The sequence below is a fragment of the Megalobrama amblycephala genome, linkage group LG1 (assembly GCF_018812025.1).
Source record: "Megalobrama amblycephala isolate DHTTF-2021 linkage group LG1, ASM1881202v1, whole genome shotgun sequence".
Lineage (NCBI taxonomy): Eukaryota > Metazoa > Chordata > Actinopteri > Cypriniformes > Xenocyprididae > Megalobrama > Megalobrama amblycephala.
This window is the reverse complement of record NC_063044.1, coordinates 51,791,921-51,895,057: the sequence shown is the minus strand read 5'-3', so window position 1 is coordinate 51,895,057 and position 103,137 is coordinate 51,791,921. Positions and strand designations below refer to the sequence as shown.

Below are 103,137 nucleotides of genomic sequence, written 5' to 3'. Positions count from 1 at the left end.
TTTAATTCTTCTGCACATCAGATATATATTATGTTCATGAAACCTCCATACAAGGTTAAACAAACAAAAAACTAACTACCATCTAGGCAGTAAAACACATGTTCACACCTTTAGACATTTTAACATATGTAATTCACACATCTTTGTGTTTGCTGTGTTGACAGTGTTTCCTACTGAACCACTTGTGCTGCCCTTAGACAACATACACAGTAAAAACCTCAGTGAACCCTTCTCAGTGTTTACATGAGTCCAATCTTTGTGTCGTTAATGTCATGAATGTGATGTACTTTGAAGTGAAAACCAAGTAAGCAGAATGCAGTGTCAAACAAGTTATTGTTCCTACTAAACACATATTTAAGATATTTATAAAATATTTTAATATGGGATTTCTTCGAAGAGTGCATGTTTTTTTTTTTTCAGAATTGTTCTACTTTTTTGATGATAGTAATTTGTGAGACAGGCCTCTGCATAAATAATTTTATGCTGTTTTAGATTATTTAGAAGAGAAAACGCTTAACAATTTACAGCTAAAGGAATGGCCAAACGTTATTAGCAGCAAACCTCCTCCTGTGCTGCAGAAAGGCTTTTAAGTCGAGTGGGAGTTTTCTCCAGTAAGGACACCTGTGGGATTTCCATTTTCCCTGTCAACCTCCAAACTTTTTTTCCTTCCCTCATTGAATGTCCTCGTGAAATATTTTGCTTCAGTGCAAACAAGTCTGCCTTAAGTTGACAATTACCAACAAACTGACCAATAAGAGATGCTTCACACCTATATACCTCAAAAAGCTGGGTGAGCGATTTTGACAGATCTGCCTGGATAGCACTGAAATAACCAACCATAGCCTAAACACAATAATCATTTACATTCCAGGAGTCAAACAAGAGACTTTGATATATTTAGAAAATGCTAAGATAATAATAAATAAGTCATAATGTTCTACAAAAAGGTATAACCTATAATATGTGAACTGCTTTTACATGGTTTTCCCTCCACTACATCCCTGCTTATATTCAGTTTGGTCTTCTTGAGATTTAAGACAATCAGAGACATGTTTAATGCTATAGAGAATTTTATTGAGGGTCTCAGCACAGAAAGCACAACATTCACTTTATTCTTCACTCATCTTCATCTTTCTGTCTGTTTTTGTACATTCACTACTCTCTAAAACAAAGAAACTTTTCTTTACTCATCAGCTGTTAACAACTTCCACACTTTTCGCCAAAATGGCAGTCAAATGTTTGCTTATAAATCATACTGTAATCAATCATGTGAAAAGTAAAAAAAGAGAAGTTTGCACTAAAACAACCTGGAAAAGAAAGACAGAAAAGAAGCACGTGAATAGGGAAACAAACTGAAGCTATGTGATGCTACATTCAGCCGGCTATTTTGCTTCACCATAATGTACTGGGAGACCATTTTCACATGTCAAAGTAATTGTGTTTGTTTTTGGTTTAACATCATCCTTATATTTACAACCGTTGTTATCTTCTGTTTTAAGAGTACAATCAATCACATCAAAAACAGTATTGCTTATGAAGGTCTTTCCATCCGCTTGCCTTTTTCCTGTCTTACAAACATCTTTAATTTGCTGTTCAGTTGCCATTATGAAGGTGTTTATTTTTTTGCATTTACAGTTTTTTTTATTGATGCGTCTATTTTCGATCACAGCGGTACAATCCCGTCCAGCCATGTTGAGTGGACCCACATGTTTGTTTTTGAAAGCCCCATAACTCTGGCTGTAAGTGGACAATGGTGCACATATAACCAGCAGCAGAATCACAGTAGACTGATGGATCTTCATGACCTGCTGAACAAAACATATCAAAGCACCGACTAATATTTGGCCTAATAAAGCAGTTTGTGCGCATTCAGTTACACAAATATTAAGTGAAAATAAATGAGAGTTGACATACCTCAGCGTTCTTCTTTTGTCTGTAGGCTGTGAAACATTAAAAGCAAAGTCAATCACAAACCCCAGAAAATACAGCAGATTTTCTCCAGGAAAAGACATATTATCAAAGTGTTGCTTCAATGCTTTGAAGATTATTGATAGACCACCTTTTTACAAACTTTTTAACTTAACAAAGAAAAAAAAAACAGCACTGTACATGTTACACAAATATAAAATGAGCTTGTGTAAACTGATACTCACAGGTTGCGGTTGTTGGACCAGTTCGAATGAAGAGACAAAAGCCTGAGGTGGAGAATATCAATGTTCTTTAATGTTGATCAGTAGAGATGAACCGAGTGGAAGCAGAAAAGAAGAAGAAAAAGAAGAAAGAAGAAATCTCTCGATCTTTATATAGTATGTGGGTGTCCCGTTCTTTGCCTCTGACAGCAAAACAGGAAACTGGTTTTACTGTCAGTGGTTTGGTCTTCTTGAGATACAAGACAATCAGACACATGTTTAATGCTTGTAGAGAATTTTATTGAGGGTCTCAGCACAGAAAGCACAACATTCACTTTATTCTTCACTCATCTTCTATCTTCATCGTTCTGTCTGTTTTTGTACATTCACTACTCTCTAAAACAAAGAAACTTTTCTTTACTCATCAGGTGTTAACAGCTTCATATACAGTGGGTACGGAAAGTATTTAGACCCCCTTAAATTTTTCACTCTTTGTTATATTGCAGCCATTTGCTAAAATCATTTAAGTTAATTTTTTTTTCCTCATTAATGTACACACAGCACCCCATATTGACAGAAAAACACTGAATTGTTGACATTTTTGTAGATTTATTAAAAAGAAAAACTGAAATATCACATGGTCCTAAGTATTCAGACCCTTTACTCAGTATTTAGTTGAAGCACCCTTTTGATCTAATACAGCCATGAGTCTTTTTGGGAAAGATGCAACAAGTTTTTCACACCTGGATTTGGGGATCCTCTGCCATTCCTCCTTGCAGATCCTCTCCAGTTCTGTCAGGTTGGATGGTAAACGTTGGTGGACAGCCATTTTTAGGTCTCTCCAGAGATGCTCAATTGGGTTTAAGTCAGGGCTCTGGCTGGGGCATTCAAGAACAGTCACGGAGTTGTTGTGAAGCCACTCCTTCATTATTTTAGCTGTGTGCTTAGGGTCATTGTCTTGTTGGAAGGTAAACCTTCGGCCCAGTCTGAGGTCCTGAGCACTCCGGAGAAGGTTTTCATCCAGGATATCCCTGTACTTGGCCGCATTCATCTTTCCCTCGATTGCAACCAGTCGTCCTGTCCCTGCAGCTGAAAAACACCCCCACAGCATGATGCTGCCACCACCATGCTTCACTGTTGGGACTGTATTGGACAGGTGATGAGCAGTGCCTGGTTTCCACACATACCGCTTAGAATTAAGGCTAAAAAGTTCTATCTTGGTATCATCAGACCAGAGAATCTTATTTCTCACCATCTTGGAGTCCTTCAGGTGTTTTTTCATGTGTCTCGCACTGAGGAGAGGCTTCCGTCGGGCCACTCTGCCATAAAGCCCCGACTGGTGGAGGGCTGCAGTGATGGTTGACTTTCTACAACTTTCTCTCATCTCCCGACTGCATCTCTGGAGCTCAGCCACAGTGATCTTTGGGTTCTTCTTTACCTCTCTCACCAAGGCTCTTCTCCCCGATAGCTCAGTTTGGCCGGACGGCCAGCTCTAGGAAGGGTTCTGGTTGTCCCAAACGTCTTCCATTTAAGGATTATGGAGGCCACTGTGCTCTTAGGAACCTTAAGTGCAGCAGAAATCTTTTTGTAACCTTGGCCAGATCTGTGCCTTGCCACAATTCTGTCTCTGAGCTCTTCAGGCAGTTCCTTTGACCTCATGATTCTCATTTGCTCTGACATGCACTGTGAGCTGTAAGGTCTTATACAGACAGGTGTGTGGCTTTCCTAATCAAGTCCAATCAGTATAATCAAACACAGCTGGACTCAAATGAAGGTGTAGAACCATCTCAAGGATGATCAGAAGAAATGGACAGCACCTGAGTTAAATATATGAGTGTCACAGCAAAGGGTCTGAATACTTAGGACCATGTGATATTTCAGTTTTTCTTTTTTAATAAATCTGCAAAAATGTCAACAATTCTGTTTTTTTCTGTCAATATGGGGTGCTGTGTGTACATTAATGAGGAAAAAAAATTAACTTTAATGATTTTAGCAAATGGCTGCAATATAACAAAGAGTGAAAAATTTAAGGGGGTCTGAATACTTTCCATACCCATTGTAGGTATAGGACAGGCACATTTCATTATATAACTCTTCCTGAACTGTTGTGTGTTTAAACTGTGGAACATAAGCAAGCAAGCTAATGATGGCAATGAGGGATGACAGTCTTCACCACGATGGTGGCCCCTCCCTCTTTAAAAGAGAGAGTTCTTCCTCGAGGCACTCAAAACCATCTAGTCTACACTCACATTCATCACAGCACGGCAATCCGAGCCATGTATCCAATTATTCCCTGTACACTGTAAAAAATTACTGTGATTTTAATGGTAAAAGACTGTAAAAATACACGGGTGAAAAACAGTTAATTGGTTTACAGAAAGTTTCTGTACTATATATGGTGAATAAATGTAATAGATCTAGCCATACATTTAATGTAATTTTATGGTAAAATGCCATTAAAGCTACAGTTTTTGGAAGTGAAAAATAACTAGTCATTGTATAATTTACAGTGAAAAACCATAAATTGACATTCCAACAATTCCCTGAGGAGCCTCACAATTGATGTATTGTTGTTTAAATGTTTTTCTTAGTTTTTCTTAGCTTTTTCTAATCAGTTATATACATTAGAGTTTTTTGTTACATCTTATGTTGTTAAATGAATGTTTATTGCATTTTTAAAATTTCATGTGTGTTACCATGATGGTGTTTGTGTGAATAACACTGTGCACCTTCTATATGTTAGTGTTGTCCTTCTCAGCTTGTAGAAAAGCTGCTTGTGATGATCTTTGATTCATCATGTGACTCTCATCACCACTGTGTTTGGTGGTTTTCAGTGTATTACAAAGGTACAAAACAGATATTAGGAATGATATTAGTAATATTAGTAATATTAATAATTGGTTGGTTACATTATATCAGTTAATTATTTATTTATTTTTTTACCGTGAATGTAACATATTTTTTACAGTGTATGTAAAATAAACAGTTATGAACCATAATTATTACAATATAAACCTTTAAATTATACAGTTTTGAACTAAAATAGACAGTAAACTAAGTGCTGTCCCGTAAAACCTAAATGTTTCTACTGTGTTTTTTACTGTAAAGTTCTGGCAACCACAGCTGTTGTTTTTTTACCACAAATTTTACGGGGATTTTTTTTTTTTTTTTTTAAAGTGTACATTCACAGCTGTTGGAGTCACTGATAGCACAGTACAAGGTCCTTCCCATCTAGGGCCTAATTTCTTTTTCCTAAATATCTTGACATACACTTCCTGACCAGGTAAGAAATCGTGGGCTTGAGCTTCTTCTGACTGTGGTTGGCAGGCCTTAGTGTGTCGTCTTGCTGTCAGGGTTCTGTCACTTCGGTCTAGTTTATTTCTTGGTTTTGTGACAGAGCTCTGACATTCCCGTTCTTGTCGTGTTTTTGTGTGAGCGTACGGTCTTGAGTGTTCTCGGGGCCGTGCGCTCTCTTGTCTGCGTGCCATTGTTTCGGTTTCGTGTCGGGATTCGGACACTCGCGCTCCCAGTCCTGTCTTTATTGTGAGTGCACGGTTTGTGTGTACTTTCACTTGCCGTGCGCTCTTGTCTCATGTTTTGTGTAGCACGCGGTTTTTCCACCTGCCGCGTGCTTTCATGTTGTGTTTTTTTCTTTTGTTGTGTAGCACGCAGTCTGTGTTCACGGGCTGCGTGCTCTCATGTTGTCTTGTTTTGTGTGAACACGTGGCTTATGAGTTTTCATAGTCACGTGTTCATGTCTCGTCTTGTGTAAGCACATGGCTTGTGATTTGTCTTCATTGGCCATGTGCTTGTGTCTTTGTTTTGTTTGGTGTGAGCACATGGCTTGTCATGTGTTTCTTTGTGCCATGTGCTCTCATGTCTATTGTCTTGACCCCGCCCATCTTGTTACCTGATTATTGGTTGATTTGCCCCACCTGTCCTCCCTCGTTACCTGCCTTGTTTGCTCTCCTATTTATTCTCCTTGTGTTTGCAGTCCTGTGCTGGTTCGTTGTCATATTATTCCTTGTGTGTCAAGTCAAGTTCGAGTTCAAGGTCAAGTCGAGTCGAGTCAAGTCAAGTCGAGTCGAGTGTTTTTATTTTTATTATTAATAAAGCCCTTCCTTTCCCTGCATCATTGAGTCCTCGCTCCTTCCCTTCCACCCACCTGACACTTGCTGTCTCTACAGCTTCGCTAAGGGAGATATTGGAGTAAATTGTCAGACATTAAATGTATATCCACATGCTTCAAATCATGGGTCATCCAGTGATTACTTCAAAAGGACTCAACCCATGAGACTTGAGGCTCTCATGTTCATTAATACAGTAGGAGGAGCATCTACCTAATTGTTGTGATCAGCCAGTGCTTTGGCTAATTTCTCTTTTATTGTTCTGTTAGTTCTCTCTACCATACCTGAACTTTGCGGATGGCCTGGACAATGAAAAGACCATTCAATTCCCCAAAAAGGTGCACATTTATGTACACACTGTGCCTGTAAAATGGGTTCCTTGGTCTGAGTCTGTGTGTCAAGGCAGACCCCACCTGGGGATAAATTCCTTCACCAATACCTTAGCTGTCTGTGTTGCTGTGGCTTTTGAGCTTGGTATGTCTTCCATCCACCTAGAGAACTTATCCACAATCACCAATACATCTGTATACCCTTTTCATTTATTTAAGCTAATATAATCAACTTGTAAGTGTGAAAATGGACCGTCGGGTCCTGGTGCATGCTGGTAAACTGTGTGAGGAGAGGAGGGGGCATGTATTTGACATGTAACACATCTGTTATATATATTTTGAGCATGTCTCTGATACCCTTTTTCCCACCATGACCTTTTAAAGGCTTGAACCATTTGCCTGACCCCCCTATGTTCTAATAAGTGTTTTTGGGTCATTAGCCATGGTACAGCTGACTGGGGACACACCACCTTGTGGTCCATTGTCCATACTCCATCAATAAGTTTTGCACCCTCACTCATTTAATCCCAAATTTCCTTTTTTTAGAGCTGAACTTTACAACTCTTGAAAAGATGACACATTTATTGTTTTTATTTGGTTCAGAGCTTGTGGTTTTTTAATTGCTGTCTGTTTTTCAGCTAGTGCTGCTCGTGCTACCAAATCAGCTCTTTAATTTCCTCTTTCTGTGTTCCCCTTAGTATGCACCTTAACTTTCAGCACTGCTACTTGTGTAGGCTCTCTCAGAGCTTCTATTAAATCAGAGACCTCATTTTGATTTAAAATTGGTGTTCCTGCACTAGTGCTATAGCCTCTTTCTTTCCAAATCTTCCAAAAAAACATGAAGCACAGCAAAAGAATATCTGCTGTCCAATTTGGGATTTTCCTTAGTTGTCATTATACATTTTCCTTAGTTGAAACTATACAAGTTTCACTTTTTGAATGGAATTAGTGAAATAAACAATTTTTTTATGATATTCTAATTATATGATCAGCACCTGTAGTACTGTAATAACCAACTGATTTTAATTCTGTGCCCCATGGTTGACACAATACTGCGGACATGTAACCTTCTGCCTCTGCTATAAATAGATGAAATTCAGCCTGTGTAGGATATGCAAGGGCAGGGTCTTTTTTCATTTCCTGTTTCATTCACTGAAATTGCCTGTTCTGTTAGTTGCATATAGTCAGATGTGATCTTTCAGTGCTTGTTAAACACGCCTAAAGCCGCAGTCACACTAGGCTTTGAACGTGCGAAATTTATTTGGATGCTGTAACGGTCGTGATATGACGTCACAGTCTACAGCATCTTTTTTACAAACATGAATTCAACATATAACTTAAAGTAATACATTCAAAATGTAAAAATATAGAACCTACTCGACTTTACGGCAAAAACATCATTCTTTTAATTCAGCCAAGAGGTCATGCCATGACAAATCGATCTTCTGGTCGCACATCTTCACGTGATGTGAATTCGCATGTCAGAGTTCACCAAACTTGAACTTTGTAACGCAGCGAAATGAGAAATTTTTTCACACAAGCTTGCGTTTCCGGTCTGACGCATTCATATGTGTTTGAATGGAAGTCAATGGAATGAAAAGTGCAGTGTGACCACACCTTAACACCAATATCAGTTCAGATAGTGTTTTTGGCAACTTCAGTTTTTCTAGGGCCTCAGTTCTGCTCTGCAAAGAAAGTCTGCCTTCAGAAGATATAGTCTACCCTAAAAATCACAGATGTTTTAAAAAGTTGAGCCTTTTTTCTGTTGGCTACTTTTTTCATCCTCATGTAGCAAATCTAGTAATTTTTGAAAATCTTGCTTGAGAGTTTGTTCATCCTCACTACATATCAAAATATCATCCACATATTGAATTATAGTGGATACACCTGTCCATTTACTTAAAGTTTGTCTCAAAGCTTGATGATAAACTGTAGGACTGTAATGAAAACCTTGTGGCAATCTAGTCCACTTGAATTGATGCCCATTACATGTGAAAGCAAAGAAATTTTGCCAATTTTCGTGCAGTGGTATGGACTAAAATCCATTAGAAATATAAATTACCGAAAAAAATTTTGCACTGTCTGCCACATAATAGAAAATAGTGGAGGGATCTGCTACTAGTGTTGTCATTCTATCTAAAGATTTATTAGCTTCTCGATAGTCAATGGTTAACCTCAATTTCCCATTTAGTTTTTAAACAGGCCACATTGGTGAGTTGCTGCAGGAAGAAGTGCATTTTACTATACCCTGGGCTTCTAGAGATGTATTATTAAATATAATATATAGACAAAAAAAATAAATGAAAACGAGAGAATGTAAAAAAAATACAATTCAACAAAAACCACAATAGTATATCAACAAAAAAAATAAAAATAAATAATAAATACTATATACATATACAAAGTAGAGATCCCTTTGATTTTAATGTATTATAAAAACAATTTGTCACAACTCAAAACTTTTGATCCAGTCTAAAAAAAAGAGCATTTACTGAAAGTAAACTTCTGCAGTGAGCAAAATATTTCTACACAATGGTCTGTGTGATGAAAGACTCCCTTTATCATTTTTTATTTTTATTTTTTGAGTTTGCTCAAACTAAACTCAAACCTGGGTAAACACTTAAACCTGACATCTCAGACTTTGATCCTCAGGCTATAAATTGCAAATAAAATAAAATAAAATAAAATAAAAATGTGACGTTTGCAGTGAGCAGCCGATCATGTGAAGAGTTTCAGAGTGATAAACACTTCTCTGCTGAAGATTAACAGATAATAACCAAATGATAGAAATAATGTAAACACATTTTCTCAGCAAAAGGCAACACAGACGACGGGTTCACTTCCCCAGACTATAGACTACAACCTGTGAGTATCAGTTTACACAAGCTCATTTTATATTTGTGTAACATGTACAGTTCTGTTTTTTTTTTTTGTTTTTTTTTTGTAAGTTAAAAAAGTTTGTAAAAAGGTGGTCTATCAATAATCTTCAAAGCATTGAAGCAACACTTTGATAATATGCCTTTTCCTGGAGAAAATCTGCTGTATTTTCTGGGGTTTGTGATTGACTTTGCTTTTAATGTTTCACAGCCTACAGACAAAAGAAGAACGCTGAGGTATGTCAACTCTATTTTATTTTCACAAACTGCTTTATTAGGCCAAATATCAGACGGTGCTTTGATATGTTTTGTTCAGCAGGTCATGAAGATCCATCAGTCTACCGTGATTCTGCTGCTGGTTATATGTGCACCATTGTCCACTTACAGCCAGAGTTATGAGGCTTTCATAAACAAACATGTGGGTCCAAACAAGATGACTGGACGGGATTGTACCGCTGTGATCGAAAATAGACTCATCAATGAAAACCGCGAATGCAAACAAATAAACACCTTCATAATGGCAACTGAAGATGAAATTAAAGCCGTTTGTAAGGATGGAAAAAAGCAAGCGGATGGAAAGACCTTCATAAGCAATACTGAATTTGATGTGATTGATTGTACTCTTAAAAGAAAAGATAACAACGGTTGTAAATATAAGGATGATGTTAAACCAAAAAAAACCACAATTACTTTGACATGTGAAAATGGTCTCCCAGTACATTATGGTGAAGCAAAATAGCCGGCTGAATGTAGCACCACATAGCTTCAGTTTATTTCCATATTCATGTGCTGCTTCTTTTTTTCCCAGGTTGTTTTAGTGCAAACTTCTTTTCTTTCACTGATTACAGTATAATTTATAAGCAAAAAATTGACTACAAATGTTAAGTGCTTCAGTGCCTTGTACTTTTACTTTGGGTCTTGGTGTCAGCCAGTGTGGCAAAAAGTGTGGAAGTTGTTAACAGCTGATGAGCAAAGAAAAGTTTCTTTGTTTTAGAGAGTAGTGAATGTACAAAAACAGACAGAAAGATGAAGATAAGTGAAGAATAAAGTGAATGTTGTGCTTTCTGTGCTGAGACCCTCAATAAAATTCTCTGTAGCATTAAACATGTGTCTGATTGTCTTAAATCTCAAGAAGACCAAACTGAATATAAGCAGGGATGTAATGGAGGGTAAACCATGTAAAAGCAGTTCACATATTATAGGCTATACCTTTTTGTAGAACATTATGACTTATTTATTATTATCTTAGCATTTTCTAAATATATCAAACTCTCTTGTTTGACTCCTGGAATGTAAATGATTGTTGTGTAGGCTATGGTTGGTTATTTCAGTGCTATACAGGTAATATATAGGTGTAGAGCATCTCTTATTGGTCAGTTTGTTGGTAATTGTCAACTTAAGGCAGACTTGTTTGCACTGAAGTGAAATATTTCACGAGGACATTCAATGAGGGAAGGAAAAAAAGGTTGGAGGTTGACAGGGAAAATGGAAATCCCTTAGGTGTCCTTACTGGAGAAAACTCCCACTCGACTCAAAAGCCTTTCTGCAGCACAGGAGGAGGTTTGCTGCTAATAACGGTCACCATTCCTTTAGCTGTAAATTGTTAAGCGTTTTCTCTTCTAAATAATCTAAAACAGCTCAACATTATTTATGCAGAGGCCTGTCTCACAAAGCAGGTGTAAGTGGTTACCCAGGTTTGAGTTCAGTTGAGCAAACTCAAAAAATAAAAAATAAAAATAAAAAAATGATAAAGGGAGTCTCACAATTGTTACAACTGTAAAATATGTGGCATCAGAAATGTCTATCATCAAAAAAGTAGAACATGCACTCTTCGAAGAAGATCCCATATTAAAATATTTTTTATTCTTAAAGGATTAGTCCACTTTTAAATAAATGTTCCTGATAATTTACTCACCCCCATGTCATCCAAGATGTTCAAAAGAAATTAAGGTTTTTGATGAAAACATTCCAGGATTTTTCTCCTTATAGTGGACTTCAATGGCCTCCAAACGGTTGAAGGTCAAAATTAGTTTCAGTGCAGCTTCAAAGAGCTTTAAACGATACCAGGCGTGGAATAAGGGTCTTATCTAGAGAAACCATCGGTCATTTTCGAAAAAAATGCAACTGTATATGTTTTATATTAACAGATGATCGCTTTGCACGTGCTTTCGCTTTCTGTAAGTTTACTTTTTACTTTATGCCAAAAAGGTTATATATATATATATATATATATATATATATATATATATATATATATATATATATAAATGTCTTAAATGATTTCATAATACTTTCATGTTTAATGGGTTATATATATATATATATATATATATATATATATATATATATTTATTTATTTATTTTTTTGATAAAATATATGACCTGTTTAATTCATAAAATTTAATTAAAATTAAAAATTGAATCCATGAAATGATCCCATGACGGAACCCATAAAAGCTTTTATATATATGACGCACCTGACAGAACTCTATAAGATTCTATATAGAACCTTCTCTATATATTGTTTAGATATAACCATTTTCATGAACAGTTTAAATTTATGCATTTTTAGCTTAACTGCTTTGACTAGTAAATCAGTTATGTACTGTATTAGCATGACATTTGTCATTTTATAGTTTTCATAAACAGCGAGAGTTTAAAAAAAAAAAAAAAAAAAAAAAAAATTTTGGTGAACTTTTCCTTTAAAATGTGCCCATATTCTCCAATCTACTGTTTCTGTCATAAAACATGGAGGCAAAAGACTAAAGATTAGCTACTGACATTGTGTAAAAACATTTTAATTACTTAATAAATTAGAGACAATATTTATTATGAACCATAATGACTTTGCATAGACTATCTTTATAACAGAAATGAACTCACTCGTCTTTAGCATCAGTTCTGTCATCACTGTAAAAGTCCAACAGATCCAAACAAACACACAATGAAACCATGAGTGAGGATGAACTAATGCAGGTAAAAACAATCAAACTGTTGCTGTCATTTATTTGAATTTATTGAACAAAACGCTGTCAACAAGGTTTGCACCATTAACATTTGCAACAAATTTAAAAAATACAATTTATTAAAAAAATAAATAAATAAATACTGGCTCATCTCTATATACATATACAAAGTAGAGATCCCTTTGATTTCACTGTATTATAAAAACAATCTGTCACAACTCAAAACATTTGATCCAGTCTAAAAAAGAGCATTTACTGAAAGTAAACTTCTACAATGGCTCATTCTTGGATTTCTGACATCAGAAACTTGACGTAATAACACACAAGTGCCCATATTTCCATATTATAACCAAGCCTTTCTAAAGCATGCTCAGAAACACGATCTGCAAGAGTAACAATGAGTAACATATTCAAATAAAGAGAATTGTTGAGAAGAGTGACATGAGGAAATACTGAACCATGAGACATATTCACAGTCCATGGCAGCAACTTATCAAGAAAACACACCATATGTGCCCAATATTGTATATAAATGAAATATAAAAGGTAAAATATTTATACAGGTTTTGCTTTAAAGCACCAAAGAGAGTCATAAGGCTGTATTTGTGGATCCTCTGAACATGAGGCTGTGTTTCAGCACTGACTGATGTAGTGTATCTGATAGTGTTCATATAAGCAAGAGAAACATCTGACACCACCAGCTGCTTATCTGAAGATGTTGTAGGGTGTCCAATGAGGAGATGCAGATCTACAAGTTACTGAAGCACAAAGCTCGAGTCTATACAGGCAGTCTATGGACCACATTAGTAAACCTTCATGTATGCACCTTATTTTGCAAGGCTATTGTCTGTGAATGTGTGAGACTTCTGATTCATTTGCAGCTATTTGCATTCACTATCAACATGACCAACAAACAAACACAATACCTAAGTATAACACAAATTTTTTAAGCAGAACACTGAACGGACTTGTGAATGTTTGAGTAAACAGTGGATGAATCTGGTAGATTGACTCAATGCAATGATTGTTGGACTGAATCAGGCTGCGTCTCCTCCGTCTCTATCTCCCCCAACCTCCTGTTCTTCAGTTTCTAACATCGGTCTCAACTCAAATGATTGTGCTGCATTCTGGTTCTGGTTTGATGGGTTATGTGGAGTATCATCAGACATGGCCTCATTCTGTATTCAAGAGGAGACACATGAGTTAAACATTGCTTGAAAGATGAAATTACAAACACTTGACTGTGACACTTTTCAGTTCTTCTGGCACCCCAGAAAAAAAGTGGTTTTATATTACCAGTTCATTAAAATGAATTGATAAAAGGTAACTAAAAGTAATGTATGAGGCTGAAACACCCCGTTTCCAACAGCATGCAGGGCTTTTCCATCGAGATAAAGTCAGTCTGACACAAATGATAATAATTCACAGACCAATTAATAATAACATATATTTAAATAATGAGACAGAGCATGAGTAAAAACATACGTCTGCTGGGTATCTTTATATTTAACTGTGTTTATGCACAATGATGTGTTTGAGATTGTATATTCAAGAACCTGCTACATGTCTGACCAGTTCACACTGCAAAAATTAATTTCTTCCTCTGTATTTTTGTCTTATTTTCCAGTACAAATATCTAAACATCTATAAATCAAGATTTACTTGAGAAGCAAAAATCACATAAAAAAAAAAAAAAGTGCTGATTTCTGAAAATCTGATCGAAATTAAGTGACTTTACACCTCGGCAGTTTGATACACGCTCTGAACCACTGATTCAAAACAAAAGATTTGTAAAGCTTCGAAGCTTCATGAAGCAGTGTTTTGAAATCGACCATCACTAGATATTGTTGAATATTGTTGATTTTGGCGCACAAAAATATTCTCGTCACTTTATAACATTAAGGTTGACCCACTGTAGTCACATGAACTGTTTTAAATATGTCTTTCTGGGCATTGAAAGTGTTAATTGTTTTGCTTGCAATGCAGGCCTCACTGAGCCATTGGATTTCATCAAAAATATCTTAATTTGTGTTCTGAAGATGAATGAAGGTCTTACAGGTGTGGAACGACATGAGGGTGAGTAATTAATGACAGAAATTTCATTTTTGGGTGAACTAACCCTTTGATTTTACTCACTTAAACAGTCGTTTTGCATCTCAAGAAAATGTATCTTGATTTAAGAAAGTTTAGATATTTGTAAAGGAAAACAAGACAAAAATACTAAGTGAGAAAATCATTTTTGCAGTATAAACACTGAAACTGATTTTGTTCGTTGTTTATAAACTTAAAGCTACTTGTCTGAAGAACCTAAAAGTGCATCATAATTTCATCTATAATGCAGGTTGGTGACAAATCGCAAATAAATACAACGTTATATGAGATGTTCACCTGAGAAGAGGGATTCTGCTGCGATCTGCTCACTGGATTCTGTGTTTGGGAAAAGATGTTAAATACATGAAGTAAATCTCATATCAATCAATATCAAATAAATATTAAATCTTTAAATATATACTGTATATTACTAACCTGAAAATGCTGCTGAACTTTTTTAATGACTGAAAAAAGGGGGAAATATATTTAGTGAATCACTGTGAAGTTGATCATTCTCAACTAAGCACCACTGCTATACACACACCAGACTGTATAATGACTGATTCACGGATTTAGAAAAGAAAGAGCTATTAATTCACCTACACCTTCAAAAATGACCTGCAGCACCAGTGTCACCAAAAATAATGACAGGTTTCTCAAACCGCTATTGGTTGTACAGAAAAAATAAAATAAACAGACCCAGTGCCTTTTAAACACCTGATTTATAACAAATAAAGAAACACACAGAGAAACTAAAGATCAGCCGATTAGATTTCAATGTTATTTAAACTAGTGGTTTATACATATATATAGTTTATACTCACAAGGTTCGAAAATGATTAACAGCAGCACAAATGATGCAAAGATGCATTCAGAGGAAAAGACAACTTTTCTCAGATCCTTCATCGCACGCTCACCATTAACTGTGAAATTAAAACGTTACAGTAAATACAAAGTTTGATCACTCTAAAGGCCCCGATATACTTCAAGCATCGAAGAACTAACTGGTGTGACGTCATTTTGAACCAATTCACGCCAAAACGATGTTCATTTTGTGTTCGTTTCAGGAGTTTGAAGCCAACTTTCTGGAAAAAAACACCTTCGAACTACCATGGTGATGATGCGATAAGTGGGCGTGGCCCCAAAGCTCCGCCTTCTTTGACATGGAAATCTTCTCTGGTTCATTTCTTCTATTCAGTCTGTTGCGTGCCTCATACGTCCTAAAAAAGTGAAGCTGCGGACTCTTTGATCGCCCCCTGGTGGCTGGATGCAGCATAGGTCATAAATCCCACCCTCTCCATTAAAACGAACGGGAATGAGTCAAATAAAATTTTCCGAAAGATGATTTTGGTCATTTAAGGTAGTTGTTATCACGCTGATATATATTCAATGGTTCGTTTTTGTGATAAGTTTGATTTTAGCTAGCAATGTGATGCTATAGAAACAGGGCGTGTCGTCATGATTGACAGTTGTGATTGACAGCTTCTCTGAGGACTGTCGGAGCTTCAAGGAGAGATTGAAGATATATAACTAACTATTAATTTTCGATTTCTGTGTTTTTTCTCACCTACAAAAGGAGTTGTTCAGCAGTAAACTGTCCTAACCGACCTACAGAATCTGATGGATCACTGAGCTTTTTTTGGTAACTCTTACAAGTAGATTCATACTGTCTTCTTTATGTTTAAGTACTGTATTGTTTCTTTTAGATAGACAGGAACGTTTTTTGTATACTTTTGTTTTTTGGTAACGTTAAATGTGGGCTTTATAAGCTAATTAATAAATGTTATTAGTTAAGATAACCAGACATCCCAACCTGCAAAAAGTCATTTCAGGGAGGTACCCCCCCCAAAAAAAAAGAAAAAAAAAAGGAAGGAGCTATAGGCTAGGCATATGCAATTATTCGTTAATTATGTTTAAATATGTAGATTACTTTTACTATTTATATAAGCTGCTTATACTATTTATTTTCCATTGCAACTTTAAACAGGTCTAAGGAGTTTGTTGTTTTCATGTAGCCTTGGCAACTTGCCTGAATAATATGCACATGAAATGAAACTTGTCAACTCACCTCACTGATAATTGATTGGTTGATTTGCCGAAAAAGGCCATTCGGGATGCTCTCTGTCATACATGCGCTTCGCACACACGCGCACACACACACACACACACGCAAGGTCTCTCTCTCGCTCCCTCTCCCTCTCTGGCGTGCGCGCGCTGGTTTGAAACACAGTCTCTATGCGCGCTCTTGCTCGCTCGCTCTAGATTCCGGGAGATTTTAACTAATTTGCGGGCATCAGGGAGCCGCTATCAATATGCGGGAGACTCCCGGAACTTCCGGGAGACTTGGGATCTCTGGATAACACGTCTAACGTTAGCCATGACGGGACAAAAAACAGGTGATCGTTATCTGGCAGTTACTAATTATTTTTATGTGTAATAATTAGCAGGACAAGTGCTAATTATTGTTTCTAGTGGCATATTATATTGAGTTTATCTACTGAATTTGCTGTTTCAAAAATATTATTGCTCTAGAAACAGAATAGCCTATTATTTTATAGGTGTATATTTTATATAGTCTATTTATTTAAACTGACATTTTTACGTAACATGTCAACGTCCATCGTCGTACGTTTTACATTCAGTTCATTACAATGGAAGGAAGCGGCGTTGCGTCGTCCATCTTTTTTTACAGTCTATGGTCTGTTGATCGGTCGGACGTCCATGAGTAAAAGCATGAACAGACTGGAGAGCCACATTATAGTAAAAAAAATGAAGTTGTAATTATAATTTAAAGAGACACTGACACTGTTTTTCATGTTTAATACAGTAAAGCATGATCAGATGCTTTCTTAACTGCTGTTTTCTCACCACTGTAATTTTAGTTTGTTAATTTTGTTATTGAGAGAAAAGTTACATTTAAATTTTTTTTTTTCAATTTAAATATTTAAATATTCATCTAAACGTTGCTGGATGGTGTTAGGACATTTGCTAACAGTATATCACTGATCACGTATTTCTAACTTCTTTTTAACCCAAAGCGAAGAATTAAATAAAACCTTGCCGTGAGTATGTCAGGGCCTTAAACCTTAAAGTCTTCCTTTCAGTTTTCAGTGTGATGTTAAAACTCACCCATTTTCAAGAACAGTTCGGTCATCAATGCAAAAGAGTTGACTAGAACAACAACAACTGATCCAATAATGTGCACAATGTGTCTAAAAGGAAGATCTGTAAGGCAGATAAAAAAAATAAAATTAACACAAAACTGGTATGAAATAAAAAGGTTGCAGCCATGTTTAATAAATGTAAATACAGAATACGCAGAAGTTATTAAAGACTAATTGATACTGTACCCAGGTCACCAAATGAGTGTTTCAGGACCACAATTCCCCAGAGAACTTGAAGAAATGCAGCTACGCAGACCCATCCTTCACAATCTACAATTGGAAAAAAAAACATTAAGACTTTACAGTGTCAACTTTAATTTGACATTTTTAATGTAATTGTAGCCATTATTGTACCTTTTTCTTTTTTCAGTGCTATCAGGTATGAATAGACCATTATTGTGTTCACCACTATCATGAAACTTATCCACGCAACTCTCCTGACCGAGCGCAAACCTGCAAAATGCAAAAAAAAATGCAGATCATTTTGGATCATCTTAGACCTGACAAAAAATGCTCATTAAACAGCTCATGAATTCAACACTAAGTCATTTGAAACCATCGAAGGTAGTGCTAAGATAAATGGATTGTCATTAAATGATCTAAGATCAGTTATTGATGCAGTTGAAACACAATTCATTAAATACTTACATTCCAGTCTTTCCACACATGCATCTTTCCAATTATATCTGGTCAAAGTTAGGAACAGTGGAAAAACTCCAACAACAAAAAGCGCTGCATATAGAGAAAAACAATAGGCTTTAGAAACAAACAGTCAACATGAAATTATTTACTAGTGAGTTGCTTATCCTTCAGAAAATTAAACGAAATTCAGCTGTTTTGCCTTTTATTCATTTTCCCTGATTTTGTGATTTTATGCAGATTTACAGATCAATAAATTAAGCTTTCGTTTAGTAGGCCAGTTTGATCTAAGGTGTTCATTATCACTGATAAACCTATTTTCCTTAAATTAAGGAAAAATGTTGAATGGTTTTAAAAATGTTAGAAAATGGAATTAGATTATGCATTTACTTTTAAATTTTAAAATATGAAGACAAAAGTTAAATGTTTATATGGCAGAGGCTTTTATCTGAACTAAATCAAGTTACCCAGATAGCAAGAAATTTTATCAAAAAAATCAATGTTAATGGCATTGAATCAATGTTATGGTGTTATGTTGGTCCAACATCATGCTTGCATTCTCAGAAAATGAAACAATTTCAAGTGACAAAGCCACACAGCCTGAAATCAATTGAAGATAAAAGAAGACAATACATCTCTGAAGATCTCAGCAGAGGATGATTAAACAACATTACCAGCTTCACTTATTATTAACCAGATTGACTTTATTTCTGTCGTTCATCTACAGAAGTTCTTATATGTTTGATTAGATGTTGATGTTTTATTGAAAATGATTGAACACTGTTATTGTGATCAGTGTTTCCTTTAGTTGGCTTTTTATGTTGAGTTTATGGTCTTTGTAACCATGTTTACCAAAAATGCATAATTTGCTGCAAAGTTAGTTAGTTTTCAACATTATAAAGTAGAAGAATTTGCTAATCTATTGCCTGAACAAAAGTGGTTATTTGTTATTAACCAACAATTCTTTCTCACCACAGGTCAGACATTCTGAATTTAGATTTTTAATACATTATGGGAAAAAGATCATGCTGAGAGTTTTATACTATGGTGGCTCCCAGCATGCATTGCAGCATGATTCATATGCTGATTCTTGATGTCTGTGTGTGGGAAAAAAAAGAAAAAAAATCCACAATGTATGTAAAAATCTAGATTCAGTCTGATCTGTTGCAAGAAAGTTTTGTTGGTAAATATAATCTATTAATAACAAATAACCACTTTTGGTCAGGAATAAGATTAGTAAATTATTCTACTTTATGATGATGAAAACTAAATCACCTGTTCATCTTTGTTTCTGGCTTTCTTTGCAACTAATTATGTGTTTTGGTAAACACTGTTACAAAGACCATAAACTCAACATAAAAATCCAAGAGTCAAACTGCCCAACTAAAACAAACACTGATCACCATAATGATGACCAAACATAAAAGAAAAAAAAAAAAATCAACATCTAAACCTCTGTTAATTTCCAACAAGAACTGAAGACGAATGACAGAAATAAAGTAAATCTGGTTAGTAATAAGTGAAGCTGGTAATGCTCTTTTTCTTGTGTAATCATTCTCTGCTGATTTATGGTCTTCTTTGTCTTCAAGGGTGTATTATAGTTTCTTCAAGTAGTTGATGCAAAACTACTGAATCTTCTCTGAAATACGCTACAGTATTTTTTAAAATTAATTAATTAATTTATTTTACAGAATACAGTTTGTCTAAAAAAAATTTAATTGACATAAATGAATCCAAATGTTTATAAAAACGTCTCACCTCCACTGGCAGCTCCAAAAGCGTAGAAGAGGAAGATGAGTTGTAACGGAGGCAGAACATCATGGCCGATATCAGACACGAGGTCTAATACAGCACGCATACGGCCATCTTTATTTCTAATCAGTTCAGCCAATACTGCATCAAACAAACAGGAATTTAATTAACATCGATTCACGAAAGTGCAATAAACAGTACAACAAGAGGGAGTGAGAAATTCACTGGGCTGAACAATTTGAGTATAGAATAGCCCAGCAATGAATAAAATCCTGAAATAAATTATTAACAAAAATGTGCTTATTCTGTTGTTGAAGTTTATTGATGATTTACATGTTTTTCTCCAGCTAACAGTCTCCAGCACTCAATAAAAATCAAGTGGACAATGTAGGACATATAATGTTTAGATTTCTCTAATAAAGGTTTGAATGAAGTGATACTTACAGAAAACGATGTTCGTGATGCATATCAGAATCATAATTGCAAAGAGGATTGTTATCAGGACTCTGTCAGATTGTTCATAACTCAGACTTTTTTCCCAGAAAGACTGAAAAAGAACTAGGACAAAGAAAGAGACGCTGTTGATTGAGCTTAACTTGAACTGAAACCTTTTCAAGTTTCTTTAATGAGAGTATTAATATCACTTATGATAATATGTGTGGTCGATATTCAAATTTGCTTACCTGAATAAACAACGTTTGTAAAGAGGGAATATTGTAGATGAACAATGCAGTGAATCGCTGTTTTACGATTGCCTGTAAACAAAAAAGGTCTTAACTACAAAACATATCATGATTCATGTATGTAACTAAACAAACAAGCAAACACTTGAAACAGAAATAGAAACATTTATTTTCTGTTCTTTTGCCCATTTACTGACAAAGATCTGCTCTGGAAATTCTGAAAATCATCAAATCAACTCATTTGAGCAACTCACTGATAAACTAAAATGCAGATTTACACTAAATGAAAATAGCAGTATTTTCTTTGAACGGGGAATAAATAGTTGTTAGATGCTATTTATACTTTAGTGGCAGATACAATTTGCACCTTGGTGTATTGTAGTATATTATAAAACAATATGCAATACCATATTATATACAACGTCGAAATTATGACAAAAAGTCATAGCTATGACTATTATCTCATAATTATAACTTTAAGTCAGTTTCGACTTATTTCATCATTTCGACTTTGTCATAACTTCAAATTAGTATGTCTTAACTTTTTAAGTCTTAATTTCAATTTAGAATGTAATAATTTTGACTTTTTAAGTTATAACTTTGTCTTAGTATGTCAATTTTGTGATATGATAACTTGTGATTGACCATGTCAATTTCAACGTTTTATCTCATAATTATGACTTTCTAATCTCATAATTTTGATATAGTATGACATTTTGGACTTTATCTCATAATTGACTTTTAATATACTTTCGACATTTTCTCTCATGATTATGACTTTTTAATCTCATAAGTATGTCAACTTAGTATGACTTAGTATGTCAACTTCAACTTTTTAAAGTCAATTTCGAATTAGTATTTCACAATTAAGATTTTAAAGACATTATTTTGATTTTTATCTCATAATTATGACTTTTTAAGTCAATTTCGACTTTATTTCATTATTTTGACTGTCATAACTTCAAATAAGTGTCATAATTTTGATTTATGTTATAGTTTCCTCTATCTCCTAAGTATGACTTTTTAAATCTTAATTTCAGTTAGTCAATTTTGATCTCGTAATTGTTTTTTCATGTCAATTCAGTGTTCAATCTCATAATTACGATTTTTAATCTCATAATTTTGATTTACTGTCAATTTTGACTGTCAATCTCATAATCTCGTGACTTTACATTTCATAATTTCAGTGTTTTATTATCTCATAATTATGACTTTTTAATCTCATAATTTTGATTATGTCTACTTCGGATTTTTAATTGGTATGTCAGTTTTGACTTTTAAAGACATCATTTTGACTTTTCATCTCATAATTATGACTACTTATATCAAAAAATTTATTTTTTTATGTCATTATGATTTACCAGAGCATGTTGAGCATTTAACATATGGAAAAATAGCATATGGAAAAATAGGCTTCCATAAATAGGCAATGGGAAAAAGGAAAAAAGTTTGGTAAAAGGCGGATTCTAACTTATTCTCCACGCCACTGATCCTGTTATCAGACGGGTTTCTTTTGTAATTTTGTCTGGATCAATCAGACATTGGTGGGCGCAGTTACTCTAAATAGCTTCTGCCAACAAGCCAGGCTATTTGCACTTGGTATAAACAGACACTCCGAACTACAAATGATTTAAAATGGACAAACCTGGGAAATGTTCTGAATGTGGAGACACCCATAACAGCAGAAGGGGCCTCAGAATATAATGAGCACAGCAAGCAACAGTCTCACTCAGAAACCCTAGGGAAAGAAGAAAAAAACAAACAGAGGATACACTAATTATTTATTCTGTTCTACAAAGCTATGAATGGACCCATTTTACAATTAAAAACAAAAATAAACTGACATGACTAGGCAATGCCAGTTTCCTCATCAGTTATAATCATCTCCAGTAGAATACTGACCTTCAATAACACCCCAGAACCAGAAGGCAAAAAACATAATGAGGTTCGGTACAAAGACTGAAGAGATCTGAAGGAGAAGGGCTGCATCTAGAGAGAAGTACTTCAGTCAGAAGTGCTTAATTATTTAAATAATTATTTAGCATATACTGTATTAGTGCAATAGGGGTTATGCGCAATCTAACTTCTGTTTTCTGTAAAACAGATTAGATCGCATCCGGTTTACGTCTTTTGTATGTGCTTCATGAAAAATTAGCTGTTTTATTCAAGATAACTTAAAAGGAGTGAGGAGCCAAGATGGGCATAATTGATGTCCCCTGCATATACAGATTGATATTTAAAAGACTTTTAAATTTTTCTTCACACTACCGTTCAGATATTTAATGGAACGCCTATAAAAATGTGCACTAGGTAGATTCAATGATTACCTTAACCATGTGACGTTCAACATATACCCTATTTAACAAGTTTTATACTTTCACATAAAGCCATAAACCTACTAACAAATAAACAATTAAGAATAATTTTTGTGCAAACATACTTGTCTTTTGCAGTCTGTGCATTTTATACCATAGAGTTGTCAGCAGAAGTGCAGATGCAGATGCAATGACACAGAGAATGAACACAATACTGTGTAAAGCAGAGTAACCTGTGAAACAGAATTAAAACAAAATTACTGCCGGGTCATACAGTTTTCACCTGAGATTTGGAGCCAAATTACAAGTGACGAAAGATGGCACTATTTTACTTCTGCACATAGATATATAGGTCTATTAGTAAACTCTGTTGACTTTGAGTAAAATGACAGTTTCTCAGACTGTACAAAGCCTATTATTTTTTGAATATTAAAATGTAACTAAATCTGATAAAACTCTTGTATCAGTGAAGGCTTTTTTGCTCACCCAGTTGCTCCACTTCTGCAGTTGCATTGGCTGAAAAATTTCCAGCATTCGCGTGACACATGTAAACCCCCTGGTCCTCAGTTCTGACACTCTTCAGTCTGAGAGAGAAGTTTCCTTTAGGGATTTCATCGGTGAAGAACTCAACTCTGTCTCTGTATCGCTCATCAGCTGGTAGAGTTTTATTCTTCTCAAAAACCAGAATCATGATGTTTCCATCCATTTTCCTCCAGGAAACCTGTTGAATGTGTTCAGGTGGGATGTGAGAGTCCACAGAGCAGTTCAGAGTGACATCTTCACCCACAGACGCTGATACGAGATGATCTGCTCCTGAAACACTCAAATGCTCTGGAAGAACAAACTAAATATCAAAACACACAATATAGTGGAATTTACAGCAAAAAACTCAGAGATTTTCACTCACCAACTTCTTTAATTTGAACCAGGGTTTCATCAGTCTCCTGCTCAGTGTAAACTTTACATCTGTAAAAACCCTTATCTCCAGTTCTCACGTTTTCCAGACGGAGGGAGAAGTTTCCAAGTTTAATTTTGTCAGTGAAGAAATGAGCTCTATGATGATAATCCTGATACTGGGCATCTGGTCGACTCTCATAATCTTGGTACACATGCACTAGAGTATTCAAGTCTGTTCTTATCCAAATCACCTTCAGTCCTTTCAGAGGTAAGGCTTCATCAACATAACAGGGCAAAACCACTGAAGATCCCATAGGAACAACCAGAGGACTAGACGGACCTTTTACTAAGAACCCTAAAAACAAAATAGAAAACAATCAGATGAGACAGAGAAGAATATTACCTTTGAAGATGCGTCCCTGTTTGCTCTACGTATAGCTACTATAGCCTACCTGTTTTGTTAAAGTTTTACAACTACAAGACAAGTGTAGCTATCTTGTGAATGGATACGGTACTTACCGTCACAGATCATAAATAGTGCTGCCACGAACAAGCATTTATTTAAGTGCATGTTCAAGTACAAAATCACGCAAAGCATTACTTAGGCTATCTGCTGTAAATGAAAAACAAAGTTACAGACATGGTGTGAAGAAACAGCCGCACGTCGACCGTTCTGCTTTCACTTTCGTTAAAAAAAAGTTTTAAAGGGGCTCAGTCGCTTAGATACGTGAGAGGAAGGAACATCGAAAGAATAGCTAGTGTGATGAAATGTGATAATAAAACATTAAAACAAACAAGACATAGGCATGCATTTGCTCTCAGAAACTTAGAAACCTCGTACTGTGGAAACAAGAATGCTTCAATCAACTTCCTACTCAATCATGCTTGGCTGAAGAACTATTTTACATTTGGTCAGTTCTGTTGCTTTAAACCCAAACCGACCGATATAGAAAGAAGTAGGCGCGCACTGCTGACTGATAACAACCAGCAAACAAAAATAATCATTCTGCTAATGTTCCCTTTAAGTTAGGAAACGTTATTTTTAAATGTTCTCTGAACGCTAAAAACATCCAGTTTATTAAATGTTTTTTAAATCGATTTTTTTCTTGGTTAGGCATAGCTTTAAGGGAATATTTCGTTATCATTTGCAAATATGGGGACGTTACTGTTGTATGTAAAAAAATAAATAAAATAAAAAATATTAAAAAAAAAAAAATTCAGTAAAAAAAGTTTTATGAACAATGTATAAATAACGTTTCTGTGCTAATGCTGTACAAATCGAGTGATTGACTGTCTCTTTCATGTTCCCCACTTAGAAAATCTGATGCATGTAACTGCACTCTGATGTACTTTGATATGCTTCGTGATTTTTTTCTTTTTTTTTACGTTGTCTCTGAGCAGCTTTGTCCCGAAATGTGCGTATTGTTTTCGAAGCCTCGCATTTTTTCTAGTCAAGTGAAACTTCACTTTGCGTGTCAGAATGTTTGAACCCAGACCATATGGAAGTTCAAGTCCATTTACTAAACATTTTGAATAGCCTACAGTATATATAAGCCTGTAGCCTATACAGGGATGGTTAGCATTTATGATAGGCTACATGTATTTCAAATACAAAATAGTATTAATTTGTATTTGATAGGGTTGATGAAAATTGCTTTGTATTTTGTATCAAAATACTTTAGTGTTTTGTATTTTTGTAGTTTTAAAATACTGTAAAATACTTTGTAAGAAATCTACATGATGACATCATAAAATTGCAGCCTCTGATTGGTGCTTATTCAGTAGTTTGCCCAGACTTGTTGAGATCAGAACAGAAAATCGATCCATATGGAAGAAGGTGGTCAAGGTAAGAAACGTGCAGGCTGACAGCTTTCCATCAATTTTTTGCATAAATTGCTATAATTTTAACAGTTCATGTTAAGTTTTGGTGTTTGTTTTGATAGCCTAGGCTAAATAGTTTACCAATTTACATAATGTTCTTGAAAACAATTATACCAAACAGCAGCCCCCTATATTTATGATTAACAATCAAATGATTAATTAGTTAGAAACTAGTTCCTATGAAAACAGGAGCCATCATTTCTATTCTTATAAATTACTTGTTTGTCATTGAGTCAGTGTTGCTGATGCAAAGTAGGCCCTTTGTTACCAAACACAAAGTAACTAAATCAGGATACAATTATGAGTCATTCATAAACATTAAACTGTTTGTTACTTTAAAACTAAACTTCATATAGGAGATCACAGATATATGTGAATATTTGATCTGTTAAAGCCACAATATGTAAATTTTCACCGCTAGAGATCGCTCATTCAAAACAAAGGCGAAGCTCGATGACACCTTGATTTCATGGAATCATGGGAGGTGTTGTCTTCATGTCTACAGCTGATGGAAAAATATCAAAATGGGACTCAGGCAGAAATCATGTTTATGGATGAGATTATTAATGTTACTGTAGTATGAAGCAGAGCAGGGCTGAGTGCTGTGAGATCTAAACAAGGCCGTTGGAGCGATTGCTAATGAGAAACGAGCGCGACACACGTCTTGACAGCAGCGGAACTTTTATTATGCCGCAGTCGCTGCTTCCGCTTCTTCTGGTCAGCCGTATGTGGGGTAAAGCAGTGCTGTTTTATCATATTAGAAACATTTGTGTGTTGAAAGTTGTTATAGTACTACTCTGTGCGTTTGCTTGGTGGCTGCTATGAGACACTTGTTGCACACTGCAGTAAGCTAGATCGATATTAGTCATGGTAAAACATGGTACTCACAGTAAATCAAGAAAACAAAATTCAAACAAAAAGACTTAATGTGTTGATAATATACTAAAGCGTCTTTGATGTTTCCATGGTTTCTAAAAAAATAAAACCAGATATCGAGGGTAGTAAGTCCAGGTATGATGTCATTGATAGGTGACGCACAGACACAGTCTGTGTCATGGTTAAAATTGTTTATTTCTCTGGAAACATTTGGGATAATGTAAGTACACAAGTCAACAAAATATATAACATTGTTCTAGTGGTTTTTGGATATTTTAATCAAAAAATCCTACATATTGTGCCTTTAACTGGTTGCATATGTCAGATTTATAGCATGACTGGGGCAGAGAAAAGCTGTTGCTATCAAACATTGTTTACTTATTCAACTAAGTCAGTGTAATGGTGAAGGGATATATCAAATAGGCCAATTGATGGATAGTTTGCGATGAAATTTCATGCTCCCTTGTAAAAGTACTTTTTAGTATTTTTAAAATACAAAAATACAGTAGTTTATTTTGATACATGGCGTGACTGCTGTATTTTGTAGTTTATTTTGATACACTTAAAATTAAGATATTTGGTATTTTATTTTAAAATACATTTTGATGTATTTTTGCCCAACCCTGAACCTATACTACATCATCATATGTTCTGTCATATAAACAGTATTTACAATTAAATAACAGCACAATTTACTTGCCTCAACCAACTCAGTATGCATTAGTAGGCTATTATTATTATAATTATTGTTTTTGTTGATCCATTTCATCTATTGACAAACTTTAATAGGCCTATGTGAACTATATTATCAGAAAACTGAACACATTTAGCGTCGTCAGGCTTTTTTTTGTGCTTCTTGCGCACACAAGTTTATGGGTGCTGTAAATTTTACCTGCCACAAGATGGCGCTGTTTTCGACATTCTTGGTGCTTTGAAACCTTTGGAGATTTAAGAGGCTTCATTTCTCCATCCCTACTCAATAGTTTTAGGCCTTTTTGCAAATGTTTCAGTCATACACACGTTTGACTTTACAACACACAAACGCACACCTTTATGTATTCTCATTCTCGCTTGCTCTCTTAATATGTCATGACTGCAAGCAGATAGATTTTAATAATCAATTTAAAAATTATGTAAAAAATAAAAACGGCATTAATTAACGCCCTCTCATGGTACGCACAGCTGCAGGCGCCACTGGTCAAAAGCATCATAAGATCGTGATTCTGTAACCTACGTATAATATTTTGTAATTTTTGGAGTTTAATAAAACATAAGGAATTTAAATAGGTAAATTGTCAAAACTCATGCCAGATATTTCAATAGCCTACCAAAATCACATTTTTATATTCTCGTACCGTACGTTCCTATACACAGTATTTGATTGATGCAAAACAAGAACTTTTTTTTTAACTCAAAGTAACTTGAAACTCTCACAAGGCCAAGGCTATCCCTGCTGAAAAAAACAGTATATGCTGGTTAAGGTAGGTGTTGTAGCTGCTGGTCCTATGCTGGTCGATCCTGGACCAGCATAAACCAGCTCAAACCAGCATACCAAAACCTACCTTAACCATACTATTTTTTCAGCAGTTTTATTTTTTACTCTGAGGAAGAAATTGGTCTTCTATAGTGTACTATGCATTGCTGCTCGATTTTAATTGTAACGATACAAATCACTGTTGTTAGGATTACCTTTTTTTCGATCGCACAACACAGACGCCGTGAACTGAGAACTGACCACCGCGTGCATATGGACTACATTACCCACAATGACCTATTGTAAACAGGAAGTGCGTCACGGAATTTCAAACCTGTAGAGCTCATACTGAATGATCAGTTATTGGTCATTCTATCTCTAGAATTAAAGTGACTTTATGTGTCGGTTCTGGTAGCAGATATTCAGGATCTTTGACTCCGAAATACTGATTCAACAACATAAAGCTCTTCGCGTCCGGAACACAGATAGGATTTCATTTTACACCTAAATCCTCAGATCTGGGTCCTAATAATCATCCACACAGAACCAGAACCAGAACCAGAACCAGCAGCAAACGCGGTTCTCCAGCGGGTCCAGAGCAGGATTTGAACGATGATCAGCTGATCTGGGTCTCAGCGCTCGTGCTTTTTTTGAGGCTGTCCCGGTTTCTATTGGTAACGGGCACGCGCACAGATTTCACCATAAACACTCCGGTTCTCCTGCTGGGAAGCAGATATGGTAAACATCAGCTTTCTTACTTATATAAAACACAGTATACACAAAAGTAATAATACATGCAATAATACATGCAATATAATACTACCAGGGGCGTAGGAGCGATTTTGAACCTGGGGTAAATGCCAGGGGTGTTCCCCAGATTTATATATATATATCCTCTAGGGGGGTCCGGGGGCATGCTCCCCCGGAGGAAAATTTTGTACATTTTAAATTTAAATGCATAAATCTGGTGTATTCTGAGAGCAAAATTACGTGACTAGATCAATAAAGAAATTTGTTCTCTTGTAAACAATTTTGTTCTCTAAAAGTAATTTATTTATTGGTGATGGTAGGGCACATTAGTCATGTACACAACATATAGTAGGCTAAATGATAGTTCATAAGTGGTCAAACATGTAGAGTATACAATTAAACCATTAAAAATATGTAGCAAAAGAGGTTACCTTTGTTGAATTAATTTATTAGTGGGAGCCTTTATCTTTGATTTGTTAACCAATCCAGAATGCACTAAACACAACATCTCATTATAGAGAAAAATAACAAATGAATAAAAATATATTCATAAGCTGACCAATAAATAAATAAGTAAACTAGTAAACAGTATATAATTCAGCAGCAAAACATATTCTAGCCTAAAAACTTTGCACAGTAATTTTATAAATCCAAATGTTAATAAAAAGTTTAAAATTACTATTTGTATTATGAAATTAGATTTATATGTAAATAATTATATGTATTTATATTAATGTAACATTAAAAGACGCTTATTTTAAATGTATTGTGCAGCTTTTTAATGGGGCAACAAGCTATAGATACGACAGAACTAAATAGGCTATTAATAATCTTTCAGTGTGCAAAACCATGATAATATGAAACGCTTCAAAACAACAGCAAAAAACGCTAATGCGCATCCCTGGTGCAGAATGATGTGCTTGAAGCAATATCGAGTCAGAGCGCGCAGTTGTGCTGCGCATTGAAAAGTTCACAGTACAAAGAGAATCCCTGTATCTAACAGTTTATTAATCATATGTTTCTTTCATTTTTAAATTCCAGTTATTGTGCGTGTGACACGAATTCATAGTCCTTGTGTTGTGCGATCTAACAGACATCCTGTAGCCAGTGTGATGACATCGTTCAGAAACAGCAATAAACTCCAGCAAGATAAAGTCATTTTATGCAAATCCACAGCTCTTTATCTACATATCAAGTATTATAATGGGAATATATCCCGTGCTGACTGTCGTTACCGAACGCGACGCGCTGTTTAAATGCTGAATGATTGACAGCTGTAGCGGAGGGAAGACGAGTTTCTGACCGTGAACTTATCGATGTATATTTCTTCTGTCCCTCACATGAAGCTATGGAATGGCTTCAGATGACTTTGAATATAGTGCACGAAAACTTAATTGGTGCTAGTCTACTTATTTTGCTCTATGTCTCCCACTTTTGCCATATAAAAGAGCGTGTGTGTGTGTAACCATAGCGACAAAACGACCAACTTTCGGAACCTGCACTTAAGCCTATAATTTCGTTTTTAAAAATTTAATTATGCATTTAAAAGTTGCAGAATGGATTAATTTGGAGACTCTGAAATCGGCAGAGATAGGCAGGCAATGCAAAACAAAATCTGACATTGGGAAATAGTGAGGGGGACAAAACTTAGATTTTGAAATGTGGGGGGGGACGTGTCGGGGGTAAAACAATTTATACAAGCCTGGACCATGTGATATTATTCTGTGGTTTAATACAGTACAATAATAAAATGATAGTAACGAATGATAGTAACTTCATCTTTTTCAGACCTCAAAACAGAAGAAGGGTCTCAGAGGTGAGTTCAGTTTGTGTTTCTCTCTTGTGTTTGATTATTATATGAGCTGTAACATATTTTCATCTTTCCCTCAGGATCTATAGATGACGTGTTAGGAGATGTGCTGGGCGATGATGATGATAAAGGTATTATTCACTGATCTAGTCACAGTATTTTCATGACAGCAGACGTGTTTTACCTGTTTTAAAGGTCCCGTTCTTCGTGATCCCATGTTTTAAACTTTAGTTAGTGTGTAATGTTGTTGTTAGAGTATAAATCAAATCTGTAAAATTTTAAAGCTCAAAGTTCAATGCCAAGCGAGATATTTTATTTAACAGAAGTCGCCTACATCGAACGGCCAGTTTGGACTACATCCCTCTACTTCCTCCTTTAATGACGTCACTAAAACAGTTTTTTGACTAACCTCCGCCCACAGGAATACACAAGAGTTGCGTTTGTAGAGTGTGTTTGTCGCCATGTCGTCGAAACGCTGTTATTTTCATCCCGCAGTCCAATCACCGGGTCTGATTCCGGCTCAAATTGATAGGCAGGGTATCCGCGGGTCCTTAAAAAGTCTTAAAAAGTCTTAAATATACTTTTCCTAATAAAAGGCCTTAAAAAGTCTTAAAATGTCTTAAATTCAGATTCGCTAGGTTTTAAATATTTTTCGTTGCATTACCGCAAAAATATTTTATGTTATGTTTTATATTTTCTCATACGTCACCGACGGAATGGTCCAGCCATAGACTGTAAAAAAATATGGACGTAGTGTCCGTGACGTCACCCATAGAGTTCTGACGCGCAAATGAGGCCGCGGCCATCTTAGCTGCACCTGACCGCACGTCGCTCACGGATAACTGAAAATGGGCAAAGAGGCGGGACGAAGTTGGAGCCCATGCGACTTGTTGCTGAAACCACGCCCGCCCTAGCTATCTATCTTAGATACTATCTAAAATATTAATAAAGATAACAATATCATTAGAAAGTACTAAAGGTTTACTGTCAATCTACGGTGATTTTTTTACGATAACGTTATAGATGCTCCAACACCAGTAGGCTAATTAATTTGTGTGGGGTGTGCAAATAACACAAATCAAATGGGATTTCATACCTTTATAATGAAATAGAGAACGCGAGATGAATCCAATCCGTGGCACTTGGGTAATATATATATATATATGTACCAGATGTATATCTCTCAAATGTTCTCTCAAACTAATGAGCACGTATCCAAAGTATAATTTTTCAAAATAGTGCAGCAGTTTTAGTTATATCCAAGCAGTGCTGTCGGAGTTGTATATCCTCCTGGTATTGTCATTGTAGTAAATGTCAGGGACAAAACTTTTAGCCAATGCCACGACGATCCAACAACGTGTGTTCCGCATGCGAGCACATGTACACAGACTGACATCTGTCTCGAGTATGCAGCAAGCCATATATTGTATAAAATAATACAGAAAAAAGCACAAATACGACTGAGATGCCAAATTCAGCGGCTGAAATGAGCTGCTGAGGTAACATGACGGCTCACAGACAGCAGCGGCATACCTGTCACTCAAGTGACCACGCCCTTAATTATGCAGAACTTTAAGGCTTAATATAATTTAAACGGATGAGCTATAAAAAAATTCACCCCCCTCAGAGTTGTCATGAAGGGCAAATTCGCAGTATAGACCAAAACCACAATATGAACCAGACTGTAAACATGTTTTTTTCTGCTGTAAACTTGACTAATTTAACATGATGGTCAATGAGATTCTGCTCACTTCTGCAGCCTGTCCCTAGCGGCCAGTCGATGAATTGCAGTTTAATTCACTTCCGTATTGGCTTCACGAGAAACAGGGGGAGGTTGCCGCTTGCGAGGCGCCATCTGCAGAACAAAGCTCAGCAAAGATGTAGGAATATCTGATCAGAGCTGTACACGGACACACATTTTTAAATAAATCTGCTGTGGCAAAGCTACTGCTAGTGATTTTCGGTTCTGGAAATCCATATATCCTTTGCTGAAACAAACTCGTCATGGAGAGCGCAGCTCATGGTCGCTTAGTAACGGCAGACGCCACCGGAGCGCCCGAGTGCTTTGGAACCAGTGTTGCCAACTTAGCGACTTTGTCGCTAGATTTAGCGACTTTTCAGACCCCTTTAGCGACCATTTTTCAAAAAAGCGCCTAGCAACAAATCTAGCGACATTTTGGACAAACCTCAGTAACTTTTCAAATGTCACTAGCACTGTCCTGTGAGCGCGAGGTCTTGCTTTCCCGCTGCCGTCATTGAGTGGCTGAGAGGAGCAGCAGCACCGCTGCCCAGCAAACATGCCAGTGTGGGCTCACTGCGGGTAAGTGTGGGTTTTCTGTGGGACAGTGTGGGCAAGGGCAAACCCTTTGGGGCCCCATGTGGGCTTTCTGTGGGCAAACCCACAGTGGGCTTGCCCACAGAAAACCCACACGGGCCCCCAGTGGGTTAGCCCATGCGGGGCCCATAGCAGTTTTGCCCATTTGGGCCCCCATGAGGGTTTACTCTGGGCAACCCACTGTGGGTTTGCCCACAGAAAACCCACACGGGCCCCCAGTGGGTTAGCCCATGCGGGGCCCATAGCAGTTTTGTCCATTTGGGCCCCATGAGGGTTTACTCTGGGCAACCCACTGTGGGTTTGCCCACAGAAAACCCACACGGGCCCCCCAATGGGTTATCTCATACAGGGCCTACAGAAGTTTTTCACTGTGCCAACATGAGTGTTTACTGTGGGCAGCCCACCATGTTAACAGCACAGTTAAATCATTGTTAAATCAGGGTTAATCAAACTATTTTTAACGATTCAGTCATATATATGTCATTAGATTCAACAGCCCACACCACTAAAACTGCACACAGTCAAGATAGCAAGGCAAGTGCTGTCTTTGCCTGTTGGCTTAGCAGCTGTTCCCCTGTTCCTTTAAAAATGTTGTTGCAGTGTTCTGCTAGTATGCAATATTAAAAAGAACTGTTTATAATGATTTCTTTCTTTTTTATATATTGGAATTATTGTTCAGGTACATTTGCAAAACAACTTAAAATGTATAATGTGCACATCCTCATGATTACTTAACATTTTCTTTAGGAAAATTGCATCCTATGTTTTGACTTTACTTAAAGCCATCAACAATGCATTTATAGAGGTTAGTAACTATTATCACTCACAATAAGTATTTATAAAAACACAACACAGGTATTAATAACAATATATTCACTTATTGGACAGAAATAAATATATAAATTTAACTATAACTGTTCTTTTAATGCAGTATATGTCTTAATGAGTTTTTAAAATATATTTACAGAATACTTAACATAAGTATAAATGGAGCTAAAATTCATTATAGGCATAGACTTAATAGAAAGTTTTACTGTATTTATAAAATAAAATTAACTTATTTGTCACAATAAAACAATGTAAATGGTTGATCAATGATGTATTTGTTTTGTAGACACACGCATATATATATATATATATATATATATATATATATATATATACATCACTGATGAATTTGATATTTTTATATATTTCTGAAATGGCAAAAAAGGAAAAAATATATTTTTATTAGTAATACGGAAGATGGCGTCATCACGTGATTAATTCTAACCAATGAGACTGCTGGAACTGCATCGCTAATGAGCTGTCATTCCGGATTCGACTGCACCGCCCAGTTCTGCTTCAAACCGGTAAGCTTTTTAAATTATAAGCTTTTTTTAAATGGTAATTTCTGAGATTTCTGTTAAAATTAGTGTAACAGATGAAAATGCTAATGAATTTATTGACTAAAATTAAATTACACCAATTTTTAGTGTTTTAATCTGATTGTAACATATGCTGCCGTTTAAATGACTAACGGTTATAACGGTCGACTAGCCCATTTTCTGGTAATCTATACTTTATATATGTACTTTAAAACTGCATAAATTCAATGCCTTGAATTGTTTTACATCCATTTTGGTGTTAATTTGATTTATTATTGTTCTCCTGTTGCTATGTTAGCGAACTACAACCGAGCTAGGCATAAATGAGTCAGTCACGTCCGTTTTATAGTTAAAATAGCGACGTAAACGAGGCCTACATTAAAACTCGTTACATATGATTTTATAACCGTTCATACATCGATAAACACTGTGCGCTGACAGTTCAGACAGCAAACCATATTTATTTATATACATGTGCTTTGTATTTTTATATTGCTATCATGTTAACGTGACCTAAAAATAACAAATTGAACAAGCTGGCGCGTGCACGGGGAGAGAGAGAGAGAGAGAGAGAGTTTCAATCAGCTCCCTAGTTCAGTAGTTAGGGCACTGATCAGGGAGTCGGCCTCATTCACTTTAATGAAATACTGATTCATGAGCTAGGGAGCTGATGAGCTGATTGAGACGCAGGGAGAGATAAGTCATTGGCCTGTGTATTTCAAATGAAATCAACCATCTGTAATTAATTAATTATGAAAAGATATAATTTCATGGCCTAACATTTTTAATTCAGTTATATTCACATTAAATATTGATGTATAATTTCTCTTGAATGTATAGGCCTACATTTCATCAGCATGTTCATCCATACAGAGCAAAATTTAACTGAAATATTCTTGTTTCTTTTTCTCCTTTTCATTGTGTGTAAAGAGATCATTGGTTCTGCTCTGTAAGTATTCGACTCGCTGTCTGACACATTCTCAGTTTTTGTATTGTTGATTGCACCAAATAACTGTACTTTCATAAACATTTTGCTTGTTATCTGTTAATCTTTTGGATATCACTGTATCTGACAGTACAGTGGTACCATGTGTCACATTCTCAGATGTCATTGTACATATTCATGAATAAAAGATTTAAACTGGCTTCATACCATTGAAATGTTGTTTGTCCTCTCTCTATTTCCAGTATTCTTTGCCATCTAGTCCTGATTCCTGACTACAGGTCTTAAGGATGACCAGGAACTACAGGACGGTTTGAGCTACACTCTGCAGGACGTTGGTCCTCCATGACCAGGACTGGACACCACTGTCGTGAGTGATCGATCTAGCAGTCATTCTGGATCTCTGAATTGTTATGTTCAGAACATATTGCAGGTGATCTCAGCTCTGGCCCTCGAGGACCACTGTCCTGCAGACTTTAGCACCAACCCTGGTCCAACACCTGAACAAGCCAATCGAGCTCTTTTACTGACTAGAAAGTCACATGTGGTGAGATTGATCAGGTGTGGACATAAACTGTGCAAGACAGTGCACTTCGAGGACCAGAGCTGAGAACTCCTGACATGCTGATTAGTCAGTAATCACTGATGAAAAATGAATACAGTACATTTTAATTTGTATAGATTTATTCAATATTTCTTTCTCTCTTTTTCTCCTTTGTGATTTTGTTAACCACAGCTAAATAAACCTAAGGAGAGCCGCTCAGGCACAAGCCACTGCATCTTTTGCTGAGTAAGTACATTTTTGACTGTCAGACACATTCTCAGTATTTGCATTTATTTTAATAAAAATTACATATTCATGCTGAAAGTTAAAGTCATCAATGATTTCTTACGTTAAAAGTATAGTTCTTCATGTTGTTCCAAACTTGTATTACTTACTTTTTTCTGTGGAATGCAAAAGAAGATATTTTGAAGAATGTTTCATCTGTTTTGTCCATACAATGTAAACTGCATTGGATCCCATTGACTTTTTATTGTATTGACAAAAACATGGTCAGTTTTCAAAATATCATCTTCCACAGAAGAAATCATGCAGGTTTGGAATGACATGAGGGTGAGTTGCAAACAATTTTTTTTCTTTACATCGTGTTGACAATTTTAGTAAATTGTTCTCATGCTCTCAGTTCATCATGCCCTCAGTTTATTCACTCTCTGTATCTTTCTCAACAACAGTCTAAAATTGTTTTTAACATTAATAAGCAACACATGGAACTATTTTTCAGGAACTCAAATTATTCTCAGGTTTCTCCAGTCAAAGTTCATTTAGATGTTCTCAAAAGATTGTTCCCTGGGTTGGAAATGTCCTAACCCTTGAGAAAACACAAATGTAATGTATACAAAACTCGTGTTTTGTTTTTTGTTTTTTAAATTAATGTTTCAATTGTTGTTGTTTTTTCACTTTAGACAAAAAAGCGCACAAAAAGCGGCCAGGCCACAGCTTCCGAAGTGGAAACTCCTGTTAAATCATGGCTCCATAATGCAAGAGACCGGGATGGTGGAAGGAGCAGAAGAACCAGAAGACTGGAGATCAGGCAAAGATCTACTGGTACCCGAGGGGATTGATCACTCATCTCCATCCACAAATGAATGATTTCTGAATGATCATGTGACACTGACAACTAGATGCAGGCTGCTGAATATTAAGTTTTAACATCACAGGAAAATTTTACTTTGTAAAATATATTAAAACAGTTCAGGGCTTGACATTAAGCCTTTTCCTGTGACGAGTAAATCGGTCATTCACAAACTTTGTTGTAAATACAATTTATTCTGCAGCATCAGTGTTAAGGCCGGCTGTGACATGTATAAATCTCCATATTTATGATATTTTTACCTTTATAAAGCGCATTTTCCCCATTATTAAATAAATGCTTCATCTTTCATTTTAAATTCTTAAATTTGATCAATAAATTAAATTAGTGTAATAAGACACTGTTACTAGTCAAATTAAATAATTTACACTGAAAAATTACAACTGCATTTAAAAATGTTGTGAGATTAGATAATAAAAAATGTCAGAAAGAATGATACTTTTAAACATGAAACTAAACTGCCAGTAGGTGGCGGCAGGTAACTCTTAATGAGTGAGTCATTGAGTCATTAATTCAAACAATGACATGAAATCAGTGTCACATTTTCAATTGTGATGGAATTCAGCACTCTTGGTCGTGCTAGTTCACCCAAAAATGAAAATTCTGTCATTACTTACTCACCCTCATGTCGTTCCACACACGCAAGATCTTCGTTCATCTTCAGAACACAAGATATTTTTGATAAAATCCAATGGCTCGTGAGGAGCCAGAAAGGAAACTGTTACTAAAAACATGTTTAAAACAGTTCATGTGACTTCAATTGTTCAACCTTAATGTTATGAAGTGAAGAGAATACTTGTGCCGCAAAAAAACAATATAACGACTTTATACAACAATATCTAGCACTCGTCACTGAACTAAACACTGCTTCATGAAGCTTTGAAGCTTTATGCATCTTTTGTTTCGAATCAGAGCGTGTATCAAACTGCCAAAGTCACTTGTACCATTGAAATCTTGAAACACTTATGATGCAATGAAGCCTTGTTTACTGAAATCATGTGACTTTGGCAGTTTGGGATCGTATGATACATGCTCGTTATTTAGTCTTTTTAATGCACAAAAAGTATTCTTGTCACTTCATAACATTAAGGTTGAACAATTGTAGTCACATGAACTGTTTTAAAAATGTTTTTAGGAACAGTTACCTTTCTGGGCATTTTGAAAGTCTAAGTTAACTTGCTCTCAGTGCAGGCCTCACAAGCCATTGGATTTTATCAAAAATATCTTAACTTGTGTTCCGAAGATAAACGAAGGTCTTACGGGTGTGGAACGACATGAGGGTCAGTAATTAATGACAGAATTTTCATTTTGGGGTGAACTAACCCTAAAACTGAGTTTCTTTGAGTGAGCTGGGCACATTTGTTGCGATTTTTCCTCGAGAGGCTGTGCGAGTCTCAACAGGACAACCTTGTTACCGTCAGTACACAATATATTATATAATTTTTTACTATCAGTCACCTTTTACACTAAATGAATCCAGAACAATTCTCATGTTTTTGGTGATTCCCTAGTTATTTTTTGTTATTGGCATTTTTATCAGGCTGCTTGTCCAGTCGGGCAAGAACAATTCTCTTTCACTTGCCACTTCAAAAAATCCACTTGTCCTAGACAAGCATTAATGTCAAGCCCTGCAGTTATTTTAAGTTAATATTATTTCAGAATATTACTCTTTTTAATGTTTTTTTTTAATCAAATAAATGCAGCATTGATGAGCAGAAAGAACTTTTTTCCAAAGCATTTTAAAAATATTACTGAACTTTTGAATGGTAATGTATAGTGTGTGTGTGTGTGTATATATATATATATATATATATATATATATATATATTTTTTTTTTTTTTTTTTTTTTTTTTTACATGAATGTGAATAAATGAAATTATTTGAAACATATGACTTTCAATGTATTCTTTCAACAAGTGAACTTGTTTTGTGTGTGTTGTGGCAAATGCAAAGTAGAACCAAACTAATCTTGTTGTTTGTTAAAGCTAAAGGTATGTTCTTACACATCTGTGCATTGTTCACAGTATGCCCACTCTTTTCCCAGTGTACCCACAGTATACCCACACTTTGCCCACAGTGTGGGCTTGCTGTGGGCCCACAAATGGTTAGTTTTGCTCTGCTTAGTGTGGGCCAGCCCAGTCAGCCCACACTTTGGGCTGTCCCACTGGCGCCCCACCTGGGTCCCATAGTGTGGGGCCCACACGTGCCCCGCATTTCACGCCGGTATCTGGGCCCACAGTGGGCTGCCCGCAATGGCCCCACACGGGCCCCAAAGAAGCATGTTGTGCACGGCATCTGACAGACGTGAATGAGCGAGTGCATACGAGCACACTGTGTTGCCACGGACCAAACACTATTCTGATTCTCCTTTGTTTTATATTTAAAGAATTTAGTTTGATGGTTTTAATTTCCATTTTTCTCGTGTGCTTATTATCACTTATTTTACTCACTATCACAGAGCCTTAGTTCATCCTCTCTGAATTCATGTAATTTACAAATGTATAAAAATGTCATTCATTATATCATACGTGTTTTGTTGCCGGACAAAAAAAATAAAACATAGGCTATATATATATATATATATATATATATATATATATATATATATATATATATATAGAGGTGGGCATAGATTAATTTTTTTAATCTAGATTAATCTAGATTAATTTTGGAATTAATCTAGATTAAAATGGCTCATTTGAATTCTGCCGAAGACATGTGGACTTTTATAAAGATCTGATTGGCCATTAACTTTTAAATGCATCATTATGCATTAATATGAGGAGAGTTCTCCACATGAAAGACTCGCGACTGCATAGGGCTGGACGATATGGCCAAAATTTATATCACGATATAATTCTTAATTTCGGTCGATACGATATAATTCCGATATCGATATGAACTATATAATAGCCTCAGAAAAACTGCCAAGAATGGCCACAACGGATGTCTGTACCTACAAACGTCTGAAAAATGAATTTGCCGAATCTATGAAATCTCTTCCTATAAAACTATATAATATTTTAGAAATAAAAACAGTTCAAATAAATTTATGTTTAGCTTTTATTTGTATTTAGCCTTCATACAAACATGAAAAATAAACATAAGACTCACTCACTTTAGTAATATTAATATCTTTAACATTAAACTATAACGTAGGCTGATTTTATTATCCTTAATATAGATTAAAACAAAAGTGCTTCAGCCAAGATAAAGATTGTGAGCAGTAAAAACAGAAAAAAAACAGTGAGAAACAACAAAAACATTGCTGGGGCAGGGACATTGTTGAGTGTTGATGACACTAGGGGTGCAACGGTTCAAATTGCTCACGGTTCGGTTTGTATCACGGTTTTAGGGTCACAGTTTCGGTATAGCACATACCGAACCGTACCGAAACCGTGACCCTAAAAATAGGACTACTGTCAAATAAAAATAAAGAAAATAAGAACAAACAATCAAACTACAAGCAACATCACATAAGTACAATAAAGCAAATATTCAAATAAAATAAACAGTGCTTTTCAGTTTTTTCAGGTATCTAACAGTAGTTTTCAGGTACAGAAAATGGATAATCAAATATAAAATAACACTGCATATTATCTTTACTGTATAAAATAAATAACGATTAATCATTATTGAAGTTACAAAAACTATTCAGTCAAGAGCAGTGAATAATTTCTTTGTTATTTGTTGTTTGATTTAACATTAAAAACAGGCAGCAGGAATAGTTTTTTTTTCCCCTTTAAGACATGCACGATCCAGTACATATACTGTTACACATGCGATGTCTTCCTCGACTGTTATACATTCACTTAAGACATAACTGACTATGTTTGCTAGGATACTCGACAAGACGGGCATGTTGACAATTTTTGTATGAATTTGTCCGCCGAAGCGCAAGACTTGAAAGAGAACTCAGTATTTGCGCGCTGTCTGAAATAAGCGTGTGCGCGCTTCGGATGAGCGCACACAAATCTTCTCACAGCGCGTGCGAGTTCTCTTTCGCGTCTTGTTCTTGAAGTTTTAAATCAAGGCTTAAATGAGTTTAGTTTAAACAGATAGCATCGTGTGCTGTTCAGGTCTCACCTGCGCTCGCGCGCTATCAACACCCGGGTGATGACGGCGTAAATGACTGGACATTAGAGCATATCGTTAGCCTCATAGCATAATTGCCTAAGTCATTCATTTTCAAATGATACTTAGGCAATTATGCTATGAGGCTAACGATATGGCACTAGCTGTTAACAGTTTACAAAGACTGACTGTTTTGTCCACGCTTTTTGATTATCGTTGTTGTAACGTTTTGCGCATCCATCGACTGAAACATACATTATCTGAACTCTGTCTGTCTGTTTTCCACATTGCTATTTTAAACAAACCATATTAACCAATAGTTAAGCTGAGCACTGGCTGATGGCTGGGTGTCTCTGTGGTGTACGTCATCACGCAAATAGCCAATCGCGTTCTGCTCTTTCTAACGGCTGCGCCTCAAGTCAGTGAGAAATGTTGTAATGTATATATCGAAATACCGGAAATATGTTTAAAAGTCATATCACCGTTATCGAAAAAAATTATATCGCGATATATATTGATATTGAATTATTGTCCAGCCCTACGACTGCATATCAACGTGCTGCATTTCTCTCCGATACGGTAGGAAATTAGCTAAATGAAATGTTGAGGATGTAAGATGATTGACAGGGCAGTTTACGGTGACAGGATGCGACAGAGAGCAAAGACGCAATTGTATGACGTGATAGTATGTCCCAAAGCTTGTCTACTCTTTTGCTACACACTCAAAAGTAAGTACTTTTTGTTCACATAAAGAGTACATACTTTTAGGGCGTAGTATAAGTAGGCGAATTGGGACGCAGAAAATGACTAAAAGTAATCCGCCATTTTGTCCGACAAAGCAGATAGGAGTTAGAAGATTAACCTCGGTGGAGTTGAACTTTTGTATATTATATTTTGTATATTGACATCTTTCCGCGTTTGAAACAACATTGATTCTCATGTTCATTCATGGTTATTTGATGCTATAAATGGACTCGTAGTAAGAGATGATCGGTTTACGAGCCTCTTGAGCTGAGGCGCTACAGCAATATGTCACGACCATGGTAACGACACATTAAAGAAAACGGGTTTTATTGTTTGAATTTCTTAAAAAACTACACAGTTTTAAAGCTGGGACTTTGTTAAATATCATAAGTTACCTGCTCTGTCTTGTCTGTCGACGTGTTGTCACTGTCCTCTTTGCTCCGTGATGCATTTATCACTGCGTGTGGCGTGACAGCACCACGGCTTGTCGGACAAAGCAACAGTAACTAAGGGGGGCGGGTCTTTGCGAAGGGTCAGTTCGGCTAGGTATACATCCGCGCTAAAATATCAAGGTGAAAGTCATCATAGCTTGCGTAGTATAGACCCAGCTCCCAACCCAACTTTGAGAATAGATTAACGGCGATATTTTTTTTATCGCCCGATAAGAGTCTCGCGTTAACGCAGCACGTTAACGCCGTTAACGGCCCACCACTAATATATATATATATATATATATATATATATATATATATATATATATATATATATATATATATATATATGAGAACAGCTTTATTTGACATTCGGCTATATTATATTATATTGTATTAAAATACAGTAGGCTATGTGAGCACGGATTAGGAGAGAAAACACATTAGGCAGGCAGAATGCAACCGACGTGATGACGTCACGAATATGCTAATTTTCGCATGACGTCATCTAGCGACATTTAGCGACTTTTTGGGCAGGCTTTAGCTACTTTCCTTTGAAAATAGTTGGCAACAGTGTTTGGAACGCTTTGGAAAGGAGAAAGCGGCGCCGACGCGTTTTCCATGCGTTTTTAGACGCGACATATGAACCAAATGTGCCAAATGCGAGTACAATCAACGCGGAAACGTGTTTGGTAACTTTTTTTTTTTTTATGAATGGTGGTATTAAATATATAATTTGCAACGGCTGTGATGTAATTATATAAATAATAGTCTGACGCGCTGCATGCTTGCTGTAACAGTGGTGTTTTCATTTTCGATTAACTGTAAATGCTTCTTTGTTTGTGACGTTTAAATTTGCATTTGGGAACGCATTATTAGTCATTAGAATCGTATATAATTCAAATAAATGCTGTTCATTGAACTTCCTATTTTTCAAAGAAAACTAACAAATATCACCATTTCCACAAAAATATGAAGCAGCACAACTGTTCAACACTGATAATATCAGAAATGTTTCTTGAGCATAAAATCAAATTGTAATGATTTCTGAAGGATCATGTGACACTGAAGACTGCAGGAATGATGTTGAAAATGATCACAGGAATAAATTACATTTTATAAAATATTTTTTATAAAGTATAGAAAACTTTTTATTTGTAAGAATATTTCGCAATGTTGCTGTTTTTACTGTATTTTTGATCAAATAAATGCAACCCTGGTGAGCAGAAGGGACTTTTTTTAAAATCAATAGTTGTTTCCAAACATTTCGCAGGTACTTTAATAATAACAATTCTATTTATACATTTAATATATTATATTATATTAATTATTATCATGATTATTAAATGCTGCTTTTTATTTTTACAGAACAATAGTATGTATTATTACAATATATGACATATCTTTTAATGTGATAAAATATATATATATATATATATATATTTTTTTTTTTTTTTTTTTTTTTTTAAAAAGGTGCCAGGACGTGGCTCTAGCTGATCACATATATATATAATGTGTGTGTGTGTGTTTCCATAACAGATTTGGTCTTAAATTTCATGTGAGGTGGTATTAAAAAGGTCTTAAAAAGTCTTAAATTTAACTTGTTCATATCTGCAGATACCCTGGATAGGGTAAAATTAAAGACATGTTTACAATAACACTGAGCGCGTGCATCTCCATGTTATGGTAAGAGGCGTGACCTTTCCGGGCACAGTGCGCTCAGAGCTGTCGAATCACAACACAGGAACCGCTGACACAATCAGAACTCGTTACGTATTTCTGAAGGAGGGACTTCATAGAACAAGGAAGTCATCAGCCCGTTTTTATGACAGTGGAAACAGCGGTATACAGATAAGTAAATTATGTGAAAAATACTGTGTTTTTTTACACGCGAAACATGAACACATGTTATATTGCACACTATAAACACAATCAAAGCTTCAAAAAAAACACGAAAAACGGGACCTTTAAAGGCGAGTGTGTTCGATCCACAGGTCCGGTGAAGGTGCACTCACCTGCAGTCATGTCCAGCAGACCCGCGGCCGTCCTCACGTCCCGCAGCGGGAAGAGGTCTGTCTGATAATGGTTGATCAGAGGGTGCATTGAGCTTCATTTGAGCTGCAGTAACTAATACACAATATATAGTCGTTTATCACAGACCATCTAGAATGAACCTCAACAGTCTGACAGATGAACTGAGACACAGATAGAGTCTGTCAGCTGTGTAAACGTCTCATAAAGCTGCTCTCTTTGTGTTCAGATCACTGCTGGATGATTATTTCTTCAGTAAACTGGCAGAAGAGGCTGAGAGAGATGAGGAGGTGAGGCACGAGCTGCTGATCAAACACCTTTAATTATTATATACATCTCAATTCATATTTAATAAAGCACTTTAAAAACTACAGAGTAAACTAAAATGCTGCACAATTAAAAGAAACTAAGATAAAACAGGCAAAAATGTAGGTAACGCTTTATTTTAGTGTCCTTGTTACACGTTACATGTAGTTACTGTAGTAATAACTATAAGTTATGCATAATTATATGCAAATAACCCTACACCACACCCTATAGGCAAGAGAAGTGATTCTTCCTCATGCATAATACCGCAATTATAATCTTATGCAAACTACAGCGCAGTGATTGGATTGAATGAGCTTTAAGTCATGAATAAATGTAGAAACTGTTGACGTCAGCATGTTCGACCAGCCCACACTTGGAGCCAACCAGCACTCCGGATCTTGCTGGTGGTACACGATGACATCAGATTTTGTGACGTTGCTCCGACTTTGCTTTTCAAACCGGAAGACAGAAATCGCTCTGAAAAATGCAAAAATAACTAATTTCAACTTTTAAATAAAATGAATGAGTACCTTTAGTGTTTTACCTTTAGTGTAGTGCTGTTCACAGCTCAAAAAATGTGTTCTGGGGTTTCATGACCCTTTAAATACTTATAATATTGCATTATTAAATATTACCATGTGTCACAGTTGGTTGGAAATAAAGGAGAATTGCAGGATCTAAATGCAGCAGAAAATGTTTATTTAACAGAACTAGAAACAAAAACACTCTTGACTATAAAACGAACAGAACAACCAGTAGAATGTAACAGAGAACTGACAACGAACAGAAGGAAACGCAGGGTTTAAATACAAAGTGAACTGAAGATCTAATTAGATTAATTAACAGGACACAGCTGAACTAAAACACTAATCAAATCAGAAACTATAGTAACAAACAAGTGGTGGGAAACTGTGAACAAGTAGAGAACAACTAATTACAACTAATGACTAATGAAAAACAAACTCTAAACATGAACTACTGAACAGGGGGGTATTCCAAAAAGCAGGTTATGTGGCATACTTGGGTATGTTTAAGAGTAAGTAAGCGGATAACCTCAATTTTCGGTTCCAAAAACGGAGGTAACTTTCAGGATATGTAAGTAGCCATAGCAACTTGCTCTCTGAACATAACCCGCTCCGGAGCAGGTTAGGTTCCAGGTTTAGTTTGCTTAAGAGGTATTCAGATGCATGTTATATAATTAATATAGTTATATTAATGTAACTAAGTTTGTTATGTAGTTACAGTTATACACTGCGTTCCAAATTATTATGCAAGAGACAAATCAGTAAGATTTATGTACAATAAACATTCAGATTTTAGTTTTTCTAAGAAAATGTTTGTTTGTTTATTTATCCATGTCTTTTTAGATAACTGTTATCAATCTCAGACAAAATAATTTGCCAGATCTATGGAAACCCTACTTAGAGGTTGTTCCACATTAATAAGCAAGTCACAGTTCCCATGCAATATGGAGAGGAAGAAAGATCTTTTTGAAGATGAAAAGCATGAAATTGTGCAATGTTGTGCAAAAGGCATGAAAACAACTAATATTGTGTGAAACTGAATGTAGATTATCGAATTATCATAAGATTTGTGAGTGATTTAGAGCACAGCAGAACTTGGTCAGATAAAGGCTTATTAATGAAAGTTCCTGTCAAAAAATGTAATTGCATTAAAAGGGCAGCTATAAAAAAGCCAGTGTTGAGCAGCAAACAGGTATTTGAAGCTGCTGGTGTCTCTGGAGTCTCAAGAAGCTCTCCATGCAGGCTGGCAGTTGTGCGTAAAGATGCATTTCAGCCGCTCCAAACCAAACCTCACAAAGAGAAACATTTACAGTGGGTTTAGAAATACATGAAGACTCATTTTTAAATAGTTTTATTCACTGACTAATGCCGTACTACAGTGGATGGTCTAAATGGATGGATTTCTGGATGGTTGGTGAATGGCCACCATGTTCCAACAAGACTGCGACGTCAGCAAGGAGCTGGTGGGTGATGATTTGGGCTGGAATACTGGGAAGTGAGATGGAGGATATTAAAATGACTTTTGCAAGATATGTGGAGTTCATAACTGGCCATTTTCAGCTATGGTATAAAAAGGAGGATAGTGGATAGTACAATGCACTATTGTACAATGCACTATGCACTATCCCATGCTGCAAAAAAACACCACAGCAATAAAACTGTTTGAAAATGTATTTGTACACCCACTGTAAATGTTTCTCTTTGTGAGGTTTGGTTAGTGGTGTCTAAAATGCATCTTTACGCACAACTGCCAGTCTGCATGGAGAGCATCTTGAGACTCCAGAGACACCAGCAGCTTCAAATACCTGTTTGCTGCTCAACACTGGCTTTTTTATAGCTTCCCTTTTAATACAATTACATTTTTTGACAGGAACTTTCATTAATAAGCCTTTATCTGACCGAGTTCTGCTGTGCTCTAAATCACTCACAAATCTTAAGATAATTCGATAATCTCCATTCAGTTTCACACAATATTAGTTGTTTTCATGCCTTTTGCACATCATTGGACCATTTCATGCTTTTCATCTTCAGAAAGATCTTTCTTCCTCTCCATATTGCATGGGAACTGTGACTTGCTTAATAATGTGGAACAACCTCTAAGTAGGGTTTCCATATATCTGGCAAATTATTTTGTCTGAGATTGATACCAGTTATCTAAAAAGACATGGATAAATAAACAAACAAACATTTTCTTAGAAAAACTAAAATCTGAATGTTTATTGTACTAAAATCTTACTCATATGTCAACTGCATAATAATTTGGAACGCAGTGTATATACAATATAATACTTTGGGCTCCCCCAAAGTCCATGGTATAGTATATATATACAGTGTTCAAACTATACCGTGGATTTAAAAAAAAAAAAAAGTATAACGTTCAGTTAGGCCAAGACATCGAGAGTCACGCAGACCTATAACAATCCAGCCAGAACACATAATTGCAAATAACATGCCTTACCTTAACACAGAATCGACCACAACTCCAACTTTTATATTTTTTCTATGAATCTTTGAGTTAACATGTACTAAACAGTGGAATTTACACCACAGTGCCCCCACACCTTGATGCTCATGACAAGAATAGCATGTATAGTTATCTTTATTGAAGTGAATTAGTTTTAAATCGCCGTCATGCATGAATGAATGATATTTTTGCTATTTTACACATAATAATCCACGATAATCACATTACACACAACTGAAATTGCACATCAAAATAACACATTGTCATTATTTTTTGAGACCCCCTAAAATTTCACAAATCACATTTTCAGGGGAGCCCATGTCTTATTAAGGGGAGCCGCGCTCCCCCTAGCTACCCCGTAGTTTGCACCCATATATATATTGTTGACCCATCCCTTAACCCTTACCCCTACCCTTAAACCTACCCATACCACAACTGTTTCTAACAATGATAATAACTATCAAAGTATCAAATCAGCATATTAGAATGATTTCTGAAGGATCACGTGACACTGAAATAAATAACACATAACAATTGCTGCAATAAAAATATATTTATTTTACATATTTACTAAATTAGAATTATTGAATGCAAAAAATAAATTACTGTTATTTCATGTTATGACCAAACAAAATGTTTATGTTTCCATTTGAAAGAAGTTTGTATTTTTCTAATGTCAGGTATGCATCTTTTTACTCTTTTTCTGAGCATTTGATGTTTTGTATTGATTGTCTTTGAATTGATAGTGTAATTGGCATGATACATTTACCTAATAAATTGTTACATTTGGTTTTATTCTGACTAACTCTGAAATTATTGACTTCAGTAGATTACGATGTATCCATTGTTACTGCGAATCTATGACCAGGTTTAAGTACATACAAGATCTCGGATTGTATGGAGCGTGGGGCACATCTGGCGAGATACTAGGTTTCTGACTAACTGCTTGACTTTAAGTTGTTATGCAATCACATTCACTATATGGGGCTAGACAAAGGTGTACTGGTCATAACCTCTGGTCATTGCCTCTGCTTTAATTAAGTTGTTATATAGTTATATTATTAACTGTATGGGGCCATATAAATTACTATCGAGGGACGACATTACCTCATAGTACTGGTCATAACCCCTGATTATTGTCAGAGCTTTAACTAAGTTGTTATATAGGCGATTGTATGGGGCTACATGGGTACCTTTTAACAATAGCAAGCACTGGCCACATTGTTAAATTGCTTTAGCCATAACCTCTGGTTATTGATCAGACTGGCAAGTTTGTGATCGTGGGCCCGCATAGCAGCTGGTGCGAGGACCCTGTGCGACTCTGAGAACTGAATGAACGAGTACAATAAGAGTAAAGAGTTAAATAGAATAATCAAAAGTCTAGATAAATTATCATATACCACACCACTACCATATCTCCTAGGCCTACGGTTCAGATATCAACCAAGCCTACCTGGGTGGGGTGGGTTAGCCTCCCGTTCAGTGCTACACAGCTGGCTCTTCGCCCTCAGTGAACAGCTATGCCTGCTAATGCACTCCCACGGCCCACTCTGTTGCGACTGTTTGGCAACCTTGACTGACTTTGTAAAATCCGTTGAGATATCTTCATAAAAAAACATTTTTTTTTTTCTTTTTTCAGACAGTCAACTTCTGATACCCCAAATGGATTCTCACTCTACAACAATAAACAGACTGAGACAATACTATCAGAGTTTGAGGGCAGTCCCCATTCTCATTTTATTATTTCTTGCAAAGGCAAAAGCTAAATACACCACTCTATGCCAGCTAAGCTGGAATTTCCATGGGCCAGATAAATAATTACATTTTAAAGTGTACCCTCTGCCCTACTCAGTATTATGTTCTCTCTAAAAAAAAAAAAAGTGTCTCCTTTGATCTTCTGAGGATTGTGGTCTGGAGCTGGCATCCGCTTGCTGCTTGCTTGAATGCTGTTTCTCTCTTTCAACAGATCTTCTACACACACACCAGCTCTAAGGGCCCCTGTTTTTATATTCACTTTTGAGACACATTATCTCTTCATTTACCCACATGTTCCTTCTACTTGTGTTAACATATTAGCTTTGTGTATCAATTGCTATGTTATTTGCATCTAATATCTTTTTTACTTGCGCCATTACATTTCCTGTTTGTGTCAGTGGCTTTAGTAATACACACATTTTTTATTGTACATTTTATCAGATTTCTACCTTGCTAGACATTTATTTCCTAACTGTCTTCATTTTTGGCAGTTACACGCAACTATGCTCTTGTAGCCCAGAACCCATGTTCACCCACATACATTATGCAACATACTTCATTTTTACAGGATGTGGTATACACTACACTTGAGCGCACAGCATGTTTGTGTTTTTATATCACCTTGTGTAAACTTCATTCCCCCTAGAGATTTTCCAAGATCAACAATTTTCTGCTTTTTGTGATATGTTTTCTTATAATTTAAATCTTTATTAAATTGTTTGGAAGAGAACACTTAATTTCTCTTGACACCTTGCATACACATAACACATCTACTTCTATAATTAAAATCATGTAAATTGTTAGGCTGCATAAATTAGGTCAGCCAGAACCGGGAACACTTCCCATAACACCTGATGTACTTGCTACATCATAAGTAAAATGGTATCTACGCTAAAATTAGTCTCTCTCTGTTTATCCCAAGATTTACTATAGTCTGCCATATCCAGGTCTTATCCAGATGAGATGAAGAAGAAGAGATGTAAAAAAGACTAAGCGTCAGTGCACATGCACATTCAAACGCACATACCTATAGACTAAACATGTGAATGAACGGCAAGAACGCATTGAAAGTCTTTCGTTTTCAGTTAAAAAGATGTCATTTAAGTGGCCCCTGAGTTAATAATGAATGATTTTCGCAACAGAAGTGATTCAATCAAAAACTTACTTTAGCTCAATAGTAACTTTTTCCTAGAGCTGCTGTAAAGGCAAAATAATCACTTCCATTAATTTTTTCTATTATCACTGCTGCTTTGAAACAATCTGTATTGTAAAAAGCACTATATAAATGAAGATGACTTGACTTGCTACCCTGCAAAAAAAAAAAAAAAAAAAAGAAGAAAAAAAGGAAATCATCATTTTCATCATCAAAATTGTCTGACATACTAGTTTCTTATATTTGAATTTTTACCTCACACACTATGGAGAATTCTATGAAATTTCCGCGAAATGGCCCATTTCTTTGTAGTGTAAGATTCCTCTAAACTTGCAGTTGCATCCTCCTTTGTGAATTTTCTCCAATATTCAGGGATCCTACCACTACCCTGAAATGATTTCTCATAGTATTTTTCCAGATCTTTTTGGAATCTGCACACAAACCACTTCCAGTATGGTAGATGAGAGAAGTCAGGGGTGATGCTCCAGTCTGCATAAACTCCTCCTGCTGTTCTGTATTGTTTAAATGGGAACCACTTTTCTGAGTATTTAAAAGATTGATCACTTGTCACTGCAGATGAGCAAAACTGTATACAAAGATTCTGTGTTCCGCTGTAGTAGAACCCATTAAGTCCATTAATACGGTGGAAAGGAACACTATGATCTCCATCATGGTTTTCTATGGTGTTGGTGCAGGTGGCTTTACAGAACGGACACTGAACCCAACAGCACCGACAGAAGTGATCAACTAGAAGCTCATGTGGTCTGTCTTTATAGTCCAGCTTCCACAGAAAGTCACTGAAATGAGAACTTATTTTAGAAATAACTACAGGAAGTTCTTGTCTTAGCACATCTTCTAGGAGGTTGAAATCATCAACATCATCATGACTCACTCCACTGAGGTCTTTTTCAGAGAAGATCAGCTCATCTGAAAGCTGCTCTGTGAAACTCTTCAACCACAAACCAACATCTCCTGTGTTCACTTGAACATGTTCAGTAGATTCATGTGCTGCTTTCATGATCTTCTGCTTCAGGTGTTCAATGTTCTCCTTCATCTTTGGTAAAACACTGACACTGAACTTATCAGTGATGTACCGACTGACTTCATCTCTGATGAAATCCATGAAGTGATCTCTGGGATTATTAATGTAGTCCATGTATTTGTCAAAATCCTCCTTTTCTGCCAATGTCTTCAGGATGCGTTTCTCCAGATTTGATCTGTTTCCATTCAGTGATTCACAGTTTGTTCTCATTTCATCAGTCAGATCTCTGGCAGTCTTCTTGTAGACACTCTGTTCAATGGGCTCTTTCAGTTTCTGACAGATGATCTCACCAAAAATGGCAGCTGATGTTGCTCCATGACAGTATTTCTGGAAAATACTATAGTATTCTTCTCTCTTCTTCTCAAAATGTATTTTAGGATCATTGGCATATCTGAAAAGTCTGTGTTGGTCAGTGACCTTCTTGTTTGCTCTCGTACAGATAGAATAAACCAAATCCATGAAGAATCTTTTCTTGAACTTATATCCCCCTTGTCTTTCCTGATGATCTCTTTCACTTGTCTTAATGTGATCTGTGAGTTGTTGAATGCAGCTTTTGCTGTAGCCCATCTTTGAAATGTTAAATGACTTAATCAGTTTGCTTGTCTGCTGATCAACATCTGTGACTAATGATCTTATTTGGGCTTCATCTTCTCTAGATAGAATGTAACCAAGATTCACTTTAGCTAAACTGTAGACATCTGTTGAAAGTTTACCTGATTTCTTTACCTTTACATAATGTGAATAACTGGGCACAGAGAAAATGTCACGGCCTGCCTTCCATTTTTCTACAGCAGCACTTCCACAGATTTCACTGAGGATCTCTCTCACATCTCTCATTATGTCAATGTCTTTGATCGCAGGAGTGTTTCTGATGATCTTCTTCATCCACTGTTCCCAAAATGAATCAAACTTTTTCTTCCGTGTTTCTTCATCATTTGCTTTGTCTTTGAGTTTTAAGGCAAGTTCTTTGCTCTTTTCATAGAGAGTGTTTTCATGATTTGTCCTATCATCAGTCTTTTTCTTCAGGTCTTGATGAGGAAGAATCTCATTTAAATTCCTCTTTGTTTCTCTTACAATGTTTTCCTGAAGCTCTTTGATTTTAATTTCAAATGATGTTTTCCAGTAAATCAGTATATCTTTATCTTTGTCTTTCTCAAAGAATTCTGACATTGATTTTTCCACTTCTTCACTTGTCTTCTTTAGTTCTCTCTGAAGATCAGCTTCATAAACCTCATGAATTGCTTCATTTTCTATTTTGTTGTGTAGTTTGTTCTCAGTTTCCATCATGGCACTGCGAAGACTCCAGGTCCACTTGCTGTATTCGGACTCCAGTTTCCTGTAGGCTGAAATCTCCAGAGAATTTCTAAAGCTGAAGACGAATTGTTCATTCAGTAAAGCCTCCCAGAGATCTTTAATACGATCTTTTAAGTTTAAGAGCAACATCCCATCTGATTCAGAGGCATGAGACACAATAGTTTCCTTTAGTTCTTGAATATTCTCACAGTAGTTTGGGTTTGGTGGTGCCATCGGTGGGCTGCCCTCCCAGAGCTGAGCAAAATACTTCACATCTTTCTGAACATCAAATCTAATGACATCACTGAAACATTCTGCGTCATAGACTTCCTCTTTAGCAGCCAGTTTTGTCATCTCATCCAGTGTCTTCTGAAGTCTTCTCCTTCCCTCCATGTTTTTCTCTCCAGCTGTGACGTCTGAGACGTTCTGATGCACAAACACACAGCTGGGATTCAGTCTGACCTGCTTCATCCTCATGAAGGCCTGAACAACAATCTGAAGAACGTCCTGCATCTCAGCAGGGTTTTCTCCAAAGATGTTGATCAGTGTCATATTTCCAAGACCAACAACAAATGTTGCCAGTTCATTGTCATGATTTCTTGTTGATCGTCCAGCCAGTTCTAGAGCACGAAGACCCTCAGTATCAACAACCAGAATATATTCAAACTTCATCTGTGCTTTCATCTCATCTGACACTTTGACCAGCTGCATGAAAGCTCCTCTGGTGCACCTGCCAGCACTGACGGCAAACTGGAGTCCAAACATGGCATTCAGCATGGTGGATTTCCCAGAGCTCTGAATCCCTAAAACTGACAGCACAAAGACTCTCTTGTCTCCCAGTTTCCGGATGAGTTCATCTAGAACTGCAGAGATCCAGATCACAGGAACATGAGCAGCATCTCCATCCATCAGCTCCAATTGAAATCCAGAGATCATCATCTCTGCTGCAAGACTCGGGAGAGAAGAGAAGTGAACCTGCAGATCTTTCTTGTTCTTCTTCACAGATGAACATGATTCGTAGATCTGACCGATCTCCCTCATGATGTGCTCCAAACCAAAGGTTGCAGCTTGAAGTTCCTCAGATATTCTCTCAAGTTCAGTTTGTTCAGCTGTCAGTTTTTCACATTTGTTTTTCTCTTTCAGTTTTACAACTTCTGACCATGTTTTATCATAATTGTTAAGAAGAACAGAAAGGTCACTTGAGGTATATTCATCCAAGAAGATTCTGATCCATTTAATGAAAAACATCTTATTTTCCACAGTTGAGTTCATTTGCATTATAAAGAACGTTAAAAACTCACTGATGTCAGATTCATGCTGTTGTTGACGAATTTCCATGATTTTTGTGTGTTTTCTACTGATGTCCATTTCTGTCTCATCTCCTTGAGGTCGATGTAGTTCTTTGTTCTTCTGACTCCACTGATGCCACAGTTTCCCCTGATGAGGCAGAACTGATTCTTTGATTTCTGTCAGAGCTTTCTTCTCCAGTAAACTCTTCATCTGCTGTGCTGCTTCTCTTCCTCTCTTGCAGTCTTCATCATATTCCTCATCTACTCTGATGTCTGAGTGTTTGGACACATCTTCAAGTATGAAAGTGGAAGATGATTCTGAGAGACAATCATTTATAGCTCTTCTGAGTTCTTCAGATACATCTGACAGATTTCTGTCTTTCAAGCCGATTTTGTATTTTCCTTCCTGTGTTTTAATAACAGTATTTTCATCCGGAGCAAATAGGCAAATGAGTGGCTTTGAGTCCTCATAGAGTTGTTGAAGTTTTATCATGCTTGTGTCATTCCTGTCCAGCTGTGGCAGAAGAACAACATTGACTGAGCTCATTTCAGTGAGGATCTGCAGCTGTTTCTCATGGTCTCCTGCATCTCCGTGTAGATTACAGAACGCAACACAGTCAGTGAATTTATCATCATATCTTCCAGAAGGGCAGAACCAGGCGATCTCCACCACTCCATCCATCAGGACTCTGGTTCTGCTGCTGCCTGGGCAGTTCCTGTGGAAGAACGTGTTGTGTTTCTCATTGATCAGACTGTTCATCAGCTGAGACTTGGATGAGGACACAGAGCCAAACCTGAAGAAAGACACCATTGGAGTTTCAGCCTTGTAAACCAGCTTGGTTTTACTGTTGAGCTCATTGTTGTTGTTTCTGATCTTCCAGCTCTTGTTGATTTGTCTGAATGTCCAGAGAGGAAACTCAATCTGTTTTGTGAATGGATCAGGAACAAGCAGAGGCAGAGCGTACTGACACTGGGACAGTTTAGTGACCAACATCTGCTTCAGAAAACCATCAGCACAATGAAACACGGCTATCTGAACATCCATCGGGTGGATTCGCTCAGACTGACTTTTTTTTTCCTTAGTTAAAGACATTGAGTTGAAAAAAAAATTATGAAAGTTTGCCTCATTATTAGAAGAATCATTGCTTCCTTGCTGTGTTTGAATTTCGTCATTGGTCCTTTTAGATTTAATGTATCTTGCTCTGTAGTTCATCATCAGTAGTTTTTGTAGGAAAGTCTGAACCAGCTTGTCTTCATCACAAGATTCATGGGACTGTAATGAATGTTCAGTTATCTGAAGAACATCTGCCTCTCTCAGTTTAACGTGATGTATGTCTTTGAGACAAAGCCTATCAAAAAGTGATTTTGAGCTTGTGAGTTTTTGTTCTTTATGTTGATCTGATCCTTCTCTTTTTACTGTATACTCTCCAGTGGTTCTCTGTGAAATAAAAGGCATAATAATCTTTAATAATATTTAATTTTAGTGTAAATTTGTCACAAAATTGTTGTAAAGAATGCTGCTAACTATTAGAAGAGGTAACACCCCTTGAAATTGACTGTTTTTCACACAGAGTGAAAATGAGGATAGAAAATTGTCATTTTTACAAATATTGGAACTTTTTGGTGTAAAAAAAAAACTTTGTAAACTTTATAAAATAACCTTGAGAAACCTAATATGAAATCTGACACTGCATTTCATGGTCCAATTAAAGGGATACTTCAGGATTTAGCATTAAGCTTTGTATTAGTAGAATACCACGAGTATTTTCGAATTACCGTGCTTTCCCCCTTCATATCAGCCCGAGATGAGAGATTTATGCATTTTTATTCTGTAAAAAAGCCTCCGAAGACGCAAAAATCGTCATTTTGCGTCATCGGAGGCTTTTTTGGCCAGAGGCTTAAAACTACAGCCAGTAATAGCAAGTAGTTCGGCATTTTTTCGCCACGCCCATAACATATGCGCGTTTGAGGTTACTCACGGACATAGATCAAAGATTTTATCAAAAGTGGGTGTCAGTTATATTTTTCACTGCTACCTACAACACTACATATAGGGCAGGCTACTGTGTTATCAGAAATAGAGTCTAGTATCAGCGAGTCTTACCTCTAGGCTAGTGTTTCTCAACGGGGGCGTTCAGAGAACAACGGGGGGCGTTGGAAGCAAGATTTTTAAAAGGGGGCGTTCAGGTGTTCTTGGGGGGCGTTCACGAGTTTACACCAAAGATCCAGGCAAGACAAGATTAAACTTGTAATTACTTGCAAAAGAATTGCCTACAACATTCTAAAATCTGCCAGTTTCACGCAACATGTAAGTTAGGCTATGTATCGTTTCTTTTGCAACGATTATTTTTCCAGTCATAGACCAGCGCTCAAGCGCTGACAAGAATTCACGTGCACAAAAATGTGTTTCGCGCTGACAACAATCCGGTGGTGGCTTGAATCCAGCGCTGAACCACGCAGTGGAAGAATGGAAAGTTGACAAGCCATTAAAAAAGTATTGACTTAAGAACCACTTATATTTTCAAATATTTTCAATAAATCATGTTCCCATTCACTCCGGTGACGAATTTTAAAATGAATGAAACTAAATTCTATTTATAAGGTAAAACTTTTAAATTTTTAATGCCTAATGACAAAATGTTTTCTTTGTTCACAAAGTAATTTACTGGGCATTATTGTTAACTCGCAAGACTGTAAGGAGAAAATGACAATTTGATGGATAATTAATTTAAAATTCTGTAATCACATTTAGGTAATTTCGCCGTCACATCTGAGCGCAAAACGCTGCTTGGATAATTTCAAGATAGGCTAGCTAGTTAAAAATAACTAATAATACAATAATAATTTAATCTAATTGTTAATGTGTTTATTCTTGTTAGAAGATTTTTATTTTTATTTTACTGATTATGGACACAAATTAATCATGACAAACCAAATAAATTAGGCCTATACCATTGATGATAACAAGCTGATACCAAGGTATTTAAGCCTATAATTATAACATCATTTTTCATGAAAAATCATGATTGTATTTAACTTTTTCGAAAGTAAGATTAATGTAAGCAGCTTCTTGCAATACTCTCCTATGCGTAATAAAACCTAAGTGCACACATTATCGCTGAAATGACCGTTTTTACTGTCCAATGACAGCCCATACTCTGAGTGGCATGGGAGAGAGTCGGAAGTTGATTTGTTGCCCCTACGAGTTTATAATAGCATATTTTAAATTTTCAAATGGATAAAAAAAACTGTCAATTGTTTTTAAATGCTGGCTTTATTAAACTATGTTTTAAAGATGTCAATAAACAGTCTCATAGGCTATGTCTATTTATTTTTTAATATAAGCCTATAGGCTATATTTATTAATTTATTGTTCTATTTTATTTAGCATTTTTACATTTAACATAAAACAAGTATCGCACAACAATTTTAAATGTCTACTCATTTGTCCTTTTTAAAATAATTTATTAATTTACATTTTTATGTTTTAATTAAATTGACTTATGCTATTCCTTATTCTTTCGGTTTATAAGGTGTCACAACAAATCTTGCATTCCTATTCTTCCATTCATAATATAATAGCCATAATAATGTCAGAATTATCAAAGAAATTCAACAGGCAGACGCAGATTATCTTGAGTTTTGCGTTAGTTCAAATGCGCGTTAAGCTGATGGAAACCATTTATTGGCATACTCATGGTGTGTAGTGACCATTTGTGCGTAAAACACCATGGCATTATGCTTTAAGTCTGACAAACAGCCCTCGACATAGAAATCAGATGTTTAAACTCGTATTTTGTGCGCGAGCGCGTTCATGTGGAGACTGCCAGTGTATGGGCATACGCGTTTAACCAGTAGGCTATTTCATCAGTTCTTCTGCGTCTCCTCACAGCATTTCAATAAAACGATATCCAACAACACAAATAGCTCTCTCTCTGTAGTCACAAGTTCCCTTCATAATGCAAAGCATGCGACTTGCACGCTTAAGTTTCAGAAAACATCGTCATTGAAGTTTATATGTCTATAATTTATGTAATTATATAATTTATATGTATTCTTTATATCACAGGTTTTCAAACCCTGTGTCACGAGACTTAAAAATGGGTTGGCATTTTCATAAAAAGCATAGTCTGAAATGAATAAATAAACAAAATATATTTGACTTAGCTGATTAACAAAGCGAAAGAAAAAAAACTGTGCCCAATAGTAGCCTATATCCTGCTGAGTTTGATTCATTTTTGTGAGGCGCGGCGCTCCACAAACAAGTTCAAGGAAAGGAAACTGAGATGGCAAAAAGCGCATCCTGTTTTCTTTATTTTGCAAAAGCATAATGTTCTGTTTTTAGTGTGAGTGTATAAAAGTAAACGTCGCAGTATCGAATAATGTCTTATTCATATCTGTAAATTACGGAGTATTTTTGTTTCTGCTGGTATAAGGAAACAGTTGAAGTGATCGCGCCGGCGCCTCGCGTGCGCACTCAACTATTCATTGCAAACTTGACATCGCAGCCTGTTTATTATCAAAACAAAATACCGTCAGCCAAACATATAAAAAATTACACTGCTCATTTTACATATACTCCGTAGTATCCTATCTGTGCCGTTCAGCGTGACCACCGCTGAAACTGGTCCTGCCAAACACATTTTTGCTCATGTGAAGAGGATGATTGTTTTCGTTGATATTGAAATGGGAGAGAAGTACAAATCCTATTTGACAAAATAAATAAAAGTTCAGCATCCAAATACATTGCTAATATGGAAACATTTGAATTCGTGCCGAACGAGAGGCTGCTTAAGAAGACCGGTTTTTACTTTCGTTTGGGCTTGTTTATAAGCTACTTATACGTTTTTATTCTTGTTCTGTACATGTATATTATATATTTTAGTACTCTTATGCTTGGCTTGACTTGGTTTGGTCGCGTCAATTAAAAAAAAAAAAGTCGATCTTTAAAAAAAGTTTGACAGCCACTGCTTTACATGTTGCTTATGTGTCGGAAAACACAAAACACGGCATGGACCACTTTTGGTGTTATTTGAGAAGGGGATCCCCAAATGATGTGCCGGATCAGATTTCGGAGGTTCCAGTTCCAGCATGCCACTGTTCAGTCAAATCAAATCTGTTATTTGGCTTTCAGTGACATGCTTTTTAATTATGAAAGCTGCAGTCCGTAACTTTTGGAGCTCTAGCGGTAAATAAACTAAACTGCAGGCGTCTTGGTACTGCAGGTACTGTACTCCGCAGCGGTGTCGACTCAAACCAGTCTAATAGTCCCAATATAAACACTTATTATAGGTGTGTCGTAGTGATTCAGGATAAGACAAAAACACTGTTTGGAAAATGGATTAATGATGTAGGCTACTCACTGATTAAATTTGGTAGCCTACATTTTAAATACAAAAAAGTTACGGATTTAATATTAATAATAATAATAAGAATAATAAGAATAAGAAAACAGATGTGAATTATACATATTGTTATTATTAATACAGAATAATAATCAGCATACTTTCAATAAAGACATTACTTTCAATAAAGACATTGGGGGGGGGGGGGGGGGGGTGCTGTCGTATTTGGGGGGCGGTAAAGGACCTGGATAATGGATAGGGGGCGCTGGCCCAAAAAAGGTTGAGAACCACTGCTCTAGGCGAATACGCTTAGGCCGTGTGTCCACCAGAGCGTTTTTAGATGGTTTTAGGCGCTCTGCTTAAAACGTCCGTCTGTGAGCGCGCTGTGAGCCGTGAGAGCGCTTCTGCAGCGAACCTTTTTTTTTCCGTTGAGACGCTTTGTTGCTATGATACGGAATATCCATGGCACTGTTTACTTGTAAATGATTTTGCAGGAATTTGTTTCAGCCTTAGGCCGTGTGTCAATTTAGCACCATTTCGCTGTAAATGTATGAACTAACTCACGATTGTGACCGATAGGCGTGGTTTGGGCGTGGCCTCGCAAGGGCAGCGAAACAAGTGCATTCTGGGAGTTGTTGTCTTTCATCCACATTAGTCAAAAATACATTTTCTGCCTTTTCTCAGTCTAGAAAGCTGCAAATTCAAAAATAATTTCACATTTCTACTACATAAATGACCAATTTTAAATACACATTCATCTTTCCAGGGGTGAAGTACTCCTTTAAATTTAAAAAGCTTTTTTTTTTTCTTTTTTTTTCTTTTTTTTACAGACTCATCTATCCATTTTCCAATCGGTTTGTCCTATGTATTGTAAGAAAAAATGATGAGGATGTTGTAGATCTCTAAGAAAAAGTTGTCAGGGCATGTCAAAACAAATCCATAGCCCAGAAAACACCTCAGACCCCAGAGGGTTAATTAATGCCTTTGTGAAGGGGTCTGATTCCCTGACCAGAAGTGTGTTTCATTATTAATTTGCTTTAATATTATGCTACTGATGTGATACTACTGTGACAATCAGATAATCTGAACTTTTGTTGTCTGACAGAAATAAAGTTAAACTGGTTAGTAATAATTGAAGAAGGTAATGATGTTTGTTTTGGAGTTTTTTACTCAACGATTTTGGAGTTAGTGACTTTTTGGTTCAAAACCATGTTAATTTTAAAGTCAAAACAGACGTGATTCAGTGGCATAGAAATAAAGCAAGATTTATTCTATTTATTTAAGATTTATTTAAGATCCTTCTGTACATGCATAAGGCAAGATTGATTTTATATTTTTTCAATGTTATTTAATTTAATTGAACAAATATCAGTTTTATGTCTAACTTGATCTATTTTTCATCATTGAAATAACATTGTTTCAGGGTGCAAACCTTATGAAAAATCAATGTTAAGTTTCGACCTTGATTTAGTGTTGATTTAATGCTGGTCTGCTATTTGGGGTACTCAACTAAAAAAAAAGAGAAGTCTTCTGCAAAAGGTAAGCAATTTGTTTTTTTATACATGTATATAATTTTGGTAGAAGTATTGTCAGTTTTATGAAGGACTTAGTTCTGCATAGCTTTTTTTCTTCATTTTTCTGCATACCTCTGGATTTGACATGTGTTGATTTTTGTTGCTGTTGTCTTCACTCTTTCCTTCTGTCTCTGCAGGAGTGTCCATGTTAACATTTGGATTTGAATCTGTCATTATATCACTAGAGAGAAAAGTAAAATTAAACATGCTGATAGTATTCAGACATCTGGGCACAGTTGTATAAAAAAAGTTGAATCTGGATCAGAATAATCTAGATTTGGAAATCCCATTTTTTGCTATCCAGGATCAGGTAATTTTACCTTTGTGCCAGTTTTTCAAAGCAAAATCGGATTGGATCACCGTGATCCAGATACTCTTTCAGATTCCCAAACCAGTGCTCTAAATGGGGTTACATTTCACAGTGTAGGCTACTAGCTATGAAAAGAACAACAGGTAGAATGGAATGATTGGTTCTTTACTTCACTTCTTGTTTGTTGCTGTTGCATGTTTTGAGTTTGTAGCTCTGTCAAGATGATTCTTAATCCTCGGTCCCTTTCGATACAGTTCACTCGCATTGCATCTGCTTTTCAGCTGACTCTTATGGGTAAAATGTTTTCTCAGAATTCTGAAGTCTTATTGGTTCACATCTGAAGGTATCACAGATAAATGGCATTTCAGCCCACCAAAATGGGCAGGGATGGCTGCCTATAAAAGCCACAGAAATGCCAGATCTCATCAGAATATTTCTCCTTCAGCATGAAGATTAACTTGCTGCTCCAAAGAAGTCTGAAGCCTCTCTACTTGCCTCTTCTCAATGTCAAACAAGCCTCGCAGTGGATTAAATGCTCTGCAAGCAAGCTGACTGAACGTTTTCCCCTGCAGCCATGACTTGTACAGCTCGCACTGGAGCATCTCTGTCGACCGTGATTCTTTTTTTAAGTATATTTTTGCATAGTGGTGGGAACTCTGGGCATGTATCCAGGCTGGGTTCTCAGGATGACCTGAGAGTCAGCCAGCCCAAATTCTAGGCACACTTCGTTGACTGAAAATGCTTGCAGATCCCCCAGCCTCTTGATGGATGTGAGTGCAGTCAGGAGCACTGTCTTAAGGGACAGGATCTTTATCTCCACTGACTGTAACATGTCTACACGGGACGCACACATTGTTGCTTGCATCGCAACAGCTAAAAGCTGTCTACACTGGACACAACAAAATGCCCATTGCAAATTATTGTCCTTTGTGTCAGTACATCATAAATAGAACGAAACATCAGTTTACTGCATCAGTGTAGACAACGTCACTGATTTTAATAGGTTCTATTGTCTTTTGTCGCATCACATCATACTGATCGTTTCCTGTGTAGACACTGTGTAAGGGCTCAAATGGAGCTCTCTGCAGGGCTGTCAAGACCAGAGAGAGATCCAAAGGGAGGATGAGGCTTTGCTGAGAAGTGTTCAGTCTCCTACCACTTCTCAGGAACCTGAACACCAAGTCGTGTTTCCTCAAAGACATAACATCTACTGCAGGTTCAGCAAGTAAGTTTGGCATCAGGCAAAAAAAAAAAATGATGGTGGGCCAGAACATAGTCAAAGATTAATTTAAGAAATTCATTGATGAAAAATGCAACTAGAATTGCCTGTGACAGACTGTTACAGTGTCTTTTGTAACTGGTAGTGAGCTGTTACTCTGTGTTAAATCCTGTAGTAGGACAGGCATTAACAAAAAGCCACACTTGTGTGGTGGTGTCTGGGTTTTACACTGAAAAAATTAATAAAGCAGAGTAGTGACACGTAACCTGCCAAGTATATTTATTCACCAACTTGTAACACAGACCGACTTGCTAAAACACACTAAAACGCATGTCCCGTATTGTGCCTATGTGGGACATGCGAAATGGATAAAAATAATTTAAAAAATAAAAGAGGACTTGAATAAGCCCATTAATAGCATGTCTGAGTCATGCTCTTAGCAAACTATGTTTTATTTCTTCTTTCCATATTGTAGGAACTGTGGACGAACCAGACAATTGAATCATTCAGATGATTCTTTTAAACATAATCCTAATTCAGAATCAAGTTGCGGCTCCAGCTCGTCTGCCGAGTACACCAAGGCTGATTAATTTTATGACACCCCATGCTTCCTGATAGCAGGAGAAGTGACAAACCAAATGGTCACCTAGGAAGATAAAGATTCTTTGATCACCAGATCAAAGAAACAGAGAAAACAATGCAGGCCCCATTTGTTTCTCTAAAAGGACCTAACTTCACAGAAAACTCAACAGAGACTGTTATACAACTAAAACTGCATCAAAATTGTTCCAAACAATTTTAAATGGACTTATCAAACATCTTTTAACTACATACATTTTACATTATGTGTTTACAAATAGTTATGCTTTAAAACACTCAACAATTCATGTAAATGTGTTAATTCTTGACTGAATGACTGAAAGTATGCTTTATTGGGACTTAATTGGTTTCTTTCCCCCTTTCCTATATCCTGACTTGAATGAAATCTGTTTAAAATGTATTGTATTCCATTTAATAGAAACTATGTTAAAATGACACTCTCTGCTGAAGCAGAAACGGGATATAACGTGTTATTGGGGGCAGAGAAAGCCCTTTTGAAACAGGACAATATCTGATTGGCCAAGACTCCTTTGAGGTGTGACAAACAAAGTTTGTCACAAAGTTTAAATAGTCAAACTGCAAGAGAAGATTGGAGTTTTTTTTTTTTTTTTTTTTTTTTTGATGAGTTATAGTTTTGTTGTTGTCGTAAGCAAAACCATGGAGTAACAAGAAGAACAGACAAGCTGCTCATTCAAGCCATTCAAGTTTCACTCACTTTTCTTTTCTTTGCTTTTACTTAATTTTCTTTTCCGTTGAAAGTCTCGTGTTCTAAGTATTACCGCAGTTCAACCAATGACTTTTGTTGTTTCAAACTCCAGTGACAAAGAGACTTTCTTTCATTGTTTCACACGGACCCTAGACAAATCATCTCTCTCTCTTAAAACTCTTTCTCTCTCATTTCCGTCTTACTGCAATGCGAATGAATGTGTGTGTGTGTGTGTGTGTGTGTGTGTGTATGTGCGTGTGTTTGTCTTAGAGTAGTTTGTGTTAGAATAAATAAAATCTCTTGTAGATTTTTAAAAGAAAGTGTCTCATATTATGTGCCTCTATGATTTAATGTCTTAAACTGTCGATTCAAGTTACCTGCGCTAATCAGAAGAGCTTACGGCTCGAGCAAATGAACGCTGGACGAATCAGTTGCTCAGTCGTAAACTTACAACTCTTTATAATTCCCTGATAAATTATTTCATTTGAGCTAATTTTACTTCCTAGGGTGTGATAGCCCTACAATATTGTGAATGATAAATGTGTATCATTTTAATTTGCTTGTTACACAATGAAGCTTAACTTATATGAAGCCAGATCAGTCTCAAAAATAATAAATTTACAAAACAAAATTCATAATTGCACAGCACAGTTCACATTTACAAAATCCAATTTGTAAATTCAAATCACAATTCATATATACAGAAGTAAAGCATAAATATTTACCCAAATGCTCACACAAATGCATCTTACCTTAAAAAATTTTAAATGTTTACACAAATATGTATATATCAAGTTCTTGAATTAATTTCCATCACACATTTGTGAATGTATTTATGGAACGTTGAATCTGCATTTTCAAATCGTCACACACGTGGACTGCTATGAATATGTGTAAGGTATTTTTGAGACCTTCCTGGCACATTAAGTTTCATAAATATCTTTTTCTGGAGGATGTTCTGTTTAGCCAATCGCAGTGAGCTTTTAATCCACCAATCAAAATGCTCCTTACAGAACAGACTCAAGAAGCTCAACGCTGCGCTTGTACTGTGCATCGTTCCGTGATCCGGTCCTTTCAGTAAAGACATTTTAATGGGTACTCTTTTTTTTTTTTTTAGCACCTGTGATATAAAACAGTTTAATGATGTTATTGTAATCGTTGGCGTTCTTTTTCTTTATTATTATTCTTCTTCTGCTCTGGGAGTCTATGGCAGCCCATAGAACCATATGGTAAAAAGTTGTGAAATTTGGCACACAGTTAGAGGACAATCTGAACTGTGTCCATAGCAAGTTTGGAGTCTCTAACTTAACCCCTTGTAGGGCTATCACACCCTAGGAAGTAAAATTAGCTCAAATGAAATAATTTATCAGGGAATTATAAAGAGTTGTAAGTTTACGATCGAGCAACTGATTCATCCAGCGTTCATTTGCTCGAGCCGTAAGCTCTTCTGATTAGCGCAGGTAACTTGAATCAACAGTTTAAGATATTAAATCATAGAGGCACATAATACGAGACACTTTCTTTTAAAAATCTACAAGAGATTTTATTTATTCTAACACAAACTACTCTAAGACAAACACACACACATACACACACACATTCATTCGCATTGCAGTAAGACGGAAATGAGAGAGAAAGAGTTTTAAGAGAGATAGGGAGAGAGAGATATGATTAACAGAATTCCTATCAATGTATTTCACAAACCCGAACGAACCATGAATCATTAAATGCACCAGTTCAGTTTTTCATCTGGAGGTACTTGCTTGTTGACTTATGTGAATCTCCCTTGTCGTGCAGAGAAGGGCTTCCCAAGTCGATGATTTGTCCAGGGTCCGTGTGAAACAGTGAAAGAAAAGTCTCTTTGTCACTGGAGTTGGAACGGCAAAAGTCGTTGGTTGAACTTTGCGGTAATACTTAGAACACGAGACTTTCAACGGAAAGAAAATTAAGTAAAAGAAAAGAAAAGTGAGTGAAACTTGAATGGCTTGAATGAGCGGCTTGTCTGTTCCTTTTTTGTTACTCCATGGTTCTGCTTACGACAACAACAAAACTTCTCTAAACAAAAAAAAACTTCCATAAAAAAGCTTCTATCTTCTCTTGCAGTTTGACTCTTTAAGCTTAGTTGTTTTCACACCTTAGCGGGGGCTTGGCCAATCAGATATTGTCCTGTTTCAAAAGGGCTTTCTCTGCCCCAATAAAACATAGGTGTTATATCCCGTTTCTGCTTCAGCAGAGAGTGTCATTTTAACATAATTTCTATAAAATGGAATACAATACATTTTAAACAGATTTCATTCAAGTCAGGATATAGGAAAGGGGGAAAAAGACAAGATAAAGCATACTTTCATTCATTCAGTCAAGAATTAACACATTTACATGAATTGCTGGGTGTTTTAAAGCATAACTATTTGTGAACACATAATGTAAAATGTATGTAGTTAAAAGATGTTTGATAAGTCCATTTAAAATTGTTTGGAACAATTTTGATGCAGTTTTAGTTGTATAACAGTCTCTGTTGAGTTTTCTGTGAAGTTAGGTTTTTTAGAGAACAAATGGGGCCTGCATTGTTTTCTCTGTTCCTTTGATTTGGTGATAAAAGAGACTTTATCTTCCTGCTTGACCATTTGGTTTGTCACTTCTCCAGCTATCAGGAAGCATGGGGGTGTCATAAAATTAATCAGCCTTGGTGTACTCTGCAGACAAGCTGGAGCCGCAACTTGATTCTGAATTAGGATTATGTTTAAAAGAATCATCTGAATGATTCAATTGTCTGGTTCATCCACAGTTCCTACACCCTCTAGTGCCACCAGCTGTCCAAAGTTGCACTAATGTTTATGTTAATAACTTTTGAACCGTAAGGGTTAGAAACTAAATTATTTTTTCTTCTGATTCCTTGGGTCAAGGCAAATTTTTCCGCCATTTTGAATTTTCTGAAAAACCTTTTTCAAACTCCTCCTAGGCTGTTACTCCAATTTTCACGAAAATTGAACCACATCATCTTCAGACCATGCCGATAAAAAAAAACGTGAAAGAATTTTACGTAGCCCTTGTGAAAATAGATGTAAGGCTGTATCTCTGCAACGCTTGGTTGCTTGGCTCAGACCAAACTTGGTACATGTCATCACAAGCATGACCTGAGGCAACATGCAGTGTTTCGGCACAGCGCCACCTACTGGTGTGGAGATATGAAAAATGGAGATTTTTGCTTATAACTTCTGATGGGTTTGTCCAAAAATCATAATTTGGTCTCGTTAGATTCAGGGCATTGTGCCGAGTCGAATGATATCCAATTTTCCCATATCGGACATTTTGACCGTCGGCCATTTTGAATTTTGTGTTAAAATGCTGTACTTTACGAATGCATTAGTCTATCGTTACGAAACTCGGTATGGGTCTTTGGTACCATGCCCTGACAATACTCAAAAAGTTTCGGTGCAGTGGCACCTTGTGGTCAAAAGTTATAACAAAATTTACAAAAATGTTAATAACTTTTGACTATATTAATCGATTGTAATGAAACTGGTCTCAGTAGATTCTTTGGGTCATGCTGAGAACATAGATATCAAATTTGCCATAGTCAGCTGAAATTCCTGTCCGCCATATTGTTTTTTTTTTTATAACCTACTTTTCCGAACTCCTCCTTGACCGTTCCTCCGATTTTCACCAAAATCGAACCGTATCATCTTCAGACCATGCCGACAAAAGTTAGGGATTTCAAGTCAATACGTGAAACCGTTTTCGTATACCGGAGCAACGAATTTCAGGCATGATGCAAAACACACTCTTGAAGCTGTATCTCTGCAATGCTTTGGCAGATTGACACAAAACTTTGTATCAGTCACCATCACCTTACTTTGACCATATCACAACAATTTGGTCACATCACCACCTATTGGTTGAAAGTGACGAATCATTAAATCATTGTTATTAAAGGTATTTATGATTTCTCTGTCATTTTGCCTAAGTATGTCTTTAATTGCTCAATGTTGCAATAAGTCTAATGCTCCCAGCTGTGCTCTGATGACTTGTTGTGCCTTCTTTGTGCTTGGCCCCATAATTGCTGCTTGCAGCTATATTTAGTAATATGTCTATTAGGTGGCGACAAAGTGCTTGAAAAGAGTTGAATTGCAGTGCTAAAGGAATTGAAACAAGACAGTCTACCAGTGTTCAGTCAAGAGTTTTGAAATTAATAAAGCACACATGTTAATGAAACCAAGTGATAAGAAACAAGTTTGATAAGAAACAAAGTGTCATCCTTTAAATTCTGCCCACAAAATCATGAAATTTAAACAGAGAATGCCGTTTTGATGCTCTTTGATGTGGCGTGACAGATCACTGTACAGGCACTCCAGTTCAACCAGCAGCACGAGCGCGGAGCGCGAGTGAACGCAATCATCTCTTCCTCTTTAATACTAGTTACAGAATAAACATAAAAGAACATATGAAGGTATGTTGAAAGTTACAGTACAACTTACTGAAATGGTCATATCTTATGTAATCGCTCAATCAGTGTTTAAGCGGCAGAAAGACATCAATGAAACAAAGTAAACAATATGTCATGTATCATTTACCTCAGAAAAGCCATTCAAAGTTTGTTAGTTCACTAGAGAAATGAACTCTTTTGCTTAATATATGCACTGTATTAGCCTATATATTCATTATATTTTACTTTTAGTGATGTCTTGATTAGGCTATATAATGTATGTTTAAATAAATCTGTTGTGAAAATGACAGCTACTGTATAGAAATGATTACATTTCCACAACAAATTGGAGTAAAAACATTTAGAAGTTATTGCAAAAGCTGCCTTAAGCCCTGGGTATACCTCACTTTCCGCGCCCCGGACGCGTCTTGCGCGCAGTCGCATCCACACATCCTTCAAAGTATAATAAACCATGGATGCGCGGGGATGACGAACTCAACACATGTACAGTAAAAAATTTTCTATACTCTTTTACCAGACATCGTGTCATCAATGGGACATTCGCTGGGCAGGATCGGGGAAGAAAAATAATGCATCCACCATTGCAACATAGATCAGAAGATACACCAAGAGAACAAGAATCAAAAACGATGGAGAACGCATGCCTCTGAGTTTACTCGTCTTGTTTTTGAATCGCTCTTTACACACTCTTTTTCGACGACTGCACATTGTGCTCAGTACATTGTGCACATTGGACCAAAAACTTCTTCATGTAATAACCTAGAATACTGTCTAACACTTGATGGCTGCTCTGTTAAGTCTTCGTCGTCAGTTAGGAACCTGGGTGTGCTCTTTGATACCAATCTTTCATTTGAAGGCCATGTTTCTAGCATCTGTAAAACCGCATTCTTCCATCTTAAAAATATATCTAAACTACGACATATGCTCTCAATAAAAACTGCAAAAAAGTTAGATCATGCATTCATGACCTCAAGGCTAGATTACTGTAACGCTCTACTGGGTGGTTGTTCCTCCCGCTTGATAAATAAACTACAGCTCATACAAAATGCAGCAGCTAGAGTTCTTACTAGAACTAGGAAATATGACCATATTAGCCCAGTTCTGTCAACACTGCATTGGCTTCCTGTTAAACATCGTATAGATTTTAAAATCCTGCTAATTACTTACAAAGCACTAAATGGTTTAGCTCCCCAATACCTGAGTGAGCTCTTAATGCATCATAGTCCATTCAGGCCAGCTGATAATACCTAGAATACCACAGGCGGTAGATCCTTCTTTTTGGCACCTAAACTCTGGAACAATCTTCCTAGCATTGTTTGGGAAGCAGACACACTCTGTCAGTTTAAATCTACATCTACATTTACATTTACATTTACATTTTTTCATTTGGCAGACGCTTTTATCCAAAGCGACTTACAAATGACTTAGACAAGAAGTGCTCACAATACAAGTTATAGGCAGTGCTCAGAGTATCAAAAGCTACAATAGAGAGGGATTAGAGGAAGAGAAAGGATAGGAATAAGAATTTTTTTTTTTTTTTTTAAGATTAGGTTAAGTGTTCACGAAAGAGATGAGTTTTCAGCTGTCTTTTGAATATTGCCAGGGATTCAGCATTCCGGATGAAGGCAGGAAGATCATTCCACCAGCAAGGGACAGTGAATGAGAATGTTCTGGAAAGTGATTTCGTGCCTCTCTGTGATGGTACCACAAGCCTTCGCTCCTTTAATGAGCGCAGGCTTCTGGTAGGAGTGTAGACTCGTAAGAGTGAGTGGAAATAGGAGCGTGCTGAGCCTGTGTTAGATCTATAAGCGAGCGTCAATGCCTTGAATTTGATGCGAGCAGCAAGTGGTAGCCAGTGCAGAGAGATGAAGAGAGGCGTGACGTGGGCTCTTTTGGGCTCGTTGAAGACGAGACGTGCTGCAGCGTTCTGAATCATTTGTAGAGGCTTGATTGTGCATGATGGCATTCCAGCCAGAAGAGCATTGCAGTGATCAAGCCTAGAAATGACCAGGGCCTGGACCAGAAGTTGTGTTGCATGTTCTGTTAGAAAGGGCCTGATTTTCCTGATGTTGAATAGTGCAAATCTGCATGACCGAGCTCCAAGATTTCTGGCCGAATTTGATGGGGTAATTGAGGATGTGCCTAGCTGGATGCTGAAATCATGATTTAGAGTCGGATTGGCAGGGAAGACGAGAAGCTCAGTCTTAGCCAGGTTGAGCTGTAGATGATGTTCTTTCATCCATGCCAAGATGTCCGCCAGACAGCTTGAGATTCGTGCAGCTACTGTGGGATCATCTGGTTGGAATGAAAGGAAGAGTTGTGTGTCATCAGCATAGCAATGGTAGGAGAAACCATGTGCCTAAATGATGGGGCCAAGTGATGTAGTGTAAATGGAGAAGAGGAGGGGTCCAAGCACTGAACCCTGAGGAACCCCTGTGGTCAGTTGATGAGCTTTGGATACCTCCCCTCTCCAGGCAACCCTGAAAGACCTTCCTGAGAGATAGGATTCAAACCAGAGAAGTGGAGTACCTGTGATGCCCAGTGAGGAGAGGGTGGACAAAAGGATCTGATGATTCACCGTGTCTAAATCTAGACTAAAAACGCATCTCTTTAACCTAGCATACTAGCATACACATAACACATTATTAACATATATTTTCAAATCCGTTAAAGGATTGTTAGGCTGCATAAATTAGGTCAGCCGGAACCGGGAACACTTCCTATAACACTAGATGTACTCGTTACATCAGAAGAAGAATGGCATCTATGCTAATATTAGTCTCTCTGTTTATCCCGATGTTTACCGTAGTCAACCAGATCCGGGCCATATCCAGGTGTGACTGAGGACCTACGCCTTGACACGACCACAATGCAGCCCTGAAGTGTCAGCAGAGATTGAGTCAACTAGATCATCCACTGTGAAGGCCTCATCGAAACGACAGCCAGTTGCATAGTTCCTCAACAAATCGTCTGTACCGCTGTTACGAATTCCACAAACACAGCCTTCGGTCGTAACATAGAGAGCGACACATTATAACATGTGTCGCCCGGAGTCCCGTCTCCTGCTCCCACAAACACCACAATGTCACCAGTTGAGTCAGAGAGGAAATTTGTTTATTTCTTAAAGAAAATTAAAGAATGGCTTTAAGTCCGTGGGTCGGCCAAAACAACAAACAAAAGATGGGGATCTACCTACTTTTAAAGATCTTCCCTGGAAAAAAGATAACAAAAGAAAAACACAAGTCTTACCTCCCTGCTAACAGAATAAACAGGAGAAAAATAGTAATTAAACAAAAAAAGGGCCTCCCACTAACAAACGGTTGCATGGGAAAGGGCAATTGAACATTTACCGGCCTATACCGCTAACAATTTGTTCTCTACACCAGGAATTACTTTAAAGGCTAGTCCAGCAGCGTCACACACACTCGGCTGGTACAACAACAGGAAGCAGGAGAGGGAACTCATCGAGCAGTCTTCCCTCCAAGCTTTTATCCACTGAACGATTCCCGGCTCCACCCACATAAACAGCTGCACCTGTGTTCACAATTAGCACGAAGCAACAGGGGGAGAGCGAGAGAGAGACAGAGAGAGCACTTCACACACAACTTTTGCTCCACACAACAATGTTACACAACACAAGTGAACACAGCGACGTTCAGACACGTAACACTCTTCCCCACCCCAAAAGATTAAGACCTTAATCTCAAAAACACTTAACCCGTATTTTCAGCACTATGAGCTCTGGACAGCGCATCGGCGATTACGTTCTCGGTGCCGCGAGATCTCTATATTAAATCTCTATATTAAATTCTTGAAGCGCAAGAGACCAACGCATTAAGCGCTGATTTGTGTTGTACATACGGTTGAGAAAAATCAAGGGATTATGGTCTGTATAAACTTTGATTGGGATCGTAGAACCACCCAGGTAAACCTCGAAATGTTTCAATGCCATCAACAAGGCTAGGGCCTCTTTTTCAATTGTGCTATATCTGCATTGGCTGCGACTGAACTTTTTCGAAAAGTAACACACTGGCTTTTTCACTCCCATCTCTGAAGCTTGTAGAAGGACAGCTCCAGCGCCAATAGCACTTGCGTCAACTTCAAGTTGGAAAGGGCGTTCGAAATTAGGAGCTGACAGAATTGGAGCGTTACATAAAAGATCTTTTGCTCCCGAAAAAGCTCGTTGACACGCAGGAGACCACATAAAACTTTGTGTTGGCCGGAGAAGGTCGGTTAAGGGCGCAACAAGAGTAGCAAAGTTGCGACAAAACCCTCGATAATAACCGGCCATTCCTATAAAGCGGCGCAACTCGCGTTTATTCATGGGGACTGGAAACTCGGATATAGCAATCACCTTGGCATCCACTGGGCAAACTTCACCCTGACCAACACGCTTGCCAAGGTAGGTGATGTATGCTTTAGCAAATTCACATTTCGTTAAATTTACCGTTAGGAATGCAACAGCTAAACGAGAAAACACATCATGTAATGTTTCAACATGTTCTTCCCATGTGGAGGAATATACAACAATATCGTCAAGATATGCGTCACATTTCTGTACCCCGTTGAGTACCAGCTGCATTAGCCGTTGGAAAGTGGACGGTGCGTTCCGCATTCCGAACGCCATTACAGAGTATTGACAGAAGTAGTCTGGAGTAACAAATGCTGAAATGTCGGCAGCGCGTGCAGTAAGGGGCACCTGCCAGTACCCCTTTAATAGGTCAAGCTTTGAAACAAATTTGGCAGGACCGACCCTATCGATGAGGTCATCTATTCTTGGTAAAGGGAAACAGTCAGGCTTAGTCACAGCGTTAACTTTCCGAAAATCCGTACAGAACCGGAACGTTGAATTAGCTTTTGGTACTAGAAGGCAGGGAGAGCTCCAGGCGCTCTGGCTAGGTTCTGCCAAACCATTACGTAACATGTACTCCACCTCCGTTTTCATAATATCACGTTTACGAGGATTAACCCTGTAAGGGTGTTGTTTAATTGGAGCCACATCTCCAACGTCGATATCATGGAATAACACATTAGTGCGAGACGGGACATCTGAGAAAATACTAGGAAAGCTGTCAATCAATTTTATAATATCTTCCCTTTGACAGTTTGGCAGATGACTCAGGAAAGCATGTACATTTTTGAGAACGTTAGAGTTCTGTAAACTTTCTCCCAAAACAGGAAATTTCTCCCCAATCTCATCCTCGACTTCGATGTGCGAAACAGATGGAACCACGGTAACAACGGGTTTAACTGACGCTTCACTTTGGTCTCTTGCATGATAAGGCTTTAACATATTAACGTGGCAAAGCCGCGTTTTCTTTCTGCGATCTGGCGTTCTCAGTATGTAATTTGTGTCATTTACTTTTCTTTCTACAATGTAAGGACCAGTAAATCGGGTTTGGAGAGATGAACCAGGCACCATTAACAAGGCCAGCACCGACTGCCCCGGTTCGAATGAACGAATGATCATAACACCTCTTCATTACTGCTTGCGAGCTTTCAAGATTCAACTTCGCAAGTTCACAGACGCGTCTCAACCGCTTACGGAGTGTATCAACATACTCGGTCACTGGCACAAACGCAGGTTCGCTCACAAGTAACTGTTCACTCAGAAGTTTAAGGGGGCCACGAACGGAATGTCCGAATACCAACTGCGCTGGGCTGAAGCCGAGGGAATCTTGTACGGTCTCTCGTACAGCGAAAAGTAGTAGAGGCAGACTATCAGCCCAGTCTTTCCCTTCTTCCACACAGTGAATGCGCAACAATGTTTTAAGCGTTTGGTGGAAGCGTTCCAAAGCGCCTTGGGTCTGGGGCCGATAAGCGCTGGACATCTGATGTGACACCGAAATTCTAGACAGCACCTGTTTAAACAGTTTTGACGTAAAGTTAGTTCCGCGGTCTGTTTGGACTATTCGCGGCAGACCAAAAAGAGAGCAGAATTTGATGAGTTCTTTGACAACAGTTTTCGCTTTTAAGTTACGCAGAGGGACAGCCTCAGGAAATCGTGTGGCTGCGCACATCAGCGTAAGAATATACTGGTGTCCACCTTTAGATTTCGGAAGTGGCCCTACACAGTCTAAAATTAAACGTTCGAAAGGCTCCCCCACCACGGGAATTGGGTGTAAAGGCGCTGGTCGTATGACTTGGTTGGGCTTCCCCGCAATCTGACACGCGTGACAAGAACGGCAGTATTGTGCTACACTCGTTCTCAAGCCGGGCCAATAGAAATACCTTATAACACGCTGAAAGGTTTTATTCACTCCGAAATGTCCTGCCATTACGTGATCATGGGCCAGTTCAAGCACTACTGAACGATAACACGTAGGCAACACAATTTGATAAACGGGGCCTAATTCGGTTCCGTTTGCAGACATCGGAAGCCATTTGCGCATTAAAACATCCTCGTCCCAATAATAACCTATTCTTACACGAGGAAGGTCACTTTTCGTTTTCACGGCAGTTTCAATACAGCGAGATAAGGTTGGATCAGTTTTTGCGCAATACTGAGCTGCTTTCGACCAATATTAACTGTTTGATTGCCTTTAGTAGGTACATCAGAGCCAATCTCTAACACACGGTCATCCACCGACAGAGACAGCTCCGTGGGGCCTGAACGCAACAAGAAAGAATCAGACAGATCAACTGTGTCAGCAAATTTTTGTGACTGTGAGCACGTAACCGCACACGCTGGAAACAAAGGAGGAGAGAGAGTCGGTGGAACGGAGTCCCGTGTAGGGAACTCTGACACTAAAGGGAAAGGGAACACATTACCCCCTGCCAAATCGTTCCCAAGAATGAAGTTTACGCCCTCGACAGGCAGTTTCGCGCATACTCCTACATCTACCAGGCCTGTGACCAAATCTGACTTCAGGTACACGGAGTGAACGGGAACTTTAATACATCCCAGCTCAATCCCGCGAACTAAAATATCAGTCCCTGTATACGTCTCCGCTGACAAGGGAAGCGCGTCTTCGCGAATAAACGAGTGAGCAGCGCCAGTGTCCCGCAAAATGGATACAATTTTCGGCCTGTCGTCCGGAGAAATAGAAACTGAGCCACTCATAAGAAAAGGCTTAAACATCTCCGTTCTAGGTGAGAACGACTCAGCGTTTTCTGTTAGCGGCTCGAATATCACATGTGCAACACCTTTTGCTTTAGGAGCTGCATTCTTTTGTTTCCACGCCTTGCAGTCAGCAATGAGATGACTGGGATCAAGGCAGTAGAAACATACGCGTTTAGATTCTGCACGCTTAAACACATTTCCCGCAGACGCGTTCGTACGTGTGTCTGTTTTCGAGGAGCGTACAACTGCAGAACCCCTTTCAGCATATGCTTTTACATTTTGACTCTGACGTACCGTATAAAAAACAGTTCGGTGAGTTAGTTCGTATTCATCAGCAAACACTGCTGCTTCAGACAAAGAGGCAACTTTTTGTTCATTTAAATGTAAAACCAAGTTCTCAGGGAGACAATTTTTGAAATCCTCCAACAATATTAATTCCTGGAGGCGCTCAAACGTTGTCGCTTCAGACGCAACGCACCACTTCTCCAACATAGCCTTTTTCTCATGCGCAAACTCCACGAAAGTTTGTTTTGATGCCTTAGTGTGATTTCTAAATTTCTGTCTGTACGCCTCTGGCACAAGTTCGTATGCTCTTAGGACTGCGTCTTTCACTAAATCATAGTCCAGAGAGTCTTCAATTGGCAAGGCAGAGCAAACCTCTTGTGCCTTGCCCACGAAGCTACTCTGCAACATTACCGCCCACATATCTCTCGGCCAGCATAATTTACCTGCTACCCTCTCAAAAGCAGTGAAATAGGCATCTACTTCCGATTCACGAAATTGAGGAACAAGTTTCATGTAGCGGGTAGGATCAAACTGACTTGGTCTATCAGCACCCTGCGGCTCACTAGCGGCAGAATGTGTTCGTTCCTCCTGTTTAGTTAAACGAACCAGTTCTAATTCACGCAGATGGAGCACACGCGTTTCGTGTTCTTGCCGTTTAATCTGTAACTCTAGTTCTTTCAATTTCAGTGCCACATCAGGATCAAACTCGTGCACGGGAGTAATTACTGACTCCTCTGGCAGAAGAGCAAGAGAAAGCAGCTCGGAAAAAATTTCCGCTTTAATATCCGCCTTTACTGCGGTGGGCGGAACGGATATTTTAAAATATTTAGCTATTTGCAGCAATTCTTTTTTTCTAAAGCGATGTAATTGCTCAACAGTCGGAGACTCAACGAAAGCTTTGACCTCAGCCTCCATAATACTCCCCCTCACCTAAAATTCGTCTTATGTAAAATTGAATACGAGAAAAAAGTTAATTTACTCACCAAGTCTTTGAATCTTTGTAACTGAAGTTACGGATTTTGATGACGAGCCCCCATTATGTTACGAATTCCACAAACACAGCCTTCGGTCGTAACATAGAGAGCGACACATTATAACATGTGTCGCCCGGAGTCCCATCTCCTGCTCCCACAAACACCACAATGTCACCAGTTGAGTCAGAGAGGAAATTTGTTTATTTCTTAAAGAAAATTAAAGAATGGCTTTAAGTCCGTGGGTCGGCCAAAACAACAAACAAAAGATGGGGATCTACCTACTTTTAAAGATCTTCCCTGGAAAAAAAGATAACAAAAGAAAAACACAAGTCTTACCTCCCTGCTAACAGAATAAACAGGAGAAAAATAGTAATTAAACAAAAAAAGGGCCTCCCACTAACAAACGGTTGCATGGGAAAGGGCAATTGAACATTTACCGGCCTATACCGCTAACAATTTGTTCTCTACACCAGGAATTACTTTAAAGGCTAGTCCAGCAGCGTCACACACACTCGGCTGGTACAACAACAGGAAGCAGGAGAGGGAACTCATCGAGCAGTCTTCCCTCCAAGCTTTTATCCACTGAACGATTCCCGGCTCCACCCACATAAACAGCTGCACCTGTGTTCACAATTAGCACGAAGCAACAGGGGGAGAGAGAGACAGAGAGAGCACTTCACACACAACTTTTGCTCCACACAACAATGTTACACAACACAAGTGAACACAGCGACGTTCAGACACGTAACAACCGCCGTAATGAATACGATCCTAAACTGGACGGGGACGTAGTGTTCCCAAATCAGTTGGACTGACCGGGGGTGGAGTCTCTACTCTTCCCTGGATGTGTGCTGTCTTGAGAGCTCATCGGCTGCATGATTGAGCTAGCCAGGAAGTGACTTGAGTCTCTTCTGACTGATGGCGAGTGAGTGAGACATAGGAGCGTAGACCACCTTGACGCTTGTGCGCAATGATCGATGTATTGTCTGTACAGACCAGCACGTGTTCGCCTTGAAGCAACAGCAGAAATTGGTGCAGGGCAAATTACATTGCTTGCAACTCGAGGCAAACTGGTCCACGTGGGAAGGCAGTGCATCCTCGAAACGCAGACTCCTGACTGTTGGGGAAAGAAGAGTGGGGAGAGAAGGGCAAGGCATTCTGTCGTGGACAGCCGCTCCAGGTGGCAGTATTTTGCGGGCATAACTGCACTGCAACTGCATACTACCTTCAATGGTGGGATGCCCACATACCCCACCAGTGAGGGTAGTGAGAGCAGAGGAGGCAATGGACCGGCTTTTGGCAGAAAAGGCTGGCTTCCATGAATTTGTAACCTCCCTGTGCACTTCCAGGAAGAAAGAGGCATGGGACATGGTGGAGGGTTCCACTCAAGCCCGGCACTTGCGGCTGCCCAGGAAAGCATAGCTGTCAGCTCTGGATCAGACTCAAACAACGTTGTTCTCCCCGAAGGAGGCAATGAAGCCAAATCTTCATCTCCAGAGGACTCAAGCCAACCCTCCAATGCAGCGATCAACATCTGGTCATCCACGGGAGCCCCAAATGAGATGCTGTGTACTCCATGAAAAGAACCAGCAACCGTAGCCGGAAGCTCCACAGCCTGTGATTGAAAAGAGGGGTGAGAGGGCCATGGGGGTTCACCCGGTGGATGCATTCCCACTATAATCCTCAGGTCACCCAGTGTATCGATCAAAGAGGCCCTCAGCTGTACAGAAGAACTAGATCAGGGGATAGCAAAGGGGACTCCACCACATTAAAGTTATCTCATTCTCGAACTCAACATTATGAATGAATGAATGAATGAATGAATGAATTATGCATTTATATAGCGCTTTCCTATGTACAACTGTACACCCAAAGCGCTTTACAATCATATCAGGGGTCTCTCCTCATCCACCACCAGTGTGCAGCATCCACTTGGATGATGCGACGGCAGCCACAGTACAACGGCGCCAGTGTGCCAAATTTCCAAATTGTGATTGTGTTTACCCATCTATGCAAATGTTTGTTTATGTAGAGACGAAATAATTAGGTTAATCATTGTCTGTCTCCATCAGTTTAGTGTAGTGATTGTGTGCATTTGTGATGACAATGATGAAAGATACACTACACTTTTAGTTTTATTGTTCACCAAAAAAAGTGATTTCTAATTTAAAAAAAATTATTTTAGATAAACTTTATATTTTCTAATTATGAATATAGAAACAAATAAACTTTACATTAAATAAATATAAAAGTTACTATACTACTTGCGTAAAAAAAGCATCAAAAGAGTTTGAAATTCAGTTTTTGCTGTGGTATCAAAACTGATATTGATAATTGTGAAACCATGCCATATATTGTTACTGTGAAGTAAAATTAAGATTTTGGTCATATCACCCATCCCTATTCTTTGCTACAGTGGCATGAAAAAGTATGTGAACCACTTGAACCACCACAGAATCTGTGAAAATGTGAATAATTTTAATAAAATAAGTGAGATCATACAAAATGCATGTTATTTTTTATTTAGTACTGTCCTGAGTAAGATATTTTACATAAAAGATGTTTACATTTAGTTCACAAGACAAAACAATAGCTGAATTTATTAAAATAACCCCATTCATGTGAACTATTGATTCTCAATACTGTGTGTGGTTACCTGGATGATCCACGACTGTTTTTGTGTTTTGTGATGGTTGTTCATGAGTCTCTTGTTTGTTCTGAGCAGTTAAACTGAGCTCTGTTCTTCAGAAAAATCCTCCAGGTCTTGCAGAAATTTCAGTTTTCAAGCATTTTTTGCATATTTGAACCCTTTCCAGCAGTGACTGTAGGATTTTGAGATCCGTCTTTTCACACTGAGGACAATTGAGGGACTCAAACTCAACTATTAAAAAAGGTTCAAACATTCACTGATGCTCCAGATGAAAACACGATGCATTTAAGAGCTGGGGGTGAAAACTTTTGAACAGGATGAAGATGTCACAATTTTTCTTATTATATTTAAATATCGTTGTTTTTCATTTAGTACTACCCTTCGGAAGCAACAGAAGATACTTGCATGTTTCCCGGAAGAAACATTAAGTACAATTTACCTTGATATTTACATTCAAAAGTTTTCACCCCTCGACTCTTAATGCATCGTGTTTCCTTCTGGAGCATCAGTGAATGTTTGAACCTTTTTTAATAGTTGAGTTTGAGTCCCTCAGTTGTCCTCAGTGTGAAAACACAGATCTCAGAATCCTACAGTCACTGCTGGAAAGGGTTCAGATATGCAAAAATCCTTGAAAACTGATGAATCTGCAGGAGCTGGAGGATTTTTCTGAAGAACAGAGCTCAGTTTAACTGCTCAGGACAAACAAGAGACTCATGAACAACCATCACAAAACATAAAAACAGTCGTGGATCATCAGGTAACCACACACAGTATTAAGAATCAATAGTTCACATACTTATGAATGGGGTTATTTTAATAAATTCAGCTATTGTTTTGTCTCGTGAACTAAACGCAAACATCTTCTATGTAAAATATCTTACTCAGGACAGTACTAAATAAAAAATAACATGCATTTTGTATGATCTCACTTATTTTATTAAAATTATTTACATTATTATTCACCATAAGTAATAGACTACATTGTAACCTTGTCAGAAGTAAGTATATAAATGGCTGCTATTTTGTACTACATAAGTTTATTTGTAATTACCAGCAAGGAAGCAAGCACTTAAGAAAGAGAGAGAGAGAGAATGACAGAGAGAGAATGACAGAGAGTGCAGAAATGAGGTAAGGAATTAAAAGTCAGTAGGCCTATGTAGTTTCTTAATTCACTGTGACTATTTATAATTAGCTTAACAAATTACACATTTTCACATTGGCTTTTAATGATGGTGATAAAACATAATAAAAGTTAAAAATTAGGTTTTTTTTGTAGTTTTTTATTTCCTACAGGGCAGGGGAAGGGAAGAGGTATATAAAATTAAAACGAAAGTTTCTAAGTAGTTGCACACATCTAAATGCTTTTTGGCGTTCAGAATAGGCCCAGATAGATTTCAGCCTAATAGGGATACCTGCCCTGAATCTTCCATTTCACATGTATTTTGTGTATTTTCAAAATACAAAATACTGTATTTGTATTTAAATACATTTTCCCACACAGTATTTTGTATTTAAATACATTTTTCCACACAGTATTTTGTATTTGTATTTTAAATACATTTCCATGTATTTACGCCCATCTCTGCTTATGGCCCAGATATGTGAGGCAATGATCATGGCTGCCAGACACACATCCAGGAAACGACCGCATCCAGAAACACACAGGTGGAATGCCATCTTTAAAAAGACGCAACATCACACCGTGATTTACTCTTTTAGGGAAATCTGCTCTTTGATGTTGAAGTGCCCAGGAGAACAGCCGCTGCACTCTCAACATGCACACTCAGCACTCGCGACCTCACACCAACACATGAACAGGAATAGAAATCCTCTTGTTCTGATACTCATGAATGATGATTGTAGAGCAGAGAAACAAATGTCAGCTCAGGTTCGAAGCAAAAGCTTATCTGCATGCTGCTCTGAAAGGGAATGACCATTCTGCAGGGATCAGGATAATCCTGATTTTTTGGATCAAAGGAATACCAATTTTACAAACTGACAATTTGATCCAGATCAAAATCCAAGATTGATCCAATTTCAGAATTCTTTTTTTTTTTTTTTCAAGATTTGATCCAAAAGCTGATCAGATTACTTTTGAATGACTGGGCCCTGGGGTCAATGGTGTAATTGCATGTTTTTCAAATAGTGTATATATAGTTTTTAATTTATCGATAGGCTTTTGTACGTGGTGAAGTGAAAAGTATTGTAAAATTAAACAGTAAATCAGTTGACAAGAAAAGGCAATGTATGAGAGTCAAGTAATTACTCCACACACTAAGATACAGATTCTGTCAAACAGGAAAAAATGATATGATCTCTTGTAAATCACATGACATTTAGGAAACCACAGTGGCGCATTTCAGTCTGTCAGCTATAACAGGAAGAGTTTGATCAGAGAAGGTTTTTTAAGTCTTTTGGTCAATTTGACATCTTATCATCTTACATGTTACATCTTATAGCAGTTACAGAATGAGACATTTTTGATGAATCAACACAAAATCTCCCAGCAAAAGGTTTTAAGTTTTTTAAAAATCTACATTACATGTAAATTGTGTCTCTGGTCGGGTCTCTCTAAGACCTTAATGATTATGTAAATTTTGTTGATAAATAGAAAGCTCAAAAGAAGAGGGTAACACTTTATAATAACTGCACACTATGAAGCATTAGTAAATAGTCAATTCATCATTTATAAAGCATTAATAGACATTAATAGCAGTTTTTAAATACAGCTATAAATGCTTACAGCTATAAAAAGGTAGGGCCTTAAGAACATCAGCCAATCGTTTATGCGATCATCGCGTAAACGATTGGCCCTCTGGCTTGTCAATCACTGCCATGACGTTCCTTGTGAGAGACGCACGGTTGCGCACTCCAGTAACTGCGCGCTTCCACACTCCACAGGTGCCACATGCAATGTTTTTTTCAGGAGACAGGAGTAACAACTGGTAACAGCAGGAAACAATCGCTGTATGTTGAACACAGTCTTAGAATGTTTTAGCTAGTCGTTAAATGTGTGCCCGGCTTAATAACACAGCGCATGCCGGTGGTAAACACTCGTGTGTTTGGGAGGCGTTCACTCGAAATGAGCTGTGAAGGAGGGGGGTTGTTCTTACCCATGCGCTCATTTCAAAAACTCAGTCGACGAAAAGATCCTCTGTACCACCTTTAACTATTTTTGTGAGCTCATCTAAACTAAGGCTTTGTAAAGCTTTACAAAGGAGATTTAAAGGTTCAGTGATCTTCTGCACTGCTGTCCTCTAATGTTTTAAAGTTAGTACTGAGGTAGTTTTGACACTGTGGAATATTTTTATTTATTAATTAATGTTTAATTTAAAAGAAAAAAAAACATATTTGTTGTATTTTGGCACTCCTGTAATCCAGTGTTGGCACTGGAAATTTTTATTTAGCAATGTTTACACTTTACAGAAATGTGTTTTTATATCAGATTGCAAAGTAACAAATGTATTGCTCGTGGTTAATACATATTAGATGTTAGTTTCATTTTACTGCACAGTAATTTTTTCTGAAGGTGTACAGGAATTTTTTATTTTCTGTGACAATGCAGAGGTTTGTTTTTAATTTTATATCAAGTTACCAGTTGTAAACAGTTTAATTTTTTTGCTTGAAATAAATATTTCTATGTTCTGTATCCTTTAAATCTCCTTTATAAAAGCTTTATGAGGCATAAGTAGTCCTCACTTTAGATGAGCTCACAAAAATAGTTAACTGACAACTACTAAATGTTTTATAACTACCTGAATTAATCAGGAATTACAGTAGGAATAAAGCATTTATTAACACACTGAGTAACTATTACTTTATGTTTAAGTAATAAGATGCATAAATGTACATTTAAATAGTTTATTAATCATTTACTTACACTTCCTAAATTATATGAACCACTTACAGCTCCTAAATAACTGGTTTGTAAATAATGTAATACATAATTTAGAAATTATAAGTTGATTATTAATAAAGTATGAAAATACAATTATTAAACACATTATAGATTATAGACTTATAAATCAAGAACAATCATTTATGTTATATAGTGTATTTATAAACTGCTTACTAATGTCTATTCATGTTTTATAAATGATGAATGAACTATTTACTAATGCTTAACTAATGCTTCATAGCGCAGTTATTATAAACACCTTTTTTTTAATAAATGAAAGAAATTAATACATTTATTCAGCAAGGATACATTACATTCATCAAAAGTGACAGTAAAGACATTTATAATGTTACAAAAGATTATATTTCAAATAAATTCTGAACTTTTGAACTTTCTATTCATCAAAAAATCCTGGAAAAAAAAAAGATATATATATATAACACTTTACAATAATGTTAACAAATGAAACCTTAGTTAACTTAATGTCAGTTTCAAAAATTACTAATTCATTTTTAAAATAAAATGTTGTTAATTAATGCACTGTGAACTAACATGAACAAATAATGAACAGCAGGATTTTTATTAACTAACATTAACAAAGATTAACAAATAACAAACAACAAGTAACAAATGTATTGCTTGTGGTTAATACATGTTAGATGTTAGTTAATACATTAACTAATGTTTAACTAATGAAATGGTAACTCTTTACAATAAGGTTCATTAGTTAAACATTAGTTAACTAACATGAACTAACATGAGCAATACATTTGTTACTGTATTTACTTTGTTAACGTTAGTTAATGAAAATACAGTTGTTCATTGTTTGTTCATGTTAGTTCATAGTGCATTAACTAATGTTAACAAGATTTTAATAATGTATTAGTAAATGTTGAAATAAACAATAACAAAGATTAATAAATGCTGTATAAGTGCAGTTCACACACACACACACACACACATATATATATATATATAAAATAAATTTTGCAGTTTTTGAAGAACACTTGACAAAGCGTCAATGTCCGTGTAATATGTAACGTAATATTAGACTTTATTACAACTACACATTTACATTTTTTTATTAAAATTTGTTTATTCTTTTATATGTGTTTGTTGTGAAAAACTGTGAGGGAGAAAGAGAGTGAGAGATTGAACAACTGAAAACAAACTGATAAAATTGATCTTAAGTCAAACCTGCATGCTGATGTCTCTGTCTGTGTGTCATCTGTCCATTTCCTGAATTCTAAAAAGTAAATGAAAGCTTTTGTATATAGACATACATACACAACAATGTCTGTGTTCCTTTAAATCACATGACATACCTCTGGGCCGGCCCGTGGCATAGGCGACATAGGCAGTTGCCAAGGGCACAAAATAGCCATGTCCCAATTCAGGGTCTGCAGTCTTTGAAGTGCGAGAAAGGGGTGGGGCTTTGGAGTGGAGGAAGGTCTAACTGAGGTGCAGGGTTGCCAGATCTGCACAACAAAACTATACCAAAAGTTGCGTAATCACGGCCACAGTGTAATAGTAGCCCAATTTCAGACTTGGCCGAGCGTCGTTACATGGCTAGTGAGTGTATGACAAGCTGACATCGGAGCGGACGTTTGTGAGTTTAAAAAGGGAAATGGAGGCAGAAAAGTTTCGGACCCCCCCTCAGTTTCGCGGGGGGTGGAGGGGATGTGTGTCTTATGCTAATGAGTCCCAAGACTTAAATATGAATAAGATATTAATTATATGAATAATAATAATTAATTAATTATTCTGTCACAGACGTTTTTAATGCACATGTTTTATTCCTAATAAATTTACTAAAAGTTTCTTCACTAAATATGTTTCCATCACGTTTTATGTGCATTTTATTTCGTTGAATAAACAGTATCTACCTCAGCGAGTGTATGAGTTACATTTATTCACATCTTGTCCACTCATTTAAAATTCTGTACTACTTACATTGCATGCATAAGTTTAAGAAACCCACTTTAAAAATGACAGAAAAGCAAATTCCGGTCAAAACAATAGATCATTGCTAAGACATGACATGGACCATTTTATGGTCCATTTATTCAGATTCTTAATGATTTTCAGTACATTTAACATAGATAGAAGTTATTGACAACATTATTTCTATTATACTTATATTTTTTCTGAACATATGTACATGGGTTCTGTCTCACGCACAGATGCGCGTGCAAGCCTTTGAAAATATTTTGCTGCAGAAAGACGCGTTCAGCGTGTGCACTGCGCACTATCTTGTGGACTTTTGTTTTCAAGCACTCAATTCACTCTCGCATGGGCTGTTGTACAGTAGTACACACACTGTCTGTGCTATCGCAAAAATTGGGCTGCACGCGGACGGGGAGTACGGATGTCCGCGAACCCTCCTGATGACGAAAATTTCACGATGCAGATGGTGCGCGGATGGCCAAAGTATACTTTCGGCTTAAGCCCGTAATAGTGGGACCCCAATCCGCCCGGGCCCATATGCACCTTGCATCCCCAGACGCTACGCTACAGTTAAACTGTGTAATGTGACTTTTATATCGTTAGCAACTATTAGTTAATCTTGTTTGTTTTTTTATGTTAAATGAAATGTTAACTGTGAAAATATATACAATCATATTTATACATTTACTCTGTATTTAAGTCTAAATTTAGAGTACTTTAGGATTTTATTCAACTCCACTCCATCTCTGAGACAAATATTGTATTTATGAAAAACTGACGTTTTGGACATCATGGATATTACACTTTGATTTAGATATTACATATTGGTGAAAAAATATGAACACTATTTAAAAGAAACATTAAAAATGTTTAGTCTCAGACTAAAATCCATGTTTCAGTTGTTTTAACTACAAACCTGATTCCAAAAAAGTTGGGACACTGTACAAATTGTGAATAAAAAAGGAATGCAATAATTTACAAATCTCATAAACTTATATTTTATTCACAATAGAATATAGATAACATATCAAATGTTGAAAGTGAGACATTTTGAAATGTCATGCCAAATATTGGCTCATTTTGGATTTCATGAGAGCTACACATTTCCAAAAAAGTTGGGACAGGTAGCAATAAGAGGCCGGAAAATATAAGTAACAGCTGGAGGATTTGCAACTTATTAGGTCAATTGGCAACATGATTGGGTATAAAAAGAGCCTCTTAGAGTGGCAGTGTCTCTCAGAAGTCAAGATGGGCAGAGGATCACCAATTCCCCCAATGCTGCGGCGAAAAATAGTGGAGCAATATCAGAAAGGAGTTACCAGAGAAAAATTGCAAAGAGTTTGAAGTTATCATCATCTACAGTGCATAATATCATCCAAAGATTCAGAGAATCTGGAACAATCTCTGTGCTTAAGGGTCAAGGCCGGAAAACCATACTGGATGCCCGTGATCTACGGGCCCTTAGACAGCACTGCATCACATGCTACTGTAATGGAAATCACAACATGGGCTCAGGAATACTTACAGAAAACATTGTCGGTGAACACAATCCACCGTGCCATTCGCCGTTGCCGGCTAAAACTCTATAGGTCAAAAAAGAAGCCATATCTAAACATGATCCAGAAGCGCAGGCGTTTTCTCTGGGCCAAGGCTCATTTAAAATGGACTGTGGCAGAGTGGAAAACTGTTCTGTGGTCAGACGAATCAAAATTTGAAGTTCTTTTTGGAAAACTGGGACGCCATGTCATCCGGACTAAAGAGGACAAGGACAATAAGTTGTTATCAGCGCTCAGTTCAGAAGCCTGCATCTCTGATGGTATGGGGTTGCATGAGTGCGTGTGGCATGGGCAGCTTACACATCTGGAAAGGCACCATCAATGCTGAAAGGTATATCCAAGTTCTAGAACAACATATGCTCCCATCCAGACGTCGTCTCTTTTAGGGAAGACCTTGCATTTTCCAACATGACAATGCCAGACCACATACTGCATCAATTACAACATCATGGCTGCGTAGAAGAAGGATGCGGGTACTGAAATGGCCAGCCTGCAGTCCAGATCTTTCACCCATAGAAAACATCTGGTGCATCATAAAGAGGAAGATGCAACAAAGAAAACCTAACACAGTTACAACTAGAAGCCTGTATTAGACAAGAATGGGACATTCCTAAAACTTGAGCAACTTGTCTCCTCAGTCCCCAAACGTTTGCAGACTGTAATAAAAAGAAGAGGGGATGCCACACAGTGGTAAACATGGCCTTGTCCCAAATTTTGAGATGTGTTGATGCCATGAAACTTATTTTTCCCTTAAAATTATAAATTTTCTCAGTTTAAACATTTGATATATCATCTATGTTGTATTCTGAATAAAATATTGAAATTTGAAACTTCCACATCATTGCATTCTGTTTTTATTCACAATTTGTACAGTGTCCTAACTTTTTTGGAATCGGGTTTGTAGATGGATTGTCAATGATTGTAATGTCACGCCAGCAGAGGGAGCCCTCTCCCGAGTACTGACTGTGTGCCTCTCCCTCTGCTTCATGAGTCACTTCCTGTTTGTGGGACATTTAAGCATGGCTAGGCTATCAGGCCTTTGTGAAGTATTACCAGTTTACCTGCCTTACCTAGCAATTATTTATCAGTCTTGCTATCTCGTGTATGATCTCGTGAAGACTTGGAGCGGACTCTTGGAGAACAGGAGCAACAGGTTCAGTCCAGAAGTCTATGAGCCAATGTTTCTCCTCTAGTGCAGGCTCGGACTTGGTGGCATCCATTTTGTTTAGTGGCTCTGGCGTGCCATCTTCATGGGCGGCTTGTGCTTTGTGGCGGCTACTTTGTTCAGTGGCTCTAGCATGGCAGCGGCCATTACCTGTGGCTGCTTGAGCTTCGCGGCGGCTATTTTCTTAGGCGTTTTTGGCTTCGTTGCGGCCGGCCATTTTCTTTAGTGGCTCTGGCACGGCAGCGGCCATCTTCAATGACGGCTTATGCTTCGCTGTGGCCACTTTGTTCAGTGGCTCTGACGCAACAGTGGCCATTGTCTGTGGCTGCTTGAGCTTTGCGGTGGCTATTTTCTTAGGCAGTTTGGGCTTTGCTGGTTTGGGCTTTGGGACAGGCAGGACAGAATAGGAAGACCCACTGGGGGGATACGTGGAGGAAACTAGCGTTGGGTGAACTGACCAGGCCACGTGTTTTTCTGAGGGGACTGGACGAGGAAGACACGTTTTCTATTGAACCTCTTCAATTTCAAAATCAGAACCATTTAAAAAGATAATCAGATTAATAGACTTGACTAGGGAAAAGAAACAGGCAGGTTCACTATAACGAATTGTGTCCTCGTCCAGGCCCATCAGAAAACATGCATTTAGTGGGGCATCTGGCCAGTTCAACAAACAAGCGAGCTCAGAAAATTCCTCCACATACCTCTCCAGTGGGCGACCATCCTGCCGAAGCCCCTGCAGACGATCCACTGCTGAAACATCTCCACCTGGGAGCATGGGAGAGATTGGGACCAAAAAAAATTCCCATCCTTGTAGAAGTCCTTGCGATTGGGTCCGTTCTTATGTTACAAGTGTGGTTGTATCAAGGATGAAGCAAAATAGATCTTCTATAAACATAGGGATTTATTCAAAAAAAGGAACAAGAACAGTTTTCAAGCACACTTTACACACAATACCAACAATAGAATGGACAAGGAGTGCAGGGAAGTGAGTCCAATATAAAGGGTGTGCTAAGGATGACGAACAGGTGCAGGGAATCCGGGGAGAGTGGGAGAGATGATGCGGAAGTGAGTTCAGGTGTGGAACAGGGAGGATTATGGGAAACGGAGTCCGGAACAGGCATGAACTGTAACAACGACATTCCAAGGTTCTGTTTTATTCTGTTCTACAAAACTATGAATTATATATCCATTTATATCCATTTTGCGTACAAATCAGACAAATTTTGTAGTATAGGAGTTCGGAAAAGTAGGCTTTGAATAAAATTAATTAAATTAATTAATTCTTCAATGTTTTTTCTAATAAAAATTTTCTAATATTCAGATGGGGGGATGCTGAAAATAATTCAGTAAGATTGATTTGGTTCTGTGTGAAGAGCAGTTGTTTTTTTTCCCATACTTTTAAGTAGATCAGATATATTTGAAACATGACACTATATGCTGTTTTCTGTAGATTTAAAAACTTTCACACCAAAAGTTAATGTTCACAGAAAACAAGAAATAATGAAAACAAAACAATATATTATTTTATTTATTTATTTATTTATTTACTTACTTATTTATTTATTTTATGAAACATTTTAGAGTTTATTGTACAGAGCCCATCAAATCCTTTGTTTATTCGTCTGGGATCTTCAGTGGTTTTGCCCTGTTATGTGGATGAACCTTTACCCATTAAAAGACTGAAGGTGGAATGGACAAAAACAGACACAGTGGCTCTGGTTCATCTGTTTATATATGGTGACAGTCGACCAGAAGAACAGCATCAGAATTATTATGAGAGAGCTCATTTCTTTAATGAATACGTTAAAGATGGAATCTTCTCCATCCGTCTGGATAATCTGAGAGCTGAAGATAAAGGGATATACAGATGTAAGGTTTACAATCATCAGGAGTTTGGAGAAACTGTTGTTCAAATAAAAGATATAGGTGAGTATAGATCACTGGAGGTAAAATGTATTTTATGATGTTTACATCCAGCTGGTTGCTATCACAAAATAAACATCCACTGGATGATCAGTGGGCCTTATTTATAAAAAGTTTTGTAGAAACCATCCTACATTTGATTGTACAATTACTTCTCAAATATTCATACATATGACTCTCTTCCAGAAGTGAAATTTATAAATTGCAAATGATCATGAAATTATGCGCAGCAGAATGCTTTCTGATCTCCGCTTTGTAAATGCTACCTAATTAATGTCATTAACATATAACGGCACCAGTCAACGTCCACGTCAAATACCATTTTTATTAATATAAATGTTGGTGTAGCTTTTAGTGTACGCACACTCTAAAATCGCATCTGTGAATATGCACATTTTATAAATTAGCCTGACACAAAGCGGAGGGGTTTTGTATCACCTTGCTATAACATCTGGCTGGATCTACATTAACCTGCTAATTACACAGCTACTTGCCACATAAGTAAACAATAATAACAGGAAATATTGATTTGAATTAAATATTTTTCAGCTCACTTGTATTAATACACTCAAAGCCTCCACAAAGAAAAACAGTTAGCAAGTGGCTTCGAGCCAAGACGAATAAATTCAAACAAGACAAACATGTAAGGGATGATGAAGAGTCTTCCTGTTTAATTCTCTGCTTCTAACCTAATGAAAAAATTACGTGAACATGACATATTGATTTGAGATGAATGTTCTGAGGTGATGTTCTGGAGCTAGCGCTTCTATTGAGCAGGTCTACTTCACTGTGGGAGAGGTGTAGGAAGATATCACTGTGACCACATAAGATCCTAAACATTTTTTGGAGGAGTGTGTTATGGATGCAAAGCTCCTGCAGCCGCACATCCTGATATTGCTGACTTAGATGCATTCCTGGGTCAACATATTCTGTTGATCCTGGAACAACATTCTAGTCTGAAAATTTAGTCTTAACCCTATTCCTACCCCTAAACCTAACCCTACCCATAAGTTATTCCAAAAATCAGAGGGAAATGATAGATGAATAACACTGATGTAGAAGCACCAATTCATGATTTTAAGCCTAAACTTGACATAATCTGTAAACTTGTCCCTCAAATCTGATTGGTTGATTTGAATGTTGTTCCAGGATCAACAAAAATGTTGACCCAGGAAAATGTTGAACTCAGCAAAATCAGGTTATGCCCTGTGGCCACAGAGCATGACCTGCCACATATCAATCAGCCTGTACCCTCCTGGCCACTGGATCCATTGCATGGCGGATGAGACTGGCATCCAGTGTGGCAGATCCTCTACTGATGTTGGTGAGAGCGTTTGGCATTCCAAGCCTGGCGAACCCAGCATCCATTAGTCTTTGATGCTTCCAGTGATGGCTATCGCCATTTTTTGTATCTGGGTCACACACACTTTCCCTGAGGCAGCGGCAACCACTGTAGCTCCTCTCGAGGTGGTGGCAATCCCTACAGCTCCTTCCAATGCAGAGTTCAGCTCTGTCTGCTCCGCTGTGGTGCTCACCTACTCCATCCCGGTGGTCTCTTGCTCTGTAAGCTCTGCTGTGGTTGTCTCCAGGCCGTGGGCCTGGCCTTCTATCCCTCCCCCATTCCGACTCCACTCCATCACCCTTGTGGACTTTTGTTTTGTGTTTTTGTGGAGCATCTTAGTTAGTTGGCGGTTTCACATATCAAATGTTCTTTGTTTGGTTCCTGTTTCCAGTGGTCCTTGCTCTCTGTGCTCATTTGTTATTAGTTTTTGTTTGTTTGTTTGTTTTTGTTTAACTGATGCGCATTAAGAAATTAATAATAAACATGGCGAAATAAAAAGTATGATATGCTTGATATACTAAAGAGAGTTATTAAAAGCAGGCAGCTATCAATCTCTGCTCTCATCCTTTTCTGCTGCAATCCATGCTGAAATCCAATCTGCTGAAATCCATGCTGAAATCCATGCTGCTAAATCTTCCTATTTCCACAACAAAATCAACAGTGCTTCAAACACACGCACACTTTTCAAAACATTCAATTCTCTCCTTTGTCCCCCTCCACCACCACCCACCTCATCTCTAACTGCTGATAACTTTGTTAACTTTTTCACTGACAAAACATCTAAAATTAGCAGTCAGTTCTCCGCTCCACACACACAGGAACTCAGTCCAACCACACACACAGCCACACACCTCCTCTCTTCATTCTCCCCCCTCACTGAGACAGAAATATCCAAACTTCTCCTCTCCAGTCATCCCATTACCTGCCCTTTACATCCCATCCCCTCACACCTTCTACAAGCTATCGCTCCCACACTTTTACCAGCACTTACACACATTATGAACACATCTCTCCTCACTGGCACTTTCCCTAACACATTCAAGCAGGCTCGGGTAACCCCACTGCTTAAAAAACCTACATTAAACACGTCTTTTGTAGACAACTACAGACCTGTTTCTCTCCTACCATTCATGGCAAAAATGCTTGAACGAGTTGTTTTCAACCAGGTGTCATCTTTCCTCTCACAGAGCAACCAATTGGATGTCAATCAATCTGGTTTCAAGAGTGACCACTCGACTGAGACTGCACTGCTGTCAGTCACTGAATCCTTGCGGATTGCAAAAGCTAATTCCAAATCATCAGTTCTCATTCTGCTCGATCTATCTGCTGCCTTTGACACGGTGAATCATCAGATCCTTCTGTCCACCCTCTCATCACTGGGCATCACAGGTACTCCACTTCCTTGGTTTGAATCCTATCTCACAGGAAGGTCTTTCAGGGTTGCCTGGAGAGGGGAGGTATCCAAAGCTCATCAACTGACCACGGGTGTTCCTCAGGGTTCAGTGCTTGGACCCCTCCTCTTCTCCATTTACACTACATCACTTGGCCCCATTATTCAGGCACATGGTTTCTCCTACCATTGCTATGCTGATGAAACACAACTCTTCCTTTCATTCCATCCAGACGATCCCACAGTAGCTGCACGAATCTCAAGCTGTCTGGCTGTCATCTTGGCATGGATGAAAGAACATCATCTACAGCTTATCCTGGCTAAGACTGAGCTTCTCGTCTTCCCTGCCAATCCGACTCTAAATCATGATTTCAGCATCCAGCTAGGTACATCCTCAATTACCCCATCAAATTCGGCCAGAAATCTTGGAGTAATCCTTGATGACCAACTGTCCTTCAAAGACCACATTGCAAAGACAGCTCGGTCATGCAGATTTGCACTTTACAATATCAGGAAAATCAGGCCCTTCTAACAGAACATGCAACACAACTTCTGGTCCAGGCCCTGGTCATTTCTAGGCTTGATTACTGCAATGCTCTTCTGGCTGGAATGCCATCATGCACAATCAAGCCTCTACAAATGATTCAGAACGCTGCAGCACGTCTCGTCTTCAACGAGCCCAAAAGAGCCCATGTCACGCCTCTCTTCATCTCTCTGCACTGGCTTCCACTTGCTGCTCGCATCAAATTCAAGGCGCTGACGCTCGCTTATAGATCTACCACAGGCTCAGCACGCTCCTATTTCCACTCACTCTTACGAGTCTACACTCCTACCAGAAGCCTGCGCTCATTAAAGGAGCGAAGGCTTGTGGTACCATCACAGAGAGGCACGAAATCACTTTCCAGAACATTCTCATTCACTGTCCCTTGCTGGTGGAATGATCTTCCTGCCTTCATCCGGAATGCAGAATCCTTGGCAATTTTCAAGACAGCTGAAAACTCATCTCTTTCGTGAACGCTTAACCTCATCAAAAAAAAAAAAAAAAAAACCTTATTATTCCTATCCTTTCACTTCCTCTAATCCCTCTCTATTGTAGCTTTTGATACTCTGAGCACTGCCTATAACTTGTATTGTGAGCACTTCTTGTGTCTATCTGCCTCGTCATGATGACTCGCTTGTTGTATTCGCTTTGGATAAAAGTGTCTGTCAAATGAATAAATGTAAATGTAATGTTGGGAGGCCCCCTGAGGGGCCTTTGATGTCCCAAGAGCTAGGAAATTGGATGCTCTGATTAAGCTCGGCAGGTCCCTAAAGATGCCAAAGCCATAATCACTCTGAGACCGGCCGGAGTTATGGGCAGAGTTCAGCATGGCTAAAATCTATGCTGCTAAATCTTCCTATTTCCACAACAAAGTCAACAGCGCTTCAAACACACGCACACTTTTCAAAACATTCAATTCTCTCCTTTGTCCCCCTCCACCACCACCCACCTCATCTCTAACTGCTGATAGTTTTGCTAACTTTTTCACTGACAAAACATCTACCATCAGCAGTCAGTTCTCTGCTCCACACACACAGGAACTCAGACCAACCACTCACACAGACGCTACAACGTCTAAAGTCCCAGCCAAAGGAAGTAGTCCCTTTTAGCAGTTTGATGGCAAACCATCATTTTTAAGACACAATAAAGATAAAAAAAAAAAATACAAGCAGGTTATAACTTTAACAGGTTAAAACGTGACAATATTTAGAGGCTGTGTTAACCACAGACCTTATTTCAGGCGATTTAGCAAAAACCCATTAAAAAAAACCCATAGACTTTAGGGCGATGGAACCAGAAGTTCGCTTCCGGGTTTTGCATACAAAAACACGTCATCCCTGAGGTACTCTATTGCTGCAGTGAAAGCTTCAGAGAACTGCTGGAAGAAAATTACAGAATGTGTCATTAACAAAGTGAAGTGGTAAAGTGAATTTTAGCCCATAAAAATAAATAACAATAAAAACTATAAATGACTATAATAAACTATGACTCTCATATAAGCATCAGTGACAGCTGGGGTATTTTGAATATCTGTCAAATTGTTTTGACTGTGAGGTGCTACTCTTATAGTTCGAAGATACCAGGAATACTAGAGCAGTTGAATTTGATTATGTCACTTTACTTATAGCTGATATGTCCATTATCTCTATACAACTTGTTATACATATATACATACATAATCTTCCCGTGAGGAAGTTTGGTGTGAAGCCTATGATTACAGAATATCCAAGGTTGGCTCGATTTAATCCATATAATCACTAAATCCTTCTAAGCTTTTATAAATGTGCCTTATAAAAAAAAAATAATAGTAATAAAAAAAAAACATTACTGTGTACATCTTGAGACGTGTGTCAGACAAGTGTTGTGATATGTCAGTGCAAGATGCTTTCAGTTAAAACAGCTCAAACATGCATTTTAATTTGAGACTAAAGCTTAAGTTTAGTCTGTGAAACCAGGGATATAACTTCAAACAACATTAAATGTCAAGTTGAACATACTTAATATTCTACATAAATGCAATCTAACTGGGTCAGTGCAAAAGAGATAACTCAAAATGTTAAGTTGAGTGATTTTTTTTTAACAGTAAATAAAGTATACTTAAAATACTTCAGTATACTTAACATTAACTAGTATACTTATTTTTGTAAGAAGTGTGAGGGAAAAAAATAAAAAATGTCTGTGCCAAGAACCTCAATAAAAATGATATACTAGCCTTTGATTGGTCTTAATTCATTGTCTTGCATCTTGACAATATTAATTTTAAGATAAATATCCATTAACCCTCACCCTGTCAAATCAGAAGCATGACACATAACTGAGAACTTCATCAGCTTTCCTCTATGCTATGAGAGATCTACCTCTGGACAATAACATTTCCCAGGTTGAACAGGCTACTCTGAAACACAACTACTTCTAAAATAATTTAAAATAACTTGTGGAGGTGGCAAAGATGCAACAATGTTTAATATGAAAAGATCATAGTCTTTCTAAAACTAAATGAAATTACCAAGGTTATGTGAGATTATTGCTGTCAGCCTGAACAGTTTCTGTCTTAGATTTTCCCATAGAATAAGGCTAGTGATCTCACAACTGTGTGAGTGTTTCTTGTATGCTGAACTAAGACTGTATTGTGTTTCTCATCATCTTCTTTGAGGATCTTCTGTTAGCAATGCAAAGTTCTCTTAATGCAACAGTGAGTGATCTTTGTTATCAAACCACATAATGAACAATGTCTAACTGTGAGTTTTTCTGGTTGACTGAACATGCTAATCACACAAAACCTCAAAGGATGAAATTATAATACTGATATATAATCATGTGGAGTGTTTTATTTGTAAGTGAACGTCCACAGTTTAATGCCTCTTGTTTGTTGTAGAGAGTGGTATGTTCAGAAAGGGAAACAAACTAAATTGTAGCTGATGCCATCCTGTTAAACAGGGAAAAGTACTTATTGATTAATTCCCAACAAAAAGTCACACATGTATGTGGTTTTGAGAAGGGCTGAGACAAGAAATGAGACAACATCAAATTCAAAACTAGAAACCTGCAACAAGAAAAAAGTTAACACAAATAATCTTGCTGAAGAACAGATTTGACAAGGAAGCCAAGTAAACAATGCATCAACAAGCAAGTTTATTGGGAGAAAGACAGCGCAGACAAAGCAGCAGCGTCAACGAATGATGCCCTGCAGTCCTCCCCAAACGCAATGGGTCCCAAAGTTATCAAAATTATCCACTACTAGTGTATAATAGCAATAATTCTACATTGTTGTCATAAATCTAATCGTGTGCACTCACTAACTATGGAAGCCCAGCTTAATACAAGTACACAGGATGGATCAATGCTAAAACATAACCTAATATATACATAACTTCCCTAGTATGACAATGACGTGACTGGAATAAAGCAAATAGACTACAAAACCAGAACGTTTCCTCTTGATAGCGCTGCTGGCTAGTGTGGTGTCTAGTCTAACTATGAAAATAACATGGAAAAGTGTTCTATGGTCAGACGAGTCCAAATTTGACATTCTTGTTGGAAATCACAGACGCCGTGTCCTCCGGGCTAAAGAGGGGGGAGACCTTCCAGCGTGTTATCAGCATTCAGTTCAAAAGCCAGCATCTCTGATGGTATGGGGGTGCATAAGTGCATATGCTATGGGCAGCTTGCATGTTTTGGAAGGCACTATGAATGCTGAAATTTATAAGGTATTTAAGGTTTTAGAGCAACATTAAATGAAAAATACATCAAAGACAACCACAAACTTTTCAGCAGCTGGAAACCTGTATCAGGCAAGAATGGGACCAAATTCCACCACCGAAACTCATAACCTCGATGCCCAGACGTCTTCAAACTGTTTTGAGAAGAAGAAGAGATGTTACACCATGGTAAACATGCCCCCATCCCAACTATTTTGAGACCTGTAGCAGGCATCAAATTTGAATTGAGCTCATTTTGTGCATGAAATTTTAAAATTTCTCAGTTTAAAAATTTATGTAAATCATATTATTGAATTTGAATGATCATTTAGCTCCAAACATGGAAAATGTAAATTTAAATACAGAAATGCATTGCCATTTTGCATATTACATTACACACAAGACTCTGGTTGTCTGAGAAATACCAAAGTGTATTTTATAGATAGGGAAAAACACTGCAGACATAAACCACTGAAATAAGAAAAACATAAAATGAACAAACTCTGTATGAGGCACGAGGAACAATGACAATTACTAAACAAAGTTTCCATCGGACATATAAACTCATCCAACTCATTGTACATTTGTTGATATAATCACTACAACCGTTTACATTTGGAAAAACTACTTTAAACACACTTTTATCACATTTTTTTAACACAGTAAACAGGACAGAAGAGAAACACGCTTACCCGCAGCAGTATCAGCCATTTTCTGCTGAACTATGGCAGGCGCAAAAGGACAAAATAATGACTGTCTGCAATGTATTAACCACTAGGGGGGAAAAAAACTCCATTTGATTTAACTTACCCTCTAATTTCATGTAATTCAACACCATGAATATTATTATAATTAATGTTCTTTTTAACTCCGTTACACTAGTTAGCAAAACAACAAATACCTGTGAGAAAAAGGGGAAAACCGGAATGGGTGGGCCTCGGACAGTGACACACAACGGTGCCTTAAAAGTCCCCGAAAGTAATTGATTGGACAACTCATGCATTCAGGACATATTAAAACACTTAAAGAAAACCATACTTTAAAAAAAAAAACATATCTGCTTTATTTAACTTTAACAATAGTCTATAAAATAAATGTACATTTTAAACGTTTTAGTGTTAATGTATAGAGTTTTGTTTTGTTTTGTGTTTTTGCTTTTTTGTTAGACTCAATAAGGTTGATTTTTTTATTTTTACATTAGGTAACGTATTTACTATTAACTAACAATGAGCAATACAGTATTTATCTTTGTTAATTTTAGTTAATAAAAATACTACTGTTCATAGCTTGTTCATGTTAGTTCACAGTGCATTAACTAATGTTATTACACGGCCTTGTGGAATACTTGATTCTGATTGGTCAATCGCACCATCCCAAGGTATGTTATTCCTTGATAACAGCAGCGCTATACGCTTGCAAGGAACGCTTTTTCTTCGTTGATGTTTTGCGTTTGGTGAACTAATAAAACATTAAAACTGTGGACAGTTATTTATGTCATCCAGTATCAAACTGGATCCTGATCACCCTGTCCGAGTTTCTTCTGAGATAACAACCACCTGGATATAGGCTACATGATCCCTTACTTAAGAAAATACAACTTTGATTTTTATATTAATTAATGTGTGAATAAATGTTGAAATTAACATTAAGTATGATTAATAAATACTGTAGAAGTATTGTATAAAGTGCGTGTTACCGGGTTAAACAGAACTAAGCAGACTAAATTGCTTTTCTTTTATGTGATTTCTTAACTGTAAAATGTTTTATGTTGTGAGGGGAAGTCATGATATATTAGAAAATACAGGCATAACAAATGATCAAACAATACTCATGATATAATGTGACTTTTCAATAGAGAATAGTACCAAAAAAAAAATACTGAAACAAGCCAAAGCATTTTTAGACAACAGTGGCCTGCGTTAAACAGCATGATTTAGTGATTAAATGGCTTAGATCGAGTCAACCTTGGATATTCTGTTCGGGACATTCATAATCAAAGGCTTCACCCCAAACTTGCTCAAGGGAAGATTATGTTCAGGATAACAAGTTGTGTAGAGATAATGGACATATCAGCTATAAGTAAAGTGACATTATCAAATTCAACTGCTCTAGTATTCCTGGTATCTTCAAACTATAAGAGTAGCACCTCACAGTCAAAACAATTTGACAGATAGTCAAAATACCCCAGCTGTCACTGATGCTTAGCTATATGAGAGTCATAGTTTATTATAGTCATTTATAGTTTTAATTCATCAGATTTATTCTCTTTTAACCTTGTTATGGGCCGATATTGTTATTTTCTTCCAGCAGTTCTCTGAAGCTTTCACTGCAGCTATAGTGTTGTCCAGGGGCGATTCTAGGGTCAGAGCTTTAGGGGTGCTGAGCACTCAATGAGCCCCACTGCCACCACCCACCCTCTTTTCACACAAAAACCAAAAATATGTCTATTGAAAAATAACTTTATCATTTTAACATTGATTCAACTAACTCCAAAATCCAGATTTTTTTTTTCTTTTTTTTTTAGCCTAGTTATTAATTGAATAACGAGACACAAATTCAATCGTGTTTGGTCCCATTTATTTTTGATCACAGTGCATACACACAAAACTTTTAGTCCAAAAGTGCGCACATTTGGAGAAATGCACGTTTACCTCAGATTTCATTAGATGTAATATAAGCCGGGCCGCACGCCGGGTTTTAATTACCGAGGTCAGAAAATGTAGTTTGCTAGGGGGGTTCGGGGGCATGCTCCCCCGAGAAAATTTAGATTTCCCTGGTGTACATATGTGCATTTTAATACGTTTTAAGGCCAACAAATTGGATAACAATAGCTTTAAAACCATGTCAACAAATACATGCATACCTGCACAGTTTTGAGGCAGCTTTAATCGCATGTTTGGTAATTTCATGACTTAACTTACAACAGAACAACGACGGTCATTGCTCGCAGTTTCTTTTGCGCTTTATTTAAGCTATAATAAAGTAATTATGCAGCACGCGCCGGCGCATTTGCGCATGCAATTCTTGAGTGCGCGCCACGAGCACAGTATAACGGCTGATTGGACAGTCGTGTTAATTTTTCTGAGTTTTACCGACATAGCCTGACAAAATCTCATCTGACCGCAGTTCACTGTTGTTCAACTGAAGCTCCCTCGTCGTCACCTGCACCTTTTCCGCGCTCGTTTGACTGGCGCCTGGCGCTGAGGCGAGGTCGGAACGCGCGTCTGAAAAGTGTCCCGTTTGTTGTGGTCGTAAAGAGACAGTTCTATATAAACGCAGCGTTTTACTTGGCGATGCTTTAAAAAAGATTTATATTTTTGGTATTTTATATGCTCTGTTGGTGGTTTGAGGAGTAGCATCACCCAGGGGGGATATTTTTTTTTATACTGACTCCAGTACTCACCGATATGGTTTCGGAATCGGAACAACTCTAGGTAAAAGGAAAGAAGTGTGAGACACAGCTTTGGAGCAGCTTAGTTGATTCACAATACTACATAACGGGTTCTTACGGTGGCGCATTGCTGCCACATACATATTATTTTTCCACTCAATTATGTCGTTCAAACGACATCTTTTCTCGTTCAAACGACATTTTATGTCGTTCAAACGACATCTTTTCTCGTTCAAACGACATATTATGTCGTTTAAACGACATCTTTTCTCGTTCAAACGACATATTATGTCGTTCAAACGACATCTTTTCTCGTTCAAACGACATATTATTTCGTTCAAACGACATCTTTTCTCGTTCAAACAACAGCTTTATGTCGTTCAAACGACATCTTTTGTCGTTAAAACCACATATTTTGTACGTGACGTGTACGAGAAATACCTTTATCTGATCTATAATAGAGAATATAGACTAGATCAGTGTCTTTATCACACTTCCGCACTCGAAAAGCAGAAGCAAATATAGTGTAAAATACCTTTCGATGCCTGGATCGATGGCAGTGCAAAGTAATGAACACAATATTATTGTTTTATTGGCCTATATGCAGTTTCTAATAGCCTAATAAAGCACTATTTTATCATTTAGCATTCCTTATTTTCTGGAAAATATAGGTTTATTGGCCTCAATGAGTCTGAGACTCCCGGTCAGAGATTGTGTCTCAGACGACATTAAATATTTTGTGAATATTTGTAAATATTCGTGGCATAACAGGTGGAAAAATGACTGTACTGCAGTTCTGTGGATGTTTTGCCTAGGCAAGGTTATTAGCCTTTAGTTAACTAAAATAAATAAATAAACTATTAAAAATATTTATGCTGCAATATGAGAAAATATAAATATTAGTTGAAAATGCTATTTTTAATACAATTTCGTTTTTTCCCCCTGACCTTCAACCGATGCGATCCTTTCATTAACCAACAAGATTGTTAAATTAGAATTAAACGAAATTAGAATGAAGAAAAAAAAATCCCATAGTTTTAGGCTATAGCCTATAGATGAAACAACAAAATATGAGGATTCTTGCATCACATGTAGCGCTTGTGTGAAAGGAATAAATAGCCTATTCCTATAGCTAGGCATACACAAAATATATTAAACCTAAATAATGAACATATTAAGAAAATGAAAGAAAAAAAACTGCGACAAGTAGGCTAGACCATCGATGAGTTTCGATTAATTTTTGAGAAGCAAGTCCAAGGAAATGAATTGCTTGTCTTTATTTTTCAAGCAATGTTATTGTGAGTGTACAAAAATAATAGTTATACCTGCAGATTCGAATGGTGTTACTCTTATGACCATAAATGTCTGAGTATTTTAATTGTTTCCGCTTTTATAAGAAAATTCAAATGAACACACCGGCGCCTCACGCGCACACGCAAGGCTCAGTTTTAGTAGCTACTTGACATTGCAGCCTGTTTATTGTCAAAATAAAATACAGTCAGCCAAATATAGAAAAAGTTACTCTGTTAATTTATAGTCTGTGTATAATCAGAACGTTTAGCTAAATAATAAATAGGCTATAGGCTATTTAACATCCAAAAACTGCACATTTGGATTTATGCCAAATGGGTTTCTATTTCAGTTTAGCTTTAAATTAATTCGTTTTGGCTTGACGTTTATATATTATATTTTTCATTCTTGTTCTGTTTTTCTGAATACCATTAAATTGAAAAGATTTGTAGCGCAAGGGGAACTAAAATAGCCTATGTAGTGATGCCCCCTATGGGATTAAAATGCCAACCTGGAACCGGGCCTGCCGGTAAAAACGAAATTTTTACAAAAAATATGCAAAACATGCAATTTAGGCTATTTCCACAACAAATCCTTTAAATTGTTCTATGCAAATAAAATTAATTATATTGGCATTCATTAACCTATATTTTAAGCGAAACAACAACAGCCTAAAATTGCTAAACTTTGTTATAATATTCATTCAAGTTAATTTTACTGTACAAATGCAGAGTTAAAAAAAATAGTGTTTAAAAGATTACATATATTGGAAAAAAATGGTAAGTAAATGTTAGCCACATAAAATATAGGTTAGCTAATGAATGCAAATATAATTTTGACAATAGGCTGCGATGCCAAGTGCTACTAACTGATGGTGTGCGCGTGAGGAATTCATTTGAATTTTCTTATAAAAGCGGAAACAATTAAAATACTCAGACATTTATGGTCATAAGAGTAACACCATTCGAATCTGCAGGTATAACTATTATTTTTGTACACTCAACATACCATTGCTTGAAAAATAAAGACAAGCAATTCCTTTCCGTGAACTTGCTTCTCAAAAATGAATCGAAATGGTCTACTTGTCGCAGTTTTTTTCTTTCATTTTCTTAATATGTTAATTATTTAGGTTTAATATATTTCGTGTATGCCTAGCTATATAGGAATAGGCTATTTATTCCTTTTATAAGATTTCATCTTGTTTTTTTCTCCGTTCACAGAAGCGCTGCATGTGATGCAAAGAATCCTCATGTTTTGTTGTTTCATCTAGGCCTATATGTATAGCCTAAAACTAAACCCATGGGATTTTTTTCTTCATTCTAATTTCATTTAATTCTAATTTAACAATCTTGTTGGGTAATGAAAGGATCGCATCGGTTGAAGGTCAGGGGAAAAAACGAAAATATATTAAAAATAGCATTTTCAACTAATATTTATATTTTCTCATATTGCAGCATAAATATTTTTAATAGTTTATTTATTTATTTTAGTTAACTAAAGGCTAATAACCTTGCCTAGGCAAAACATCCACAGAACTGCAGTACAGTCATTTTTCCACCTGTTATGCCACGAATATTTACAAATATTCACAAAATATTTAATGTCGTCTGAGACACAATCTCTGACCGGGAGTCTCAGATTCATTGAGGCCAATAAACCTA

At 37.2% G+C, this 103,137-nt stretch overlaps 2 protein-coding genes and 2 long non-coding RNA genes across 6 annotated transcripts; 2 read left to right on the top strand and 2 right to left on the bottom strand.

Moving 5' to 3' along the window:
• Positions 1-12,368: 12,368 nt before the first annotated feature.
• LOC125274010 lies at positions 12,369-42,886 on the bottom strand. 2 transcript variants are annotated; one of them, XM_048200022.1, is made up of 17 exons: positions 42,270-42,886; positions 23,979-24,323; positions 23,558-23,902; positions 23,197-23,304; positions 22,659-22,745; positions 22,402-22,494; positions 20,757-20,828; positions 20,518-20,631; positions 20,080-20,214; positions 18,331-18,414; positions 18,037-18,135; positions 17,869-17,952; positions 17,648-17,743; positions 15,343-15,441; positions 14,954-14,982; positions 14,816-14,854; positions 12,369-13,605 (listed from the first exon to the last, which is right to left on the bottom strand). In XM_048200022.1, the coding sequence occupies exons 2-17, from the start codon at positions 24,280-24,282 to the stop codon at positions 13,465-13,467; spliced, it is 1,929 nt and encodes a 642-aa protein (XP_048055979.1). In that variant the 5' UTR covers positions 24,283-24,323; positions 42,270-42,886; the 3' UTR covers positions 12,369-13,464. The 2 variants fall into 2 exon arrangements, with proteins under 2 accessions (XP_048055979.1, XP_048055970.1); XM_048200013.1 differs by lacking the exon at positions 42,270-42,886 and adding an exon at positions 24,488-25,595.
• On the top strand, positions 27,141-31,054 carry LOC125274243. The gene is made up of 3 exons (XR_007186217.1): positions 27,141-28,937; positions 30,738-30,765; positions 30,840-31,054. It is a non-coding gene; the product is annotated as an uncharacterized LOC125274243 (long non-coding RNA).
• LOC125274209 lies at positions 34,258-37,736 on the top strand. The gene is made up of 5 exons (XR_007186199.1): positions 34,258-34,446; positions 35,392-35,410; positions 35,650-35,774; positions 36,141-36,194; positions 36,869-37,736. It is a non-coding gene; the product is annotated as an uncharacterized LOC125274209 (long non-coding RNA).
• Positions 42,887-49,339: 6,453 nt separating the features above from the next.
• On the bottom strand, positions 49,340-84,823 carry LOC125273965 (interferon-induced very large GTPase 1-like). Of its 2 annotated transcripts, XM_048199885.1 has the most exons (5): positions 84,559-84,823; positions 84,431-84,479; positions 61,157-61,265; positions 50,797-55,603; positions 49,340-50,697 (listed from the first exon to the last, which is right to left on the bottom strand). In XM_048199885.1, exons 3-4 carry the CDS (start codon positions 61,256-61,258, stop codon positions 50,798-50,800), a joined length of 4,908 nt encoding a protein of 1,635 aa, XP_048055842.1. In that variant the 5' UTR covers positions 61,259-61,265; positions 84,431-84,479; positions 84,559-84,823; the 3' UTR covers positions 49,340-50,697; position 50,797. The 2 variants fall into 2 exon arrangements, with proteins under 2 accessions (XP_048055842.1, XP_048055831.1); XM_048199874.1 differs by lacking the exons at positions 84,431-84,479; positions 84,559-84,823 and having other exon boundaries at positions 61,157-63,133.
• Between the last annotated feature and the right edge of the window lie 18,314 nt (positions 84,824-103,137).

Coding starts and splice junctions, on each gene's coding strand:
- LOC125274010 (XM_048200013.1), bottom strand. CDS start 24,566: ATGCTTTGCGTGATTTTGTACTTGAACATGCACTTAAATAAATGCTTG. Junction 24,324..24,487: donor ACTATTTATGATCTGTGACG/GTAAGTACCGTA, acceptor TTTTGTTTTTAG/GGTTCTTAGTAAAAGGTCCG. Junction 18,415..20,079: donor TTTTGGAGCTGCCAGTGGAG/GTGAGACGTTTT, acceptor CTCTATATGCAG/CGCTTTTTGTTGTTGGAGTT.
- LOC125273965 (XM_048199874.1), bottom strand. CDS start 61,291: ATGTTTAATTTTACTTTTCTCTCTAGTGATATAATGACAGATTCAAAT. Junction 55,604..61,156: donor AACACATGTCAAATCCAGAG/GTATGCAGAAAA, acceptor TTTATTTCACAG/AGAACCACTGGAGAGTATAC.